At 38.5% G+C, this 124,163-nt stretch overlaps 1 protein-coding gene and 1 long non-coding RNA gene across 7 annotated transcripts; one reads left to right on the top strand and one right to left on the bottom strand.

Annotated features, from left to right (window-relative positions):
- Window positions 1-2,578: 2,578 nt before the first annotated feature.
- On the bottom strand, window positions 2,579-28,684 carry LOC135577255 (uncharacterized). Its single transcript, XR_010468846.1, has 3 exons — window positions 27,668-28,684; window positions 6,209-25,517; window positions 2,579-5,824 (listed from the first exon to the last, which is right to left on the bottom strand). It is a non-coding gene; the product is annotated as an uncharacterized LOC135577255 (long non-coding RNA).
- Window positions 27,805-97,440, top strand: KCNN2 (potassium calcium-activated channel subfamily N member 2). Of its 6 annotated transcripts, none has more exons than XR_010468844.1 (10): window positions 27,805-27,916; window positions 28,215-28,289; window positions 28,583-29,694; window positions 29,984-30,079; window positions 50,341-50,759; window positions 76,208-76,349; window positions 82,249-82,391; window positions 85,704-85,814; window positions 88,325-88,452; window positions 93,027-93,096. XR_010468844.1 is itself a non-coding variant. In XM_065045383.1 (10 exons), exons 2-10 carry the CDS (start codon window positions 28,268-28,270, stop codon window positions 95,207-95,209), a joined length of 2,388 nt encoding a protein of 795 aa, XP_064901455.1. In that variant the 5' UTR covers window positions 27,852-27,916; window positions 28,215-28,267; the 3' UTR covers window positions 95,210-97,440. The 6 variants fall into 6 exon arrangements, 4 of the variants coding, with proteins under 4 accessions (XP_064901457.1, XP_064901456.1, XP_064901455.1 ...); XM_065045383.1 differs by lacking the exon at window positions 82,249-82,391 and adding an exon at window positions 94,922-97,440 and having other exon boundaries at window positions 27,852-27,916; XR_010468845.1 differs by lacking the exon at window positions 93,027-93,096 and having other exon boundaries at window positions 27,806-27,916; window positions 82,244-82,391; window positions 88,325-88,388.
- Window positions 97,441-124,163: the final 26,723 nt, after the last annotated feature.

Genomic DNA, 124,163 nt, shown 5'->3' with positions numbered 1-124,163 from the left:
GATAAAACAGTTATCATGCATTTTAATATTGCCAGTGACAGTTGGATCAAAGACAATGTAAAAAATTGATTATGTTTATCACGTTGTGATAAAGAATCTATTAATTAGTACACACTTTTGGGTGCAAACAAGTTCATAAATTATGCAGCTCGCAGGAGAGTCACAAGAGGTTGGGAACACCCATTTATGTTCATGATTTGGTTTTGAATTACCGAATAAATGGTTGTCCAGAGTGTTATTCTGCATCAGGAAAATTCTAAAACTGCTGTCACCTAGGCAATACCCTAACAAACCGGATTTGCCGGTCAAGAATGCCTGGTGGACTGCAAGGAGCTTTAGTCTTTTCTTTTGTGCTTGTACAGACAAATCTGCCGGAGGGATAATGCATAGCACATGTCTTCTTTTCCCCTTCCATGGTTATGGTCAAGAGAATTTCGACAGCAAAAATTCTGCCACGTGGCACAGGTGCACTGATCTCTTCCAGAAATTCTATCCATGATGGCCTCAAAGAGTTTTTCTCTCTCCTTCTCATTTACTTAACCTGTGGGCTTTGCCATGCTTCAGAACAATGCAGTGGTCTTGGAGGACTCTGGAGAGGGATGTGCCCCTGGAGTAACCACATCTTCAAAAACCTGTGGTGAAAACAAACTAGAGCCTCTCATGGGCAAAGTAAAACAGATTTTGGCATGTCACATGATAACCACAGTCCTGGATGGAGTAGATATGCAGCAAGGTCGCTGCAACCAGGTACTCGTCTTTGTGGAGCAGAGGTTTCTAGTGAGCTGGAGATATAAAGGGGCAGTTGTGCCACTAGTATCACCTCTTTATCTTGATTTATCGATATGTTAAGTTTCACTAGTCTTTGGTAAATTAAGACAATTTGGGCTGCACATGTAAAACTGTATTCTAGCCAGCTTTTTTTTTGAGGCAACCTGTCCTCTGATATTTAATACTCCAGACTTTCCTGGCATCTCCATGCTGAAGGTTGATTTCAGATGTCTGAATTTAGTTCTCATTCCTTTTTTAATGCTTTTCTGAAGAAGTGATGTTGAAGATTCTGCAGTAACTGGCAAAATTTCTCTATCTAGAATTGCTAAGAAAATCAGAGGGGATGACAAGCCTCAAATTTGAGAGAAGTTTGCCAAGAGTGGAGACTGTCATTCCCTCAGCCAAAATATGGATAATTCTTGTAAATTAGGACCAGAACTTGTTCTCAGTAACATTATGCCATTGCCTATGGATGAAAAATAAATAAATGGATTAAATTATTGCAGATAATTCTGTGCTGATTTAAACAAGATAGCAGAGAGAGAGGAGAATTTATTTTTTTTTTATCAGATAGATTACCTACACTATATTTAAAGTATTTGTATCTGAAAACTGTTTTTCTGCAGCAATAACAGAAAAGAAAGGGTAAGCACACAGCTTTGTCTTCTGTGGATACCAGTCCAGCTCTATTATCAGAACTAACTATGATTGAAATAAAGGAAAACCATTTGCTATTCTAAATTAGGAACAGCAAAAAAAAAAAAAAAAAAAAAAAAAACCAACAAAAAGAAAGCTATTGTTGTTCTGAAACATTGATGCATTTGGCTCAAGGGGTTATTGCCATCAGCAGACAAAAGCTGACACATGGTATTGTGCTGTACCGCACATTGTGCTCCAACAGACATGCAAACACAATGTTGCTCACACTTGCATCATACGGCACTGGCACAATACCAGAGTCCTGAAACACTGAGTAAGGAGAACTATTTTTCTTTGTGTTCCAGTGGGTGGCAGAATGCAACCCGCCCCCCCTCCTCCCCCTCCCTCCTTCAGTATGGAAGGAGTGGGCATATCTCCTCTTTCTCTGTTAGTTGAGGCTAACAGCTTCTTTTGTTTGGCCCCAGAGCACCCTGGCCAGGGCCATTAGGAGAAGGGAGTGCCAAGGCACACTGAGCAGCTCCCAGCGTGGGGGATGTTTGGAGGCTTCAGGGGCACCCACACTCAGGGTGGGGGGTGCAGAGAAGCTTCTAGAGTGCCTACAGTCAGATCTGATCAGATAAAAACGGGACTCTCATCGAGACTCCGCCCATTTTGTCGCCGGTCTCTCGGAGCACGAGCAAGATGCTGCCACCGAAAGCCCCCCTCCCCGGGATGGGGACTCTGCTTGCCTTGCCACCACGGGTGTGAGTAAAACTTCTCGCAGGATTGCAAGTATATTTATACTTTTCGTGCACATATGCACGTATAACTTTCCATGCTCCATATGAGCGCATGTAAAATTAATCCTTGCAGAATCGCGGGTGTATTTTCCTTCCGTGCACATATGCACATGTAACTTTCCGCGCACATTTGCCCGCGTACTTTAAATTATTTCCTCGCACAACTGCGAGTGTATTTTCCTTCCGTCCACACTTGCACGCGTAACTTTCCGTGCCCAATATGAGCACGTGTATAAATTATTTCCTCGCACAATCGCGAGTGGCCGCCGAGAGCCCCTCGCACAATCTCGAGTGTATTTTCCTCCCGTGCTTCCACATAAGCACGTGTAGGATTCCGTGCACACTTGCACGTGTAAGTAAATTAACTCTCACAGGATTGCGGGTGTATTATAAATTTACCCTCGCACAATCACAAGTGTACTGACTTTCCGTACTCACTACGAGTACGTGTATCTCTTTAAAAATAATCCCACACTGTGTTTAGGCAAGTGTGTACTTCTCTGGGACTCAGGGACGGCTCCGCCATTGTTTTGGGTGAAGCCACGTGCATGCACACTGTGGACCGCCTGTTGTATTGGTTGCTGCCTCTTAAATAATTTTCCTAGACTGATATCCAAAACTTTATTTAAGTCACTTTTGGAGTGCTAAAACCCTGTTTCTCACCAGTTTAATAAAAGTTGTTTTGGACCTTGTTGTCCCTTAAATTAACCTACGGGGTGCCTCCGTGGCAATTTATGGAACTTTATATTGTGTCACTGATGCAGAGCTGCTGATGAAAGAAGCCATGGTTAGAAAAGCCAAACAGCTATGGCTTTGGAAAAGGAATCTGGCCTCCACTAATATGCCAGAGAGACAAACACAAGGTAGGACAGAAAACATGGGCTTTTGGCAACAGTGCTGGAGAGATCAGTGAAGACAGCAGTATTGACTGTGGTAAGAATGGCATACATTGTGTAGATGAGGACCACAGCAGGAAATTAATGATCTAAGCTGGTGAGCCGTTATATACATCAGGCCAAGACTGTATCACAAGCTTTTTTAAAACTAGTTGAGAACAGGAGCTGGATGCTCAGCTCTTACAGATAAAACAATAGAGAATACAGCTAGAAGGAATCTTTTAAGATTATCTAGTTCATTCCCAACAGCAAGAACTCTGTCTGAAAGTTTCCTAACAAAAGTCTTTTTCTAGGAGATGCTGTACTCTTTCCTACATAAAGCATTCTTGCCCTTACCATCCACACACTCAAACCATCTAATCTATACGCAATTCAGGGTTATTGCTCCACCTTCTACATCCAGGAGACACGGGGAAATACTTATTAATTTTCTCATTGCAGTGTAGTCTCTAGACTAAATAAATATGCCTGTCTTCTCTGGCTCCCCAAACCCCACCCTGTCCCATGTGTTTCCTGTTGTTGCTAGTCTACTGGGGAATCTTTCCACTAATACAATAGTTTCTAAACCATGGTACTTAGAGCAGACTATTCCTATTGTAAGGCTTTTACTCATGTGTGTTACTTAGTGACTCTTGACTATCGATAGTTGTATTAATACCTCAGATGATGCCTCATTGCAAAAGTATGAGTTGGTAAAGCCTTTTTGGTCTGTAAGTCATTCCATCCCCAGCTCCTTTCCTGCAAAACTGCTTCATAGATGTTCTTCAAGTTGAACTTCTGTAGTTGATTATTCCCACAGAAACATAATGTTGTACACGGATTATTTTCTTGAGTTGCCAAGACCATTTTAAATGCTCTTTATCTGCCAAAGTAAGTGCAATCTTTTCCACCTGACAGACACACAAACTTATTAAGTGCACTGTCTACTCAAGGATTTGGATCATTAATGTGAAAATGCATTTGGTAGAATTTTGCCATTTGATATTGAGCCATTAAGAACTACTATTATTTTTCGAGTCACTTCTGTACTTGTTTCATGGTAGCTTCCACCTGGACTGTTTTTTCTGCAGTATCCTTACAAAAAGGTCAGGAGTGACAGTCAACACCCTCCCTAAAGTAACAGATTTTGCATCTATTGTCTTTTGTCTATCTATAAAGCTTGCAAAGTTTTTGTTTTGTGTTGTTTTGTTTTTGTTTTTCATCCTTTGAGGAGACTGCAATGTATTTCCCCTTACTTGTGGCTTTTAGGATAGGCAAACTGATGTCAGCAGGAGTGCCAGAAGGTAATGGGCTAAGTAAATTGACTGGAAGACATCTTGAAGTCTATTTCATCTCTGTTTTCCATGATAGAAGGCCATTGATGGCTAGATTGCTCTTTGGCTCTCTACTAGCATTATATAAGCCTGATGAATTCAGCCTACAGAGATATATCAGGTAAAACTCAATTTTATGTGTTGCAGGAAAGAGCTGTAACAAAGAGATATATTGGCTTATTAGTGAAAAAATCCTTTGGGAAATGTAAAGAGGTTACTCAGGAATATATCTCATCCTTAAGTAAGGATTGATCCCACAGTAAAATCTGAGCAGAGTCTCTGTTTTCATATTTTCTTGGTAGCTGTATATTTCATACTCTGTCAATGTAAACAACCTGTCAGTTTGCACCAGGCTCCCTTAGTTACATTCTGCTCTGTTGTTATTTTCCTAGTTGCGTATCCTTGGTTCACGTGTGGTCTTGTGTCCACCTTGCTCATTTCAGAGCTGAGGGGTGACATAGTTCTATGTACTGTTTCAGAATGAACAATGGACTGAAAGGGAGAGCCGTGAGCCATGTTTTAAAGACAAATACCTCAAGATACATTGAAAATAGATGTAATAGCTGTTTCTGTCCATGACTGGCAGAATAAAGAAATACTGGGAAAGGAGTATAGAGTGGAAAAACAGTTGCCTTTTTTTTTTTCTTTCTGTTTCACCTGCATATGATGACTTCCTGTTGCTATCAGAGTTGCTTCCAGCCTCAGCCATGGTTTGCACCCATCTAGCCCTATCATAATTACTATCCTGGCAGTAAAAGAGCTTAGTACTACTTAATACACACAGTTTAGGCTCTGGTTGTTTGTTTCTACCAAAATTCAGCTTTTCGTCAAGTAAGAGTTAAATAACAATGCATATTTTTTTAATTTGTCCCTTTTTAAATCAGTTTTTTTAATAATTGGTACAGGCAGTAATGCATAACACCTGAGTTCTATGTTCCCCGTTGCACAAACACATTAAACAAGTTCATATTAAAACTACATGACAGTTAATTTAATATTTCCATGAATCTTAGACAGCAAGACTGGGTTACACGGAAGGTGGTCAGAGGCAGAAACAGATATTTAGGGAACGCCATTTCTTAAAGCTTAGTATTCTCTTAACTGTGTACATGTCAACCCTATTTTTTTCTTGTACAAAGAAATACAATTTCTATCTCTCTTTTAGTGGGGGAAGTGGCAATTCTTATGTTTCAGTAAATACAGATTGTAGAATTTGTCACATTATTTCTTTTCATAATATACAACAAAAGAGTAACCAACTTTGTTTTGACTTACAGCATATTCTAAAAAAATCTCAAGAAGTTGGCTTTTTTGTTGTTTCTAACGTTTCTTTCTTGCCCAAATGGTCTGTTGCTTAAACTTCTCAACAACTTTGGTCTTGTCAAGAGGAAGGAATTCTGGATTCTTTCTGGAAAATTAAAATATGCTGAGATTTGTTTTGTAAAACAATTTGTAAGCTCTCATTCCTTACTCTGTCAGTGTAAACACATATACTGAAAATGTTGTGGCTATAGATGTGAGCATTCAAATACTTGTGATTAAGAACACAAGTACTGGCAAACAAACTAACTTTTTGTGGATAACCTTATACTGATTTTTGATAAAAACCTATATGTCTTTTTCTCCTTTTCCTTCTTCTTTCACCCGCTCTTCCCAAACACAAAAGAAGTGTCAAGTTATTCTTGCACTTAAATGAAAATGTTTCTTTTATCATGGGAAGAATAAAATGATCTTGTTGTCAATTTTTCAGTAAATATATGAGGGCTTTCACCACTCCTATGTAGTCACTTACCCTGGATCTACGCAGTTGGCTTGTCTGGCTGCTGGGTATCACCCTAAGAATGGGTGATGCTTTTCTTGCTATTATTGCCAAAACTGGACTAATATGCTTCTAGTCCAACCTGTGGCGACAAGGAATGCAACTTATGAGAAATGCGTGAGATATTGTACTGACAAAAATACTTAGGGTTAGACCTCGGTCTGAAACTTTTTCCACCTTAGTCAAATCACAATATAATAAGAACTGCTTAAATCCAAGTGACTGAAATTCCTGTTCACTGAAATACTTCCACTGCATCCCATACTTCAGCTATAGGAACAGCTTGTTTTCCAGCCTTTTGTTCAGTTTAATTAATATATTGCCTCTCTTAGAAGGGTACTAGAGAATGTCACACATCTTTTGTTAACTGAGTTACAGCAATCTTAGGTAGCAGAAGCCCTTTTGTGAAGGCTAAACTCTGCTCTGGGTTATCACCTCTGGAATGATTGCATTACCTGCATGAAACAACATCTTTAACAATGAACAGAACCTGTTGCACTTGGTTTCTAACACTTTTGGCAGCCACTACAGATTTCTTAAAACTGAATAATCATCTTTAGGAATCTTGTGTGAAGCGAGAACCTTTTTCTGTTCTTCAACTTGTATTAAGTGAGGTAATTTCATAGAAGATGCAGAAATGTTTGTGAGTAAAAGCATCATGGTAGTCTCTTCAGCTTACAGTTTTGTGAATGCAAAAATGCTCAAGGAATATACCCGATGTAGTACCTACATGCTCTGCCAGACAGTTTTAGTGTTCACCTGCTTGATAAATTTCTCAGAATATCATTAAAGGGCAGTGCATGTGTAATCATATGAATCTTCCTATTAATATGGCTACCATGCTGTCATACAATAAGGCTGTTGATTATTTTAATACTCCCATCCTGTGTTAATACTTTTTTCACTTATTTATCAAAAGATAATATGAAGAATTCCCTAGCCTCATGTGTGCCTGCACTTCATGCTTTGTATGCCTAATACAGGGAGAATAATAGTAAAGTAATAGATAATGGAGGCTTGGGAACCATACAGGAGCCACGGATTACTTGAATGCTGAGAGAATAGAACACTGCCTCTTAAAAATGAAGCCTTAATTGTAAAAAATGAACCAGGTAGTGCAGGGATGTTCTGGAAGCTTGGTATTATGCTACCCGCTCGCTGAAGGGAGCTTTTTATACAAAGAAGATTTGACTTTTTGCTTCTGAAGAGGCACGAACTGATTATATTGAATGGCACAAGAATTACAGTTGTCAAGCCCTGTGTTTGCCTATTTGTAAATATTAATTCTTTTCATTATGTTATCAAATTTAATTCCGAAACATTTTAGTTTCCTTTTCAGTTTAGAAGGATGCCAAAAATTAACTGACAGGCGAAGGTGTTTCATCTTTATCACTTCAGAATAGTTTAGGGGAATGCCAGAGCACAACTACAAATCACATAATCAAATATTTATCTATCTTGGGGACTACAGCTTGGATGACACTGAGTTTAATCCATTTACAATTGATTTTATTTTTAGAGGCAAATATTTAGGGTGAAATCCAGCCTTATTGATGAAAGGTACTGAACTCAATAGCTTAAAATCAACAAGAACTACAAATAAGTATTATATCAAGACACAGTGAATTATGCTTTCAAGTGTTTAGCCCTTCCCAAGGTTTAGCTCATAATGTGATTAATCACATAGGTATGACAGGCAGGATTTCAACCAGAACATTCTCATTAATCTATCTAAACATGCACAAATAGCAACCAAAAGGAAACAGGATCTTTTCAGGCTGATAAGTGGCCTCCTGACCTTCAGTAATTTTGTTGCTCTAGTGATTTTACTGCAGATGAAGAAGAAGGAGTGGACCACATACAGTCATAGCCTTGCTTTGCCTTCAGGTGTGCTAAGGCTCTATTTGGCACTAGGAACAACTCATGCAAGTCTTGAGATGTGAGCAAAATAACTGCACTGGTTTTGTGGCTTACAGACTTACCATGTTACTGGAAGGCAGGATTAGGAACCGGCCCACATAGAGAAAGATGCCTGTCTATGGTATGGTTGCTAAAGTGAAAATGGAAATTACAACACTCTTACTGCATGATGTAAAAAACACGTCAGTTTTCATGAACCAAGCAGGAAAACAGCTGAGAAGAAAGGAGCATTTCTGTATGAACACCAGGTGAAGGTCCATGTTGAAGGCACACACAGCACACATCTCTGCTGCTCTGGCTGAGTGCTGGGGCCAGAGTTTCGCTAAGACACATGGCACAGAGAGGAGCACTGAGAAATCACATGATAAAGAAGCACTAGAGAGCATAAGTGAAGAATGACATCTGTTGTTCCAAATAAATGTGATTCTTCCCTTTGAGATTTTCTAGGGCATTCCAGAGAATGCAGAAGATATAAACAGAAAGATATGAAATTTAGCACATACAGGAAAGAAATTTCACCTCATCAGTGTCTGTTTTAATGGCTAGAAAACTTTCTTTGGCTGAATTGCTTCACTGACATGCAAATCTCTGCTGTAATAACCATTACAGTAACATCTTCCATGCATTCTAAATGCCTGCATTTCTAGCTTTCATTATGCAGCTGTATTATGCTGCATCACCACTGTTTCTTGCAAAGAACAACACAAATAAAATACTCAGGTGGTGATCCAACTTTTTACATACTTCTGTCTGTTTGTAAGATTTTGTTAAGTAAACATTTTCTTTGTCTTCCATGTATTTGTAGTTACACATACCTGCACTCCTGTGACTACACAGCAGAAGTCATGAAAAGTATATAGAAAAGGAATCAAGAAACATACTCTTATTAGTTTGACAAGGATGATGAGGTCCAACTTTTTTACCAACTGGAAAAAAGTGATTTCTATAGCTGATAACATAAGGTATATATATAGTCAACTTCAGTAATTGCTAATATGTATTTTTGACCTGCTATTCTTCATTTACTAAAAACTTTAAATGCATTTGCTTTAATTGCTTATGAAAGAACAAGCAAGGAAATATTAAATCAGTCTGAATTTTGTTTTCTTTACAAGTTGTGGGCTAGCTTCAGGAGGAAAGCCGGAGGGTGCCATCTGTCACTCAGACCAAGGTGACCTGTGCTCTCCCTGAGAATTACCTTACACAGAGCAGATGTGGAATCCAAGTTCTGCAAAAAAACCCCAAACCAAACAAAACCAACCACAAACAAACCACAAAAACCAAAAACACCAACAAAAAACCACAACCTCCCCAAACCTGTTCTAAACTGCATTTTATCTTTATTTTTTGACAGCTTTTTTTTTTTTTTTTTCCCCAAAAGGAGAGAGGTTCTTACCTCAGAAAGGCAACTCCACACCGTGAATCACAAGTTACTACAAGAGGATGCTTGGTTAAGACAGAAGCCTTGGAGAGCAGTGAGACTTAGGGCATTTTTATACCAATGGGGTCAGACAGACTTGGGCTTCCTTCCTTCTGCTGCTCACCCTGAGACTGTAAGTGCAGGGACCAAGGCTGTGGGACTCACCTAAGCTGGCTGGACAAGCAATTTGTGCTTCCTAGCTGAGAATAATGTGCTCGCAACAATTTTGCTTGTTCATTTTGTATCTATTGCACTAACATATCTACAATTCTCATGGGGGAAAAAAAAAGCAGCTAGAAAGATGAATATAGTAAAATACACAGAATTACTTAAAATTCAACCCTGTGGGGTCACTAGCAGAGACAGAATCATTGTTGAGATGTAGCCATCTCACTTGAACATATTTTTACAAAATCCTAAAGCTTTTCTTGATGAATCACAAAAAAAGAGACCTCAAATGAACGACAGCTATTTTGTCTTTTCTTTCTTATTAGGGACCAGTCACATGGGACACGTAGGCAGACTCTGAATCACTGGAGAGGTGTAGGCATGCCAAGAAATGGCAGCACAAGGCAGCTCAAGACTGCAGCTGTGCTTTCCTGTTGTGTCAGTCCATAGATACACAGGATGGTAGGGCTTTTTATACCCTTTCTTCTCCTTGTCCACCTGAAAGCAACCAGCAAAACATGACAAATATTCACAAAGACTAATTTTCATCTGGGAGCTCTTCCGGAGTCTGTTCAGAGCTAATCCATAGAACCTAATCCACACCAGCCTTAGGTTCTGCCTCTAAATGTTTCCTGTACCAAGAAGCATTGTCTTATCTTTGCTGAACAGTTAACACATAATCTCACCTGGATGCAGAAATTAGATATTACTCCATCAGCGTCTTTGAGGTAGTGGTCTGTTAGACTTTCATACAGCACAGGTTGTGCAAAATATAGAGGACTGCACTTTTCATGAAATGTAACTGCAGACACTGCTTTGTTCAAAACACATCTTGAAGTGGAGATGGAGGTGATGCTCTGGACTGCTACAGGGCAAATATTGAGTCTTGGACATCAGGTATCCCTGCCTCACTGAATGTTGGATCCTGTATGCTGTATAGTCACACTTATTTTCTTTTATATCCTCAAAGACTTTATTCAATGCTTTGGCACGGGAGAGATACAAACAGTAAAATATTTGTCTGGGAGATTTTCCAAAAGGTAGGAGATGAGTTTCTAATCCCAAAACTATGATGTAGGTGGGAAGATGCTGTTCCTGTTTCCCTCTTTCTTTTACACTGAGAGGTTTCAGGCTTCAGGAGAGGTTTCAGGCTCTGAATTCAAAGTAGAGAGAGGTGCTCACCTTTGATGCTTACTAACCTAGGGAACAGGCACAAACAAAGTACATTTTTATACTTATATTTACCTATTAGTTAGTTCTTGTGGATCGTGTTTGGAAGTGCCTCTTTCTCCTGCACAGGGAGCCTAAGTGCTTAAGGCTCGGTTCCACTACCTGAAAGTTAGGTTTTTGTAATGCTCTGCACTGTGGCACCAAAGTGGCTTCATAACATAGTGTGCTAAACGTGATAGATACAGAGAGGGTTGAGTAGCTGATGTTGCTGTACATAGAGGTTTGACCTAGCACGTGTTGAATTTAATATCTTTTCACTTAACTGTTACAGCCATTTGATCCTATTGAATATTTGATTTTGAGGTGAGGAATTTGGCTTCCCTAATTCAGAAAACAGCATACTAAAAGGCAGGTTCAAACACAGCTCTGACAGGGATTTTACATAGGGATTGATATTTCTCCTCGAATCAGCTGCAGTTTAACGCTGTATCTGAAAAAAAAAAAAAAAGGCTTAAAAGATATAGAAAGATTAGTTTCCTTAGCAAAGCACTTCTCAGGAAGCAGACCAATGAATTAAGCAAATTAACACGAGGTATGGTTATCTGTATTATGCTATAAGAAACACACTGTGTCACCCAGCTCTCAATCCAGTTTATGAAGAAGAGACCTAGAAGGATTATCCAGTTCTCTGATTCCTCAGTAATTTCCAATTCCTCTCCCCCAAATTAAAATCAAAGCTTTTGTAACTCATCTGCAAAGTACAAATATTATGAAAAGCAGTACTGAAGTGGAAAGCTGTCTTTTCCACAATACTGAGTGCCGCAAGCTGTAACTAAATCTAAAATAGATCCTTTTTTGTTTTTTGCTTAGCCATGTGGGAGAGTACAATAAAACAAAGGGAGAACAAAACAATGTCCTATATATTTATAGATTGGATATAAATACTCCAGCTGCAAATGTTGAAGTTCAGTTTCTTTATTTCTCCTTTATTCTTCCTCAAGGTCACAAGATGTACACAATTATTTTCATGTAGACTGTTAATGCTATTCCTGTTAGATGAAGGAGAGGGAATTCAAAGGAGAAATGAATATACAAAGTGAATTTGGCTTATCTTTCATTAACTGAACATCTTCAGTACACTGGTGTTTCTCTTTTGGTAAGATCAGCGTTTCTCAACACTGTTCCTCTTTTCCTGTTTCTCTTTCAGTAATCCTTCGGTGTCTTCCCTTTTTGTATAACTGAAATCAATATTGAAAGCTAAAACTGCTTCCCAAATCCAGTTTACTGAAGGAGATAGAGTGCAATGGGAAAGGAAAAAAAAATCCTTAACATCTGAAACTTCTTTTTTTTTTTTTTTCCCTATGACAAAAAGATTTTAGTTATAAGATTGCTTTTTTGAAGATGAAGAAAAATGTTGCATTAAAAGTATGGACCAGCTGTCGGCCAAAAAGTAACTCAAAGACCCTATTCTCCACCTTTTTTTGAAATTAGATCAGCCCGCAATGTATAAAACTCAAGCTATTGCTACTATATGCACATAGGATGACAGGGAAAGGCAGAAAAAAATACACTGTATGAAAGAGGAGGAGAAACGTTTCTGTGTATCATCCTTGATGAAGCTATCACTTTTGAATAAAGGCTATTTATTGTTCACTTTAAAATCTAATTGCTCTGATTATCCTGAGTAGTCTTCCCTTAAAATCAAAGCAAAAAAAGCTTTTTCAGGATTTAGTTCCTTTAATGGTTTAATGGAGCAGTCTCTCTTCTTGGCCTGCTGATTAGTCACCTAGTCATTTCAGCAGGGGTATTCCTGCCACATGATTCACACACTCACAAAGTGCAAAATAAAGATATGCTGTTTTTTAATTCAAGGTTTGTTCATATTCAATTGCTATTTTCATTTTTTTACTGTATTTACAGTAGGGCCTTGGTGGAAGAGCAGTGAGATTCCAAGGGCTGCTATGCATCCTCTTAGTATTTACAAATATAATCTTAAAGCGTATACGCAGAGAAAACACTGTTAGAATTAATGAGTTTGAAAAATTTTGATGAAGTGGCTTGCTATTATGCCTCAGTAAACAAAATAATGTAGTAACAGTCTAGTTTAATGCTTAAAAAATATACAGTGGAAAAAGAGTGATTATTATTTACTACAAGGACAACTTGATTTCAGGGCCTCACTAAACCGCCTTTTGAAAATCAAAGTGTATGAAATGGTTCTCCTTTTTTAACAAAAATGTGGTTATTTCTTCATGAAATACACTGGACTTTTAGATAGGACCCCTTCTTAAGAGGAAGAAAAAAAAGTTGATTCGTCCACAAAATCATATTGATCCCTGTGTGTATTACTTCCATCTTTTATTATTATAGTTTTTACTCAGTTTTGCAGTCACATCATCAAGTTTATGGGTCTATAGTGTCACCTTCCCATGAAACCTGGCATCATGCTGGCCATCAGCTAGCTGTCTGGTGGTGATGTGGTCTTCAGAAAGAGGTTATATATTTTGCAGTTAGTAATTCAGTTAGTTCATCTCAAATCACCAAATGCATAGGTAAATACTCACTGATACTCTGTCCTGTATTTGTTTTTCGCATATCCTCTTTTACTGAGAAATCAACATGGAATAGGTATTCGAATGGCCTGTCTGGATCCCTTCTGTATGGGAGACTTGTTGAAAGATGTAAGAGGAGGACTCAAGGCTTCAAGGCCTCCATCATATCTGCTGCTTATTTATACAGATTATTTCCCTTCTATTAGTTAAATTCTTAAGTCACTTGGTTTTGGGGTTGGACAGGAATCAAGTCTTTCATGTAACAATTAGGTGAGGCCCCAGCTTGTGTCTATGTCTCCAGAACAGACTGATCTTCAGTATTTCTTCTACCTTTTTCATCATCATGGCCAACTCCAGTGCTGCCACCTGTTCCCACATATTCACTTATTAAACAATCTTAGGGGCTAGGGCTGTGCTCTATTATGCAAGAGACCATCCTGTATATCTCTCCTGTGTGATATAATCTTAATTCCCTCTGAGCTGAACTCTCTAATTGCCAGAATATAGGGTAAGGTTTTCGCAATTACTCTTACTGTTGAATAGAATAATTAAATAGCCATCACAAAGCTCTACAGACTAATGGCTGAGGAAGTAATTTGAGACTTGGAAGGCTGGATTCCAGTCCCTGTACTAATGAGCATTTAAAGCGTATTCTGTAAAGAGTGTTATTTCAAAAAAACATCTAGCTTAATGGCTAAAGCATTGAGCTAAGAGATGCACTTCAGATATTGTCTCTATTTGTTTTGCATCTTGGACATGTATTGAGCAGGTGAAACATGGCACAGGCACCACTGCATCCTCCTCCTCCCTTTTCTACCACCCCTCTGTTTTGCAGGGAATGGAGATAAATACTGTGCCCCAGGAAACAGTTTGCATCTGGGAGCCTATACTGTGTACTGTATGGTGGCATCTTATTTCATGCAGTGCCAGGCAGTTGCTGCCTGGCTAGATCAAGTTCACATTTCGCTTCTCGATTTCACAGTTACATGACTCTTCCAGTGTATTGTGCAAAGTTTCTAGTGGTAATTGGCAACTAAAGGCTCTGAATTATATGAGTGGCTAGATATCCAACAACTGTCATAGTGTTGAAAAACATAGCATTTATTTATATCACTGAGGTGGCACACAGTTTTCGAACCTCTACTTCCTGTCATGGAGGTTAAGTGAAGCTCTGTGGAATTGTGTGGGTGTTCAGTAGTGACGAGTTTCACTGGTTAAATGCTTTAGAGTTGTATCACTTATGTTTTAGTATAATAGATTTCATCATTTTTCACAGTTATTGTAAAGATATACTTAGGTGAGAGACAAATAATGTAAATCATGATTACAAAATTTGTCTAGTAGGAAATATTCTGGAACCAGGAATTTATAATATGTAAGCTACTGAGCAGCTATTCGAAACACACAAATGTTGATATGAGAGAGGGTATTCCAGCATATATAACATGTATTTGTCTGACACCTTATAAAATTAATTTCTAAAACTAGGTAAACACGGTTTCAAAGATAAGATTGTGAGCTATTGTAGAGCTCTTAATCTGGATAATTTTCTGGCAGTTTCTTCTTAGAAGGGACACTAAAGATCATCTAGTCGGCCCTCTCTTTAATGGGCTGGGACACTTTCACCAGATCAGGTTGCTCAAGGCCCTTCCAACCTGGCCTTGAACACTTCCAGGAATGGTGCATCCACAACTTCTCTGGGCAGCCTGTTCCAGTGTCTCACCACCCGCATGGGGAAGAATTTCTTCCTTATATCTAATCTAAATCTACCCTCTTTCAGTTTTAAGCCATTACCCCTTTTCCTATCACTACATGCCCTTGTAAAAATTCCCTCTTCGATTATCTGGTAGGTCCCCTTTAGTTACTTGAAGGTTGCTATACAGTCTTTCTGGAGCCTTCTCCAGGCTGAACAAGCCCAACTCTCTCAACTTGTCTTCATAGGAGAGGTGCTCCAACCCTCTGATCATCTTCATGGCCCTCCTCTGGACTTGCTCCAGCAGGACCATGTCCTTCTAATGTTGAATGTCCCAGAGCTGAATGCAATACTCCAGATGGGGTCTCACCAGAGCAGAGCAGAGGGAGAGAATCACCTCCCTCAGCCTGCTGGCCATGCTCCTTTTGATAAAGCCCAGGATGGCTCTCTGTTTGTCACAGATCCTGTATAATTTCTCAAGTATCAGCTTGATGACACATTCTCATCCCAGTTTGCTCATGTACTTAGTGCTAAACTGGATCACTGGAAAAATCTGCCTGAATATGGGGAATTTAGTGGCAAAAAAATGACCCCACAAAAGTTCACTCTTGAGGTACTCAGAGAATGCAGGTATTCAGAGAAAATGAAGACAATGAAAAGATATTTTACTCAAGTTATAAAAGTGCTGACATTCCTCTTGTCAAAGGAGAATAATTCTAGTTTATTGTAAAAAGTGGATGTTTACATCCCTGATGGACTGGAAATGGTAATGCAATAAATATTATTCCTATATGCAGGAGTTGTAGGGAAAAAACGCTATCAGGCAAATATGATTATTCATTACCATTAACTATTTATTCAGAGTTAAACCTATTGATGTTAAACATCTTAAAAATTAATCAGTGACCTTATTCTTTAATTTTCCTTCAGTTAGGCAAAATGAGAGAGGTTCTCTGTAGTAAAATATGTGTAAAGGGATGACCACCTAGCATAGGAAATTTCTAGACTTACACAAAATTGTTATCAGGTAACTATATTTTTGGAGATTCCTAAGAAGCTTTATTGTGCCAGACAACTATATAAAACTAAATTAAGGATTTGCTTTCTACAAGAAGTAGAGACAATCTTCTGCTTTGAATCCCCTTGCCTGTTTCATTCATTCACATACAATCAAGAACATATAGAACATGTTCATGCAGTAAACATACTTATGCAACCTTTTTACACAAAAATGCAAGACCACTACAGCAGGTAGTAAAACCAAATAATATTGTGCAGAGTTCTTCAAATTTTAGAAACCAATTTTGCAGGCTTCTCTTTGAAAGTTCTTCTGATCTACCATGTCTTATTTGTGTCCACTGTCATATGCTACCGAGAAAGTACCTTCCAGTTTTCCAGCACATCTGATTTCAGTATTTATCACCTCTTTTATTCTCTCCTCCCTGAATTCACGTAATTCCAGCAATCCTACTTTTTAATATGATGTCTATATCTATTTAATACTCTCACATTAATGCTACAAGAGAATGAATGCCACTATGAAAAGTAGCCAATGTGCCACTGTTTTCTTTAGACCTGGAATACTCATACCCTTCTTTTGCCTAGAACCAAAAAATAAACTTTTGTATTAGAATTAAGAAAGACTACTAAATCTGACAGTATCATATTAATTGGCTTAACTTTCAGACTTGCTCAGCACCTGATCTAATTGTCAGTTTGGCAAAATGTGTAACCTAAGACATTCCAATAGATTTGGGAGATTCCCTCCATGAGTCTGGTACAACTTGCTGAGTGCTTGAGACATATTCTTCTCAGGTACAGCAGAAACTAATCTGTTACCTTGACTACAGTGCTCTGTCACACATACATTTACAAAAACTCACACATTTGTAAGTTTCCTGAAAAGTAAGGTGGGTTAATCTTTGCACATGCCTTCACAGAAAAAAAGTATTTTTGAGTGGGCTGGTCATTAATGAGTTTTTTGCTTGGACATTCTTGATAAGCTTGGCTTCAACAAATAATAAGAAATCAGGAACCTTAGGAAACTACTGCTTTAATGTAGTAATAAATGAACAATTTTTAAACTTGTTTTACAAAGTCACCTGAGGGAGGAATATTAACTGTCACTGCAGGTAGCCCAGTGAACAGCTTTTATACGCAGCTGCAGCCAAAGCTGCCTCAGTGATAGGACAAACAGCAACAAGGAAAATAGCTTAATAACTTCGAAGGCAATGCAGTAGTTGCCTTCTTTGAAGTGCTGTACTGGGCATATCCTTTCAGGAAGAGCACTTTAGTACCAAAGGAGTTTGAGAAAGCAGTAATTTCAGTTGGCAAGGCATAGAAATCATTTGTGAAAAAAACCTACTACATGTGTTCCTTACTTCTTAGCTTTTTGGAGCGGCTTTCCAAGTATCTGCACCCCACAATGTTATAAGAAAAAAATGTTTTAAAATGTGTTTTAAACAAGAGGGCCTAAAGCCAAAATATGTTACAGAAAAAAGAGCAGGATCTGGTCTTCTCTCTCTTACCAGAAAAGTTAGCAGCAAGTAAATGAAATTTCAGAAATTGGAATATTCAAAATTTATAATGGGATTCTTTTTTTTTCATAAAAGGTGAACCTTTGCAAATTACTGTCTTGCTTGGCCTGAGTTTTTAGCTAGGAGAGATTACAAGATGTTGGGTTATCAATTTAGATTTATATCTAGCATTTCAAACAAGAGACCTTGGAAGAGAGACTCAACCGATGATCTCCTAGACATCACTGCTAAAACTACAATGGGGCAGAGCTGAGATCAGACAGGCAGCCCCTCCCCTACAGGAAGAACCAAAGGGGCTCCTACCAGAAGCTATGCTTGTCCCTCCCTCCACATGGACCCATCTTTCTGCACCAACCACCCAAGCCACTCAGAGTCAGCTTGAAGACATCCCAGTTCCCCTGCCCTTGTAAGCATTATCAGGGGGGTCACATTATCCCTGTATCTATTGCCAAGCCCTGTCTACTGCATCTCTGATGAGCTCCCACCAGGGATAGGGTACTTATCTAAATGCAGAGACTGGGTGCTGCCTTCTCCCCACAGATCATGAAGAGGGCAGGCGTGGTGGTTGCAGGCCTTACCAGCCTTGTAAGGCCAAGCACCAGAAGAAGGGATGTGTCAGCCACCTCCTCCATCTGCTGAGGACATAGATCAAGTTTGTAAAGATGACAAGATCTTCTTGCTGGTAGAACTGTTCTTAAAAGAGCACGTATCTTACATGAGCAAGCCAACTTTCATTGTTCAGGACTTAGGCCAAAATGATATTTGTATTCTACGTGGATAAAATCTGTTCCCAGAATGTATCATTATCATTTAATTACTGATGTTCTTGCATTTTAAGAAATTCAGTGCTGGAGGCACATTGAATTTAGACAATTTCTTTTCTATGTATATTGTATTTTTGGCCAAAATACCACCTCTCATTCTTGCAATTACATTTTTCAATTCCCATGCCTCAGATTTTTTTTTTTTTTTGGTAACATCTGCTGTCACATCTATTTTGGAATTGCAGCTTTTTTTATTCCCTTTCTTTCCAGCTCACACAGTTAATGTCTGTAGTTCCCATATTTCTTCACCGTGACTGCTGTCTTATTTTCATTTCTAGCTCCACTCTCATGAGATATTTTATAGTACAGATCAGAGACCAAAAAGCAAGACTGATCCACTAGAATGTCTTTTAGCCACTTACAAATAAACTGCTTATGAGCATACTAAGGGTCATTTTCATGCAAGTTCATGCTTTGCCTCATAATAGGTGGAAGTGTCACTCTTCCCTCCAGTGTGGGAACTGGGCATCCATTTCCAGTGCTTTAGCACCTAACTTCCCAGCCTGCTTGCAGCCCTGAAGTTACAGCTGCACGTGTAGATGCAAATATATTGGCAGAGTTTGTGCCTAACATACAGCGGCCACCTTTCTGCAGATGTAAGCCATTACATTTCACTAGAAAATGGCACCTACAATTGTATGGCTTTTTATTAATGCTTCCTCCATTTCACTTGCTGCAGGTTTATCATCCTGACCTGGATTCTGCAATTACAACTGCCACTGTCTTCTAGGACAGTTTTCAAAAGCAAACATTCAGGCTACATCTACAAAATATACATTTACATCTACAAAGAGATTTTTTGTAGAAAGACATGAACAAACATTCACTGGCACATGCCTTGGGTCTGTGTAAATACTTGCCTGTAGAAATGAAAGCATTACACTTGAAACATAGCTGCACAAAGTTGGAAGGAGTAAAACTGTGAATAATTTATTTTTCAGCAGGGTAATTAGGAAGTTTAGGTTCACATCAAATTAGATTTAAGAGGTCTTTTTCATCCCTGATGAAACCAGAAACATCCTACATGTCATATAATGTAATTAAAATGGAAAAAAAAAAAAGTGGTTTAGCTGTTGCAATAAAAGGGAAATAGATGAACACATAATTTGATAGTAGTAGGTGGCATTATTCTCTCCCTTTTTCAGTAGGCCTATTGTTAGACTAAGTCACTCAGGCACTCAGGACACTGCTCGCTTTCAGTGCCCTTCTGGCTTTGCCTGGAGGAAAAAGCCCCGCGGGGCAGCAAAAGGTGTTCTAAACAGAGACATTCTTGTGCCACACTTCGGGTATTTTTTTGGACTGGGTAGATAGCTATTCATTGGTACAAGAATAGAACGATGGTTTCCAGCTTTCAGTATTAGCTGCCAGACTTCAAAGGTGTGACTGCATTCTGTGACTGATTTAATGTTAAATGTAACTGCCTCAGAAGGAGAAATACAACATTTTCTGTTCTAATTCCTTCGCGCACAGAAGGGAACATAAGAAGGTCGTGAGCTGGGATCACGGAATAACAGCTGATTATTTGAGAAAGCGGAGCTGGGTTTTTATTTATTTTTACCAGTAAAATTTCGGATTATTTACTTCTGTCATATAAGAGCTTGGGAACAGGCCTTTTTTTTAATGTATCTGTTAGGGGAAAATTATCCCAAATGATTATCCATCTTTGGAGGAACTGCAGTTTCAACCAGACATGCAAAAAGGTGACAGTTCATTTTAATTTGCATCGCAAACGTATTTAGCAGTATGTTATTTTTATTCCTCATCATAAATACTTCTAGACTTTATGGAATTGCCACAGCACACAGTTCTGCAAACTTACCTATTTTTTTTGATATTGCTTTTTTTTTGCATGGTAGCACTGACTAATCTAATAGGCAAGTACAATCTGGAGTGTACTTTCTGCAAAGTCATACCATTCAATAGTAAATTAGATATCCTGTCTACATTCACAACAGTCAAAAATATAAAACAAAGTAGAATGAAACTACTGACTTTTGTAAAACTAGCCACTGGGTCTAGAATATAGGAAAATTTGAGGGACAAATGTGTATGTCCTTTTAGCTACCACTGAATACTGATTTGGTAAGTTTTCTTCAGGATTTTAAAGAGTAAGTTTTGAGCAGACTAGGGTAAAAATAGTCTAGGCAGTTTTTGTGAATAAACACAGCCAAACCTCTTACAATGCACCTTTCTTCTTTTTTTTCATTAATTACACACTTCTGATGTTATAAATAACATTGTGGATACCATAAATCAAATATAAAGTAGTTTTTCCTTTTTCTGCTACACAAAACATGTTAATAAAGCATAAATCATAAAAAGCTTGATGAATTTGAAAAAGAAATTGCCAAATATGAAGAGGCTTTCCAGAGTTAGTAAAGAGCACATGCAGACACTTAAAATTGCTTTAAACTATCAGTCACATAGCAGCTTCACCTCTTGGAATGACAGTCCTGTCAGTTATGCAGCATGTGCATGGGAAGGGCAGCAGGACAAAATCTCATCCAAACTGACAGCTGAATGTTAAGTGAATGACAAATTAAAATGATGACATTAGATTGCAGTGGATCCTCCTTTTCCTAGATACTTAAGAGATAAAATGCTGAATTTTCATGCACAAGTGACAACTGTTTGAGGGATTTTAAAGTATAAGTGATTCTTGAAGGTAAGAATAAACACTTAGAGACTCTTAGAAATTTCTAGCAAATGCCATTTGAGCCGCAAGGCTTCAGGCCAATTCTGACAGTAGCTTTAAGATCTAGGATTCAAAGTGCCGTGTGTGCCCCTAAGCACTCTAACACTTACTATGCCCCCAACAGCCACAGAAGCCAGAACATGGGTAAGTCCAGAGATGGTCAACTGGCTCTCGTGGCTCCTCCAAAGGGGACAGAGGTAGATGTTGCAGGGGTTTGGTGGGTATTTGCACAATGCTCTTGGAGAAGAATCTGTGAAAGGGTCTATTTTCATTTCTTAGAGGGGGATTCCTGCTCCTACTCTGACAAGAATGACTGTTTTTTGTTTAGATAGATCCGTGTGTCTTTTGTACTCTAGTTCTGTCTGACCCAATGAATCATCTTGCACTTCATGACTAGACAACTGTAAGGAAAACAACTGGTTGTCCCTTTCCCCGCCTACAATACACCTTCATTTTTCGCACCTGCTCTCCGAGATGGACAGTGCATGCAAATCCATCCAGCCCAGCAGAGCAGAAAACAGCCTTTTTCCTCAACTGTGTTTATGTGGAGAAGAAATTAGCTTACATTTAAGATGAGAACACAACTGCTGATGGTGTTTGCAAGAAAATGCTTAGCCTCCTACCCCATCAGAAAAGAGTTCTGAATAGGAGAGTCATCAATCAGTTAAGTGTTGGTCTGCAGGTTGCATCGCTGTCCTCAGTTCATACTCCTGGCTAGCTCAAGCTCTGCATACTGGGTTGCTGACTCCTATAATCCACGTTTTTGACCTCTGCAGAGGTGGTCAGGTGAACACTGATACATTTTTAATATTAGGAAAATTAGTCTGAAAAAGAACTTCTAGGACATACTTTATAACAGTTACAGCAGAGATTTCATAATTAAAGCTGAAGATCTTTTCCACTTCAAACTTGGTTTTGACCTTCTAAAAAGGTAAAGAATCTAAAATGCTGGTCAGGAGTGAAGAAACCATTTTGTCCACATGTTTCCCATTTATGCATCAGACTTCTCAAATGTAGACTATCTTTTGAATGTGTGAAGTTGTAAGCAGAATTTTTAAAAATTGTAGTTTTCACTTTGAGAAATGGTCTGGTTATGTTCACTTTTTAAAGCAGTCTACAGTGTTATGTATTTTTAAATGTCACTTTGCTAATACAAGCGCTACTAATCTGATATATTGGGTTGCAGATATGGCTTTTAGCCAGCTGGAAGGAAGCATTCTACAGAATGGAAGGAAGAAAACATTCTACAGAAATGTTTTCTGAATGGGATAAGGTTTTACGGGCTATGTGAGAAGTCTTCAGCTCTTTATCCTGAAACTTAGTTTTTGTAATTAAAACTGCCTAGTCTTTTTGTCAAAAACATAGTTATTTTTCAGTCAAGTAGTATGGAAATATAAGGGATAAAGTAGAGAAGTGCAAAGAATTTTACTTCAGAGAGTGAAAATTTCCTAGATCTTCCCAGCAGTTTCTGGAGTATCTCTTCAAACAGTTGTTTATTCGCTGAGCTTATCAAGCCAGAGCCATCTTGAAGCAGAGATGCCTTGAATAACTCCCTACTTTGACAAAAGCTGAGCCGCACAACTCTTGCCTGTCTCCCACAACCTGACCCAAAGGTGCTGTCAAGTACTGTAAGAGTGTCTCATCTCCTCTGCAGTAGGGACGGGCAAGAAGGAGGGGTAATGGGGAAGGAAGGGGAGTGGAGAAAATAAGGTGCTGCAGATAAACCTAGCTAGGAAGGAAGGAGTGAGATGCTCTTTCTTCAGTGACTGCCCCATTCATCTCTCCCGAACTCATTCCTCAAGTCACCCATCTCATAACTTAGAATAACAACCATACAAATACAACTAAGTGTATATCCAGTAGAAACTATGACTGTGAGTAACATAAAATTGGACATTGCCTTTCATATTTTACCTGCTTCCGTTTGTTCTGCAAATGTATACATTTTCCTTTTTTTGTTTAAGAAATGTGATTTCTATAAACAGGACCACAACATACATTGACATTTGTGTGTTTTACGAATGTATCCAAAAGAGTTTAGGTATGATGATGACAACAACGAGCAAATGGACTTTTGTGACAAGGGATTTCAATGTGTTGTGGAAACTGTAGAATCCTTCGGGGTATCAGGACTGCAGAAAAAAAAAAAAGCCCCAGTAAACACAACCAAAGGAGCAGCCTTACACTTTATGCTTGTTTTGAATTAGGAGGGCTACCGACTGGAAGAATTACAGTGCATTGGAAAGCAATCATACACACCACACATTTGTCACCTGATAAAAGCAAAGTCCATCTTTCACATTTTACAGCCTAATAAGGGATCATATTATTAAGTAAACTAAAATGAATTTTCCAAATACAACGCCAGTGCAAATCCATAGTAACTACGTTCTCATGGTAAAATGGAAGCAGTGATAGCAAAGGATCAATGGAAAAAATATTTTTCAAATAGGGGCAAATTAAATTTAATTATTTAGAATCAATTGCTACATGGATCAGAAATGACAGATTTTATGGAGAGGAAAAGTGCTGCTAACATCTTCAATTTGCACACCACCAACTTCGCAAGGTATGATCTTATATTTAGGTATAAGCACTGTCTCACCACACTCAATGGGTCAAAATTCTTCAAATAGTTAAGGTTAAACATAAGCTTACACACTTGATAACCCAACACACAATGTCAGTGTTTACTATTGCATAGGCTGAAGTAGAAATATTGCATGATGTTGTAATTTATGTAAATGTACTCAGTTAAAGTTCTGTTACAAAACTGCACCGATTTGTGAGAATAATAAAAGATAGTCAGATTAAACATTATGTAATAGTCACCTGCTGAGCACCTGTAACAGCTGTGCAAAATAGTATTCATGCTGATGCAATTAGCTAGCAAAGAAATTCCTCACATGTGGCAGTATCCCTTGCTTGATAATGAGGAAAAAAGTAGGGGCAAGAAAGGAAATCATCAGGTTTGTGTGATCTCCAAGTACTACAAAAATATCCAGAAAGGTTGGAAAAATGATAGTTTTCCTGGCTGTTTTGTGGACCCCATGCAATATTTTCAACGTTTAATAGTAATAAAAAGTTTTGTTAGCAAAAAATGGAAAAAAATCCATTCCTTGAGGAAGGCTCCTTGATGCAAGGTAAGGTGTGCAGCAAGATGTTTCTTAGACAGATATTTCTTAAGCTGCATCCCCACAAATTAAGGCATCCCCATGTCGGAAAATTTTGTTTAGCATTTTAGAGCTGTCAATCCAGTGCCCTTATCTTTTGTACCTTATATGGTCCAGATAATAGATGAAGATTTAAAATGGGAATGAATCTGCATTTTCATTGGTGGTATGCTGGAGAAGCAGAATAAAGTGTAGATTAGCAGAACAGTATAAAATCAAAAGTAGAAACAGTAAAGCGTGCCTCCTTCCAAGATGTAGCTGTACTATCTGCATGGAGTCACTTAGTGTTTCTTCTCCTTCCCCCCACTGCTGTGGAATATTGTCAAAAGGTCTTTGAAATTAGCACAGGTCCAGCAGGGGTGGGATTCCAGTGATGACATAGAACTACCTGACAACAGAAGTTGCTGGGGTGAATATCAGGGACATCTGGTGAGCAAAACCTTGCCAGATGGTATGTAAAAGGTAATTTACACACATGGCTCATATGGTTAGTTTCCACGCCGTTGTCCTGGCAGCTGTGCTGCAGTCATTTTGGTGTTGTCTCACTAAACATTTTTATTGCTGCATGGATACCTTTGAATGATCTCGTAATACCCTACTGCTGCCAGTGTTACCTCTGTTTTTATTAATGTGACCCTGCTTTCACTGAATAGCATCTTCTGTGTATACGCTGAGCTAGGTTTCTGTTTGCAATTTTGGAACTGGACAAGGCCATTTCCTTTAGTGCCTTCTAGAAAATCCTAGTCTTGTGCAGAATACGGTTTGAGTTAAAAATACTGTTACAGAATGGAATTTCCTAAGCTTTTTTTCATGCCTTTTGTTTCATTACTATCTTTCTGTATTTTTTGACATTTTTATGAGTGCAGAATTCTCAGTGACTTTAGTAGGTGTCTGGCATGAGTAAGGGAAATAGGATAACAGCCAAAATAGCTTTCTAATACCTTTTCTTGTAGCCTGTAGGTGTTGCATGTCCATTGGATGTCATTACGTGAGCTTTTCATATGACTAGCCACTAGCTGTGTCTTCAAATGTTCCAGTGTTCTTTCCTCTCAGAAATCATTTTTTTCCTGCATCTATTGAGGTTCCTCTTGCTATTGATACAGTTTTGCTCAACAGTATTTATCTTGTTCCTGCAATCAGTGGGTATAAAAGAAAAATATTTCCCAAACATCTCCAATAATAATCATTACCAAATGACATCTGCAGTAGTGTTTTCTCTCATGCTTTATACAAAGGTGTGCATGCACAATGTACACACACAGCTGTGTGTAAAAACAGCCTTTTTTGGCAGAGCAGCGGCAGGACCCATGATAAACAGTAAGAGCAGTTCCATCCGGTATAGAACACAAAAGTATTAAAGAAATAAATCCCCCAATCCCAAAGAGGAAATGTTTGCTTCACAGGAGTTCACTGTTACTGGTTTAGTATGATATAGCAGTTCCAAGCTGACTGTGCTAATTTTATTTGTGATACAGAAGAATACAACAGTTTAATTCACGTGAAGAATATATTTTATTTCTGAAAATAAATACACTCATTTATAAAAGTGAACTTTGAAATTACTTTACAAGGGAAGATGTTAGATTAAATAGCATCTTTTTATTCTGTCTCATTAATCAGTCTTATAGAGAGGGTTTATCTCTTTAGCTACGAAAATGCGAACTCTCCACAATTCGTATTTTAGACCTTGAAACCATGATGAGAAGTCCCAGGTTGCACAATGGAACTGAAATAAAACATCTAGTTGATAAGTTTTATAACATGCTGTGTGATTAGTATGACCTCTTGTGTTAAAAACAGGAATATTCATTTGTTTATTCGTATAATGACACAATCAAGCACATAGACAAAAAATCCAAAAGCTAGTAACAGCACTGTTCTTGCCAGTTCTACAAATAAATAGGATAGCAGCAGTAGATGAAGTAAAACTGGAGCTTATAACATTTATATTTGAATTAGAAAAATAAATGCAGTCATTTTCCTGTCTAGAACACAGCTATTATGTATTTTAGTCTACCAAAACTTTGAAGGTCATTTTTTTCTTCACAATTCTAATAAAAGCTTGCATGACTAGAGTAGATGAAATTACAGGACAGAGCCTTGGTGACTTCTAAATAAAACATGAAGATTTACCAATTTCTTAAGAAGCCTTTCACGGTAAACTAGGTCCTGAAGACTTTATTTTCTGTTAGGGAGAACACTTAAAAGAAAGTATCTTTAAGCAAATATTAAGGATATGGCATGCACAGAGAAAGAAAGATGAAACCTAGGCCTATCTAAGCCTTCAACCACTGCACAAAACATATATTCTGATGGTATATTTGTGTAGGACTTTTATTTACAGAATGATAACAGCCTGGGTTCCATAAAATTTTAATTTTCTAAGCTACGTGCAATTCATGTGTGCGTTTGAGAACACAGGCAAAATAGGACCAGTGAGATTGGATTACAGCACCATGTTCTTTCACATAGTGGGAGATGTGAAGCTGTGTTAAACAGACTGTTCATTCTTAAAAAGAAATCCACCTGTTTTGGGATAGCCTTTGGTGCTCAGGAGAAATGAGTACAATGAAGAGTTTCCAAATACACTTTAGTATAATTTAAAAACATGGAGTGATGTATTTGGAAAGTGCTTTATCATTCACACAAAAATGTGTGTGTGGATTTTTATTCAAAATTAGATTGTTAAACAAACTGTGAATTATCACAAGGCATTATGATGCTGTGTATCACACATGCTCCTTTTTATGGGTGTTTTTTTTCCAAAATAACCTATGTTATGTAAATATACTCAAAATTTTAATTTTTGGTCACTCTCTGAATAATCTACCTATATGGTACAACTGTGATATTCACAATATTATCGAGGGTTGTTTGACTGTGTGTGTGCGATATGTGCTTGCTTTAAAAAGTACACCTTGGTTAGGAATTAAGTCATTGAAATTTTACAGCAGAATATAAAAGATTTGTTAATGACAGTGCCTTACTCTTATTTCTAAAATGCAAGGCATTCAAATGTGCAGTTTCAAAGGAAATTGCACATTATGTGAGACATAGAAGTAATACGGATGTAGGCTTTTATCTGCTGAAGGCATAGTGAATTTTATCTTTGACATCAGAGAGAAGTTAAAGATGTAAGGAAACCTTCCATGCTGTAAAATTGTGCAGCTGATTTTTCAAGACAAACAGTGCTGCCTGACTGAAAAAAAAAACCAAACTGCTCTTATAATCTCAGCTAGTTGACAAGAATGGCACAGCTGTAACAACATAAATGACTTACCGTTTTCATGGTTCTTCCGTGAAAGAATCTTCCCTTAAATAAATGCAGAAAAGAGACTACCTGGTTCAGCCATTACTCTGCCTGAAGGAGCTTCAGGACTGAATTATTCAGCGAGAGTTTGGGAGGGAAAGGACGGAAGGGGAAAAGGCAAAATGGTAGCAGGCGACCAGCCTCAGGACTGCATTGGCATTGCGTGCCAGGAAACGGGCGCCAGATGCAGCGACTCAGCCGCACCGATCCCGTTTCACGGTAAAGCTCCTGCTGAGCCGCCGGAGCAGCTCTCCAGCCCCTCAACCAGCCACTGTAGTGCCCCGGGCGGCGGCCTCGCAGCCCGCCGGCCGGCTGCCCCTTCTCCATCAGCGGGCAGGCGCGGCCGGCACAAGAGCCCCCCGCCCCGCTTCCCGCCATGTGCCGGGGAGGGATTCCCGCGTCCCGGTTTCCTCCGGCGGCCCGCGCAGGCCCCGGCCCGAGGCCGCGGCGCGGACGGCGGGAGGCGCAGGCCCGCCAGGGCGGCGGCGGGCAGCGAACGCGGCGCTGTGTTTTGCAGGGCGGCGGCGGCGGGCGGGAGGCGCCGCTGGACAGCTCCGGAGCGCGGCGCCCATGTTCCGAAGACGGCGCAGATGTGAGCGGCGGCGGGGAGCGGGGGGAGCCGGGGAGACCCGCCGCGGCCGCGGCGGCCCTTCCTGTCGGGGGCGATCCCGGGAGCAGCGCGTTCCCCGCCTCCGGGAACCCCCGTGTTTCCACAGCGCGGGGCTCCCCGCGACGGGCGGGGCGGCGCGGGGGGCGAGGGCAGCCCTTACCTGCGGGCGCGGCGGGGCGGAGGTGGGATCCCTGCGCGGGGCGGGGCGGGGCGGCGCGGCGGGGGATCCTGCGCCGCCCCCGCCGCCTCACGCCGCGGCCGGTCACCCCCCTCAGGTGACGTGATGCCCGTTGTTTTGGTCCGCCCAACCAATCGGACGCGGCGGCTGGATTCTACGGGAGCCGGGATGGGCCCTTCGTGGCGGCAGCAGGACTCTCCCCTGCCGACCATAACGCATTGCGCAGGGTGCACCACCGCCCGGTCCTCCTGCGGCTTTAACGGCCCCGGCATGGACGCGCCGCGGCAGTTCCCCGCGGGCTTCGGCTCCGAGCAGCAGCAGCAACAGCAGCAGCAGCGCCCGCCGCCGCCGCACTGTCAGCAGCAGCACGGCCACGACAAGCAGAGCCTCCACCAGCAGCAGCAGCAAAGCCCATGCCTCCAGTGCAACAACTGCGCCTACTATGGGGCTGCTGCGGCAGCCGCGGGGGATAACCTGCCCCTGCTGCTCCGCGCTTCCTCGCCCCTCTCGGGCGCCTTCCGGACTCACTCCTCGCCGCTCTCATCTGCCGCCTCCTCCCGGCAGGGCAGCCAGCTGAACGTCAGCGAGCTCACTCCCTCCAGCCATGCCGGCGCGTCCAGGCAGCCTCACCAGTACCCCCAGTACCACCAGTGCCATAGCCTGCAGCAGCACCAGGCAGCCAGCCCCAGCAGCAGTGTCAGCAGCGGCAGCACCCATCACCACCATCACCACCACCACCATCACCACCAGCAGCAGCAGCAGCGCCGGGAGAGCAACCCCTTCACCGAAATAGCCATGAGCAGCTGCAGGTACAACGGCGGCGTCATGCGGCCGCTCAGCAACCTGAGCTCGTCCCGCAGGAACCTACAGGAGCTGGACTCCGAGTCGCAGCCGCTCCAGCAGCCTCTCTCCAGCCCCACCGCAGCCGGCACCCCCGCCGCCCCGGAGATCGTGGTCTCCAAGCCCGAGCACAACAACTCCAACAACCTGGCGCTCTACGGCCCCGCCGGTCCCGGCCCAGGCGGCACCAACAACGGCGGGGGCAAGTCCAGCAAGAAGAAAAACCAGAACATCGGCTACAAGCTGGGGCACCGCCGGGCGCTCTTCGAGAAACGCAAGCGCCTCAGTGACTACGCGCTCATCTTCGGCATGTTCGGCATCGTCGTCATGGTCATCGAGACCGAGCTCTCCTGGGGCGCCTACACCAAGGTACCCACCACCTCACGCACGGCCCACCCCGGCAGCCGGTCCGACGGCCCCCACGGCCCCACGGAGGGGCGGCCCCGGCCCCTCGGAGACCCCAGCGCTGCGAGGCTGCCCGTCCCCCGTCCCGTCCCGTCCCCGTCCCGAGGCGCTCCCCGCGCCCTGCGGCCGGGAGCCGCCGGCCCCCGCTCTGCCGCCGGCCCCGCTAGGAGAGGTGCCCTCCCGGGGACTGTGGTGGGGCGGGAGCGGCCCGTGCCCGCGGGTCTCAGGGACGGCGATGTCTTTTCTCTTGCAGGAGTCGCTGTATTCTCTCGCTCTGAAATGCCTTATTAGCCTCTCCACGATTATCCTGCTTGGGCTCATTATCGTGTACCATGCAAGGGAAATCCAGGTAACGTTTCCTTCTGTGGGCTGGTGAGTGCTGCTGGTATATAGCTGGGGGTGCCAGGTGGTTTGTGTAAGGGCACAGTGGTGGTAAGTACTGGGCACTTCGCACTGGTTCAGAGAGCAAAAGTGCTGCCTGCTCATCTCCTGAAGTTCAGTGAATGGACCTCAGCCCTGGAGAGAAACACAGTGGGCATGTATTCACTAGGAAGTTTTGCCTGCCAGGTTCTGTTGCCTGCAGTTGTGATATAGGATCGTTTATCCCTGAAGTTATTACATGCCTGCTGTCTTCTGTAACAGATGTACAGCAACAATCTTTTGTTTCCCAGTGACTAAATTTCATGCCGTGCATTCTCTCTTGACGGCGAAGTTAATTATCTTCACCATGAAAGGTATGTAATCTTCACTGCACTGTTTCAGATATGAATGTATGCTAGGAGAATATTTAAGAGGAGGGGGAAGACTTATGTTTGACTTGTTTTATTTAATGTCGCACAACCGCTAGGAATGTGACAGAGGAAAACTGTTGAGAATGGTAGGGCTAAAGGTAGGAGGAATGTAATGACCAAAGATGCAGAATAAGTCTTACAAATGCTGTCACAGATTTTTGTTCAAGGGACTTGAACAAGTTCAAGTTCTAATTACATTTGTAATTTTTTTCACCAATAAATTAAAATTTGGCATTCAGCTCAGCTGAAACTTAGAACAGATTTCAAAGTTGTGAAGGTAAAAATAACTTGCTTGTAGGTGCATCAATGCTTTTGCTTTTTCAGATTACTTAAGAGATACTTTGAGCTACAAACTGAAATGACAGCTTTCAAGAGCAAAGAAGACTTTTCCATGAGTACCAATCAGTAAAAGAAAAAAAAAAAAGAAAAAAAGATTAAGAATTGTATAGTACCCTGTTTCCATGTAAATGAATGCTGTAGTTTCTATGTGAAATAGTACCATAGTCTCCTACTTAGGGTAAGGTTAGAGAAGTATAATGTTACTGAAGACTCTTTGCCAAATTGGATCTTGTTGTGCAGTCTTTGCATATGCAAAACTTCGATTCCTGGCTCAGAACCCAGTTTCTCTGCATTAATATTGAAGATATTGAAAGCTGTTTAATGACATTGTAGTCAATAAACAAGTGTTCTGGTGAAAGAGCATCTTTATAAACTACTAGAGTACTAATGGAGAGGTTTCTTTATCTGTATAAAAACAAACAAGTGGTGCTGCTGCAATGAGGGAGCCAGCTTCTCTGGTGTATCTTCCCACAAGTGGTGATTGAGGCATGAAGAGCAAAGCTGAAAGAAAATCTAGGTAAACATTTTAATCCCTCTGTGCATTTTCTAGAAGCTTTAAATTGAAAATTGTATGCAAGATAACCAGTTAATTGTAGGTCCCTCTATGCATCAGCTTATACTGAGTAGTTACTCCAAGATTTGATTGTGTTTTTTCTCAGGTAAATGGTTACAGATTTTCTTTCCCTTAGAAGTATGTTATGGATCAGAAAAGAAACTATCTTAAAGAACTAAAGTTGTAATTCCATTTTCTGTTTGTTTGTTTGCATTTTTTTAATCGTTAAATAACTTCCTAATGTACGGGACTACGTGGAAGGAGTTATGCAATCGCATGACTTAATCAAGGTTGATATAGTTCTCAGTGCTGCCTGACAGTACAGAACACAACTATACCTGCCTGTAACAGCAATATTCTATGTTTTCGCCTGAGAGACGCTGAAAACTGCAGGAGTCAAGGCAAGGCCTGGAGTTAGCTGCAGCTTAAAGGGGCTCTGTCATTCATCTTGAAAATGAAAAAGAAGTTCTCTTTTTCAAGGAGGCTGCTAGAAGCAAAGGGTGTAATACCACTCTTAGCTATTAGATATCTGATAGCCTTTTGATTTAGACACAGTCTAGTTTTGTGCACACACTTGACTTTTAAAAAATAAGATGAAGAACATGCAGAACAAAATTTATGTCCACCTATGGTCAGAAATGTATGTTATACTTGACATGTGAAAAGGAGCACATTTAACATACTTTGGCTTAGGAACATAAGGAATTTTCTCCAGGCCAAAGAAACTACTTTGTAACCCTGATAATGCAATGTTTAAAAAACAGTTTTTGAAGGTGACTGTTTTCTGGAAGCCCACATGCCTTTAGTTCAAGGAAATATCCTGCCGTGCACAGTAGAATGAATCAGGTCTGTAGAATCATGCCTACAGATGGTTGGCTGTGTCCTGGAGGACTGTTTGCATCAGCTATTTGTCAATCCTGTTCAAGTTTGAACATTCCTTTCTAATGCTTCTCTGAAGCACGTTTAGACTTCACCAGTTGGTGTAGTGTAAATAAGCAGAAGTTCATTGATAGAAGAAAAATTGTTCTATAGAACAGAAGAAGGTCACTGCTTGCAGTGTGGTTTGTTTCATACTCAGGTGGAAGCAAACCAACCTAAATGTAAGTGGATTTTTCCACAAAGCATGAGACAAAATATGTTGGGAAATAAAAAGATGACAGTTTAGTAATTATTACTGCTTGCAGGTGTAATATTTAGAAACTCCTGGTGGTCTAAAATGCTTGCAAATGGAAATGGGCTATCTCGTTCTTTTCAGTAGTCTGTGACCTTGATTTATTGGTAGGAAGTCCAAACAGCCATGCTGCAAGCAAGTCTATGGCTCTGCCTAGCAGCACAGCAGGTGACTCTAGTCTTTCCTTTAAAATGACCTTGCCGGTATGATTCGCTTTGAAGGTGGTCGGCTAGTCAGTTAAACCAAGCTCTGGAGTTTGCTTGTCCCAGACCTGCTGAACATTTTAAGGGAGTTAGAAGGGAAGTTTATAAAGACTTGCAGGGCTTCTTCCAGGCAGCTGTGAACATGAGACAGATGAGTTTTCTTTTTCGTCCTTTCGGCCGGTTCGAGCGGGCAGTGGAGGACCTGGAGCACCTTCCACCCCTCGAGGCGGGGGGGGAGGTTTTCCGCCGCCCGTTCAGCACCGCAGACAGCTCCGCGCGTCGGCACGGCCCCGCGCAGCCGCAGAGGCGGGGGGCGGCCGCCCGCCCCGCCTCCAGGTGAGCTCCCTCTGGGAGAGAGTTCGCAGCCGTGTGTTCGAGACCCGCCAGCAGCCGGGCTTTGGTTTTGAATTCCCGGGAACTTGCCCAGAGCTCTGCACCTGAGGGACTGAAGTCTCTAGAAGGGTGCAGCTGCAGTATTTAAACCAGAATTACTGCATGGGTGCTGTGTAGTTTTGTGATACACTGGAAATGTTAAAGTATTTTTGTCAAATAGGTTTTCAGTGATCTCACTGTATTAGTTTTTCTGTGTCACTTTAAGAATAAAGCAGGAGCTGTTATTCAATTTAATAAGTGTTAGTGCAAAGAGTATAATAAAAGTAACATGAAACCTGGTGAATTTAAATGACAGTTCGTAGCTTACATTATCATTTCCAGGAAAGAGGATAGAAATTATAAGTAAGTTTCCTTCACCCCTCCTAGAAAAAAATAAATTCCAAATGAACAACAGTAGCGATGTTGGATCAACCCCAAATCTGTGTGTTCTCCTTTTTTGCCCATTGTTGTCATGCCTATAATGGTGTTAAGAACATCACATTTGGGAAATTATGAAATACGCATTGCTTTCTCCCCAAGCATGTATGGTTGTTGATCCAGTTCTTCAGAGCAAGTGCCCTGTGTTTGCAAGATCAATGGGAAAAATGTAATTCATCATCACCCCAGCCTAGGACAGGTATTTCTCTGACTATTACTCCACTTGAGAGTTTGAAGAAGGAGAGGTGGGAAGAGCTAAGAAGGTAGCATGATCCAATTATCATAATAGTTTTTGATGTGTAAATGATCCACTTCATGCATAAACAGTTTGTTACTTAATACTGTTTTACATAATTAAAGCAGCAGCATGGAACATGGTTAAAATTCTAGTTCCTACACAACTTACTGTTTCTTTCCATGTTTCTCTAGTGGAATTCGCTGTTAGATCAAAAAAGAAGGTGGAATTTAAGAAAGCTTTGGGTGGCATTTTACATTATAAAGCTGCAGTTTTTCTACCTTTATTGAAAAATAGACCTCTCCTTCTCTCTCTTGTACTGCTGGAGATAGAAAGGTTTTTTTTAAGTATGCAGTCCTGAAGTTCTACTGGCACTTTCTTGTATGAGTCAGAGCAAGGGATTAAAATCAAAAATGTCTGAGGTTGCCAGTAGGAGGCATAGCATATCCTAATACTTCTTGAGAGATGATGGTCACTGAAGGAATTTATCCTCTGGAACACTTTTGCTTTGATGCTGGACTGCTTAGTGTATCCCTTCTGTAAATAAACATTACCCTTCTATTGCCTGTCCTGAATAATAGTAACCTGAGTATTGCTAACCTGAACCTCTTTCCTTCTCCCTGATACAGATGCTCTCACTCATGCAGAAACATGAAAGTTGTTGGTATTTGGCAGAGTTGTTGCTATTTGGTAGAAGTGAATAGAAATATTTTTATTTATTTTATTTTATTTTATTTTATTTTATTTTATTTTATTTTATTTTATTTTATTTTATTTTATTTTATTTTTAAATTTTCTCTATGTCATTTGTTATTTCTAACCACTTCTAAAATGTATTGGTAGTCCATACGTACATAGAACGCCTGTGGAAAGCCTTGCAAACTCCAAGGTTAAGGTTAAGCCATTGCTTTCACAGTAGAGCCTCGCAGGGCTCCATGGAGAAAGCACCTTCAGTCCCTAGATGCTTCTGAAGTGGTGAGAAAATAATGTGCGACTAATTGATTTGGAGTAAAACACTCTCAGTCTTAGTTAGCTTTATGGAAATTTATTGTAGCTGAGAGCCCAAATATCTTGCTGAAATCAAGAGTAATTTCTTCTTTCCCTGTTCCTGAAAACGTGAAGAAATAGAACAGGCAGTATTAGGAAATGGCAAAGAATGGCAATAAGTAAAAATCTTGACCTATTTATTGTACAAATATATTCCATAGTTCATCATAGCAATCAGCACTGTTCACGGGAGTTTCATTATCTTATTGGCATCAGTGGAAAGTTCTGCAGTAAAAATATTGCACTCCTGAATAAATCTGAAGTTAAGCTCCCTTACAGTTTCCTGCCATAAGAAGTAATGGGTATTCTACAGGTCAAATTATTTGTTTTTATCTATATTATTGCTTTGTCTTCAGTGGGGTGGAACATGTGCATCTCATTAGCTGTCTTGTAGGCAATCTGTTGACTCTCTGCTCAGTCTCACTTGCCTTTGCTTAGGTATCAAGGATTGCACACACAGACTGTAAAGTTCAGCTGCAGAAATAAGTGAGTTAGATTAAGGCCACAGAGAATAAGACTGCTGAATAATGGGTGAAATTCAAGAGATAAATTTTGAGTATTAATTTTATTCTGATCTGAAGCCTATTGAGAATTAGTGTGTTTTGTTTTGTTTTGTTTTTTTTTTTCCTATTTAACAGGCCTTATATCAGGGAGAAAAAAACTCATTGTGTAGCAGTTTTGATCCAGGATACAGTCAATGTTACGGGTGTGTCCTGTCTCCAAAACACAACACCGTGGTGTGTATGGCATTAAAGGCAGGCTAGGGAATCCTTTGACATTGGTACTCATCCAAAACGATCTGAGGCCTTTTGCATTAATGTGACACATAGAAGATGCCTCTGTTTCCAACAGGCTTCATTAGAATGCAGGAGGAGGTTGTACCTGATGCTCAGGACATTGAATGTTGGACTGACCATATTTAGGATTATCTATTCATATGCACCTTTGTTCTCAGCATTTTTTTATTGAGGCTGGTAGAAGTTGCCAAGACATAGTAGTGCATAATGAAGTGTGAGAAGGTAAGTTATTGCCCCTCTTGGAGGAGAACATTTGTAACCAGAGAGCAGATTCTGGAGTTGTATAAATTGTGTGGCTTAGATGAAATCAACAGAGATACTGTTATCTACAATGTTAGAGGCATTCTGCATGCATATCTTAGTTTGAAAGGATTGTACATGTCAGATGCGGGGACTTCAGATCAGAAAGTTCTGTCGGGTACTTGATTGCAGCTCTGGTTTGCCTGAGTTTATGTGGAAGTGTGCCAAGACTGACAAGCATCCATTAATGCTCTTTTGATTCTAGTTCTGGTATGTATGTGTTCTATTAAATGTAGTATTCTGGGCTTTGAATTTGATTTGAGACATATTTGTGGTCTGTTCTGAGCAAAGACCAAAAACGGGTGCTGCTTAGGACTTGAGAGAATTAAAAAGCTGTGTAGAAGCTTCATGCAACTTCAATCAGCTGTTTTCACGCTTGATTTTGGTGATAAAAGTTGTTGTCACACTCACTTACCAGAGGATGAATTACTTCTCTAAGTCTATGAAGCTCCTTTTAAGACGTAAATTACCCCTAAGAGAAGAGGCTGTAATTGATATTGTAATTAGCTTTCAGTTAAGGTGGGTATATTGGTCATTACACAAAATTTCCTTTATTAGCTGAAAATAAGTATGCAGAAGCAAAAGCAATTTTGTGAGGAAGTTTCCACAGCTTTCTTTTGTGGAAAAGGGAAAAGTTAGATATCACGACAACACAAAAACCCCATAGAATTTAATTTAACATTTTCATTCTCCCACCACTTCTTTTTTCCCCCCCGCCCCCCTCAGTAATGTAAACTGTATTACATTGAAAAATGTGAATGGAAAAACTTCCATTCAAAAATATGATATGTGGAATACCTATGTATCACAGTATAATATATTTTTAATGAAATTGTGTGAATTGACTTTGTCCCATTATTTAATGAAAGCTGCATTAAGTGATTTCTTCTTACGGTGATCAGAAGATCAGAAGAAATTGCCATGAGAACATGTAAAGGCAGTGGTAAAACATGTACATTTTACACTTTGAACTGGTGTATGTGAACCCAGGCCTTTGAAACTGAAAATGTTCAGTTAATATTTTATATAATGCTGTTTTAATGTAGTTGCTAGGAATCACGCATTTGTAACTTACTGATTCATTCAGCTGTTTCCTCTTGAACAGTACATGCAATTGAGCTCCATCTATGCGAAAACAGTCCTTAGTAAACATAGTTTTATATTGACAGTTTGAAAACAAAAGGGTGTGAAGAAGTGAAGAGCGATGAATTCTGGAGCAGGTTGTGTGCATCTTCTGAGGTGCTTACTTGTCTCACTCATTTTGGTGGAGACTGGCAGACCTTTCAGAATTAAATTCCTTTTGAGCAAATACTAAGCCTTTCCATGACAGATGGAAATGACCCTGTGAATTCCATATAAAGTAAAAATCAAAGGCTAGGCCTTAAATATATTTATATTTTAAAGTCACTACTCTTAGTCTTTTTAAGAGTAAATTGCTCTGGGTTGTTTTTTGTTTGTTTGTTTGTTTTTTCCATGTGGTTTGTTTGTTTATTTTTTCTGTAAAGTAACTTATTTATTAAAAGAAAAACCCACTATGTTGAAGTGGCACCTTCAAAACTTTTATGCCTATTCATACTTTACTGCTATCCTGATGGATGGAGGAGAGCTGCGTTCTGTGTTATGTGACTAACAGAATTGTTTATTGAATTCTAACTGAGTATCACGCAGTTACTGAAGACTGCTGGATCCATGAAGGTCAGGGTTAAAATGCTGTACAGGTGTAATTTGTATTGCAAAAAACACTGTCGCTGGTAATGATAGCTTGATACTGAATCGGGGTATTCAGAAGATTGTATCAGAGGCAAAGGAAGAGTTTTGGCTTGTAAAAGAGCATGTTTGAAATAAAAAATAGTTGAGGAATAAATATATATGGACTCAAATCTATAGATTTTATTATCACCTGTGTGTAAAGAGCTTCCTGAGCTTTGTTACCTGTAGTCTGCATAACTGTTGTTGATTGTAGTATTTTAGAGCTTAACTGTGTGTCTTCCATAAACAATTATACATCAGTTCTCTGGTTTGATGTGTAGGTCTAAGCCTGTAAAAAAGGACCCACATGTATAACAAGCATGTATATTGTAGTTTTCATTGTTGAAGGGAATCACCTAGACAAATCTTCACTTTTTTTTTTTTTTTTCCCGTCACTTAAATGATGTTTGTACAAAAGTGAACGCTGAAACCAAGAGTTCAAGTGCTATGGAAGTAATCTGGGAAGGCTTCATAACTGCATTTGAAGCTCAGGATTGTCTATCTTGTAGTCTTATGCTCAGATCAGTCCTTTGTCACATACATAAGACACTGTTGTTGCCATCCAGCTATGCCTATAATTTTCAAGAGCATCCTCCTTTAGCAGATGTCCCAAACACTGCAATGTAAAATGAATGCGGTGCTCCATGATATGTCCTAATGAGATACTGTTGTGATCCTTCATGAAACATTTTATTCCTATTAAAATTGTTTATTCTAGCACTGCAACTTCTGCAACATTACTATAGGTGTAGGCAGACATTCACACCTGCCATACCCCTGACCTCTGACAGTAGTGTCTTTCACAAGAATAACTCATTAGGAAGGAATGCTTCATCTTCAGTCTCTTAAAAAAACAAATATTCATCCCAGGTGGTTAATGGCATTTATTTCTTTTTTTGATGGTTGTTATGCTTTTAAGAATAAGATCTGTTGCAGCAAGGGAATGAAGCATATCTTTAATTAAAATAAAAAATTGCATAGTAGCTTTGATTCAGTCTGTACCATTGCATCCATAAAATTCATAGGTATAGGACTTTTGATTTCAGTCTGAAAAACGGGAGAGAGATTGAATGTTCAGTTGTGGCTAGACAGCACAAAATAAATTGTTTCCTGGATGAAACAAGTAATAAATATGGCTGGCAATAATGGTCACTGAACATTCGCTGAGAGCATCTAGGTTTAATGAATTTTTCGTTGAAAGTATTCTCACTGCCTTTTTGATAAAGCATTAGTTACCATTTTTACACCAGTCATGCACATTTGAGGTGTGTTTTGACTTCAGAAGGAATCTTTATTTATGAATATCTAAATTAGTGGGATCTTTAGAGCCTTTCAGTTTAGAGCATCCTCATATGCTAAGGATTTGATCCTTAACACCTTTGTCATTATTAAAATCTCTTTACAAGAAGACTTGGAAACTCTTGAACAGATGTTGCTTTATGAGCAAACTTCTCCTTTGCCCACTGAACTGCTCTCTGCTATAGATGTAACATTCAGTTTGGGCCATGCAGCTGCTACACCCAGATTGTAGTGGGTTCTTTTGATTGCAGATTTCTTGTAGAATATTGGCCAGAGTTGTTCCTGGGTTCTGCATAAGAAATGGGCTGATACAGGAGAAGTTTTCATCCATACATACTCCAGTATAGCCGAAAAGTTACCCTGTGACAGCTACTACTGAACACTACTGTGAATGGTGTGATGGATAAAGTAGCTTCACACTAAGCCCACCCGCTCCTTTTGTTCTCACTCAGGTTTGGGCTTCATGGTAAAAGTTAATAACTTGCATTCTGTTGTAATCAGAATCAATGTTTGCAGGATGATAGTTTTGAATAACTACATCCTTATGCGGTAGGATAGAGCAGTGCTCGGCCTGATGGATTCCCTGTTCAGCTTCTGTATAGTTTTAAGGTAGTTTAATGGAAAAATGGGTTAAAAAATGATAGTCCAGTCCAGTCCAGTCCGCTTTCCAGATTTGGTTGTCAGACAGGAAAACAGGCTTTAGTTTATGTTCCAGCAACAGAATGGGATGCAACAAAGCCAGATGAGAAATTTACCAATGTGGCTGTAAGCTGGCTGACTGTTCATCTGCCATTTGACACTTGGAAGGAAAATAAAAAGATGAACAGTTTGTTGTTGTGTTTGTTTTTTTTTTTTTATATCCAGCTTGTGATCAGAGATATCAGCTCATCCCAAATCAATAAGTTGCGCATTTCATCTGTGACTTTTATGTATGCTGTGGTTGGTATTATCCTGTGTTAACTGCTGAACGTCAGACTTTTTCTGCCATGGACTGTCTGGTTGAGCATAACTGCTGTGAAAATTAAGCTTTCTAAAATATTATTAATTGCAATTTTATGTTTAAAACGTGGAAGGTAAGTGACTCAGTGCAGACTTGTTTTGTGTATTTAGTTTGCAGGCTTCTTAAAAAAAAAAAGTAGCTTTGAGGCAAGAGCATCTTTTACATGAGAGAGCTACTGTAAACTAGAAAGCTTTGACAAAGCTGTAACATTAAAATAGTTAATGGGGCAGCAACAAGAACTGTGTATGTTAAGAGGTGTTTGACGGAATATGCTGGGATTTGGGGTTTTCGGGAGGTGGTGGGTTTTTTGGTTGGTTGGTTGATTTGTTTTGTTTGTTTGTTTTCTTTTTGTTTGTTTGTTTTCTGAGGAAGCACCTACAGTTGTAATTGGTAGTGATCAAGTAAAACAGTATTTACCTATAAAGTAAAACAGGTAAATACCTGTAAAGAAACTTGTGCCTATGTTTAACTTTTAGTTGAAAGTTGCCCTTCTTAGAGATATTTTAACGTAATCTTTGAGGCAGTTTGAAGACTTTAGCTGCTGCATGGTTTATCCAGAACCCTACTTCAGGCCTTCAGGAGTAACAAGTACTAACTAAATAGCTGCTATATTGCCACTCCCTCCCAGTTCTACTTGCCAGGGTGGATTACAGAGGCAGGTCTTGCAGGGATGCCTCTATACACTTAGGATTAGTGTATCGCTATGTTTATTAGGATTTTTAAATCCACAAGTACATTGAACTCCACTCTGCCTCTCCTGCTGCCCAGTTCCTAGTTTCCCTTATTTATCTGGCCATACCTTAGAAAAATGCTTGAATACTTAGATTTTGCATTTCTATATTCAGATTTATTTTAAACACATCCTTAAATGAAGTTCCTAGTTTAACAGTGTTTCTGAGACAGTAAAAACTCTACAAGGACTTTGTAATTCCTCTGGTGCTGATACGTGTTCACCCATTGTCAGTTAAATCAAAATCTACCCAGTTTAAAAAAAAAATTGCAAACTTTCCCAAACACCTGAAGTATTTATATCAAAAACAAACACTAAAGGAAGAACTGAGAAGATAGATTCTTGTGTGTATCATGTGTTGGTACCAGTCATTCCTTAAAACCAAGGTCCTAAGTTTAGAATGACTTGTGTACCCCTTTGGCAGAGTGAATGAGTTAGCTTACTTTACCTCGCTTCAGATTCAGCGTTTCTTCCTTTAACTTCTGTTTCCCCTATTCACTTGCAAAAACATTGCCAGTTTCTTCAGAGAATACATATTTGTCTTTTCAATTGGTTCCAGTTTTCCTAGGAGTAATGAAGCTGATCATCCCTGAAGAGAAAGAGGGTTTTCTCGCACTGGGAACAGTGGCAGATGGCAGCCATTTTGGGAGATGGCATTTCTTTGTGCAGTGATCTGTAGAACAAATTATTTTTAGTACTGAATGAAGAAAAACAAATCCTAAATGAAGAATTGTAAAATAATAATTCAAAGTGAAGAACATAAAAAATATTGAAATGTTGATAGTTCTCCACAATGAGTTTTACTTCAGCAAGAAGATTATAGAATTAAAGTTACTTTCTTTCTCAGGTACTTGAAATGGAGAAAAATATAACAGACCACTAGGTTTCTTAAAAAAAAGGCTTTCTAAAATGTATAAAATAGCACAGTTATTTTGTGGGAAGACGTGCTGTGCTTTTCACATAAGAAATTTTGGAACTGCTGCTTCAGTGCAATACCGAATTCATCCCTAACTTTGAAGTCAGTGTTTCCATCCCCTTACTGCTAAAATCAGTGTAGTAGTTGTAGCAGACCTAAAACAGCAGAAAAAGATTTAAAGAGGTTTTTTTTGTTTTGGGATTATTTTATTAGTGTGGTAATTTGTTCACTGTGGTCATTTGTTTATATTTGTGAAAGTGCAACAGGAACGTAAGCAGTTAATTCACTATTTCTTTGCAGCTTTCCCTTTAGATGCAATAAAGCCCATGTCCTGCTGCACTTCTTGACAGGTGGAGAGAGCCAGAGTGGGCTGGCAAAAGCAGGGGGTAGTGTGGAGTGGTGGCTGATGGAAGTTGGGTTCTGAACAAGTTGTGGTGTGGTGTGGTAAGGTTGGTTAGGTTGGGTTAGGCTAGGCTAGGCTAGGCTAGGCTAGGTTAGGTTAGGTTAGGTTAGGTTAGGTTAGGTTAGGTTAGGTTAGGTTAGGTTAGGTTAGGTTAGGTGCTGAAATGTTTCCTGAGGACTTGCTGCATCCGAATAACCTTGCTCAGTGCTTAGGTTCTTATGGAAAAAAGCTGTTGTTGAAACTATCTGTCTTTTTCATTCCATCTCTGTCAATTGTATGAAGCTGCTATTCTGGATTGCTCTTGGCCACCCAGTGCATTCTGTAGCAAATAGATCTGTTATGCAGTAATGTACATATTCTTTTTATTTTCTTTGTTATTTCTTCCTTGGTTTTTAAATAGCAGAATAATAAACAGTGTAAGACAAGATTGATGCTATTTTAGTCAACAGGTCCCATTTTCCCATTTTGCATGTTGATGTAGGAGACCTATCTCAACTGTTCCTTCTCTGTTAGTCTTCTTGCACTTAAGTGCTATTCAGAGCTTTATTAAGTCATGCTCCTTCTGTATCTGCGTGGAGAACATTTTTGACTGTCAACCTCAGTCACAAAAGCTTTTGGGAACTACTGGTGCTGGATGGAAGCCTTCTACCTGTGTTAACTTAAGGCACTTATTGTGTTTTAAGCAGCTGGAGAGGGTGGGATCTGAAGCTTTGCTATGATGAAATAGCTGTTAAATTAAGAATACTGTTAAAACACAGAAGTATCTGTCATGGATATTTGCTTTGTAGAAACTCCCTATTCGATCAGTTCAGTCACTTACTGCTGGGTCTACTGAGTATCTCAAATGAATATAGTAACCCTGAGTGATGAACTTTTATTTCTGGACCTCTAACTTGGTTTAAAGGTTCATAAAAGTTTATATACCTAAATATCTCCCTCTTGATTACAGATCTGAGGAAGCTCAGCTGTGAGTGTTCCAGCAAGAGTCCAAACTACATTAAATTATGAGATTGTCTTGTGAAATATATTTGAAATAATAAAAGATAATACAAGTAAAAAAACCTTTTGCTTTGATATTAACTTTTTTGTCAGACATTTCTATTAATAATAATACATTTATTATCTAATTATTTTGATTTTTAATATATTTATAAGTTTGTGATTATTTTTAGTTAGATGCATAATTATGCTTTTCTCGGGGGCTTCTTCTCCATACCATTGGGAAAGAAATCTTGATATCTTGGAATATCCTTTTTGTTCTTTTGTTGTCCTTAGATTTAAATTCTTAACACTATTACCTGTGTAGAAAGTTACTGGGTAGAAAGAATGGCATTTTTAGGAACATCCTACCTTCGTTGGTTCCTTGGAGCACATACATATATATGGAGAAACCTATATGAAAAGAAATTACATATTTCCCAGCAATTGCTGAGTGCCATAATGGGCTTTTGTCATTGTAGGCTGTTGGGGGGTTAAGCTCTTTCACAGCTGTAGATATAGACAAACCTGGTAAGACCGTTGTTTAACACATATCTGTTTTTTGAAATGGTTGTGGTCTGTCAGAGTAACTAAGATGTATCATTCAGATCTATTTTCATGTGGAGTTCTTGATGCTGCACTTCTGAAAACATTGTTCAGAAAGACTATAAATGGCTTGAGCCTCTTTTATGCTTGTCTTCCTGAGATAGTAAGATTAAAATGCAGTCTTTGAACGAAGTATTTTGAGCATGCTTAGCCACCAGCACACATTAACGTGATGTTTTCTTTACATGCATTGACATACACAGTGTTTATGGCAAAATATCAATAATGATGAAAAATTCATTTTGCACAGAGATGTCAAATTTAAATAAATATACTAATAATCACAAATAATCACTTTTGTGCTGAAGCTAAGTACTGGACTTTTACAATCCTCTGTTTAAATCAGCATTTTTATAATGGAGGGTGGGGAGCAGTATACGCATGTATAAATGTATAAGTGATAGCGCAGTCTAGCTTCCCCATTTTAATGAACCAAGCATGTTACATTTGGTAAGGTGCTATATCCAGAAGACCTTGTAGATCCACATTCAATGACCTACTAGAAAGTTTGTTTTTAACTCTGTAGGTCTGAAACATTCTGGAAAATATAAGGTAGCCAAGCCCTTTGACTTCTGTACTTCGCATGCAGAAGGTGTTTGATGCCTCATGACTTTACACATTACTTAAACACACCAGGGTATCTGCTCTGTGGTGTTGTATTTAGGATGAGGGGTATATCATTTTTATTTAACAGGATACTGTGAGAGAATCACTTGGCTGTTTGGAGTAATGAGACTAAAGCAGTATCTTCTTCCTCTCTGGGTGTCATAATAGTCTTTCTGATTGTATAAATAATACTGTGGGGACTACAAACTTTACAATAATGTCTGGCCAAAAATTCTGGTAAATCAGCAGCTCTACTTTGGTACTCTGAATCATAATCCCATCAATTCTTTTATAGCATTTATGTGGTGCCGGTATTTAACCATTTTAAATTTGGATTTTTAAATTAAACAATGGCAACAATATGTTTGTGAGTACAGTTGATTCCCCTTCTGCAAGGAATGCTTCCAGGAGTACAGCTGATCCTACTTTATTACTATTTATTGTTTCCTTTTTACTCCTATGTTAATGTATCTCCACGGTATTATAGCAAGGTAGTGATAGTTTTCAGATTTTTTTCTTTTACCTGGATTGTAATTTACCTGGATTTTTACAAAGTGGCTAGTTTCCTTATTCTGTGCATTCACTAACATCCTCTGATAGCCTGCTAGAAATCTGTTTTGATATACTAATGATTTACAAAATTAACTTTCTCTTTTTGTTTTAAGTAGCTTCAGGAAGTCTCTGATCTAAGTTGTCATTGTGTGCAACCTGTCTGCTTTGAATGTGTTTCAGTTTTTCTGATCTGGTGTTACATGAATTTAACAAAGTGTTATGTAAATATACACATACCTGTATAAATATATGTGATAATATATTTCTTTTTATGCTTTTACTGTATGGCATTGAAAGTATTAAGTTTATTTGAAGTTAAAGATTTATTTATGTCATATTTACATACAACATGCTGGAAATACAGTACATAATTTTAGGTGAAAATAACCTTAAAAATCTCATATAGAATGCAGACTTAGTAAAGGTATATGAGAGTTTTGTATTAGAAGAACCTTGCAGAACACCGATGAAGTACTTGCATTGGATTTCAACACTGAATAATTATAAGAAATTTGAAATCTATGAACAGGCATAACATCTTTGACCTTGACTGGAGTTTGACCTTCTCTGTAGAGTTCAGGACTCAGTTCTATGGGAAGATTTGGTCACTCTTTTATTATCTTTTTATTGCTAGCATCATTCTCTGTTCAAATGTAGACTAGTATCTTTAAATTAATGCATGGTTATTATAACACGAGCAACTGAAAGCAGCTGAGAGAGTGTATACATAGCCTTGAAATTGCGCTGTTCTGTTCTTTCTCCATTCATTTATCTTCCTCACTTTCTGAATAGGAAATGTACCTAGCCAAGCACACAGGTACACCCAACTAGCTCTGTATCTTCCAAATTAAAAGTGAAACTAGCATTTAGTAGGTTGCATAATTGCAAGTATATAAAATGTACATGAAACTGTACTAATTTCTGTGTCATTTCGGTATGTCCAAATTTAATTGATATTCACAGCTTGTTTTAGAGGCCCATATTTGGTCCAGAGAGTTTGATATTCATCATAGATTGAATTTCGAGGCACAGAATTGTAATGAAATCTTCCTCATAGATATTATTCTGAACTGTTAACATATTTATTTAATAGAAATGTTTGTACTGGGTCTATGGTCCTTTGTGAATTCTGGTGTTTTCTACCTTCCATGTTTTCACCTCTTAAATCTCATTATAAGAGAGCTGGAGATACTACCATTTTAAAATATTATTTTCCTTGCAAGAAATTGGCACAGCTAAGGTCAAGGGAAGTTTATATGGGTCTTCTGTGTCTGCAAACATAACCCGTTCAACTGAGCACTACTGAGAATGTTCTTTCTTTGTAGCATGTTAGGATTTCTTCTGCCAACAGGTGAATATGTTATGAAGTATATATTCCATAATGACATCTTAAAGTTTTTTGAAGCTCAGTGATTAAAGTAACATTTTCTTCTATGAAAATTATAAGATCAAATTTTAATGCCTAGGTTTAGCTACACATTCTTCTATTCTCATTTTTTTAATTGAATCACTACTTAAGGTATCATTTTTCTTGAATTGCCTTTCTACATATAGAATTCTTTTTGAAATCTATAAAGATGGTATGTAAAAAGGGAGGACAAAAGACCACCTGCTTTTTTCCAGCAGATTTTGAAACTTTAAAGGAAATTTTAAACCACTGCCAGTTTGACATGTATTTTATAATGTATCTGAGAACTGAAATATTGAACTCTGTTTTTATTTTATTCTTTTATTCTGAAACTCACACAGCATTTGAGAGATTTTATATTATCTTCCTCTCTTTCAGGGAAGCTGAGGGAATAGAGTGTACTATCAGCAAGTTTGCTGATGACACTAAGCTGGGAGGAGTGACTGACACGTCAGAAGGCTGTGCTGCCATCCAGTGGGACCTGGACGGGCTGGAGAGTTGGGCGGGGAATAACCTGATGAAATTTAACAAGGGAAAGTGTAGAGTCCTGCATCTGGGCAGGAACAACCCCAGGTTCCAGTATAGGTTGGGAAATTACATATTAGAGAGCAGTGTAGGGGAAAGGGACCTGGGGGTCCTGGTGGACAACAGGATGACTGTGAGCCAGCACTGTGCCCTTGTGGCCAGGAAGGCCAATGGCATCCTGGGGTGTATTAGAAGGGGGGTGGTTAGTAGACTGAGAGAGGTTCTCCTTCCCCTCTACTCTGCCCTGGTGAGACCACATCTGGAATATTGTGTCCAGTTCTGGGCCCCTCAGTTCAAGAAGGACAGGGAACTGCTGAAGAGGGTCCAGCGTAGGGCAACAAAGATGATTAAGGGAGTGGAGCACCTCCCTTATGAGGAAAGGCTGAGGGAGCTGGGTTTGGAGAAGTTTGGAGAAGAGGAGACTGAGGGGTGATCTTATTAATGTTTATAAATATATAAAGGGTGAGTACCATGAGGATGGAGCCAGGCTCTTCTCGGTGGCAAGCAATGATAGGACAAGGGGTAATGGGATCAAGCTGGAACACAAGAGGTTCCACTTAAATTTGAGAAAAAACTTCTCAGTGAGGGTGCCAGAGCACTGGAACAGGCTGCCCAGGGAGGTTGTGGAGTCTCCTTCTCTGGAGACATTCAAAACCTGCCTGGGCATGTTCCTGTGCGACCTCACCTAGGCGTTCCTGCTCCAGCAGGGGGATTGGACTGGATGATCTTTTGAGGTCCCTTCCAATCCCAAACATACTGTGATACTGTGATACTGATTACTATTCATCTGTATTCTAGGTGTTCTAGATACCTGGACCTTTTCATAACTAATGTAGCACTTCTCTGATCTGACCAAAAGCATTAACAGGCTTAATTAACACAAGAATTAATTAACACAATCAATTAACACAAGAATCAAATGCACTTGAGCCTTACTGTACTTGTTTGTTTTATTTTCAGGGAATACTGATTAATTTAATTGTACTTTGAAAGTTTGGTCCTTCATAACAAGTAGTACGTTTGCTAATTGCAAACCAACACTCTTTTGGTAATACATACATGCATACACACATATAAACTGGCCTTCCAGTATCAATTCACATATCTAGTATTCAAAGTGTGCAGAATGACCACAGGTAAAAGAAAGTGTATCTGCTCGTGTTGTATGCATTGAATTCACTGAGTGTTTCTTTAGCTTAATTCAATATTGTGTTTCTTTGTCTTTGACAGTATTGCAGTGGAGTTCTTTCCTTGAACTATACCTAAGTGTGGTGGCTTGACCTTGGCCAGCTGCCAGACCCCACCCAGCCACTCTCTCACTCTCCCTCTCCAACAGAATAAGGAGAGAAGTTTAAAAAGTTCATGAGTAGAGATAAAGTTGGCAAGATCCCTTACCAATTACCAGCACTAGCAAAACAGGCTCACCTTGGTGAAAATTAGTTTAATTTATTGCCATTTAAAAGTAGAGTAGGATGGTGAGAAAGAAAGCCAAAAACTAAAACACCTTTCCCTGCCCCACTTTTCCCAGGCTCAACATCTCTCCTTCATTCTTAGCTCCTCTGTATTTTCCTCCATGAGTGGCACAGGGCATATGGGGAATGGGAGTCTGTCCATGACAGCTCATCTCTGCCACTCCTTCCTCCTCATGCTTTTCCCTTGCCCCATTGTGGGTCCTCTCTATGGCCTGCAGCCCTTCATGCTAAAGCTGCTCCAGCAGCTGCTCCAGCATGGGTCTTCCATGGGCATTAGTTCTTGCAAGGAGAATCTGCTCCAGTGTGGGCTCTCCGCAGGTAGAAGTTCCTTCAGGAAATACCCACTGTGCTTCAGCACAGGCTGCAGTGTAGATATCTGGTCCAGCATGGTCCTTTCCATGGGCTCCAGGGAAATATCTTCTTTGTCATAGTCTTCTCCGTGGGCTGCAGGGAAATCTCTGTTCCAGTGCCTGGAGCACCTCCTTCCACTTCTTCTTCCTCTTTGACCTGTGCATTTCCTGGGTTGTTTCTCACACTTTTTTCCCCTCGCTTCTCACTGCCTGGGAAGCATTTTACACTTTTTAAAATGTGCTTTCACAGAAGTACCACTAGCCTTACTGATGAGCTCAGCTGTGTCCTGCAGCTGGTCCATTGCAGAGCAGTCCCTGATCTTTTCTTGCAGATACCACCCCTGCAGCCTTCCCAGTACCAAACCCTTATCACTGACACCCAATATAGTAAGATGAAGGAAAATAAGATAAAGGGATGAGAAACAGGTGCACAAATACAGAAATTGGTTTTGTTTTGTTTCTTACTATGGTTAACTTTTTTTTTAGTATCAGTTCAACTATAATAAAGATTAATTTGTGGTTATCACGTTCCTAAACAAATGACTGGAGCAATTTTCTGAAAGACAAACTGAATGTATTGGGAGAGATGTTGACTATGTTTTTGATCTCTAAAATATACAGAGAGATCAGGCTTGTATTTTTAAACTCTTAAAAGATGGAAAGGGGCAAAGAGCAGTGCAGATGAGTGGGGTTTTGGTTGTGTGTATGTGTATAAGTTAAAACACTTTTCTTACATTAAGGAGCACATTCTTTGTGTACTTTTCTTTCTCACCCATTAGTTTTGAAGAATCTAATTTTTAAAGTCCTGCAAAAGAATTTTTATTTCCTCTACCTTGTTTACTGAACAGCCTGATTTGGACTATAGCTGAAGTGATGAGGTCTTCTCCTGTCACTGAGATTGTATCTTCTTCATCATTACGGGTTACATTCCTTTTTGAAAAGCTGCCAATTTGCATCTTCTTGCATACCACAACTCTCCACTAGTGACAAATACTGTTTGATTAATTATTTATTTAGTAAATAATCAGGAACAAGATTTACTAAACAGTATAAAATGTTTATGTACCTGTGTTCCTGAGTGGCAAACGGAAGGCCTTGATTGAGCAAGAACCAACATGCACATTTAATTTTCAGCTATGGGTAGACACTGCCTGGTGCCTGGGCTGCTCTGATATTTTCTGGTCTTTGCTTTTCAGATTTTCACTACAAGATCTATTTTTGAGTCTTTCTGCCTTTTCTCATGTAGTTTTGCATTCTACATGGATCTGTATCGATGCCTGAAGCTTGAATAAAACTATATCACCCTGGCTGAAGCATGAATATGCTCTAGAGCAGGGTTAACATTGCAGTTTAGAAAGCATTTTCAATTGTATTTTAGATATCTATTCTGAAAACACTTTCATAATTTTTTCTCAATTTTATGAACTTAGAGTAAGCAGTTGATTTCGAAGGGACAAGGCTTAATTGGTCCAGAATTTTGTTTTGTCAGAAATGACAGTTACAGAAAATATGAGGAATTCTTAGTAAATAATACGTAAAAATGCAGTTTCATGTACAGTTTTAAGAACAATGCATGAAAAATTTATTTTTGTCTTAACCAAAGTTATGTTTTAGTTCATAGTGTTGTAGTAATGTCATTTTCTGAAATGACATATTTGTTTTCTTTTTAGTGTTTGTTGGAAGCTCTGAAAACTATGGTATTTTAAAGTGGAATTATAACAAGGTTTGTTAATGATATACTAAAGTTAACCTTATATTTTATTATTTCAGTTGTTCATGGTGGACAATGGAGCAGATGACTGGAGAATAGCCATGACTTATGAACGTATTTTCTTTATCTGCTTGGAAATACTGGTGTGTGCTATACATCCCATACCTGGGAACTATACATTCACATGGACAGCCCGGCTCGCCTTTTCTTACGCTCCATCCACAACAACAGCTGATGTGGATATTATTTTATCTATACCAATGTTCTTAAGACTTTATCTTATTGCCAGAGTTATGCTTTTGCATAGCAAACTTTTCACTGATGCCTCATCTAGAAGCATTGGAGCATTAAATAAGATAAACTTCAATACCCGTTTTGTTATGAAGACTCTAATGACAATATGTCCAGGAACTGTACTGTTGGTTTTTAGTATCTCATTATGGATAATTGCTGCATGGACTGTCCGAGCTTGTGAAAGGTAAGGTTGTTCTGTTTGTTTAGTTCCTTCTGTCTGTCTGGTTTTTATCCTGTTTTGCCTTTTTAGTTTTTGATTCGGGGACCTAAATATTTAATGAAATGGAACTTACAGATCCTTGATATATTGAGTGTTGGATGGGTTGGATTCTGTGTCACAGATTGTCAGGAATGCTTTGCCTTTTAATCTGAAGGACTTCTGCAGAGAGGCTTGTGACATGTGGTTTACTGTAGCATTGCAATTTGATTTCAGTGTTTTGATTTAACTTTATGTATGTTTGTGAAAACACAGTGGACAGGTACCATAAATGTCTTTAAGAGTAGTTGATGATACTCTGTATTAATATCAATTTTCATTTATTTTGTTTGTATATTAAATTTATTAAGGATAAGCTAGGTGAAATAATAATGTAAATTCCCAATGGAAATTTTTTTATTGTTGTTTGTTTTTTATTGTGCTGTTAAAAAAAAATTCAGAAGAAGTGCATTTTGGAGGCAGATTTTCATTCATTACTGCTATTTTTCCAACCTCTCTCTCCCACAGACTTCAGTGTAAGTGCAGAATAAATGGCTATCAGTGATGACAGCTTGAACTTTAATTTCTCAGACTTAGCTTTAATGAAAAAATAAATGAGCTTCTTATTGGGTGGGATTGCTTAGGAGTATGAGACTCTGAGGAGACAATTAGGATGATTCTCTATGGAGGATTTAATGCCTGGGACAACTCTTAGATCCTGGAATTCATTTCTCCTTACTTCAGCTGGAAGATCTTCAACATATTTAAGACATTTCTGCTGCTAGTTGTTGGCCATTTTGTTTTTCTCTTCCTTTACATGTCTGCCCATTTTAGAATCAGTTTAGGGGAGTTATTTGTGACAGGTAGCTGATTTAAATCAGGAGTTAAATTGCACTCCAACTGCTATGGTTATGATGCTTTTGGAAGGTACTCCTTGCATTACTTCTCAATTTGTTACAAAGAAAAATAGCTCATCTTATAAACTGACTGTAGGGATCATGTTGATATTGTAGTTTTTATTATTAAAATTGCCAGAATTGTAGAATGTGGTTTGCTATGGTAGATGCTTTGTGTCAATGTTTTTTCCTCGTGTTATGGCAAGACGTATCGTTTAGGAATATTCTGAAAATGCCATGTTAACAGTGACATATTGTAGTTTCAAAATCCTTCCCATAGTAGGAGCAGAAGTAGCACCCTAGATATCAACTTAATCTATAATAGTTATATTTTAATAAGCATGTTCTCATTTCAGATGTAACTGACTTCTGCAAAGCCTTTGCTCTTTGTCTCACATTCTTCACCTCTGTTCCCACCAGTTTTCTTTCAACAGAATTACTGCTTAGGAATTCCTGAGTGTCTACTCAGGCATTTCCCAAATTATCACTTGTGAAGTGGCTCTGAATAACCTCAGCATCCATTGCTGTCATTGTTTTACATATTGCTGGTTAATAATCTATATTATTATTATTATTATTATTATTATTATTATTATTAAGCATTAAAAAGTCATTGTGTTATTAACTTTTTAATAGATGCACATTCAATATAAGATTATAAAACTTATGCCTCTCACAGTGCAAATTGCTGAAAAATATTAACTACTGTCTGATACACATTTGTAAAACATCTTTATTTACTAGTATAAAGATGTCAGGACAAGAATGTATACTGCATAAGTAATACTAACAGAAACAAAGACTACCTCAGCTATTTTCCAATCAAGGAGAGTGAATAAAACACTATCACAAAGTTTTGATTTTGTGAGTGTGTTTATTTCTATTTAGAAACTGAGGGACATCATTGTGATACATTGAACTCAGGGTTGCAAACAAGGCTGAGTTTTCTTCAACTCTCTGCTAAACTAGTGATGTATTTTCCACATTTTAATTTGCAGTTGCTGTCCTTGAAGTGACTGTAATGGTTTGGACAATAAGCTGGATAGCCACTGACTTGTCTAAAACTGAAACAAAACACAACTAAAAGCAAGTTAAATATAGAAGTGAGATTTAGATTAATATGTTTCTAGTATAATTATGTTCTGTTAGTGGAGTCCAGCCCAAGATTATGTTCCTTTAAAAAAATTCTTAATTTTTTGTTTCAAAAACACTAAAAGGGATATATTTTGGCTTTGGGAATTAGATAGTAATGTCATTCATGCTAGTTGCACAATCAATTTTGTTTGTTTTGCCTCAGATTTTCCCTTATAAGTATTTTGCCAAATGAATGATACTGGCTTTGGATTTCAGGTACTAATTAGTTCACCAAAAACCTGTAGGTTCATAGCCCATAAGGAAGTACATTTTTAGAAAAAGCTCTTAGAAGAAAACCTCAAAACCCCACACATCAGAATGCTCTTAACACTCTGCCCTCTGAAGCTAAACATCCCTTTTTTTATAGCTGGAGACGGATACAATACCCATTTGTTGTGGGAAAGGGAAAACATGGCCACTGAATCCATTCTGTGCTGTGTAGAGGTCATAGTCCTCAGAAGATGTCTCCCAAGATCTTAATGGCTTTGACTTGCTCAGTAGTTAAAAGTTTCGTTTACACAACAAAATACATTCTTGCAGCTGCTCCTAAGTTTTTGTTTGTTTTGTTTTGTTTTGTTTTTCTCTGTTTTCTCTAGAGGGAATCTTTCTCTCTTGGAACAGACTATTTTATGTACACAAAATACTCCTGAAAATAAATGTTATAATTAGAAAGAGTACTTGGTATTTAGCTTGACACTATGCATGAAAGTCTAATGAATTTTGATATATTCAGCAAAAATTTAGAGTTAAGCAGCAGTCTGGTGACTTTGTTTTGATGATGGAAGATTTACATGAATGAAATTTGATGGTGTTAGATGGTTCTCAGTACCCCTTGAGCACCAAGCCCTTCAATTTATGTTATATAGTAGTTTTACATGAAGCTTTGCACTAGTGGTTTTAGTATTTCTTCAGTGTATTAAATCAGTTAGCTGGCCACCCAAACAGGAATGAGATGGTGGTGATGAGATTTAATAGACTAAAATACTGACATTTTGGAATGGAGATGAAACATTCTCTTGCTATTTCGTGTCCTCAGTGAGGGAGGAGGTTGCAGTAGGCAGTGTCCTTGCTGTGAAGTTGTGTGTGCTCAGCAGAAGCTGTTGCTGCAGAATCACAGCCTGATTTTGAGACTTTTGTTCCATTTGAAGTCAGATATTTGCCACTGCAGTCTGTCCTGGCAATAGGAATAGGAAATTTGGAAGCACGGCACAGACAGGAAGGTAACATGAAAAAGCATCATTATCCATCTCTGTAAGGAAAACCCTGTGGATACAGGTTGTGGGTTGAGGCAGGCGAGTTGTCCGTGTGAATAAAGACTTCACCACTTTAATGGTCATCTGACTGATCACTTGATATATGCCAAAACAAGGCAGGATGTGTGTCTTTCTCAGTGCCTTGTTGGCTTTGTTAGCTCCCAGAATGCTAATTATAGCAAGTGACACTTTGCGTTGGTGATCAAGGTATTTTCCAGGATTGCAGTTTAAGGTCATCCATGAGGGCAGAATGTGGGATGATGGTGGACAGCCAGCTGAGTATAAATGGCTGCAGAGTATTCTGATTGAGGGAGTTTGGGAGGAAAAGGTGGGGAAAGAATGAAATGTTGCCAGAAACTCTTGCTTCTTTATAGCTCAGGTTTTTATGTATGTTTTGAGGGGGATATTACATTACATAAGTTTTTAATATCTGCCTTTTCATTGCCAGTCATACGTGGGCTTCATAATGAAAAATCTAAATTTTTTTATTACGTCTAACTCAGTAGATGTTTGTGTTTATAACATCTCAGAGGCACATGGTCTAGAACACTTAAGAATATGTTACTTTCATATATGAATTGTGAGCCCTGTAAGCAGATTACTTTTTGCAGGCTCCCTTACTGATCTTGTCATTGAAATATCTCTGTGCATGGTCATCAGTTGTTTGTGGCAGTTAAAATAGAAATGTTTGGTTTCTCAAAAAAAAGGAAGTTAGTATGTATAGGATTACGTCGTTGAAAAGTCTGACAAATCTGCTTTGCTCTTCTGGAGAATACCTGTCTCTGCTTTAAGTGTGCTGCTTTCCTAGGGTAAGTAGAAGGTAGTTGCTTTTGTTGAGCCTTCGTTTTTTTCTGTGCAAAGGAAGAAAGGACCTTGCCTTCTGAATACACACATGGCTAGAACATGCCCAGAAAATGCCCATCAGTGCAGCATGAATCACATGCACCCACCTTACGCTCTTGTACGTCCAGAACAGCTTCTGTCATGTGCCTGGAGTTACTGTGGATTCACAGCAACATAACTGAGAACAGAAGTGGATTTTCTGCTTCCCCAAAGAGCACATTTCTGGCAGCATTTTTGGTTCTGTTTGTACCTCTTTTTAACTTCTGGCAATGAAGTCAGTTCAGATTGAGTTGTTTGTTTAGTCAGCATTACTTCCTCTCATTAGCTTCTGCTCTATGTTCTTTCCTTGCTTTAACGAAGACAAAACCAAACAAAAAATCACTAAAAAAAATCCGTTTGTGAAGGTGAAATCCTTGTCTGCTCTCTCCTCATTCTTGTTTTCTGCAAATAAGTAAATATCTTTCTTAATTCTTGGAAATACGATGCCATCACAAAGCTTCCAGTAAGCAGCTCACGCATGACAACTGGTCGGCAAATGTTAGGGATTCATATGACACGAGCAGGTGGAGGCACTCAGACTTTCAGCTGTAATTCATGCAATAAAAAATGTTTCTTAGCTATCTAATTTCCTTGCAGTATATATTTGACTTCTTGGCTTGGCTTGGCTTGAGGACCTTATCTGAAGCTGTACACTGCACATATAATCCCAAGGCCACACTCCACTGGCAATTGCCTTTAGAAGTCTCCGCAGTGCCAGTGTGAAGATTCTTCCTGGTAGTTTAAAAACAAACAAACAAACAAACAAAACACCAAACCACAAAAAAACCCACAAAGCTTGGGTGTTACTTTTAACCCTATTTTTAGTCCCAAGAGCTCAGAAGCAATGAAGTATCATTTTAATTTTTTCTAGCTAATATGTCTAAATACTGTCAACAGATCAAATAATGTTTGTGTAGTGACAGTGGTGGCTGTTATCACAGTTCTTTAACTTCTCTTGGCTCACTGAAATGAAAATGTCCTACTTGCAGTCAGGTTTCTCTAGTGGTGGCAAAGCTAGCTGCGAAATATTCAACACATGCTATAAATGAATAGTCTTAATTCTCTTCTCTTAATTCTCTTCTAGTCTTAATTCTCGATTTGCAGACTGAGGGTAGATTCAGTGTAAATGTTAGGTTACTCTATATGTACGTGTCAAAGCAACTCATAACTAAAAGCAGATACAACTGGTTGCATTTTCATTGCAAATGTTATCAATACACATCAGATATATTGTTTTATCGAAAAATGAAGGCAACAAAGGAGTCTATCACAGAAGCATGTCAGTGAATGTCTGATATACATAACCCGGATCCAAAAAAGAACAATTGATCCAAATAAAAAATTTGTTCGCTAGGTGTATCCAGAAGGATTAATGGGTAAATCATGTGTTCTTCAGCTGCTTAAGGACACAACAGTTTGTGTATATTTCATAGAATGGAGTAGTTTGGGTTGGAAGGGACCTTCAAAGGTCATCTAGTTGAACCCCCCTGCAATGAGCAGGGACATCTTCAACAAGATCATGTTGCTCAGAGCCCCATCCAGCCTGGCCTTGAATGTTTCCAGGGATGGGACATCTACCACCTCTCTGGGCAACCTGAGCCAGTGTTTTACCAACCTCATTGTAAAAAATTTCTTCCTCAGATCTAGCCTGAATCTCCCCTCCTTTAGTTTGAAACCAGTACCCCTTGTCTTATTGCAACAGGCCCTACTAAAAGGTCTGTCCCCATCTTTCTTGTAGGCCTCTTTTAGGTACTGGAAGGCCACATTAAGGTTTCCCCATGTGATGGATGAAGCAGAGGCACCTATTCTAATGCATGTAGACTTTGATGGCTATTCTTTTGAATTCATATGTTCCTTCCCTTTGGAACAATGCTGCTTGTATATTCTCAGTAAAAGAATTTTGGGAATACAAGTAAGAACATATTCTTCAGTTTGTTTGGATTTATAGAATTAGCCTTATAGCTACAGAAAATAACTGGTGCAGTAACTCAGTGGATATAGTCATCCCTTCACAAAAATTTATCAAGCTGTGAGAGAGCATTTCTGTAGTCAAAAAATAGCAGAACCAACCTGGGGGAAAGGAACGCAAAAGACAAAAAGTTAAGAAACAAGCATAAAAATTTCCTTCCTTACTTAAAAGAGATCTTATATCTGTTTTTCACAGTCAACTAAATAAAGCTGGAATTTTTTTGTTTTGTTAAATTCCCTTTTATTTACAAAAGATTTACATATCCAACAGTTGGTTGTATGAACAGAATGAAGTGGAAAAGTTACTGTGTAGTTTCAAGGTCTCATAAAAATGGTGAGCAAAGTGAAAACTATTTCTCTAAACACAAAAGTCTGAAAAGAATGAGAATACCCACAAAGGAGTACTTACCTACTTTCAAGGACAAAATGCCTTTTTTCACCCCCTTTAAGCTTGAATCTGGAAAACACAATTCAGGGATCTTTCTTCTGTTCAGCAAGAATGTTTGCATCCACTTCATATTCATTCATATAAGAGAGCAATTTATGGATTTTTTTAATTACTATTTCATTACTAGATGCAAAGATAAATCATCTGGTCTTTGCGTTTTTGAATGTGATAGTTCATATTTTTTCTCCCCTTGGCAACTCATACCTTAAACTATCCAGAATATTTTGCTTCAAAAGGAGTTTACCACAGTATCTTTAAAGCAGTTCTTAAAATGATGATCATGCTAAAGGAGAAGTCGATTTCTTATCACTTTAAAATATAATTTGTTGCTCCAGTAGCTTAATGTACTTGAAAAATGCACCCTGAAATCATAATTTAGGCTTACTGGTTTTCTTTTGCTTCTGGATGTGGATATCAGGCCACAGTGAGGAGTTTGTAACCTGGTTCTCACTTCAGTGCTAATGAATTGGTGATATGCTGAATGAACTCAGACCTTAGACATCAAATAATTTCTTTTATTGGGAATTTACAATTCAGTCCTAAAAATTCAAGTCTATAGGGTCAACCACAGGAGATAGTTGGGGGGAGGTGTAGAATCGCACAGTTTAAAGAAATTAGTGGTTATATGGAGGGAAACATCAGAAGATGCTTTTAAATTATTTTACACGTTCTTTATTTTCATTTTCTGTGCTCCTCTCCCCTTTTAATTTGTTGTCTCAATGCATTTAGATTTTTTTTTGCTTGGTTAGTTTTTTGCCTTGATAAGTTCAAAGTCAGCTGTAGTTTTTGTTCTTGAGATGGTAGGTGGTTTATAGCAACTTGGTAATAAGCATTGCAGAGCCATCATGCTAGCGGTTCAGGCTATGCTCAGAACTTCTGTGTAGGGGTATAGCTATACTATACCCCCATATAGTTAACAAATATATGGGGAGTACAGCTCACAAGACTACTCTTTACTAGTGGTAGGTCCCATAGCTTTAGATACTTCATTTTTTATCAGGTGTTTTGGTACTATTTCGTTTATGTGGACCTGAAAACAACTTTACATTAAAACTGCTTAATGAAGGGCACCCCAGCAGTGTTTCCTTCCAAACAGCTCAGTTACCTACACAAGCCCATAATCCCTATGGAAACTTTTGGTATTTAAACCTGCAACAAAGTTTAACAGCAATTACAGAGCCCTAATTTTGTGTCATGCTGCAGACCAGTGCCTAGTGAGTGGGAAGGCCCCATCACCAGCCCTCTGAGAGTATTATAGAGATATTATTGTCGAGTTTAGAAATGGGAGATGCCTTCTCTTAGTGGGAGGGGAAATGGTCACCGCTCTGCCTGTGTGACTTCATCTGTGTTGCTGACTGGAAGAAACTGATGCTGCAGGAGACGGTCACTACTAGAGTGATGTGTAAATGGTTTTACAAGGCTTTTCCTGATCTGGGCCCAAAACACAGGAATTCCCATATCCTGCTACTAGTATTTTTGTAAAGCTTCAGTATTTCTGAACTGAAATCCAGATACCTTGTTCACTTTATTTTAAATATTTTTATAAAGAACCCCTACATTCTAACATTTCTAGCTATATTTGGGCCATTGAATCAGAAGGAATGCATTATGATTTCTTTTTGAAAACAAACCTTTTTTGCTCTACTATGATCAGTGGAGTTTGTATGTATTCCTGGGATCTCAGTGTTCTCAGATGCACAGTGCTCACTAGTAATGAATTTAGGCTTAGGGCCATGATATGTGACTTTCTTAATCTTTTAACTGTGCAACTGTTGTTGTGTGTTATCATCTGCACTCATACTTCCAAAACAGTGGTGTTATACTAGTTCAGAGCTTTTAGGTTGATCAATCAAGAACATTCCTGAATTAGAAAATTGAACATGAATCTACTTGCAGTTATTTTTCTCTAATACGGAGTGATATCCAATATTTCTTTTTAAACCCTGTTCTGTGTTAAATGAATTTCATTGGCAAAATTCCTATGAGTTTCCACAAGAGTGGTTCACTGAGTTTAAGTATGTTAATAGAAAACTGAAACTATGATTACAATGTGAATTGGACAGGTATCTCGGATTACTCAAGGTGCAAGCTTCTGTGTCAGGAGCTACCTTTCTTCTGTGTTTGCACACTGCTTAGCACAATGGCATCTGAGAATAACATCTATATGATATTGAGGTATTAATAAATGTAATAATTTCTATGATGAAAAAAGGGAACTAAACACTTCTGAAAACTGGTAATATTCAGATGAAGATGAATGCCTTCATATGTTGGCATAGCAGTTTAAGAGGAACCCTTCAATTTTGATTGATGCTAACTGTGGTGACAGCTTGTGTTGAGAATGCTGCCCAGGCAGGAGTAAGGCCCTGCTAGGTGGCTTCTTTTCCCCACTGCCCAAAGTGGAGAAGGCTGAGCTGGGAGGCTCTGGAGTCTGATTTGCAGATGTTCATGTCAGTCTGATGGTGGGACCTTAAAGTCCGCTATCTAGTAGGGTCAGTCAACTGTACGTGTGTTATGTGTGTGCAAGCGCTGTGCACAGCACTGTTCTGCAAACATACATCAGGCTGAGTTGGAATAGCCTGGTGCTGAACTGGGGTTTCCCTGCTATACTTTAATTTTGGCATCTGTGATGCAGTTCTTAAGTGTATCTTCTGATGCCAAGCTTGACAGCAAAAGAGACCAGTCTCTGATCTCTGGGAGGGTGCAGTGAAGGTACAAAGCATTCCAGATATCCCAGGGCAGCAGATACCTGAATAAGGGAAGAGCAGAAACCGTAATAGATGGTGTTCCTGCCATGGGGCTACAGCCTGGTTTAGAACCTGCCACAAAATCTGTGGAACCCAGCAGACTTGCATTGACTTCAGGGCCTTTGATGATGGAGCTAAAATGTTGCGTCCTGACTGTGTAATCATGCAAATCATGCCAAGTTCTTGAGATGAGCCTTCGGTACAAACTTGTGCATCAGTTGTAAGGGATTGTGTACAGGTCTAAAAAAAGGTTTTGTAATGCCAGGAAATAGGGATGCATGGCAGAAAAAAAATCTGCAACCACTGTTACTGGTGTCAGTGTGCATGAAAAGCCATGTTGTTATCACCTTGGAATATCTATCTCAATGCACATTTATATGAGAGAAATGGAAAGGGGGAAGCATATCTGGCAATAGCTACAAATGAAAGAGATGTTTTGTTTTTAAAAGATTTGTTTATTCTATTAACTCACTAAACATTTACACATAACTTTGGCTTGCGAAAGACTACTTGCAAAGTGAAAATAAAAGTAAAAAACAGTGTATGGCTGTCTTTCAAACAATAAAACATATTGCAATACATAAACAAGAAATGACAGAGTGATTAAAGATGTAATTGTAGGATGGAAGATTTTTATTAATGTTAATGTAGTCTTCTTTGATAATCATGATCGCCTAGAAGTGTAAACAAATGATTCACTTAATATCAACTAAATGGCATTCATATTGTTGGTGTGCCAGGACTGCAAGGTTGTGTCCCAGTCTTGGGAGTGCAATGATGAATTGCTCATCAGTGCTTATTTTGTTATGATGATATAATGAAGCAGGCCCTGATCATGTTAAAGACTATTCTTTGTAACTCTAAACTTGAGCAGATACAAATGTGGTTACATAGCATTTGTTTTGTCTCATTGTATGGGCTGCATTAAAAATAATTGGAGTGGTAGGCAACTGGCCTTCTGTTTTTTACCTTCAGAACTTCATACCTTTCCATGTTGGGGTTTTACCTCTTGGATTCTTAACCATCCCTCTCAAGCAGAGGTGTAGTTCATTCTAGTTAAATTTAGTGATTATGACCCAAAGAACAGCTAGCTTATGCTAATCCATTTTGGAGCATGTTCTTCATTTGTAGAAGATTGAACATTTGTATCTTGCTGCTTGAGCAAGAGCAGCTGAACTTCCGTTTCATTTCATCTTTGTGTCCGCGGTTGGGTATTACTTTCTTAGGATCAATAACAGACCAACAAAGATACAAAAGACCCAGTTTCAAAGTAATATTCTTCTGGTCATTGCACTGTAGAGTGAACAGTTAAGTAGAGATGTGACAAAAAAAAAATCTCTAAGAGTTTGGGGCTCAAAACCTATAACCTGGTGATATCATGGTCTCATAACCGAAGTCAGCTTGAGCCATGAAAACCTGTGTTCAGAAATAGGTACTGATTGAAAAACTGGTGCTAAACTATCTAGGAGTTAACAGTTCTGTGATGTGGAAGTGTCATTTTTATGCTATTTAAACCAGTGCCTAATTATTGTCTTTAAAGTCTATGGTATTTTTCACAAGCATGAGAGATAATAGTATAAAAAAAAACCCTAGCAGAAGTACCTTCTCTTTGCTTGCAAAAAGGACTATAAGCCAGTAATGCTCTTCTCCCCTTAGTTTGCTACACTTTAACTGTCTGACGCTGTCTGGATATTTTTGAAATGAAAAGAAGCAACAAGGAGCCAAAAGACAGTGTTGTCTTACCTGACTGTGTAAGTGTTAAACAGAAAGATTTTATGTAAATGGAAGAAAAATATTTTAGTCCTATTGCAGCTTGATGCTGATTGATGGGAGAGGAGGATTTTGGATTAGTACATTTTCTTTTTTTGCTGCTGCCTCTCCAGTAGGTATTGGATGGATGTAGGACATGAGATCTAAAGGGGAGAAGCTGCTCCCTCAGTCCAGCTCTGGAAGAGTATTGAAGGGCGTGGAAGGTATTTTGATTAATACTCAGTCATGTCAGAAGGGTCAGTAGCTTTGTTTTGAATTCAGTATTTGGCTATGGAACATCTGAGGCGGGAACTTGAACATGGGTTTGTAAAACATTGCACACCAACAGCTGCGTTTGCAGTGAGGTGGTGCTACGAGAATGTGAGAATGTGGAGTTCACTCTTGTGCAGGCGCTGTTTGGCAAGTGCACCTCAGTTTCACTGCTCCAGGCTTGCTTTTGGTAACTGCAGAGGTGTGATACTAATCTTTGTCCTGCCTGCTTCAGCCACCACATTCTTTTTTGCTACTGCATAACCCAGATTTATCTGTTGTGTAGACAGTTAAATTGGCTCGACCTGATAATTGTCCAGAATGTTTTCCTCTGTGATCTTAGTGTCAGTCCAGGGGCTAGACTGCATATTTCTGGGCATGCAATAGCCTATGTGTGAAACAACCTTACAAATTATTTACATTAAGTGATAGTCTTCTAATAAAAATTATTTATCTCTTCACCAAGTTTCAGAAAGAAGGTACTTGATGTTCTAATTCCTTGCATTGTAGGTGATCTCTTATTTTATACTATAAAGAATGAAATAAATGTAACCTGCAAAACTTTCCACAATCTGAAATCATAGAGATGCAACATTGCCCGAAATTGAAGAAAGAGGTTTCATACCAAATATTCATGCCCAAATGTCTTTTCCTTTTGACTTTGTTTTTAATCATTCATCTTCTCAGAAAATCATCATACACCCTCAGACTAATAAGCTTCTAAAATTGTAACCTCGACTGTTTAAACTTTGGTGTTAAATTGCAGTCTTTCACAGTAGATTCTTTCCAAGGTATTCAAAAGCAAATTACATGTTACATTTAGTTAATTTAACATGAAAGACTCTTGTCAGCTCTCAGTAATACTTGCAGCATTAATTTTCTTCTTTTTACAAGACTACCAGTGTTTAACAAAATTTGTGCATGATAATTCTTGATAATGCTGCTTTTAGAGTGGTATTTGCTCATGCAGTTGAGTCACCTCGCAAGCAGATCACATTGGCTGCTTTCCTTGTTCTTTGTGTGCTCGGAGGCAGAGGACCTGCTGACGCAATCAATGTACTGCAGCAGGACACTGTTGTCCTTCAGTGATTATATTTCTGATGGCAAGGAGTATGATTTCTCTTGATTTTTGGAAAACGAGATCTAGCACAGATAACTGGCCAAAAATCTGATGCTGTGGCATGATGTTCTAGTGTCTGTTGTAGATGCAACAATCTGCACCAGGAACTACGCATTCTATCCATCCATTTTCACTTTCTTTCAAAGGAAAATTTAGACTAAAATAGTCTTAATGTGGTTTTCATAGGATCAACCCTAATGCTTTCTGTTATTCAGGTAACTAGCAGTAGTGTTGTTGGTAGTACAGAACATTGAAGTAAGGATTTTAGTACACCAAAAACATATGCTAAATTTGTAAAGTATTTTATAAATTCATTAAAGTATTTAAAAATGGAAAAGTTTAGTGGAAAATGCCATTGTTTATTGTCACAGAAGATGTCTTGTTTGTTAAAGCATGCAATAAAGAATCCATCCCACAGTCATGTTTTGACCTTGAGCAAAGTCACTTTAGCTCTTGTATCTATTCCATGAAGAGAATTATATTTACTGTTTGGTGTAGATGTTCTTATATTGAATAACAAAACGATTTGAACTCACCCAGCAAAAAGCCCTGTTGAAGTATGATTGCAGTGCTAAGGCTTTTATATTATTTAAAATTATTGTACAGGCAGAGATGCAATCTAGCTATATACATTCTGAGGAGCAAGGGGAGGGGTGTGAAAATGAAGGAAATGCTGTTAATTCTGTATGCTTACATTTTGCTTTCTCATGTTTTGGGGAATGATATTCAGAAAACATAGGCCATCCCCTGCAGAAGGCTGTGTGCCTGTACTGCAGCTCCACACCTAATTCTCTTCAGTCACAACTCCTGAACCTAAAAGAGAAACTGACTGAAGCTGGGTGGCATGGAAACGTGTAAGATCTCCTGTATTTTCAGGGATTTTTAATCAGCCTTTGTCCTCTTCCCTCTTGGGGAACTCTTGGCTAATTTTCTTGAACTGAAAAATTGCAGTCTAGAGAAACTGAAGATTTTTTTCTTTCAAAGACGAAAGATCATTTTAGTCACATACTGTCTTGAGATCTATGAAAGGTCATGCTCAAATGTAGTTGAACTCTTATAAGCAAATTTTTCACTCTATATTAAGTATGCCTTGTTTATATTTGTGAGTATTTTGTAGCTGCAGAAAAACAACTTAGGTATAAAGTGGTCCCAACTCCACTAGGATGAGCCACACATCCTCAGTTCCGTGCCTCTTGTTGAGTATCTCTGACTTGTTTATTCTTTAGCATCGTGAACTTCTGCTAATGGAATAATGTGTCTTTGACTTTCAAGCTAATGGTCATTATTCATTTAAAATGAGGGGCAAAAAACCAACAAAAAAGTATCTTTTTGTGTCCTTTGTGATGCTTTCAAATTATAATCTCAGATACTTTGTATTGAGTAGGACAGCTGAAACAGTTAAAATACCAGAGAAGCTATAGTTCTGCAATCAGATTTGGAGCTCTACAAATGCCTGTAATCTTTTTTATCTTTTCCTGTTTTATTCAGTTTCTGTTGTATTTGTAAAGTCTTGCAGAAGGCCAGTTCTGCCAAGCAAGTGAAAGGAGGAGGATTAACAGCTCCCTTAGGACAGCATTCTTACCACTACAACTAGACCTACTTCTGCATATATATACACTTCCCTGTGTTTCTCCTGGCACTGAACTTGTTTAATTTCTAGGACCAAGAGAGCACTATAGATTAGATTTCAAGTTTGTTTAACATTTCATGTTCCTGCTCATACTTTTTGTTGCAATTTAATACTAATTATGTCAGCAGCCTTTATGAACCATTCCACAGTCTGAAAAAGGGAATAATTAGTAACAGCTGAAATTAAATTTAGTTTTCATATCAAGCTAGTGTCATTACAGACAGCATGACCAAATTCACATGGTACCACCCTCTATATCTTTAGTTAAGCATGACCCCTGATTATGTCCTTGCCTGCCTGAGTCACATAGATCCTTCACACATTTACTGTATGATTTGCATAGAAATTATCAGTAGACCAATCAATAGGCATTAGATAATTTCTGTTTTATTAAAGGATTTTTCCAACATGTTTAACATGTAGACTGTAAGACATGTAGACTGTAAGACACAAGTGTAGACAGTGCAAAATCTAAGTTCAGTTGCCACTCCATCTGGAATTTTCCTCTCCAGTACAACACAGAGTGGCGATATGTAACTGCTCACTCCTACTGACAATGTCACCTGCTGAAGTTCATTTAGAGCACAGAATTTAATTCATTTCTTCAGTGCTTCACCAAAATCAATAGAAATGAAAAATCTGAAAGTCCTGGATGAAGGCCAAGATACCAAGCAACAAAATGGACTTGGTAAAAAGAATTTGGAAATAGAAAGAACTCGCTAATGTGCATGATATTTAGAGAAAATACTGGCATCAAAATGAGGATGATCCCTACAGGGTAAGTGAATTTAGAAGCTACTCCATCCTGAAAGCAAACAACAAGCAAACTTGAAAATGCAAAATTAACAAAACAAAAAAGCCTGATTTTAATCTCCTGTTTACTGAGAAAGTGGGGAGGAAAATAGAAGAGTTGGACTTCATATAGTATCACACTCCCAGTATTACAGAATTTGACAGTAACAGACCAAGGCCTAAAACACAGGGAAGAAGAAATAACTGCATCTGGCATTTTTTATATTCTATTGTGAAGGTCTTTGAAGCATTTTCTTTTGGGGAATGTTTAGCTGGACAATACTTCTGTCTTCAAATGTGGCACTATAGAGGTCTGTATAAGCAAATGACGATGATATTCCTTTATTATCATCACCAGAGTTAAGCACTGTGGGTAGTGTATTACATTTACATACAGTATATTATGTACAGAGTATTACATTTCTGATAGCTTGACTGAAACTACAGTATTCTCTCAGGTTGGATTTGCCTTGAGAGACTTGTCCCATAAGTGATCTGTATACACACTCGCTCCAGTGTAAGGCATGTGGCACCACAGAGACACAAAAATTTGTCCTCTGTGTAGATAACCTTTCTTAATCCCTCATAAATGAACATCTCTAAATTTATCACAAAATTCGCCCTGAAGTATTTTCCTAGGCTTCTGATCAGTTTTAGTGGAAAGAACACAATGGAAAAAGAGCAAATACATGGGCTTTTTAAAAATATTGACGCCCTCATGCTGAAGTTTCACACATACAAATGTGAGTAAAATATTTATGTTACAAGTGCTTTCCTTGTTTCATTTGCTATATCACAATATATAGTTATGTTTTTGTAGTTTTTTTATGTTTCATAACATTAAATGTACTAACTGTCCCCAGTACATCAGTAATCAACTGTTAGTGAAATCTGGTACAACTTTCTGATGACTTTCAAAAATACACAGGCTTTCAGTTTGGAATTGTCTTTATAAATATTCAGTAAAATCTGTCTAGCTTCAAGCAGTGTGACTTATAGAAGCTAATCTTGATACACCTTTGCTTTTCATAAAGGAAATTGAAATATATTCAAGGAATAAGGGCACTTTAGCTTGATTTACGTTAAGCATATGGCTCCAGCGGTGTCCATGATACACCAGGTGTGAGCCTGGTCCCAACTCTGAGACAGTCAATGAAATTTTTTCCACCGACTGCAGGCTTCCACTCTGATACAAAGTTAGTTTAAAAAAAAAATCTGCCTAGATTTTATAAAATAGTTACTTGTAAGATGCTGTGCTATATAGAAAGTTATATTCTTCAGTTTATCCAGAATGTACATTCTGATGAATCTGTAGGTTTTGTTTTGGTTTTTTTGGTCATCTGTTTCCAGTGTTCATTGCATTAGAGAACATGCATATGTTGGTAAAACTTGATATTCTCATGAAGTTTGGAAAAGAAAAAAGCAAGTTTTATGGCTATAGTCTTATACTTAACTTCTTTTCATGGAAGGCAACACACCATCTTCTGCTGTAGAAAAATAAGATATTAAAAAAAAAAGGTAATTTGACGAATGATAAGTGAAATTAGTTCAATGAGAGTAAAATACCTTCAGGGTGCCCAGTTTGTCAGGAAGTCTTCTCTGAGAATTCTGCATGATCTTTGCTGTAGAATTTCCCCTCCCCTTTTCTTGCCCCCTTTATCTACATACAGGAGAAAAGAAAGACTAATTTTTACCTAGTTCTGCCGTTTTATATGAGAGAAAAAGGGTGGGCTTAATTTTAAGTGCATAATGATTAATTCTATTTCTAATTTCTAGAATTTCTATTTCTGAACTTCTTCTTCAGCAAATTACTTTGGATTCTTTAGACATCAATTGATTCAGATGATCTTGACTCAAAAAAGAAGAACCGTATACAAACTTTTCCTCATTCTGCAGAGGGCTTGTTAGTAAAATAGAAACTGAGTATCTCCAGATTAAATGCAAAATGCAAGACAGGAAAATCTTAGAAGGGAATTAGTTGTTAGTGAATATAATGAATGTTTCAGAGTCAAGCTCATTAAGAAACTCTTTGATTTTGAATGATTCATATTTCTATCATAGCACAGCTTTAATGATTGCTGTTACAGACTTTGAAAAATCAAAGCAAACCTTAAAAATAAGATTTGTTCTTACCTTATTGACAAAGATTTCAAAGATTATATGGTGTAAAAAATATGGCTGCAGAAGGGAAATATACATGCATATATATATATTTTAAAATAAGATTACAAAGTGCAGTGCTGAAAAGTAAAAGTTTTTACTTAAGATTGTTTATGTCACTCCAGTTTACTTCTTTTATATTCAATGTTCTTTTAACTGTGTGCTTATAGTAGCATCTTTTACTGAACATAATTTGATAAAGTTGATATACAGAACTTCAGAAAGAGCAGCTCTTGGATATTTGGGGTTTTATTTCTATTAGTCAATGTGTTTGCAGTCTCAGTACTTTCTTAATTACTTCAATTTTGCTTTGAAAGCAGAGTTATTGTTTACTGAAAAAAGTGATTTGTCAGGGGTTTGAACAGACATGTTCCCTTCTCCAGATCCTTCCTAAACCTTTTAGGCAATATCCCTTTCCACTAGATTAAAGAGTCATGCTCCCTGAATTTTGAAATCAATTTATAGTTGAAATAGCTTCAAAAATATATTCTGATAAACTTTGCTCCCCATGGTCCGTGCTTTCATCATCAAGATGCTAAAGTAAAAAAAAGGTTATCAACAGATCTTTTCCCACTGCATCATGGGAAGCCTGATTGGTTAATTGTTCCCCAATAATTTTTCCATCCATGTTGCTTCACGTGTGGATACTGAGGCACTCGAAGGGCTATTCTGCTGCTTCACGACATGCTTCCATTTTTGGCAAAGGAAAGAATTTTGGTGTTATGTGAATTTGGATGTTTCATTTAAGAAACTTATTTTTAAACATACATGTAATTTTAGAGGACTTTGAGTTCTTTGGTTTTTAGTCTGAGATTTGAGCTAATCAAACTGTTAACCATCTGTTACAGCTGAAATTAAGATCACCAAAATAATGATATGTTGTAATAAAGATGGTTAACTTCATGCAGGGAATCTGTAGGAGAGCAATGAAAAATTAAAACTGGATTTTTTCATTTGCAAAAAATGAGGCAGAAAGCTGTATGACAATAAAGTATTTTGTGCTACGTTTGTCAATACCTGGAGCAGAGCTGCACTTTGCATTGAAAAAGGTACTAGCGTGTTTTCACAAAGATTAAGAAGTACCATACAATTATGGAATTATGGAGTGCATTGTGATATGTGCACCAAAGCTCATGAAAAGAGTTGTTTCAGACCTTACTGTTTTGGTGCGGAATGCTACTCTTGATCCAGCAGCTAACACTAACCATTAGAGCCTGATTTTGCCTCAGCACTTGAGCAATATGCAGTATGCTTAGTATTTCTGCACAGTCTAGACATGTATATAGGTGCTGCGAAAGACTAGAGAGTTGAGTTTTTAAGATCAGAAGGCAACCCTGTGAAACACAAAAACTGTTTTTGTTCGAAGCAGAGTAACATCAGATATAAAGAAATTTCAGTAGAGCTGGGAAAACCTGAATCCCCGAGCCTGCTCCACAGTGTGAGGGAGATATATCTATGCAAAAGAAGATTGTCTGACTATAATAAAATGTAGTAGTCCAAATGCTTAACATTGGGCAAAATTTTGCACAAAGGAAAATGAATACATTCTCTGAAATGAGAATAATCTGTCATGTGATCTTCATGACAATTAGCCCCAGCTTTCATCTTTGAGAGATAGGAAGGTATTCCTACTAGCCTTACTTTCTTTTATATTTCTCTTGTGCGTACTTTTTTTTAAATGAGCCATGTTTAGACACAGTGAACCTGATTATTTTTCAAAGCAGTCAGGATATATGTTTGAAAAACGCTGGTGCAAGCAGAGCTCATTCAGGTTTATAGGAGTTAAGGGTTGGTTTAAGACTCTGATTACAGCTTTCCAAGTTCCTCAGTGTTATTCATTATTCTACGGGGTCACAGTAAGCATATCAGAAGTAAATATATGTTATAGCTAGTTTTAAATCTCCAAATAAGGATTTCATTTCATTATTATGCTTCTAAATGTTGAATAGAAGTACACATTTTTACTTTTTAGTTTAATTAGCTTAGCAATTTTATTAGGTTGTTTCTTGATATACATAATGACATTCATAACAGCAAAGCTCTATTGACATCCAAGATGAAGACAAAGGCAAAGTAAGAAATCTGAAATGGATAAACATGGAAACGCTAAATGGAAGGAAACATTTTAAAGGAATAGATATCCTGGTCCCACTGAAATCAATGGGATCTTTACTGCTGAGCTCAGCTGAGATAAGATTTTACTTTAGTTACACCACTGCATTAACAGAGTAGCTTGAAACTGCTGAAGAGAACACAGTGGGAATAATATGATTATAGAGCCCCCAAATGTAGGGCTTGGGAGATGGTGGGTGTGTTTCTGTATCAAAGCAAGAAAAGTTATCCTTGAACAAACTAAAGACTTTCAAAAGACATATTAATGGTTTCTTATAGTCTAAGACCACCGGAAGCATTAGTTATCACTTTATTCACAGCAATACTTTTTTGTATACTGATAACTGAGCACTCCTGTCTTTGCTGCTGTTCCTCTTAGTGGATTGCAGTCTGTCACAAATTTAAAGGTTTCACGATTTCCCAATATTTGTAGAATTGATTCAATATATTCTCCTTAACAGAATTATTAAATGCAGGTTAAAAATAAATGAAGCAGGTTAATACTTTCAAGGAGCTTCAGCAACTTTGGTATCCTCAGATTATGTTTGTAGCTGAATGTCCTCTCTTGGAAAGATTGAAATTTTTTCCATCAACCATGGCTACAGACAGGTATATCGATTTACCAGAATAACAACTCTTTTCAGCACCAGAAAAACAAGGAAAGACCTCCACCAGTGGAGTTCAAATAAAAGTTTGGTACCTTTTGAAAAAATGGCAATTAGTCCTTATTTCTCTACTGGCAGTTTACCCATTGCCCATCCACTGAGAGGTATTTATCTGACAACAGCTACAGGTTTAAATATTTCTATGTCTTCACATTTATGTTTAAACTGTAATTTATATACAAGAATAATGATAAAAATTCTTAAAATACACCATCAGACCCTTCTGTTTTTGTGTGATTTATTTGTCTCCTCTGTCCTCTTGATTTCTTTTGGATTATTTTTTCCAACCATCTAAGGTAATGTAGTAACATATGCTACTTATGTAATAATATTTAACATTTCTCTGTGGATTTATTAGTTTTCCATAAATAGTTCACAAATAGTTTTAATTAAAAAATCATTAACATTTTGACCCGTGTAGAAGCAATCCAGACAGCTTATTCACACCTACTGCTTTTGGTTGGGTTGAGAACTACTACTGATGTGAGTCTGTCTGTATGAAATCCAGACATTTGCCATGGTGTTTTGTGTTTTCATGAAGTGGTTTTTGTGACAAGGAGATTTTTACTGCTGTTTATAAATATTTGGAGGATGTCAACAGCCATGCTAGGAAAAAGACCAGGAGTGACATGCACTTTTCAAGCTGCCTTTCTGATCGTAAACCCATCAAGGCATGCAAAATTGCTTTGGTTGACTTCCTTAGACTGGGAGTCAGCCCAGCTGTTCCTTACAAGTGCTGTTGTCGTCGTCTTTTTTTTTTTTTTCTTTCTTTCTTTTAAATGGGAAGAAGTGAGAGGGAAGAAAAATACGTCTATTATCACCATTGTATTAACAGATAAAAAGCTGGCAGTACCTACCATCTAACTAAGACTAAAAAGACACTGAGTAACAGAATAGCCTGGTGCTCTGGAAGAGCTGTAATAGCTGGTTAGATCAATCAGTGTCTCTTGACAAGTTTCTGATTTAATGGGCTGAGCCTGTTTTCAGCTGTTATTAGTCTAAAAGTTTTTAAGGTCCAACAAGACTAAACTCAACCTGGATTGCCATTGTAGTGCAGGCCAGGAATTTCTTCATGATTATGTTAAAAGCAGGCAATTTTCTGCCCTACAAAAAGAGTAATCTTTTCAATACCTTTTTTCAGGTTTTTCTTTTTGTTCAAGAAAGTAAACCTGAAGATGGCAAAGTTATCAGAGGCTGTCTGTGGAGGCAAGATAGGCTGAAATGAAGCTGCTAAGTGTGGATTAACACTCCAGTGGTCAAGCTTAATGTTATACTTGGTTTCTTCTTGTTCATCACTTTTTAATATGAATGTGTCTTAGATGTCAAGACATCATACGTGATAACTTTGTGCAGCTAAAAAGCAGATGTTTTACCAGTTCAATGAATTGTCATCAGATATGAACATAGTTCTAAAGGAAGGCAGTACTGAAAATCATAATACCAATAGTGAAACCAGAAGAAAAGGACAGCTGTTTCATAAAGAATCTGGAATATTACTTTGACAGCCCAAGCCACTCCAGTGTTGTCAGCTGAGGAATATATTTATGTCTTCCTGAGATGAAAGGTAAAACTCCCACTCAGTTTGGCTTGGGAAGGAATCGAGCCATGCTATTTTTTGCACAAACATAATCATTCAGCTATTTTTGGTTTAAATTAGAGTAGCCTCTGGACTGATATATGCTGGTTGGTGAGAACTGGATAGTTGTGTTTCAGAGGATGTGGATTGCCTGTCAGTAGCGTATTCCAGCTGCAGCACCACTGGCCTGACAGCAAATTACTTGTTAGAGGAGAGAAAAAGTGACAAATAAAAGTGTGATTTCAGCCAAGGATTTTCCTATCTTGGGGGAATACACAGCTTTTCTAAATGACCCTTTATCCATAGCTGCAGTTTTAACACAAATACTCTTATCTTCAAGTGGCTCAATGTGTTTCTAGTGTAAGTTGCTATTGACTAAGAATAGCGAGCTTTAAATATTTAAATAAATATTTCTGTAGTGATTTAGAAAATTAAAATCTTTATAAAAAAGAAAAACCTTTATTAAAGCAAAGATAAGTGACAAAAAGCCTATGTTTTGGAATTTGGTTGGTAATGGCCTGATTTTGCTTTGTTTGGAACTTGTTGCTGAAAGAAACTCTTTGTTTATTTTTCTTTACTTCCTGAGCTTTTGGGTTTCAGAGTTGTTCGTGGTTACAGTATTTTCCTGTCAGAGTTCAGTGTTCTCAGATGCAGAGTGAATGGATTGTTTAGGAAAACTGCATTTGAATTCTGGAGTGTTGCATCCAAGTTGTCTGTCACAGTCCAGCTGGTAGAAGGAGGAGATGTCTGTAGCGGCTGACTATTGACAGAGAGCCAGACAGCTCTGCTCCTGCTGTTCATGTGCGTGGCTTTTCTCCTCACTTGGGAGGGTCTCAATAATGAATTGAAAAAACAGTGATGGGAATTGTATTTACTATTCCCTGCATAAATGGAAAAGCTCAGTCTTTAGGACTGTGATAACTTTGAAAGCAAATCAAAAAGGCAATGAGTAGATTTCTTTCCCCCTCCTCAAAACAAAGCAATTTAAATGCCTCCAGTGCTCACTTTCATCCATTCCCATGGTTGTACAAATAAGATCTTGCAGTTCCTAGTTTTTTGAGAAATGGCTTTTCCTATTTTGATATTAGATATAATAATTTGCTACCTGATGGTGGACTCAGTGTAGCCAGAGAGTCATCTGATTTTGCTTAATCAGGGTTGAATCTGGAGTGATGATGGTGCCTAATGACATAGCAGACTTGGAAGCATATGCCGACACAACTGTAATCTTGTGAAAATCTGAAGGATGTAGGCAGGCACCAGAATTACTAATCAGAGCGATACAAAAATCATGACTGAGGCTGCAAAAACACCAAGATAAAACCAACCACCTTCCTATAAATCTGGCATAGAAATGATGGGATCATCAGGACAGTGACACACACACACACAGCCCCTCATCTTTTTAGACTCTGTTTTACTTACAGATTTTAATTTGAGAAGTCAGTCTTTTGGCTTTCGCTGTACAGTTGTGAGAGAAAAATACTTTTTTGGTTTTGTTGAAAGAGAACATTAGGTTGTAATTTGTGTGCTTTGCCATTCTTGAGCAGTTGAGCCCATAGAGAGGGTACAAAGTATCCTTTATTTCTTAGTCACAGTAAAGTCATAATTATTGATTATGATATTTAAATATAGTGTCCACCTCTTAATTACAGAACTATAACCCTACAACCACATCCAGGTGAAATATTCAGAGTAGGTAATCCAAGAGCACTCAGCTAACAAGATAAAAACATTTCAACAGGTCCTTGAAATGTCCTGTTACAAATGGATGCAGGTGGCTTTAATGAATACTTCATCTAGGGGACCTTACTAATTAAGATACATGTCTCCAAAGAAACTTGAAATATGACTTGGGCGTTTTTAAATTTAACCCTATGTCACCTTTGTTTATCTATGTGAAGACTGGTTTCTGTGTTTTCTGGTGTGGCTGAAGGAGAATAAATGGATAAAGACTGCACTATATTTTCCCTGTGTTGTTCAAGGATTAAGGGAGAGGTTTTGGCATTCTTTATGTGGAACTACCGTTTATTTCAGGAACTTACTGACTTGTATTTGAATGTTCTGTTTTGGAAGGCTGTAACTATTTGGACAAAATATAGAAAAAATTACAAACATTGCATTTCATTTTCATCTTCATAGGAAAACTGTTTTCTGTCTGAAGTAGGGACATGGCCAGGTTCAAAACCCAGGAGGGTCATTAAAGGAGATACTATAAATATTTATGGCATTTAACTGAGTTACTAGCCTTAGAGTATGTGTGGTGGATTTAACTCCCTTCTGTGAAGCTCATCTAAAGCCTATGGGCCATGTCAGTTAAATTGATCCTGTGTAGGGACTTGCATGATACACAGGCTTTCTTGTTGCTTCCTGGGTGGGATGAATATGTCTCTCTCCCTGTATCCATATATTTCATAGCTGTTATTTGCTATGTTTGTTAAGGGGAGACTAAAATCCATAACATTTAGTGTAGACTGGAAAAAAAAAAAAGCAGCAATGTCAGATCTCTCTCTGTTGTGCAGAGCTCTGTGGTCATGAGTTAAATCAAGTTTGCTGTCTTTTTTCTTCTCTTGTTGCGGTTGTGGTTCTCATTATTGGTGTCACTGTCATCCTTCGGAGCTCAAATTGTGAGCTGTTACTGTGCTGTTCTAGGTGCAGAATGAAAACCTTTTGAAAGGTTCTATAAAAGATGTGAGAAAGACAACACTGACACCAGAAGAGTAGACATGAAATGTGGAACAGACTTGTCTGGAGTGATTGCTGTAGTCTCTGGCAGTCAAAGACTTTTTAGGTTGTTGTAACAATCAGGGCATGGATAGGACTGTGAAGATTACATTTTTTCAGGTGTTTATAGTGAATATCTTGCAAGTGAGAGCGTAGAGAATTTCCTGAAAGCGCCTTCGTGCTCACTCTGAGTTCCTGCTTCATCCATGGGGACTGCAGTCAGAAGGGAAGAAAACTGAAGCAATTTTTTCAGTTGTGGAAAGCAGGTTGCTTATGGATTTGTGAACTAATTCCCTAATGGCCTTCTGTGACCTCCATGACTCCCTATGAGACACAGATATAGGGACTGGCTAAAATAATACTGTTGAGGACCCAACAGCAGAGATAGCTAGCTCACTTGAGGCCTCACCGCAGCTGCAGGGGTTCTTGCAACCTTGAGGCTGCAGTGACTGCCACTGATAGTCTCTGTTGCAGAGCTACTCAGTCTGGGGAGCAAAATTCCACCTACGTTAGGCTCCCACAGAGTGGTGATAACAGTTTTTAGCCCTGAAATGTGTTCTTGTGACTTCCCACTTGATTAGGTATATATGTTATGTGAAGATTATTCATCTGAACTTTTCTTTGAAGGAGAAAATGAACATATCCTACTAGAATATTAAAACTAAGATGACAAATTGGGAAATTCCATTTAATAGCAGGCTCAACGCAAAAGGGAGCTTTTGCTATATTTAACACAAAGATCTTTTTGATAACAAGGAACACAATGGCATGCTTTTCTATTTATCTCAAACATATTGAAGGAGAGTTGTCTAAGTCAGCGTTTGCATGACAGCATGAATAGATTTCTGAGCACAGACTTTAATTCAGGCCTAGGAGATGTAACTGTGCTCTGCTGTCTTCTTGCCCACACATTCTTTTCTGACTTTCATATTTGCCTCAGACTGCAACAACTGTAGTAGACTGGTGTCCTATGCTGCTTCAGGGGGTGAGCAGGACTGGTAGCCCTGATGAAGAGATTCTGTTGAAAAACAAGAAGTTTCTTCGGTTTTAATAATAATAACAACAGAATACTGCATTATAAACCATCCTGAATATCTGTACTGCTGGTGCTATTGTTGTACCTTCTGTTTCTTTACTGCTGATGTCATTGTATTTTAGTTTTATTTAATTCCTTATAGCTGCTTTTAAAAAGGAAATAACTGTAGAATACAGGAAAGGGTTTATGACCAGTTAATGCAATTTCTTTATGACAGCACAAAAGTCTAACAAAAGCTTTTGTGATAAAGAAATTGTTTTCTTTTTCTTTTCAGGTACCATGACCAACAAGATGTTACTAGCAACTTCCTTGGAGCAATGTGGTTGATTTCAATAACTTTTCTATCCATTGGATATGGTGACATGGTACCTAATACATACTGTGGGAAAGGAGTCTGTTTACTCACTGGAATCATGGTGAGTGTTTCTGAATTTACTCAGAAGTTTAAGTTTGCTACAATTGACCCTCAAACTTGTGATAATCATAAGGAAATATTTATTTGCTGGCTTGTAGAGTATACATATTATACGTAGGTGCACAATTCCCCTGGTCTTTCATTCCTAGTAATGAAATGGAGGGCTTTCTTGTTTAGGTAAAGTTTAACAGCCAGGTAGTGACAGACAGAGAAACAAATTGCACCCTGATGTAATTTTCAACTTCAAAATCTCAATAGAGTCTTTCATTAAATCTTAAGATATCATATCTAATAATATCATTTCATATCAAAGTCTCAACAGAGTTTTTCGTTCAATCTTAAGGTATCGTATCATCTTGATTATCTCTTGACATGTGCAGTTGGGCCAGTACTAATAATGAATCTACAGTTCTGACTTTTGTTTCTTAAAGTGAAGTTACTCACAAACAAAGAAACGTGTTGGTGGCTAGTCTCCTAAAGCATTTTGCTTTATTTTTTTTAGTTTTTATAGTTTTTTACTTTATTTCTTATAAGTCTAATAACATACTTTTTACTTTAAGAGGTTTTGTTACCATTGAAATGATGTGGCAATCGTTAGTCCATGCATATTCAGTATATATTTATTAACTGTACTTCATGTCTGGTTTTAATTTTCCTGTATTGCACCATTTGGTCAAAGTTAGACAGGGAGTGAGTTGATGTGTTATGATGTCTGGAAAATGTATGCATATCTACAGCAATTAGAAGTAAAAAAGCTCTGGATTCTGACACTTTTATTTGTATAAACTCCTGTGTAAATGTCCCTGTGAATAAGAAGGGCAGAACGAGCATCATAGATATTGTATATAACAGTAAGATACATGCTTGGTTCTGAATTTTTGCCATTGATCATAAGTAATGCAGCTCCAATATCTACCTTCTTTTAAAAGAGGTATATTGAGATTATGGTTGAAAACAAATATATGAAATAGTTTCCCCTTTTTAGCAGGTGTTTTGATGAAATTTTCATTTATAAGACTGGATTTTATGTACAAAGAGTAAAATAGATCAATGCATTTTTGTAATATATAAGAATTTTTTTCCAAATGCCGCTTGTTTTGTTTTGTTTTGTTTTTTTTAGGATCTGACAGGTTTCAGGTCATTGAACTTTATTGAGAAAGACTTCCAGTAGATTTTGCTGGTAGTGACAAATGCATATCTCTTTAAACACAGAGTTTGTAATTTAGTTGGACAGCATAGGCTGAAAGCAGAGAAATTATTCAGAAGGCTTTTTTAAAGGTTGTTGGCTAAGCTCAAACCTGCCATCTTCTGGGGTATTTGCCTTTGCTTCTCTTTCTGAGCTGGATATTGATGCCAGAGAGAAAAAACTGTCATCATAAGTTCATGAGGAAAAAAAGGAGGACAAGCAGTACATATTGCCACAGAGGTGTGCAGAATGGGGACAGAACCCTGTTATAATGCTTTCTTTCTTCTCAGAAGAAAAGAAGCAAATACTTGAAGATGCAGGTATCAGATAATTTTTTTCACTCAAATTGTTCAGCACTTTTCACGGTAACAGAAATCTAAGAGCTTCAAAGCCCTGCAGAAGTGCAATTAGAATAGTAGCATTGATTCTAATAGTCTGTGGGTTTCACACTGCTATTTGGTTTATGCTAGTGCAAATGATAGCAGCATCTGGACTGTTATTTTGAATAGCTCTGGGTGGACTTATGATTTTATTAAGAAGAAAACAAGGTAAAAATAAAATCAGAAAAGCAGACTAGACTCTACGTTATTGCAAATATTTTTCTATACAATTGTGAATGAACCACACAGAAGCTGAAATTATAAGATTATTTTGTCATTTTGCTTATGATAGCACCATTTGGATTCAGATGTAAAATTATGGTGATTGCTTCCATTGCTTTGGTGAAGAACTAAAGTACTGGTTAATATGTACCATTTGCACACATGGCATTCCTTTTTCACAGCTGAAGCAAGACTTGTAATACAAGGATCTGTTGCAAAGATTTGAGAAGGATTCTTTTTCTTTTACATCCAGCATTATGTGGTGAGCTAGTGCATTTATTGTATGATGCAAAGCTAAGGATGCAGAATCTTCGTGCAGAGCCAACCACCAACAGTTAGAAGGAGACATTCAGAACTAGTTGGTCAAACACATGTTGCTGCAATGAAATGAAGTAAGTTGCAATTGTCCTGTCACAGGATGCACAGGGTGGTTTACTATAGCTTGGATGAGGATTGCTTTAAATGAAACAGCTATTATTTCAGAGTGCCTGCGTTGCTAATGCTGAAAGTGCAGCTTAAATCGTCTATTATTGTAATGAACTCCAAAGAGAACATTAGCCCTATGAAAGAACCAAGTAAGTAATGACTGGTTCCTTAAATTTATGTCACAGAGGTGGACAAAACTAGATGTTTCTTTTGGAATTTTTTTTAATTAGCATCTTTTAACTGCAGGATTTGAGCACCACTCATGCAGCTGGAGAATTCTTATTAGAGTAGTCGCAATGCAGTCAGTATGTCCAATCTAAACTTAGGGATACTAGTTTTCATTAGTTCTAAACCATTAATAAAAAATGAATTATCTGATTTTTAAAGGGTCTCATGCTGCAGCTTTTAATGTCCTTGCGCAAATCTGCATTTAATTCAAAAGAATCACGATTTCTTTCCTATGGATCATGGAAAAAGTGATGAGGATGAGGTGTTTCTGCTATGAGAACAGAGGACTCTTCATCTAAGGTTCAGTTGTGGTGTTTGTGCATACAGTTTTATCTCAGACTCTGCCTGGTCTTACCAATACATACAGAGATCTGCAAGAGGAACATGGCACCTAAAGCAGTATAGTTTTTAGCCATATGATTTTTGTTGGTAGTAAAATGTAACATCTTTGAAATTTGTTACTAGATTGTAAGAAAAAGAGAGAATGTGTAGCTTCTAACTGCATAGTTAACATCGGCTGCAGATCTTCCAGGATGACTCCTTAAAGAGTGAAAAAGAAGGTAAACATGTTTGAGCAATGAAACATGAAAACTCTTTTCTAGAACTATCTATGGATAATGTATAAAAAGGTCATAAATTATTTTGCATAATAATGCTTAAAACATTGCGTGATTTTTTGTGAAAACTTTTGTTTCGTTGTTTAATTCTGTAATGAGTTGTGGTAACACACAATTGTTTATGAAAAACAGAAGTGTATTTTGAATTAAGCTCAAAGACCTGAAAAGGTATGTTTAAGACTGATAAGCTGTTTTATGGGCAAACAGGTATGCTTAAACTGCTAGAAGCAACTCAGTTTGCTATAAAAGGAAAAGAATAATAGGTTGTATTGCTATTTAAAGGTTAACCTAGAACATTTTCAACATTGATCAAGAATGTGTAATATTTATAATATCTGGTCGTAAAAGGTCAGAGCAATGTGATGAATAGTTTTGTGGATGAGAAGACTACTAGAGGAATTTCAGAAATGCAGGACGGATCTCAGTTTGTACTTTCCTGAGTGTACAGGAAAATGTGAAAAGTTTTTCATGGAAATTGATCTTGAGTCCATGTCTCAGATAAATGGTAGAATTTAATTCAGTTGGTTCTGAGAATTCGATAATAAATATGTGACGTCGGGATTCAGAACAGATTGTGTTTTTTCCTTCAGACCTAATACAACCTAACTGGCATGTCAAGCAGAAATGTAATATGAAGAACACAATTAATGATGTCTGAATTATTACAATTGAATCTTTTAAAAGTTGAGCTGATGAGAAATTCTTCAGCTCCTCTACTTTTGTTCCAGTATACGAGATTGCCAAAAGGGAAACTTCTGTAAGGAACAAACATAGTTTGCGATTATTTAATGGCTATGGCTTGTTGGGATTAAATTTCTAACCAAAGTAAAGAAAAATAAATGATGAAAAACGAGTTGAAAAGCTTCAGAAAGTGATCCCTGGAGTTAGAGCAGTAATCTGAAATGTGAGGGAATGGCCAGAGGTTTACTCCATTTGAGTAAACAAAATTTCAGGTAAGATGTAACCCTCTTTTAGAATTATAAAAATTAAGGAAAAAAAACCTTCCTCTCAAGGTTTTCAGTTCACATCAGTAAAGCAGGGAAGGTTTTGAAGTGTCACAGTACAGGGAAACTGTTTCCTACTTTAGTTAAGAGTTACAGATGCATTTCAGCAAGTTCAAAGGCAGTTAGTTATTTCACAGTATCACAGTATGTTTGGGATTGGAAGGGACCTCAAAAGATCATCTAGTCCAATCCCCCTGCTGCAGCAGAAATGCCTAGGTGAGGTTGCACAGGAACATGTCCAGGCGGGTTTTGAATGTCTCCAGAGAAGGAGACTCCACAACCTCCCTGGGCAGCCCGTTCCAGTGCTCTGTCACCCTCACTGAGAAGAAGTTTTTTCTCAAATTTAAGTGGAACCTCTTGTGTTCCAGCTTGATCCCATTACCCCTTGTCCTATCATTGTTTGCCACCGAGAAGAGCCTGGCTCCATCCTCCTGGCACTCACCCTTTATATATTTATAAACATTAATAAGGTCACCCCTCAGTCTCCTCTTCTCCAAACTAAAGAGACCCAGCTCCCTCAGCCTTACTTGCTGGAATGAGCAGCAATTGCCCCATAATATCTTTGTTTGCACAGATGTGACTGAACCCAACGATTGCTTCAGCAAAATATCGGCTTTGTTTTGAAAAAATGTAATGTCATCTGCAATAACTTCAAATTTAATACAGCAATTTTAATATACTCTTACATGTATTCTCATGAAACTTTTATATTTACAACACAGGTGTTGGACCAGAACGTCATCAATAGCCGTCATCCTGAATTATTAAAGTAGTATTTCCCATCAGCATTGTAGGTTGTTGAGCCTGCCTGTGTAGTGAAATCAGATTTCACATCTTTGCTCAGCAAAATGTTTTTCGCACATCAGCAGAAACTGTCTTGATCTCCAGAAGGTTTTTAGCCGATATGACCACGGGAGGTTTCCCAGGAGCCCAGCCACCAGGTTCCATTCAATTCTTGTGCTTCTCTGAGTTAACACTGCGATCATTTATGGGTTGCTCTGTAGAAGAGAGATTCTTCATTTTATAATCATCATTTTCTATGCTGTTTCAGAAGCCTTTCCCGGTACTCAGCTTACATTACTCAAGAAGAGGAGTTTACTTCACCCTTGCTGTCACTACCCATTACTGTGTCTGGGACTATTTAGTCAATTTCATATTTGTATATGATATTTCATACTCTTCATAATTTTTATTTTTGCAATATTACAAAAAACCTTATGCACTACTTAGAAGTCATAGAATGTCCTGAGTTGGAAGGGACCCAAAAGGATCATTGAGTCCAACACCTGTACCTGCATATGACAACTCCACAGTTCACAAAGAGTGTCTGAGGACATTATCTAGTAAAGGAATCTTCTCATCTGCTGTTGTATAGACAGAAGTCAAAATGTTGCAATAGAATTCTAGATGTGGTGCAGACAAACTCCACTGAAGATAACAGTAGCCAGGCAAATATGGAATATGTGAAAGTATAAATAATGCAAAACTATTTTAGGTCACTTTTTTGGCTGAGATGGCATAGCTGTTGTCCTGTTAGTCATCCTGTTTTGTTTCAGTGTTGCTCAAGGTTACATATCTCTTCCAGCAGACAATGACAAATGCAAACCACATTTATACAACATCATTTCCATAGCCTCTGTCTGTCTTGTGGATGGATTCCTCCCTCAACTTTTCCATTGCTTGTTTTGGAGAGTTTTTAAACTTCAAGCAAGCTTATTTTTTTATTATTATTTCCCCCCCACCTTCCCTGATGGTCCTGGAAGTCTACCTTCTAGGCAGCCAAATAAACAGAGTACCTGTTTAAATTCTTACAGGATTTTCATTTTATGCAGAGCAGCAGGAGGAATGTTGTGCCTTTTCTGGTGCAGAGCTAAATTTCCCACCAGAACCATGTGTCTGCAAAGCGGACCTTCTCTGTCCCTCAGTGGATCTCAAGGGAAATGAGCAAGAAATGTGGCAACTGCCTTCTTTCAGCTACAGGCAAGTATAGCAGGACATTTTTGTGACAACTACAGCACTAAAGACTGCACTTAACTTCCAGTCCCAAAAAACAAAGCTGCCAGGAGGCTTTGAGCTGAGACATGGATACACAGTGTTGCTTCCTTTCTCACCAGTAGCACCCCCCAGGCAAATACATGAACCTCCAGGTACCTGCAGAAATGGCGCAATTCACTGTTGTCTTGTGAAGGTATTTTTGTATGTTACAAAAAATAGAACCAAGTGGAAATGCCAGAGGTGTTTACTTGAAGGATAACAGGTTTTCTCTGCTGATCAAATGCTGTTTTCTCTATCAGCAAGTACTAACCATCCGTTGCCTTAGATAACCCTTTAGTTGAAGAGTTGCAAGCACCTCTCTTTGGTTATCACAATTGAGCCTTTACCAGAATGTTACATGTAAGTGCAAGACTTTATTGAAGCCTGACTCCTGTAGCTTTGCAATCACTGTGTATTGTGTAGCTTTAGCCCCATCAGATACTTGGACAACACCAGCTTTTTCCCTCTAGGTGCCATGGCTATGTCTGCTGTGTTTTACCATAATGCAAAATTCTCTGTGGTAACTTTAAGTCAGCTTTGGTCTCGTGCTTTTGGTGATAACAGCAGAAAGCTCAGGGTGGGCTGCATCAGTGAAGAGAAGGACAGAGGTCCATGGTTGGACTGCTAAACACATCTCATCTGGTATAGTATGTAATAAGTATATTCATATATAATCTTGTAAACCACAGCAGGATGTACTTGAAGTGGAATTTCAGTCTTATTTCTGTAAGCTGTTAGTTGTTAAAAGAATGAGTGTAATTCATCTTCCTTCAAGGTACCACAAAATGTAAACATGCAGATAATGTAATACTTCCTTATTTTGTAGAAATGCTGAAAGAGCTCAATTTGATATCCTGAAATCCCTTCATATCACACAAAGCCAAAAAGGGTAACCAGAATCTAGAATACCTTGCTGTTGCCATAAGCTGTTCTGGAGATAAGGAAGATGGCAGTGCATGGAGGTGGTCGCAGCCTGCCGGTGACAATATTCTGCTGTGGGCATTGTCTTTCATGTGAGATACAAAGCTGCTGTTTTTAACAGTGTTTGGCCCCTGTAACTGCTGTGCCACTCTGAAGAAGCATGGGAGTTAAAACAGAAAGGCTAGAATGATTTCAACTCAAACCCAGTTCCTTTTGTCCACCTTTTTGGGGGGTCTGGGCAGGGGTATCTAGTATTTCTCTACCCTGATAACTTGGCATAAATGGCTGTTTTGTGCCACGGTGATGCATTAACAATCTTGTTCCGTTTTAGCATCCTTGCTGTAAGCAGGCAGAACTCAAGTTATGTCATTAAATCAATGTCCGGCCTCGATTATCCTGACATACTGGGCCAAAAGATATCTGCCTTTCTCTTCATATTCTTCTATTGTATAGGGTTATTTATCTACTTATTTGCCTACAGAGAAGTCTTCTGCATATCAGCACTTCCTTCCTCCACAGGAAGGAGGCCAAAGGACAGCTGTCTTTTTTCTGGGGAGGTGTGGAACGTGGTAGGTCATCTCCTGCCTAGGACTCTTTTCAGAAGGCCCGATGTATTTCTGAAGTGCTCAGCCATAGGCTGTGTTGGCTGTCTTCTTCTGTCTTAACTCTTAGTGGGAACTGGAGAAAAAAAGGAACTTACAGCTCCATTTTAACTCATCTCTTGGAGAGAGTAAATTTCTATGAACTTCCACCAACACAGGCTTAGGGAACAGAGGGAGAGGGAACAGCAAAGCTAGAAAGTTTAGTATTGGGAATAGAAGAGAAACAGGAAATGCAGCAAAATTGCAAGGGACTCATTCAAGGGAATATTGAGAGCTGTTGGGGATAGAAGCTTTAATAGGTGAGAACTAATTGCAGAGAATCAGGTGTTTGTGAGGGAGCAGATAGAGTGTTCTTGGAACAATCTGTCATGGAAAATAGCGGATTAATTAGTTGGAGACTCTCACAAAATTGGTTTAGTGCCTCAGTAAGTAAGCAAAGACAGCAGATTCATTTTTTTTTTGAGGACACTGTGAATAAGGGTTTCAAATGGGTTAACTTATTTTGCAGTTATTATGTGCGTATTAATAGAATTTGTATTTTGGAAGCTAGATTCAGGGATTTCTTCCAGATTTTCTGGAGAGAGGCAGTTGTAGAGGTGGGGAATGGAGAGAAAGTGAATTAATGGAAGAAATCCAGAAAGAGTAGAAGAAAACTCTGCAAATGAATATGTGTTAAGCCTCAATGTGCAACAAGAAATTGCTTTATACTGGAGAGCAACTGACACAGGTGCAATGACAACTAGATCAGGGTGAATCTGCAAATTAAAAACAGCCTCATATATTTAATGTGATTTTTGTACTTTTTTGAAAAGACCCTGCAAAGCATTTACAGAAAAAAGAAAGCCTAAGGCAGCAGAATTTATTGATAGTGTAAAGTAAATGATATCTCCAAGTGTGTGTAATAGATGCTACTTCTCATTATCTTGCTCATTTTAACCTCCTTTCCTTTCCTCCTTCCCCCCCCCAAAAAAAAATATCAAAATTTGTGATGCTGGTAAAGGTGTCATCATTCCAAAGGGACAGACACCTGCTGGCTTGACCTGTTGTGAACATGCATGTCCATGTATGTACATGTATATGTGTACATATGCACAACACAAATTAGAAAACTGGTATTTTCTCTGTCCAAGTTTTGAATAAATGATCTTGTGTATGTGCTATTTCAAATGGTTGTAAGATAGGCATAAATAGTATAGGAACAGATAATTGAAGGACTGAGAGAATAACAGGGAAGTATACTGAGGTGATTAAATACTAAATTTATTATTATTTCCAGGCCTTACAGAAAATCCTAAGAAACATTTTTGTGTGTATTAAATAATAATCTAATCTTATTTCCTCTTTAGCAATTGCTGTAATCTTGATACAAATGTTAAGAACAGGGTATTCTGTATTTATTTAGTAATATTTGGGGTTTTAAATGTTGTTTTGATCAATCCCTTTGTTTATGCACTAGAAATGGGATGTGTTCAAATTTTCAACCCTTGCAGGAAAAAACCCAGAACTTTTAAATTATGCTGCTCACTAATTATTTTGATGCCTTGACAGTTTACCAGCCTGTAATTACTGACTTTTCCTGTTACTCTGAACTGAAATAGCTGTAGCATGTTCACTGTATTTACCAAGGATGAATCACCTGATGCCTGCTATACTTCTAGACGAAAGGAGGAACTTCCACTAAAAACTCTGCAAAATGGAGTAGTAACATCTTGGGGGTTTGTTTTATTGTTTTCAGGGTGCTGGGTGCACTGCCCTGGTGGTAGCTGTGGTGGCAAGGAAGTTAGAACTTACCAAAGCTGAAAAACATGTGCATAATTTCATGATGGACACCCAGCTAACTAAAAGAGTAAGTCACCCTTTATATTCACAACTGAGAAGGAAATGTGTGTTGATTTATTTCTGCATTTGTTTGAAATAGTCTCCTGCTGCATTCTCCTACTGATCTTTTCCATGGATGTAATTTTGCTAGGAGAAGGAATCAAATGCCTTGAGCTTTTCTCTAAATTGAGGGCAACTGTGAGTTCTCAGCAGATTTTAAGGATTTAAATATTCTTCTATAGAGGGTCCTTGCAGCTGGAAGATAATTGGTATAACCAACAGTTAAATGCTGTGAAATGAAAGACTTATATTAAATTAAATTACTTTCATGCAGCATATGAGAAGAATATATAAAACTTTTTCAGCTAAAATAGGTAAAAAGACTGATACAAGAATTTCAAGCTATGAAGGGTGTTCTTAAGAAAGAGACATTCATAGTTTGTGAGACAGCCTTTGCAATTGCTTTGTGCACTCAACACATGGTTCACTTAGCAGCATACTGCACTGAAATGCCTTGAAAGGTGTTTGTAGATAGTAATATTTTTAGAAGCGATTATTTTTAAAAACCCTCTAGAAATCATTAGAATTTCTAAAATAAATTTTTAAATTTTCCTTACGAAATATAATAATGTAATAATATAATGAAAGAATGTAGCAAACATGGCAAAATAAATCCTTTATTGAAATAAAATAGATCAGTGTTGAGAGAACAAGAAAATGAGAAGGAGCTGCGCAGTCCTCTCTATGTGCTTAATCTTCATTGTTGCGAAGAGTTGGTATGCTGAGGAAGGTCCTCACACTCACAGCAGAACTCAGCAGAGCTTGTGGTTGCTCATGGGTGGAGGGGATGACGATGCTTGCGCTGGAGACCAGGGCTCTGCTCCAGGTGGGACAGAGGTTGGCTGCCCCAGCACAGCTCCATGCAATGGTCCAGCCCCATGCTGGCACAGTCCTCGGCTGCGGAGGGCCCCGTCATGTGTCTACATGTCATGCTTCCAGGACACATCAGCACACCGCTCTGGTTCTACTGGCTCCCTCACTTCTGTGCTGGCCACTGCTAACAGACTGTGTCTCCCCTGAGCAGTCACGGTGGGGAAAGATTAAGGATGAGTGTGAAGGCAGTTCTTAGATAGGTATAAAGTGTGTCTGACTTAAAGTGGCTGTCTGAGCTCATTGGTTTACACTCCTGTTATAGTCAGTTAAGGTCTTGTTGATACTAGACAACAGACAACAATTCATCCCTTCCTAACTCAGGCACTTTTCTAGTGTAATATGACAGAGGAGCTCAAAATGTCTTTCAGAAGAGAAAAAGGTTTTGTAAAGTTTGGTCATATTTTGAGTCTGGTGTTTATTTGTGCCTTTAAAAGTTTATTTTATTCAGTTATCCTTCATATAAATCTAAGTTTCAGTCTGATAGTGTATCGAAGCGGTGCTTTGGTAACTTCAAACTTATGAAACTCAAAGTGCATTAAAAGCAAACTAGGTAAATGAACCTGACATGCACATCAGATCACAAATTGGTTGTGCAGATACTGGAGGAGTTTCCTCAGAACCTGGAGACAGCCATACCTTGTGGAAATGCAAGGACTAGGTAAAGATTGTGAAGCGGTCTCTAAACTGTGATTGTGCTTCCGCTGATGTCTAGACCAAAGATCTCCAACACTTCTGCAGGTACAGGGTGGGGACTTTTTGCTGGGAAGAGCTTCTCATGGCATCCCTGCAATGCCTTTACCTTGACACTGGCTTAGTTCTGAAACTGGAGTGACTGGCATAACATAAAGTTAGAGGTAGACAAAATAAAGACGAATAATAAGGACAGTTTTCCTTTGCAAGTAACCTAGTCATTCTGTCATTACTTAACATTGCATTGAAACTCTTTGTCTGTTGTTTTCAAGTGTTCTGGAAAATTTTGTAGTGCCTAGGAAGGAACTGTAGGTACTCTTATCTTACATTTTATGGAAAGCCTCATTTTAAAAAATTGAAAGCACATATGAAATACAACACTGCCCACATTAATAGATGGGGTATTTTTTAATCTCCTTGGAAATTGGTAAAAAAAAGAAAAAAGAATGAAAATGTAAACAAAACCAATATGCTCAAACAGCTCTGTAAATTTAAAAGATTGTCTAATTGCCAAGAGAATTAAGAGATACCAACCTTAGAACAAGAAAAATAAATCTAATTATCTTATTAAATACATTCAGTTAATTACCACACAGATAACGCATTAGTATCTCCTCACTGTAAATTATATTGCCATAAACAGTAAGCAGTGCTAACTCCTTAAAAAAGTACAAATTATTCCCTGATGGAAAAGAGAGCTGGTTCCAATACCACATTTATAAGTAACACAGAAATCGCTCAGCACTCCCCTTAGTCCAATTATTACTTTCTGCCTCAGTGCTGCAGCTTCTTAATGTACCCACTTCCCACAGTTAGGAAGGGTCTTCAGTGCTTTAGAAAGAGATTTTACCAGAAAAGAGAAAACATAACATAATGCGACTTTTGTCAGCCTGGTATTTTTGTTTTATTAAACAGGTGAAAAATGCAGCAGCCAATGTACTCAGGGAAACATGGTTAATTTATAAAAACACGAAGCTGGTTAAAAAGATAGACCATGCGAAAGTAAGGAAGCATCAACGCAAATTTTTGCAAGCTATTCATCAGTAAGTACTGTTTTGCTTTGATTTTCCTCTTCAAGTCTTTTCTGTCTTAGTTTCCCTCTCCCTCACAGTCACTGTTGGTCCCTATCTCCCATCCTGCCCCCTCCCTTCTCTCCCTCTTCCCACTCTCTCTCGCCGTTCATAGAACATCACACTTGAGGCTGATCTTTCTCTAAGATAAGGCTTTTCTGCGTTACCTCTTGACAAAAAAGTAAAAAAGTATATAGGCTGTGTATTTCCAATATGGTGTAAGTCAAACGTATTCATATTTTTTTAGAAGTTCCCAATGATTCTTGAATTATCTAAGATTTTTTTGTCTTTTGCCACTGAGACTATCCTTTATTGTCATGTCTTGGTTTACAGGTAGTAAGATACAAGCAACAATAGACATAAGAAAATGAAAAAAGTTTCATTTGTAGTAGACATTAATAACAGAAAGTCAGAATGATGTGACAGAAGAGAGTCTATGAATATGTATGTGGTGTTTACTGAAAAGAATATGCATCAGGCATCATTGTACAGTCCAACTGCAATTAGTTGCCTCTCTCCACCACATATTCTGAGTGTATAAAATCAAATGTTGGTATGTCAGCTATGACCTCTGACATGTGTTCTAGAAAACAGGAGTATATACCAACACTCATGTGACCTTTGAGCACCTCTGGCATGATTCAGATCTGTTCTTCCCTGCTGCTGAAATCTTAAGGTGTTGAAAACAAGCCTGAGAACTGGAACCAGCAGTAGGATTAATCTGAATTATGGTGTTGCCAGACTATAAATATTTATCTAAAACTCATAAGTTTGTCAGAAAGCACATCAAAACCAGCAGAATTGCACAATGATTTGATTACTCTTCGTGGGCTACATGGGGAAAAAAAAGAGACTTTTGTTCCCAGGAACCACAGGTTCTTCTTGAGAGGAATGGTCAGGACCCATGCCGCTATTTGTCTGCTCTGTTCGATGTCCCCATCCAGCCTGAGGGATGGGGATTTGTACAGCCTATGAAATTCGTTTCCATGAGATACTGGGGACATGTAGATGAACTAAATAAGTTTAATTTTTAACGGATGTTTTCATAACTTTTGAGTGTGGGTCTGTGTCTAAGCTGAGATGTGAGGGAAGCATCCATCATGAAAAAAACATGTATCTGTCATCTTGCAGGAAAGACAGGAAGGAAAAGCCAGGTTATCATATTTCCTATAAGTAATTTTAATCTAACAGTCATTATTTCTCTGTTTCATAGGCATGAAGTGTTCTACAAACCTTGATTACTTATTATTAACCTTATTACTTATTATTATTACTTATTATTTAGCAAACTTGCAGGATGAAATGTTACAGTGCTATTGCAGAAATACTTGAAGGAATAAAGAGGTGATACAAGTTGAAGTCTTTTTACGTACATATAAAAAGTTTATTGTCCCAGTTTGGTCATCATGCTTAGTTTCAAGGATTGGGAGGTAGAAAGCAGTGGCAGGGGTTCTAGAATAGAGGATGGCAAGTCTTGTGCATCCTTTGCTAACTCGAATCCTTGATTGCAAAGGTTATTTTTTAATGTTTTAACTTTGCTATTTATTTTGTGTGATTGTGTGTGTGTGTGTGTGTGTATGCACACACATGTTCAGTGAAGAACCTAAAAAGCACAGCGAGCTTGATCTGCAGCTTTATATATCATTCAAGCCCAGAAGAGCTTCACAGGATGTAAAGTGTTGTTCTGTACCTGCCTTAAAAATCCATTAATTGGATGGTGTGAAGAGGGTGGCAGCAGTAGTTTTTTTCTGTCTGAGCCAGCAGACTTTGAACAGTTGTGTTAACGATGCATTTCCCTCTGTCTTTTAGCACTTTGCATCATATTCCCAAAACTTTCGTATTTAAGAAAAAAATATTCTCAATATACTGAACAATGTGCCATGGATTAAAACATTGCTCTAGCAGTTTGCTCTCTTCCAGCTGTAGCAGACTAGATGGGTGCAAATTACTTTTTCTCTCTTCGCATCTTTGAACTTTTCGCAAGGGACTCGTGGCTCTTTTCCATCTTTGTGGATTATTTTTTGATCCCCCTCCTTCACCTTTCCAACCATTTCACTGGAGACAGAAATAACAGGAGTGAAGGTTCAGGGCCAGTTTTATACAAGAAACCCAAGGATATCATGATAACAGTCTCAAACTCACAGTCATGGCTCTAAAATTGCCTTTAGCTGGTCTTGGTCGTTTTCACTTCTCAAGCTCACTAAATAAGATGAAGCTGAATTAATCACTCTAAGTTATACTATTAAAAGGCATTTTATGTCTTGTATGTATAAGAAAATCTACAGACGATAGTTAATGGGAAGGTTTGGAGCTACTGTGGGTGCAAGTGAGCTAAACTCCACCTCAGGCAGTTACTGGTTGAAAGAAGTAGAAGCTCCCTAGGACTTTCCACATGCTGAATCGAGCCCACTGTGCTCATTTTGTTGTTTTAGTATATTTTACAGTTTGTTTTCTTTTGTTTTGTCTTTTTATTTCAACAAAATGAAAATAGAGCTCGGAAGTAAGTCGTATAAGCTGTTCCTTTCTAAATTTGCAGAATTTACCACTGTCTGCATGCAAAAAATAGAGTCTTTTATTTGTGAACTTCGGTGGTCTGATTGCTGCCATGGAAACACGGTCCAGAATCATGATCTTTTGCTGTGATAAGTGAAGTTCATAAAAATCAAGATGTTTCATATTTTCTCTTAATGAATTTAGGAACGGAAGTCTGACAGTTTTCTTTAAATCTGGCTGTTGCAGCTAAAGACTTGCCATTACCTAGAGATACGTTTTTACAGCCTGTGATAGGTATTGCGTTAGTTACCACGAGGAATTATCATGTTGGTGTCAGCTGGTACGTGTATTGCTATAATAACAATGGATTTCTTGTGATTTAAAAGTTAAAATACTAACTGGGAAACAGATGAGTCAATGAATCTTAAGGAAAGCAGAAAACACATGTTCTGCAAAATATTTGAGAGATGCTCACCGGAACACTAGGGTTATCATTCTCTGGTCAAGTCATTACATGCTTACCTTTGAGTAATTATTCTGTTCTGAGACTGTAGTGATATAACTCCATACCTTGGAGACTCTAAATTTTTTTTACTTTAGAATAGCACCAGTACATAGCGTCTGAAAGCACCATGCCCACAGTCTGCATTTATGTTGTGCCCTGAAGGAAGCTTCCAGGGAAAGAAAACCTATGACATTCCCGTGACAACCCACCGGAATGTCAATTTTGTGTGAACAATTGGCTTGTACCTTAACAGAGTTATTTCCATATGTTTTAAAAGATATTTCGCTCTTTACAACTTATTTTCTCATGGCAGTTAGCCTAGATGTGAAAGGAAGTGCTCAGTAACTACAGATATGAGGAGAAAATTCCTGATTTTGGAATATTTCCAAGAAGACTGTCTTTAAACTAGCTTTTTAAGTAGCACCATCACAGAGAAAGAGGCAGAGTATGCATTAGCAACCCACCTGCCAGAGAATGCTGCTGAATGTATTTTTGTTTGACAGTTAACAAAATGGTTAGTTTGGTTGGCCCATTACATACTAGTGGACTGCATGGTATCTTATCACACATTGTTTATAAATTGATATGTGGTTTTTGAAAAATGCTGTTTCCTACTTAGAACAGCCACCAGCAAAGTCCTTCAAAGTCCAAGTATTTCTCTGTTGGGAAATGCTGAACAAATTACTCACACTTAAGGGAGAAATTGCTTATTTGTGAAAATCAGATCTACAAACCACTTTTCTAGTAGTTAATCTGAAATACATGGACTTTGTTTCAGGGAACACTTAAGAAAGGTCATCTATGTGTCTCTGAAAGAAAGTGTATAACTAATAATAGAGCAGATAGGTAGGCATCAAAAACATACCCTTGCTGCTTCTTTCATAGTTTTTCAATGCTGTGGTTTAAATAGCACATTGAAAAGCAATGTCTAATGTAAGTTTAAAATGTAATCATATTTAGGTTCACAAATTATGTAAGAAAATCAAATGTACTGGCAAGTAAGTTGATTATTTAGCTGCTGGTCAGATGGAAGTTCTGTTTAAAGTAATGCAAAACTCACTTATCACTGTATTTCCATCAGGTTCAAACACCTGCTAACCCAATCCATTTCCGACAGAACAGGGCTAATACCTGTATCTAGTCATGTAGGCATGGGAAGATTCTTCATTGCTACAACATTAATGACAAAAAACTGTTGTTCTGTGTTTCTTCCTATATCTACTTGTCACGATACTGAGGCTTTGAGGAATGTTTTGGCTTCCTTTCATACAGTCTGGATAAATTGTTATCTCCCTTCTTGAATTCAACTTGGGCCATGGCAAATGGTATTCTCAAAGACATCACATCTCCTTGCTCTTTCCTTTTTTGCGGTGTTAAAGAAGCATGCTTCTCATTGTAGCAGACACATGACCAGTTCTGACTTTACAAAAAGTACTCAAGGCATTGTCCATGCAGTTATTTGCTCTTGTAAGTTTTTTGCATGCTTTTTTAGAAATCAAACATGACCACACACACACAAAAAAATCTGACTTAAAATTCCACTTTTTAGATTAAGAAGCGTAAAAATGGAACAAAGGAAACTGAACGATCAAGCCAACACTTTAGTGGACCTGGCAAAGGTTAGTAGGCAATTGTTTTTAATATTCCTCTTCTCAAAATGAAAACTTTTTAAGTGAAAATACATGCAAATTTTGTTAACAAGTTCGCTATTTGTAGAAAATGAAAATATGTGTGTGTTTCGTGGTAACACCTACTGAATGAAAGATCTGGTGTATGGCTCTGACCAAAGCTTGAGTGCACCGTATTTTTTTTTGTACATTTGAAAAAGATCTCACAATTGAGAATCTGATTGAAAGCTCCTGAAGTAACTGCAGTGGTCATGGTAAATGCTGTGAGTGGGTCATAGCAGTGTAGTGCTGAATAGTAAGGAGATTTCCCATCCAGTGATATTGAATGTGTCATGTGGAACCATAGTACGTACACCGTCTCTCATGAAGACTGGAGTCACAGATTGTGGTTTTCTTTTCCTGTTGTCTTATGCAGCAGTGACTTTCAATAAGTTAATTTAGGTCTGCATTTGCTTAAGTCTTTATAATAAATAATAGCTGCCTCTTTGATGATATATCATAAGGCTTTATTAATCTTTTTAATGATGAGGTAAAAGAGACTATTCAGTTGCAAACTGCTTGTCTATTGTTGCTGGGATTTCCCATTAGTATAAAATAACAACTAGAGAGTTAGAGGGCTGAGCTAATAGCATTCTAGGTTTCACCTTAGACCTCAGTATTTAACAATTACTTTTATCTTAACTTGAGGCTACATTAGAGTCATTAATGGGCTTTTCCTGAGGGTTTCTTATACACCTCTTTATGTACCTCAAAACCCTCCTCAATTTGAAGTGCTTCAAAGCAAATATTAAACTCTTAATTGTTCATTCCCCTTTTGCTTCAGAGAGCCACCTGACAACTTCAGTTGCTGAAAATAGATTTCAGTCTAATGTTCCTAGCAACTGATAAGGAGTTTTCAGATACTATGTAATGTAGATTACTTTGCTTTCAAGGATTACGCTAGCATCTTGAAAAGGGGGGCGAAGAAATGGGTTATGGACACGCATCTGATACCAAAGTGCTTCACTCTTCAGGCAGTCAGTCATTCAATTAATTTTAATTTTATTTGGATGGTTTATAAACTTCAGTCAGCTTGTGTCCTGAATTATATCCACTTTTGACTATACTTTTCTAATCCGAAGTCTCAGTCTATCAGAGGGAGAAATTCAGTCGTTATTGAAATAACGACTGTATGAAATAAAACATTTCAGGTTACATTTTTATTGACCACTGTGGCATTTTAAAGTACACCCTATATACTTGCTGTAACCACATGCTGTTTTGTAGAGGGCAGAAGTAGAGAAGCACCCAATTGAGTTTTTACTCCTTGCACTACATTTCAAAAACAATCCACCTGACAACTCTTACTACAGCCAGTTCAAGAAAACCTGGTCAGTTTAAGGAGAAAGCAAATGATCAACATTTGTGTTCTGCTTAGAAGAATGAGGGTGTTTAAAATGAGAGGAAATACAGAAGATTCAAGGATGGGTCATGGCTTTAGAGCCTTCAGTCTCCTGGTTGCTAAAACAGCTGACTTAGCATGGTGCATTTCTAAGCACCTGAATTTCCATAAAAGGTCTTGTCTTTTGTTTAATTCATCTAGACCTTGACATCTAAAGTGCTTCTCAAATTATATTGCATTTCTGCTAAAAAAAAAATTACTAGAAAGTTTATTCTGGATCTACAAGGAAAATTATTTCACAAGACTGGATTTTGTTATAATATTCATATGTTTTGTGAAGTATGAAAGTGTTTAGAAACCTTTGTAGAGTTGTGCTTCTTGTTACAATATTTGTAAGATCTCTCTAAAACTTTGTTTATATCCTTCTATTTTCAGACTCAAAACATCATGTATGACATGATTTCTGACTTAAACGAAAGAAGTGAAGATTTTGAGAAGAGAATTGTTACTCTAGAAACTAAACTGGAAACTTTAATTGGTAGCATTCAAGCTCTCCCTGGACTGATTAGCCAGACGATCAGCCAGCAACAGAGGGATTTCCTCGAGGCTCAGATACAAAATTATGATAAGCATGTTGCCTACAGTGCTGAACGATCACGATCTTTGTCAAGAAGAAGGAGATCATCCTCCACAGCACCACCAACTTCATCAGAGAGTAGCTAGAAGAGAATAAGTTAACCACAAAATAAAGACTTTTTGCCATCATATGGTCAATATTTTAGCTTTTATTGTAAAGCCCTATGGTTCTAACCAGTGTTATCTGGGTTCTGATGTCAGAATCCTGGAAACCTGAAAATATTTTAGGCCAAAATGAGTAAAAACTCTTCTTTTTTCCCCCCTCCTCCTCTCAGATGCACAGTGAATGCACCTGTTATTGCTATATTAGATTATTCCTCCTGTAATTTCACTAACTTTTTATTCATGCACTTCAAACAAACTTTACTACTACAGTATATTATATAATATAATAAAAAGGTTAATTTCTGCACATAGTTGCTTGTTTACTTGGACTTAACAACTAAAAAATGCTCACAATCAAAAGGCCTAATTGTAAACTTTTAAGAAACAAAATTGAAGCTTAATAATTATCTCTCAGTATGAAAACTAATTCTCTAAACATTGCTTGCAGTGGAGGGGGAAAAAAATCAATATTCATCTAACAGTGTGCTGTATATGTATAGTCATTTTAAAAGGTCACTGACAGCTTCGATTTCTGAAGTGATTAATTAAATATATAGTTTATCCTAGCAAATAGTGTGAAGTATGCTATGGGTTTTTAAAATCTTCTTAGGGCTTTTGTTTATCATTCATTTGTACACGCACATAGATAATATATATACATATATACTTATGTATATAAAATTATTTATGCAATACCCATGGCAAAGATCTTTTAAACTGACTATTTGTAAAGCTACTGGCATGCCAAAAGCACAGATAAGGTCCTGTTCATTTACTCAGAGTTTCATAATTGTGCCAGGTAAGTACGTCCAGACAGAAGCATCACTTTCAAGCTGGAAGTCTCCCACTGTTCAGTTTTTGAAGTGTTTAGGTTGCTACTTTCTCCACTCCCTTTTGTGTTTTTAATGTTTCTGGGGTGAATAACTGACACACAGAGTTACAGTATTCACAGTTGTGGGATGGCAGCACTGTGTTCTGTATACATTACATTTGGACAATCCCCATGGTTTCTGCTATGCAGTCAAGCTTAGCACGACACTTCTAGCAATATTTCCAAAAACTGGTGTAAAAAAACTTTGCTGTAGATTGGCATTATGGCAGTATCTGCAGTACTTTACTTTCATGGACAAATAATAAGGTCTTCTGCATTCTGAAAAAAAAACCCCACAAAGCATTTGGTACACATTTGTGAAAAAGTTCTGACTTTTCTCCTGGTAATATATTCCAAAGTAGCAAAACCAGGTAAGTTTAAATGCTCAGCACATGCAACACGCATTTGCAGTTCCAAATTATAAACAGGAAATTATTTGACTTTATGAAATATTCTACAGTACTTGCTATTTATGAAATATACTAGTCCCATTCCCCCAGTTCACAGGCAAGGGTGACACTATATCTATATACAACAAGTGGGAATGGCTGACTGTGTCTGAGGAATACTACATCTGCTCAGCAGTAATTAAGGTGCTTATTGAAGGAAATACTGATTACTCCATGAGACATGAGTTCTGGTCAGTAACCACAGGTGGGGAAGACAGTAATGCAGAAAGTCAGGACAGAGCTGTGCTGGGTGAGACAGAAGAGTTGTTCTTCCCAGCACCCAAAATTCCCCAAGACAAATCCATAATGTGAAAAACAGGAGACATTTTAGGCTTTTTTAAGGTAAAGGGTCTGCCTTTTAGTGGGGTACAAAATATGTAACTGGTGAGCATAAGTTACATCCAGAGGCATTGCGTATTTATGGAAGGGTCAAGGGTTTCTCCAATATTTTTTGGTGTTCTTGAGAAATATTATGACTTTGCAATATGTTCCACCTAGATGAGCAGGACAATTGCATGCCTTTGGAGTGCCTTAGTTATGATCTGTAGTAAAAAATAAGCAGTATGCACACTATTTGCATTTCTGCTTTTGTTTCTATGAAGGTTGTTTCCAAATGAAAATATGGATATTATTTACTGCTAATACTGTGCTAGCCCAGTCCTGAACTACAATATTTTAAGTGGTCATGAAGCCACCTGCTTTACATTGTTGGCAGGATTAGAAGTAGTGATTAATAATACTAGAATTGAGTAGTCAAGTTTCAGAATTCTTTTTTTGAAGATTTTTGTTTGTCCTCCCATTTGTTGTGTTTTTAATAATGTAGAATATTTTTCCTGCCATTGAATGTGAAATACAGTTGCTGTAGCTTGAATACATTCCTTTTTGTCCTCTCAGCTTGAACTAGCTCTTTGGTTGTTTACAACATCTTCTTTTTATATTTGTAAGACCCGTTTTTTCTTCTCCTCTGGATTGTACAACTGGATGTTTAAAGAACTCTAGCTCCACATTGAAAATTCTTTCCGATCTGTCACAATTAATTTTGAATTAAGGCCTAGCTATAATTTTTGAGCTGTTCTATTCCAATGTGAAAGAGCAACTGTCATCTTTGACCTCTCAATTTCTTGAGAGCCTGACGCCCTAAATTCTTGCAGCAGCTTTATGCAAGTGATGCTGTGAAGTATACCAGGACTATCCTTTTCAGTAGCATTCAGTAACAATCTGCTAAACTCTTTTGGATTCCATTATTTGTTTTTAAAGCAAATGATAAATGATGACACCATGAAGTTGTCCAGTTCAATAGCTTAGTTTAATCTAGATCTCACTACAAATATTTTATCTGCATTTTTGGTAGTGATGATTCTTTTCTGCTAATACCTGGTTATGAAAAGCACTTAAGTGCTGCATGCGAATCCAGTTCAAGAAAAGACAGATAAAACCTTATATTCAGGAGAGTGCAGAGCAGTATGGGTTTTATTTTCTCACTCATGATACAAGCTCCCTTTAATCTTTCCTTTGGGTTTTGCTGTACCACAAGTTCTCGTACTAATTTTATTAGTTCCAAAACTTAAGCTCCTTCAACATGTGAGCTCACAAAAATAAAAAGTAGCATTATGATAAATTTCTGAAACTGCTTGTGTAGTGGAATTTAGATTTTTCTTTGAAAGATTGTTTATGAACGACAAGGAATCTTTCTCAAAGCATATGGCATATTTACCATGTTACAGTTGAAAAGCTTCATGCACCTTTTGTTTTAGCACCTCTTACTTTAGTCTCACCAATAGAAAAATTCAGTTTTCAGTTGCTACTGTATTTCTCCTTTTCACTGTGTTGCAGATACTGATTGCATTTATCAGTTACTTTGGAGTCTTGTTGCTAATCCCTGCATTTTTAATGACACATAGCAAAGATATCTTGCCTGTAAGGACTGAAACGTAAGATCACAAATAGGCCTATTCACTGTGCTTAAAACTAAGTATATTGATTTAAATAGTATTTTTTAGTTGCATTTAAGTTTTGCAGCATAGAAATAATACATTCACAGTTATTATACTTGCAAATGCTCTGCAGTTCTTAATTCTGCAAATCGTTATCTATTGTAAGCTTGTGGTTCTTCCCAGACAGACTTGTGAGACTCAGACTTTCTTTACCTCCTGCTGCTCCAGGATGGATCTTATATAGAAAGAGCTTCACTATTTAAAAGTGAAGTATCCAGCTTAGGAGCTCTGAATGCCTTCTGGACGTCCATATATTTCCTTCCGAGCTATTTAAAAAGCTTGGCTTTCCAGACTTGGTCTGAATCACTGTCATCAATAGAGATGAAAGATAGGTGCTAGGCATACTGTTTTACTGCCGCTCAGTTTGTAAGACTTTTCGTGTGGGACCCCATGCACACATTCAAATTGATATGCCACACACTAAAAGCCTATCTAAGCATAAAAGAATAAATGGTTTAAATATGAGTGTTTCATATTCGGAATAAAACATATTACCCATATCAGTAGTACAAATGGAAATTGCCTGAAAGCTCTTTTCCCCTAACTAAAATTTATTAAAAATTCTTAGCAATTTTTATCTATGGAAGATTCTCTGGTTAGTAAGTCTGTTCTCTCCATCTGCCAATTTTTTTGTTGCTCATATTGTTGTTAAAGTCCTTTTGCCTTTTTAGTCCAACCCTCTCAAAGTAATTATTAAGTGGTGAGAAGCAGCCAAATAAAGAGGGTAAGGGACGAAACAGCTAACACTGGTATGTCTCACCTTCAGAAACCTACCCTGCTTCAGCATGTCTGCACATGGTCAAGTAGAAAGGGTCACAGCAGCACCCCTGGCTGCCTTGATAGGAGCAAGCTGTAGCCCAGGAAGAGCACTGCCCTATCAGTACGGTCCTGAGCTGGAGCTCACACACACTGAGCCAGCCGTTTACGTGTGTGGAACTTTATGTATGCACAATAAAATTAATCTACATCTATCAATCAGGGCTTATGGATCTGATCCTATACCTGTTAACACAAGTGCAGAGAAGACTGAGCTGTGATGTCCTTTTTGCTACAAACCTCATCAAGAGTATCTATAAGGATCTTTGCCATTTCCATGACTGAGAAAATAATAAAAAAGAGATGCTTAGGAGACACTTTGCAATCTGGTGTGCACAGGTATGGCTCTGACCTGCCCGAGTGCCTCACCACCTGCATATCAACTCTGGTCCAGAAACCACAGATTCCACTCACTATAAAGTGAGTTAGCGCAGCACTGAGCAAATAAGCCCTGTCTCTCAGGAGCAGCCTGATGTGCAAGATGATCTCAATAAACAGGAGAGAAGAGATGTGTTAATTTATGCAACTCTGCTCAAGACTCGCAGCTTAGCATAGCACCAAGCCTAATGCAGACACTTGACTCCCTGCCAAGAGTTGCTTGCAGCTGGGCAGTACAGCACATGGATGGAACAGGTGCAACCTAATCTGGGGCTTGGGTGTGTAGAAATGCTCCGAGAATACTAAAATGGAGGCAGTTGCCAGAGTTAGCATGACCATACTGTTGTATATTAGATTTTACTACAGTGATACAGTTGAAGCTCCATTGGGTCAATAATTTTCAGGCTTTTATATGAAGATTCTCCTGTAGAGGACTGCCTTTTTATGCAGTGGAGGATATGCAACACAGCTGCAGTGCAAGAAAACCTGTAAGCCACAGACATGAGCATGTTGCAATCTAACATGGCAAGTAACCACATCAGATGGAGAAGTGAAGCATGAAATGCTTTATGCTTACTTCCCTTGCATTCAGATTAATTTAAAGCCATTAGTACCTTCAAATATTTAGGAGAATCCAGACTGTTTTCAATTATACATTAACCAAACAACAAGCTATTATTTAAAGGATCTACTTTAAAATGATGCCTGTTCTGAACTCTTGTTGCCTTCCAAACATGCATTTCCAAATATGTTGAGTCTAAAGAGGAGCCTCATGTTCTGCTGTGTGGTTACAATAAAGCAGGTCTCTGAGCGGAAGACCGTCTCCAGATACATGATCAAATATCATGTGGCACCAGGAATAATAATGCAGTTAAAAGCAAACATTCAAGTAGGTGAACTGACCAGTTACAATATTCAGAGCTTAGAAAAGGTTGAAGTGAAGCCTCATTCCCAGTTCTAAAAGTCATGGGTATCGATTAGAAGTAGGAGGCTGGGCAATTGTATTTTCAGACAATGAACAATAGGGACACACTGTTTCTGTGTTCTAAGTCTGTGACAAAAATGAGGAGAAAAACTGCAGGACCTTCTGCTAGGCAGAAGGCAGGCACCTAGCTTCCAGAAAAATTGCAAAAGAGACGGTTTCAAGTGGTCTCAAGCAAAAAATCAAACAAAAAATCCCTCAGGAGCAGTTTTGCACACCTTTAAAAAAAAAAACCTATACAATGTGCTGAGTAGCACAGATCTGTGCAAAATGAAACTATCCAAAGTGACTGAGTCCAGATTCCTGCTGGAGAAGTTAGAAAAATGTCACATCGTGGTGATGATCAGAACTCCAAGACTTTTATTTTTGTAAACATCACTTAAACACACACACGTGCATGCACTTTGGCTAAAAGGTCTCTCAGCAGTGCACACCACCCACACTCCCTCCATTGCTCCTGGCCACCCTCAGCCCTTTGCTCCGTGTGTTTTCCTCCAGCAGCTGCTGAGCACTGGGGACCGTGGCCACCTCTTGTTGACGTCCCTGGTGCAGAGCCACCAATACTGATCTGAAAAGCGAGGTGGCCCCTGGGCACTTGAGAAGCCACTGGCCCAGTGTGTGTAGCATTGAGAGTAGACAGCAGGACCCAGCCCTGAGGAGGTGATGGCTCCCTCAGCAGGCCAGTGGCACATAACCTGAGGGTTACGATGACTCCAGCCATTCTTCTTCCCACATTACTGGATCACTATGTTCTTCTATCTCTCAACTGGTCTTATGGACTGAAAAATGCTTTTCCCATCACATCTCAAGTGTGATTAGACCTCGTGCATTTTGACAGGCTGTGTCACTGCTGTGAGGACAGCATGAGGTCTGCTGCTCCGCTGCAAGCATGGGGCAATGCTGTGCCACTCAGCAGGACCCTTCCAAATAACTGCACGCTTTTGAGATTGAAACTGACAGCACTCCACCCGCACCAGTCATCAAGATTCCAGGGGAATTAACCTTAGTAAGGTGTTCTGGCTGAGCAATGAGATTTAGGAGCCTAGCTTCCAAGTGGTTGACCATTGAAGTTTACTTCCAAAAAAAAAAAAAAAAAAGAGTGAGGATAAAAATGATGCGAGAAGTCAATTAGCCCTTCTTGGTGTCTGTGCTGAGTCTCACTTGTGCTGCATGATGGCGAGACGAAAGACCTGCAGATTCACTCCTGAGCACACAAGTTCAGAAGACAGTCCCAAGGCTGAAATGTGCTAGCAAGCCAGCTAGGTTCGTTAGCTTCCTTTGAAACCGAGCTTTCAGTCAGTTTGGCTAATAACACTGAATCAAATGCATCACACTATCTGTGGTTTCAACATGCTTTGAAAGCATCTCCTGCTGGTGGGCTCAGGAGCCCCTGAGGAGTGTGTACTGACTGCAGGCAGCTCAGCTGGCTTCACTGCCAGGCCATTTCTACTAACTTTCCAGAAAATTAATTCACCTGGCCCGCAGGTGCTGTGACACCTTTTACCGGCTGCTCAGCACATCATCCCCAATCAGGTCTTGAAAGAAGTAGCTTTCCCAGGCTACTTTGGAAGATAATGCAGGAATAGATGGAAGGGTTTGTGTACTTTCAGACGTTTCAGTTACAATATATATGGAGAGGAAGCTTATCAGGTATCAAAAGTGCAGTGGTAGGAAATTAAGCCATACATATTTCAGTTATCAAGTGCATGAAAAGAAACACAAAAATTGTACATAAGAAGTAGACTGCTTTTCCACAACTCCTATATTCAGGGTTATATTTCCTGCATTGCTACCCTGTTTTCTCCAGCCTATAAAATGTATTTAGTGAATCGACTAGATTTATTTTCAATTTGAAGCAAACGCTGTAATACAGCAGCATGAAATATGTACACTTCCAGAATTGCAGATATTCTTTTCAGCAGAAGGGAAACAGAAGAGAGATGGGCAAATAGCGGGTAGGCTTTCCATATAAGTTTTGCAACAAATTTCGAAGAGCTGGAAATAGGATAGAGAGAGGGTTTGATTCTCGGATGGCACAGCCTGCAGCCTCTCTCTTAGGGGTCAAGGGTTAGATCTGAATTGTCCTTTGGGTGCCATGTCGACGTCTGCCATGCAGAAGACGTGGGCCATCTCTACAATGTAGACAAGGTCTGATGCATAATGGCTGCACAAGGGCATTTGTCTGCAGCCCACATTTTGCCCATTTGAACGTCTACTTTCCATGTCAGATTTCTGCTTGAAGATCTCCAGCTGTACAATACAATATTCAAAGAGGGCTAGACAAAAAATACATAGACAGCTAGATTGCTACTATAGAAAATATTTGCTTTTAACTGTTTAACATTTGCTTTCTTTTTCCTCTGCATTAAAAAGATTAAGAAGCAAGAAATATGAAAAACAGTATTGGTTTTATTCAGCGGGAACAGCTTGTTTCCATGACATTTGTACATTGAGCTTTTTCTAAATGACAAGCAGATTAGCATAGTCTCTCTTTGTTCCAAAACTGTCTTCACCCTCCCCTTCTTTGATGTGGATGTAAAGAAGACATTGTCAGACACCTTTTGTAACCTAAGTTGGTGGAGAAAATGCTTCTTATGTGTGGCCAGATAGTAGCTGGTGGCATTTGAATGCACAATTTGGCATGTGAAGTTCCACCTGCCTTGACTCACACTATTTGTCCTGCAAGGAGCTATAGAATAGCACACCTCACACTGCTTTACAAGTTGTTTTACAGTTTTTTGAACAGTTCCGACTCAGTTCAGCTGAGTGCATGATAAATGCTGGTTGAGTACCAAGGCTGGTTACAAGGCAACTACACAAAGGAGCCCAGCAAACGGTGTGGTGATTTCAGTCTTGTGAATGAAGAAGCACTACCCCACTACTCTGTTTAATTTACTTAAACAGAGCCAAAAGCTTCCCTGAAACTACATGTGTATTATTGTGCCAAGTAATTTGCAAGATGACTGTCGGAAAATCTTGATGTCAAATAATTCCATTTCTGTTACAGGCCTTGGCGTTTCTGCTAGATAATTCTTCCCATGGAAGGGAAGTCCCTGAGAACAATAAAGTTATCTATCCAAAGTAATCAACAGGAAATACCACTCTTTTCCATGAGATTTGGTTTCTAACCCTTCAGGGATGGATATGCATTGCCCACGTGTGTAAATATCCTTGGCGTTCAGTACTTCTGCCAAAAGAGAAGACATTTCCTTTTCTGTTTGGTTTTGTTTCTTTGTTTTCTTTTGTTGTTGTGGTGGTTTTCGTTTTTGAGAAAAAGCATTTGAATTAACCCAAAACGGGATAGCAATGATGGTCATAGGAAAAAAAAAAAAAATCTGCAAGGTGGTTTGGTTCAGCTGTCTAATTTTCTGTATCTGCTCAGATGACTCAAATATAAAGATTCCTTCTCCTTCTCCTTTCCAGGTGCATGCTGTAATGACAACCCATCCTTCAGCTTAATTCTCCCTGTGACAGGATGCTCTCCCCTAGAAAACAGGACGGCTGGGCTCAGATCCCCATAGAAAGTACTAAGTACCTATAAGTACATATTTCCTAAAGCCTCGTTCTTGTCTTGTTGGCTGGGAGGAAGCCCTAGCTACTTGCTGCTTTGCTCATTCCTCTTAGGAGTCAGAGACAGTCTGAACTTTTTCATCTGGTAACCACGTGCAAGTGTAATATTAAAAAAAAATGAAGCTGTTTCTGGTGGGATTTGGAAGTAACCCAGACAGAGAGCAACTCAACGGTGCAAGTGCTAGAAACACTTTGAGAACCATTGCCATGATTAAATGCTTCTTGAGAAGTTAGTCCTAGGCTTTTTCTATGCCTGCCTGGTTTTGTGGTAAAGAAAGAAAAAGAAAAAATGCCTATAGCTTTTTTAAAAGAGGAAGCATAAAGTTAATTGCTTTAACAGTTCTTCTATAACAGAAAGAATAAACAAATAATATTTTTTTTCTAGAAATAATGGAATGCTTTTGCACTTTGTACATTAAACCCATAGGGGGCCAGCAATGAAGACAGACAGTTTCACAGGTTGTCCTATCAAGTTCAGTGCTTTTGCTTTCTGTAGCTGTGTTGCCTTTTTGGCATTCAGAAGCATGTAGATCATCTCCAGCACAACAGTTTACCCATAATTTTGGTTTTATGAGGACAACAAACACTAATCTGTGCTGTTTGCCTGTCCAAGCACTGTATTTGAACACAGTGATATAGCATGAATGAACACTACCAAAATATACCCCATCAGCCAGCAGATCATCGGGGCAGAAATTTCTGCCTGGCAGGTGTTTGTATGGTGCCTGGACACACAATGCTTCTCCCTGGCTGCAGCTGGCAGTCTCTGGCCAGCCTGCTGGCCTGCCCACTGGTGCTTCTTGCAGCACCACTGCAGCCCCGAGAGACACCAGGCATGTCCCATCTTAGAAACAGGCCCATCAGATAATTTTGGCCCCTTTTCCATCACAGCCTTAAATACTGAGTGAAGATTGTGTTAACACAAGCTGATGTCTAAACTCCAGAATTCAGTACTGTAACTAGAAACTTTTATATGAAACACTCCCATAGTCAAGGAATGTAGACCTTTACATGAATCATCCAAGAGTCTATGCCATACTATACATTTCGTTGCTTTAGGAAAACAGATTCGTTTAAAAGGTCACAGAAATGACTGCTTAAAATTATACTAAAGAGTGATGACTTTATGATAAAGGATGTGTTTATATTTTTATTGAATATTATGTTTCATATATTGCAATAGGCAAACAGGAAGATAATGGTAAAGTTGTTTTATTGCTATGCTATTGATGCACATGGCCACAACCTAGCAAGCTCGTTTAAGTTAGACCGTATGCTATTTGAGTTACGGTTCTAGGAAAGGTTAGTCTGATCAAGGATAAAATTGCTGAGACATGAAATGTACAGAACAGTTACAAAAACTGAGTTGTTAAACTCAGGGTAATAACTACCATTTTAGTGCTGATCTTTCATAGAAGGATTTGAGTACCTGTTATCCTATTAGTGATAAAGTGGGAGATAAAGAGTCTTCCCAGCTGTGATTTAAGAGGCAGTTGAATGTAACAAGAAAAAGCTTAACTCCAAGAAGAGTGGAATGATGCAGTCGGTTAGGGAGAAGTACTTATTAAACGCCCAAATCCTTTTCCCCCACCCCAATTTACCTACCCATCTTTGTGTTTCTGGGCATTTTCTTCTAACTGTCCTTCCAAGCTGTACCCCAAAACAAGCTGGCCCACTACATAACCTTTGTATGCCGAGTTAGTTCTTCCTTTTATTTTCTGAGATGCTTTGGATGCCAAATTCAGGTCTGAGTATTCCACTAGGTGGCTTGGCCGTCTTGGGAGGAGAGATATGAAATACAAGTTGAATGGCACCTAAACCTTTTTGAAAGCACTGGTTCTAAAATATCGTTAATATATTTTCAAACTTCATTTCCCCTCAGTAAAATGAGGTCTCTCTAAACTCCCAGATCATAACATAGGGGCATAATATAGGATTTTTTGTAGCAGATACACAAACAAAAATGTTAGAAGAATACATGCTTATACATTAAATGAAGTGAAAAAGCTAAACCAGCAGTGCTATTGCTGTTTACTTTTCACTTAAAACATTGCAAGAATTCAATGACATGTAAAATGCTGTAAGTGGTTTCTTTTACAAGAGGTTCAGCAATTACAGAGGTAAGTTGTAACATGCAACCATCTGGGCATTAACAGTCAAAAAGAATCACATGGGGATTTGCTGCTGAAATATTCATACAACATTACTATTTTCAGCTATACTAGACTCTAAAAGTACTTGGGTTAAGTTGACATGTTATGCTTCTCCCTTCTTTCAGGTTTGCATTATTTCAGATTACCTGAAAATAATTATTTTAATTACTGGCAAGAGATTAGCACTGTGGTTTGAAGAAAAAAGTCTATGCAGAGTTTTAAGATTTATTTTAAAATATGGGTGCTCCTTTCAAACCTGACACAAAAATTGGCTCCACCTGCTTTCTTTTGGACTTCCACACACTTTTCATTTGTATTTAAGTAGTGACAATCACACAGAAGTCTAGCATGGGTGCCAGTAGCACATCAACTGATGGGTAGTCATGTTTTTGTTACTGAATACCTCACTGCTCCTGCCACTCAAGAAAGTTCCAGATTAATTGGACTGCAGGAAATTTACATTCCTCTAACTTCAGCCAGTTCCTATCAGTTCTATAACAAAGACAACCAAAGGGGAAAAATATCCAGTAGAATCACAGAATGCCAGTAACAGGGAATAGGTAGGGGACAGAATTGTAGAAAGATTTAAAAGGTTATTGATTAAAATCACAAACACACATGAAAATAAAGCAATAAACAAAAAAACACAGAAGCATTTCGGAAACAAAGTCAGTCTAGATTAATGATAGCTTTTAAGGAGATTTCAACAGGTTTTAGACAAAGCCCTTTGTGGTTTAACAGGATCAGAAAGAGTAAATATTAATACTACCCTTACATCTTGGTCAGATGCTGAGACCCAGTGCTGTTTTACCTGCAGCAGATATGGCCTTTCAACTCTGAATATATTTACTGTTTTCCGTGAAAGAATCTGTTCAGTTCTTAATGAACAGCAGCATTCACTCTCCACTCTGCTGGGAGTTAACACTAGTGCTAGTGCTTTACAGCTTGAACTACTTCTCCACTCCTCCCTTGAAGGGACTCTCCTGTTTCCACAAGCTGTAAAAGTTTAACTTTAGCAGCAGCTGCCTACTTGCTAACTAGAAACACTCCCATTAGATTTTCAGCTGGGTATTCTTAACTTCTGAGGAAGTCAGGTAATGCCAGGAGGAGAATACTGGAACATCAAATAGCTCGCACCCTCTGTAAGCATGGTTAGTTGTGGGCCTTATTATTTTATAAACAAAGAGAATCCTGCTGTTCCCTGACACTAGTGGAGAGGAAATAAGTAGTAATTCATGCATAATGGTGCACCCATACTTCAATTTTTGTTTTGGTATATGTATATATGCACACACACACACATAGTACAAATCAGTCAAGAAATAATACTTAAAGGAATAAACAATTTAACATTCTAAAGCATCTGTCATTGTTGTAAGATTAATGCATCTGTGTTACTGTATGAATTCATCTTCTTGGTTAGCTTTAACAGTTTCTTAAGTCCTTTACAGATTTTACTTATTTGCACACTAGATCTTAATGACCTGTTACATCTTCCAAAGGAAATAAGGTATTTTGCTGCATGTTTGTTCCTTAGGAGGACAGAAGGGAAGTCTACTACTGTTACAACTTCTAGCAAATAAAGGTAATCAAGGAAAAGCAAATAAAAGCAGTGCCTGTTGTGTGGCTCCCCAGCACTATGGGACAGTGCAGAGGACCTTCCACCTCGCTGCAGCAGTCCCCAGGAGCTGTGAAGCCATCTAACTGCAGAGGTCTTGAGAACAGGGAGAAATAGGTCAGCTTTTGATGCTTCATTTTGTTCTGTATGAGAACAAAGAAAAAACAAAAATTAAATTAAGCCTTTCAAATGTATCCACGGTAAATAAAGTGGTTCTACAGTGTACTGGTAAGGGCACAGTACCAGGTTATTCCTAGAGATGCTGGCTCAATCTCTGCTTTGCAGCATAACTAAGACTAGCATTTTTCTGCCTATCAAATAATGGTAGTTTATGCTTGCATGGGACACATTTCAGCCACGTGTCCATTGTCAATTCAGCAGAAGTCTCCCTCACTTTTTCTAAGTCATGAAGAAGAGCAACACTTCTTCATTAAATAATCTCTTCCCAATGAAAAAAACTGATTTCCCTGAAAACACATTTGGCCAGTTTCTCCCTACAGAGCATGTGCGCCTTCCTATGCCACGCTTTGGTTGACAGACTCAGTACAGAGCAGTATTTACTTCTAGGTAGACTAAGTTAGAAAGGCAGGGATAAAGTCAGGCCCATAATGCAAACTGGCAATTATAATTCATTCGCTCTTAGTTATTGATTGGTTGTGAAACCTGCTAAACTTCTTCTTCGAGAATGGAAGAAAATGGCAGTACTACTTATATCAGCAGATTTTGTTAGTGTGAAGGTGGGAACTGAGCTTACAGGCACAAAGATGCTCAACACTATTTTCCTCACCCCCTAGAACAGTTAGCACATTACTATGTCAGTTTTGTCATTGTTTAAAGGCCCAGAGCCTTTCAATTGTATCTTTTTACAGTTAAGTGCAGCTTAGAGGTTTTTTTTTCTTAAAGTACTTTTTTTTTTTTTTTTTTTTCCACACACTTAAAGAGATGCTTATAGGTTATTCCTTTGTTTTTCTTCACTTCATTAACAGCAGAATACTTTCCTGGCTTTTATTTGAGTTGCACAAAATCACATCTGTTTACACAAATCTGTTCATCTTTGCAATTACTTTATTCACTCTTCTTCAAGGTATTGGGCATCTGCCAGAGCACTAAACAGAAAGCAGCCCAAAGCAACAGGCTTCTGAAATGAATGGGTGTGATCACTGAAAACAATCCGTCCTCATATAGTTGAAAGTATGCACTACCTTCTGTGGTTTATTTTCTTTATCAGTATTATTTTGGATGATCTATACTGACAATTATGGCAGACAAAGTTTCCTCTGATCAGTAAAGACTGGGGTTTTCTTGTGTTTTGGTTGTCACTGCCTGCAATGTGACTATCCCGACCCTGTCGCAAAGCCATCTGAGTCTAGACAAGCTTAAAAGCATGGGGGAAACTCATTCACCAAGCTCACCACATAAAACTATGGCAGAATTTCGAGGTCTCCATCAAGACCGGACCACTAAGCTCACAGGTCATCTGCTGCTCTACCAGCAGTTGTACCAGCAAGCTCTTGGCAGCTCTCTGCTAAGCACATGGAATTTCCATATCGTATTTCAAAAAGACATAACCTTTCAGACACATTGCCTGCAAATCCTTGACACCTAACTGTGGCAGTCAGGGTCACACAGGATAAACAAGGAAATGAGCAAATCTCACATGACCAAAGCTTTTGTTATGCCAGGGTCTCTACTTTTTGTTGTTGTTGCCTTTGTTTTGGTTTGATTTTTTGTTTATTTGTTTTTTAAAGGGCCATTATGTCAGTGTATTGATTTTATTAGTACCGCTTCTACCCTATATTGAGATAGCACCTTTGGCCCAAGATATCTCTTGTTCAAAGTAACCTCTTTGACCTCACCAAGAGATAGCGCAAAAAATGTAAACCCGTTTACTAAGGCTTTGGATTTTTGTGCTGCTGTTTATGGAGTTTTCATTTCACTTTTCATTTTATGTTGGTTTCAGGGTTTGAGGTCTTCCTACAAATCTACTGCAGCTTCCTTGGCCATGGCAACTAACGTGGAAGGGTACCAAATGTCATATGCATTTGAAGACTGCTATCTATCTAAAAATAAGAAAGCTAAATAAGATGTTAAGATTGCAGACAACCTGTTTGTGAGAATTCGGATTAAAAAAATGTATTTCCAGAATGAATTTACCTGTATATTTCATCTTTGGTATTTTCTTTCTAGTCCTTTATTGCCGTCAATTTGTCCAGTTTCCCTCTTTTCTTTGAAACTCTTGCCCAAGAACATTGGTCCTTGCACAGTTGCTTCCCCATGAGGGAAGGCAGACAAAGACCGAACAAACCGTAAACTTCTATGGAGAATTCAACAGAGCCCAAACTAAAAATGCTTGTAGCAGCAGATGAAGTTGAGAAAGGAAAGGCGAGTCCATGAGAACTAAAAGCAGTGTTGCCAGTTAAACAAGAATGATATTGGGAAACCCTTTCATGATCTCTGGACTTTCCTGACAAATATTTCCAAGTTTTAATGCATTTGTTAGAGCAGGAAGAGGGTCCCTGACAATAGCTGAGTCTTTCAGATGAACAGGCACGATGATATGCCAGGAGAGAGCTGACTTATGAATGTCAACTTAAACTGGAGCTGTCATGGACGTTTGTAAACCTCAGCACCCTTTATGCTCATGTGTAGCTGGATCTGCACAGTTATTAACTTTGTCATCAAACTTCAGAGAGGTGGTTTTAGCCCGGTTTTCACAAGTTGGTCTAGAAGAGATGACAGAAACGTGTCTGTTCTTTCAAGAAAGATGGTGTATGATTCCAGACCAGTCAGGATCGTATTATCATTTGCTTTAAAAATACCCCAAACCAACACCACCAAGCCTTCACTTTTCTCCAAACACATTACTCAACACTCTCTATATGATTCTCAAAGATTTACAGATAAGCAGTTCCACCAGTGTAGGGACCACAAAACTGGTTGCTCAACAGACCTGGGCTGAGGATCCAGCTCTTGAAGGGATGCTGTCATGCCACAACACTTCTTCCAGCAGTACAGTAATAGATCCTCTCTTCCCACAGCTGCTGAGGTCCTGGAAGTTTTGTAATAATATTGGACTTTACTCTTCTACTCCACTGTTAAATTTGTCTGAAATTAGCCAGCTCTTTGAAGAGGAAAGAAGGGACTGACTGATTGCATAATTCTGTATGCCTCATTGCTTTAGGAAGCCAGGTCAAAGCACAGAGATACTAATCTCTACCAAAACTAGTAGCGCGCTATCTATTGCGCAGAATTGAGAATCACTGCCCAAGTCACAAAAACTGGTTCCTCTGCAACTTCAGAGAACCCTAAAATGCATGTCTAGCTCAGACATCTCCACAAACCTCCTTTCATACATAGGTATTTGTTAATTAAGTCTCCTGGCTGACCTGTGGCAATGATGCACATACCACCTTTCAGAGGCAGCTAGTGGGTGGAGGTGTAGAAAAAAATATGTTATTTTTGCCTATAGACTCCTAACACATGATCATGCATGAACTACAGGACTAATCACGACATATTAGTAGCTCCTTCAGAGTTGTAGTCCACAGTATCTGGAATCCATCAGACTCTCTTATAACACAGCTTTTCAGGCCAGAGCAATCTAGCCACCTAAATATTAAAACACTACAACATTTGCTCATGTACACATAAAGATGTATACCTTCTGCTTTCAGCCCACATTCACCAATGATGCTCTTATTTCTCCCCAACGTAATATGATATTAGCTATCAATTCTATTTTTCAATGTTTGTATATTCACTGTTACTGTAGGACACTTCATTACACTTCCCTAAAGATCTTCAGATGTGAAGACTGGGTAGAGAACAGGAAATAAGTTGTGCAGTTGTCTTTAGCCTGACAATAAAGCTGAAGATTTTCTTTCCCTCATCCCCAACCTCCACTTTGCCAGATATTCCAAACTTGTGCTTTCATGGTAGGAGAAAGTCCATCACCACACCAGTGCCCTTGTAAACATTTACATCCAAGAAACATGTTCTCATCTTTGGGATGCGTTCCACTGCACATGCAAAATTGGCAAATACTGGCTGATGACATGAAGCTGGGAGGAGTGGCTTACACGCCAGAAGGCTGTGCTGCCATCCAGCCATTAGTTATCAAGTTTCCTTGTTAGGATACTTTTTCCTCAAGAGTTTGTCCTAAAGGGCCCAGTTCATTAAATATGAATATCTGTCTAGCTTATATTTGCCACATATGGAAAAAATAATAAATTGACAGGATGATGCTATGAGAGAAATAATTGTAGAGAAATCAGATGTCAATATATAAACCGAATGCTTGATGTAGTTCAAGGTACACCTTTCTTTTCCTAAACCAGTAAATATACTTCAAAGTTTTAATGCTGTTAGCAGGACTCAGTATTAGCCTTTGTACATAGTTAATGTGAAACATTTCTGAGTGAGCAAGTTTGTGGAGAAATATTTAATTCTCTATGCTGGTCTTAGAAGTGTCCACATATAGCTACTAAATCGATACTCTAGCACATAAAGTTTTAAAATCCTATTTATATGAGTTATTTCAGGTGTTCTGTGAAAAAGAAAAACTGCTGCATGTAATTTAAACAAAAAAGCATTGTCTAATTTGACCAACCAACTACAAATTCTTTGGCTGAACCCTCCAAATAACCAGACTTGAACTGTATTCGAATCACCCTCTGCTTTCACTGCAGATACTAAGTACCCATTCTCTTAAATACGTTGAATTTTAGTCGAGATCCTGTATCTATCTCGAGGAGTTTTTCTGAATCTTTCAAATTTCAGTGGAGACTTAGTAAAGAAAACAGGAAGGGTTAGGGAGGATAGTCCATTTTTTCATTCTCCAAAGCAAATTTAGGACAACCGGCAATGCAAGAGGAAGGGTTGCTTAGCATTAGAGTACATAAAGACAGATGGCCTCCTGCACGACCTCTTGAAAAGAAAGGTTTCTCTTGTCTGCTAACAAAATTATTTGCAGAAAGATCAGCTGCGCTTCCAGTCTTTTCAATAAATAGTTTACAGGACAGTATCAGAAAATGAAAAGAATAAACAAGGTCAAAGTAGGTATGAGGATAAATAGTTCTACCTTAATTACTATATTCTTTGCCAGAGAAATAGAGTCTTTCTCACACGTGTTTGAAAGCCAAGATGATATAATCAAATCTACCTGAGTTGATGCAGAATTGTTTTTCTTGAAATAAGATAATGCTAAAAGGAAAATACATATTAAATAAGGAAAGTACATATTAAGTAAGAATGTTAAGTATCATGTTGCCAAATAAGTTTAAGTATCATATAGCAAAATAAATCTTAACTGCAGTCTCCTTTGTAGACAGCAGCCCTCTACCTCTTCTCACGTGAAAAGCAGCTCACCTTGGCCGCTGAAGAGCAAAATAAAATGGTGACTATAACAAAGAATTAATGTTAAGATCCAGTGATGGCAAACACAACAGCAAACAACTGCACTTGTTTCTCTTTTGGTGTCTTGTGCCCCAATACAATAATGTCAAAGACAGCCTCAGACAGCGTCAAATATATCCAAAGATACTCAGTCTGTGCTCTTCAGTATCTGAGACCAATACAGAATTTTGTATCGAAGACAGGTTTCTTTCAAAATCTTATGATTCAGACCAAAAACTTCTTTTACATTTAGAGGAATCCCATTTAGGGTGAAAATAAATGTATTTTGAGTTCCTAAACAGTCTGCTTCAGAAAACCAAGGATCAAAAGCTTTACACAGATCTTCCTTTTCCTTTTTGCTTCCTATGTGAGGTAATGAAGGAAGAGATATCTAAGTGCTTTCATGCCTGTGACCTTTGCAAGGGAGGGAAGAGGAAGAGGGCAGAACCAAATCAGGTCCATCATAGCACTGAACTTCTGAAACTGCACCTCAAGGAGTGTAGGTCGGAGATACTATGTTTCTTAAGAACGTGCTAATATCACAGTTTTAAAAGTTATAATTATTACTTAATGCTGTTCTGTCTTTGCAAACAAATAACTAAGTCTAAACTTGTCTAGGCAATGGTACTTCTGGCCATGATTACACTGACATAATAGTTCATTTCTGGCTACACTAGCAGTAAGTTCCTTTGTGGACTGTCTTCTAGCATAAAATAGACTTTTTTTTTTTTTTTTTTTTTTTTAATTTTCTCCAGTATCACTGAATAGTGGAGGGTTCTCATACTGACGTAAGCCTTTCATACCTTCAAAGTGTGCAGCTAGAGCATGAAACATGCACTGGGTTTGTCTGCCCTTAGCACAAAGCAGTAGTAAAGAAAGAGGGTCTCAGCCCTATGCAATCTTGCCTTGCTGCTTTACAGTCCTGATCAGAGGCTGATGCAAATAAGGTGTTTGATTTAGGCTTATTGCAGTCACAAAAAACAAAACCAACAAAAGACAAGGTTCAGTACTCTGCAGGAATATTGTGTGTGCCTCATACAGCCATGTCTGTCCAACAATAGCTGGAAGATATTGTTGGTACGGAGAAATTAATTAATACATATAAGTGGATTTGGTTAGTTTGCATGGTAGCAGTGTTTCTGGCCTGAGCCACATCTTCACAGGAAGACACGGCAGTTCTCCACAAATGCAGGACCTCAGTGGCTACCCCTGCTGAATGCCATGGCTGCTGGCCCTGGAGTTACCTAATGAACATGGCTTTTATGTGGGTAAGCCTCCTTGCACTGATGTGAGCTGTAGTCTCCTCATGAACAAGAAGGAAAGCATCTGAAGCTCATGAGTAAGCAATAAATCTTGTTCCTTTACCTTTGGTGATGGTATGAGTCCTATCCAAGCCCTGGAAGTTTTGTTTTGACTACAGCATTCAGCATCATTTCTCTCAAAAGCCACAGAACCAGAATCAAAGATCACTTGCTGGATAGTTATAGGAAGATTTCTGACGAGTATCAAGAGTCATTTCATTATTTTAAAAGTTTGTGAAGAATCTGAGAAAAGGTCCTGGTTTATGTTTGAGATCATCACATGTCAGGGGGACTTATTTTTCTAAAACTACAGTCAAAGCTGGAAGGTAACTGGCTGTTGAAAAAGCAAGGCATGACATAAAGGAGATGAAAAGACTCATTAATAAAATGCAGACGATGATACTGTGACCAGTTTCGGAACTGTTTTCAAACTGTGGCAGAGAATTCTGTTGGCCAAGTATTACTTCAGCTTTTCTTTTGCCTGCCGGCAAGTACCACAAAAAAATATGAGAACACAACCATGGTGTCCCAAATCAGCACCTATATTAAAGAAGTTTAATTCACTTTTAAAGAGGTTTGGGGAAGGGGGAGGTGGAGATGGGCACTAAGTGGATGCTTATAATCATGAAATGCAAAAACTTGGAACTCACAGTACACTCAGGAGAAGAAACCTGTTGTTCAATTACTGCAGCACGTAAAAAAGGTTTTTTAACTTCATAGATCCGTAGTCCTGTAGCAGACATTCATTTCTGCCAACAGATTGAAATTCCGGAGAAGATTAACATGAGCAAAGAGATTTAAAAAGGAGAAAAGCAAACACGACTGCCAGTTCACCAACTGAACTGTTGGGAGCACAAGGCTGTCTTCCAGCAGCTGGCTAAATACGACCTACAACAGCCTTCCAGATGAGAAAACTGAGCCTGCTAGGAGATCCAAGTACTTCTTTAAACTTAGTATTAACAGCATATCCATTTTGGGAAGTCAAAACTTAAATTAGGTTGCTATAAATACTGTCAATTCCTATGTCATAAGAGGGAAGCTCAATTGGCTCAGACTGGTCCCAAAAATCATATTCTGAAAATGAGATAATAATGAAACATCACGTTTTGTTGTTTGGGCTTTTTTTGTTGTTTGTTTGTTTGTTTTAAATTAGCCATTCTGCCAGCAGCTCAGAGGGAAAGCTCAGCAGACAAGGAGTCTTTGCTGTTAAAACACAGCAAGCAGCTGTTTGTTAAGGGCTTGTTGACATCACCATGAAACTTGAACTGTACTGGAGGGAAGACTGTGAAATAAAATAGCCTGTAAAGAGCAGCCGTGTCTGAGGAGTTCAACTTCAGTGCTTTTAAACTGCAAGCTCCTCACAGGGAAAGAACACTCTTGATACCAGGATCACAGGAATTTTTTTAACCCCCACCTGTATCAGAAAGCTCATTTATCTATTTTCATTTCTTGCTAAGACTAACCCATCAGACTTTCAAGAACTGATAGTGGTTGTCTCACTGATAAGTGACTTAAGCAGCCAGTTCACCAAGTACCAGGGAGACAATACTTGACCTTGTGTATTTAAGAAAAAAATTAAAAAATCTAGGATCACTTACAATGCAAATCTCCTAAATGTTGCTTTTACCTAATGAGGTAAAAAATAGAAAACTATAAGCATTGTAAAAGAGTTGCCAAATCCTGAGCCATTTTTCTGGTCATTACCACTACATATTTACACAGAATCACAGCACACATTGCTTTATGGAAGTTTCCAGAGGCACAATTAATACAAATAGAAGGCTTTGGTATGCATAGGTCATAATATTGGCTTTGTAGTACTGGCAAGCAATTCATTTCTCTAAAAACTTGTGCAAAATCTAAACCAGGGGAAACTTGTTAATATATGCAGAGACACAGCATGCCCAGATCCCAAGAAGAGCTGCCTGAGAGCAGCAGGTGCTCCCTGCACAGTATCTAACTTATCTCCTCTGTAACTGCTGGCACATGTAGGGCAAGGGGAGATGCATACCCAGTTAAAACCAACAAATGAAGCAAACCCAGAGAGTATAAAGCCATTTAGATTCCAAAGAGCAGTTCTTCACACAGATATCAGAAATCACGTGGGTATACATAAGCTCCAGAAATTTTGCAATATTTGCAATAAGTGAGGTTAGTTAGCTATGCATGGGTATGGCAAGTTGACAGTCTGGGATCTAACCCTGATTTGAGGTGTTTGAGAATCATACCACTTAAAGGGGATTTGAGCAAGCTGCAGCTGTTCTGCACAGTGACAGTCTCCAGGACTCTAGCATTGGTCCTCCCTCTGCCCTTTTCCAGCTCTGAACTCAAGACAGCAGCGTGCAGGCAGAGTAAGGGAGCGAGGGTGGTGACCTCTGTCCCTGCATTAGTCCCAGCCTCCACAGCCCTCTCATCCCAGCGGCCAAAAAAGAGACACTTAGCTGGATCTGCAGTGCTTCTTAGACAAGAGGTTGTCTCAAGGTCTGCAACCCTTTTTGCAGTCTCATGCCTGTTATTTGCCACAGGACAGGGCAGGATTGGCTGAACAATATGAGGGCTGCATCTACTCCAGAGTGGCGTTACAGGAAGATGGCATTTAGACAGGTCTGTCAGAACCCAGCCTTGGTTAGTCACAGCACACCCAAAGCTGAAAGAAATCAATATTGAATAATAATAGGTAGCACATATACCAAGGAAAATAAGAAAGATACTTTTTCCTCACCAATTCAAATGAAATCTGATTTCACCCTCACAAATAACAGAGCTGTCAGTGTAGTATGCTCCCCAAATCTGACCTTTCTACTTTCTTTGGGTTTTTATGCTACATCTGGTCAAAAGGAGAGAGGAAGAGAGAGGAAATTGAGATATGCGAGTTCATATTTGGGAACTGTCAAGCTCATTTGAGTATGAGCAGTCCTTGCCCCCAAAACTTAAGTGATATTTTCCCCATTTATAATATGTTCCATCCATTTCTCACAACATTGCACCTATCTGCCATGGTAACAAACAGAGTTAACAAGATAGTACAGCATCAGTGTCAAGGCTGAGCAATGCCTTGGCTCTTTCACAGGCCTGAACAAAGCCTCCATTCCCATTACTGCAGCTGCTCTGTTGCATTCATTTCTGCCACATACCTTTCTGCTGCTTGGCTTGCCAGAAGAAATAGTGCCAGAAGGAGTTTTAGAAGGGATGTGTTTAGAGGAGGACTATGCAACTGCCACTTTCATTTTTGGAACTGGAGAGCAGAGTCAGCAGCAATGGGAGCAGGGAAGCACAGATCTCCATTGACAGTGCATTGTACTGGAGGCAAGGCAGTCAACCAAGACAAAGCTGTGTTTCTCATTTCTAATACTTTCTGTGGTTGCAATGGCCTGTTGAGATGAGCAAGTCAGGAGAATATGATTTCATAATACCTGTTTATTCTGATTACTGGTGACTGAGCATTTGAAGGAAGTCAACTTTATTAGTGTGCCCGATATATTGGTATTTCTGGTATACTTTCCAGGTCTATAACCTGTAGTGTAATGGGTTAAAAGATGAGCATAACAGATAACCCATGAAATATAATAGCATGAGGCTGCAGTTGTTTAAATTTAAAAATTAAGTGTGAAGAAAGACTTAAAAATGCTTCAGGAGGTCAGGGCCCTGTTTGATGAGGGGAGACTCTGCAATCTTTCTACCTTGCTCCTCAGGGTTTAACTGTCTCCGTCTGTGTTCAAAGTTGGCTCTGTCATGGTGCAGCCATGCAGCCTTGGATAAAACTCTTGTGAAAACAGCTGTGTTGCAAGAAAGAGCTGTGAGATGTCTCCTGGAGCACCTCTTCCTCATTGGCTCAGGAATTCCACTCGAGCTCAGCTCTCTTGAGCCGTCTTGCAGGGATGTGCTCCCTGGCCTTGCACCTTGCTGACCCTGCTCAGCTGACTTGGATCCCTGGCTGGACCTCCTGCTAGCCTCGTTGGTGGGTCTGATGTGGTGTCCACAGGCCCCTTGGCCCCATCTCCTCACTGTTCCTGCCCTGTACATCTCTTGTTGGTGTTGTTGTGTTCAGCTTTAGTGGAGCATCTGGTCCCTGAAAAAGGGTGTGTTAAAAACAAAACAAGTTTTAAAACAGAGGGATGTGTATCATGTATCAGCATCACAAACCTACTTGGAGGATGCACCAGGCTACCACTTCCACAGTTGCTTTCTCACTTTCTTTCAGGGATGCCCTTGCTGAAATGTTGTGAGCAGCAGCTTTCCTGCCCTCCCCTGCCTACTTTATGTTGTAAGGCTAACAAGCAGCCAGCTTGCCAGGGCTGGGAAGCAGGACAGCCTGGTGGGTTCCTTCAGAATTTATGTGTAAGTGGGGGTGGCAGGTGGTGAAATCCATGAAGAGCAGAACTTTTCTTCTCACGCTCCCCATATAACTGCATGCCAATTAGCCTGCACAGCCTGTGTGGGATCCCAGGAGTTCTCAAAAACAGAAACTGGGATGAATTCTCAAATTATATCTGCTTCAGGGAAGGGATATTCCCTCTCACATATTTGTTCAGCTCTGCTGCACTGCAGCCACTAGGTATCAAATCAATTACTAATTTTGACTCTGTTTTCAGAACACATCAGAAATCTCTGAAGACACTCACTGAGAACCGGTTGCAATCATTCCAGTGAATTAAGAGCCTTTTAGGAGGCTTTCATTTCTTCAACTTGTGAGGATTGCCTTTGCAGGAGAGTCAGCCTAATCTAGAGCACCTTCAAAATGCTCTTGATTTTGATCAACTCCAGTACATCAGGCACTTGCTATTTCACTACTCATTTTCACACAGCACAACAGAAAAACCAAATGTTATCTGGATCGCTGAATCTTTGCATTTTTAGTGATCCTAAGAAGAAATTTTTTGCTTAACAAGAAGAAGAGAAAACACCCACATTCTTCTTATCTGAGCCAACATCTGTATTTAGATGCTGGGAATTGTTTCTTAATTTTCCACAAAAATCTTCACAAATATGTAAGGTCACATCACCAAGGCATGTGTGGATGTTTCTTGAAGAAGTTTACATGTATCTTTTTTGGCATGTGAACTATGTAGCAAAAAGATTGCTATGGCAAGTAAGCACACATTTTTTTTTTAATTTAAATATGTAGCACCATGTTCTAAATTTCTGAAAGTTTCTGGCGTATAAATGCTGCTACTCTGAGGTTATCTCATCTTTCAAATTCAATCATCTTTTTTTTTTCATTTTTTTTTTTTAACTCTAATTTCCTTCAGGAACAGATATTTTTACCCTGCAACCCTGAGTTTACAAACGTTACAGCTGTTTATGGATAAGCATTGAGTTCCCACACACCACTCACATTGGCTTTCCAAAAGAAAACAGTTTAAGATGTTTTAGCCATGCAATTAGTAAGATTAAACTAGTTTAACAGTACACACATTCCAGCTATGTTCTCTCATATATATCAATTTTTTTACAGTGTTTGGGCAAGATTCTGCCTTCAACAACTGCTGTATATTGATAGAATCCAGCTGGCAGCAGCACTACACCTTAAGGCCTGTTGTTACTGCTTCTTGTCCAGAAGTCACTCAGTGTTATGAAAAGTTCTTAGTCTGGTAGTCTCTCTATTCTTCCCCACCCCATCACATGCATTTTCATTTAACAAAATCATCTCTTCCACTCTTGTACTCTACTCTGTCTCAGCTGACTTTAATTATCAGCAAAAGACTTTAGAAAGCACCCACCACACTGTGAGAAGGGAGGGGAATATATTTCCAGAGCTTTTCAACATCTCCCAAATACTCTTTTTCACGTTTGAGAGCTGCTCTGCTTCCATAGAAGCCTCTGCCTTTTTGCAGTTACTCTATTGCATCTCTTCGCTTTCTTTGCATAGTTACAGCATCAACAACACTGCAAAGAGAACATTGTTCTGTGCTTGTTAACATCTCTCTACACATATCAAATACTGTGGCCTGTAACTGGCAGAGGAATACTCCTTGTGTTTGGAAAGGATCACAGTAAACCATGAAAGCACAGAAGCATGTCTTCTTTTTTTCTTTTTTTTTTTTTTTACTGTTTTGAGAAAGATTTCCCACCTTTTCTTTGTTTTCTTCCAGGAGAAAGCAAGTATTCTATTATCAGGACTTGTTTATGCTCATTTGGTGAAAGTCCATTATATTTGGCACAGTACAACACAAGCTCTAGACATCACTGTAAGGCATCAAGGACTTCAGAAGGTAATGCAACACTTGTATGAGGTACACTGAAGTGGCTTGTGCTTCACATGTCTTGACATACCTAACCAGATATTGCTCCCCATACACCTGACTTGCTTCCTAGGTGAAAGACTGGTTCCTTGCTGCTTTTGGAAGAGCAGACAGAGAACAACCCTTCTGAAGTGCATTTATGTACTTCATAATTATTCCATAGCTGGTTTTATTTTGTGTTGTTTACAGCAAGAGAGTTTCTGACAATATACACAGTTTGCTGATCTGGAGAGCTCAAATCTGTCTTTCTCTTATAACAGAGATGCAACATATGAATATATATGAATAATTACAGCTTTGAGCATGCCTGAGATAAATTAACCCTGTAAAAGCTGCAAAAAATACCAAGAAGTGCTTTTCCTCAACACTGCTGTCAATTCTTCCACATGCTGTATTGACAACAAACTGGATACGAGGTATAATTTTTGTCAAATTACCTAGCAAGATAAGCAAGAGTTATACTCCAAGTATTTTGGAATCACTGCAGTGACTATAGAGCAAGTAGACTTTGGCATTCGTCCTGCCCCAAACCTTTGTAGATAAAATATTGTCTTCCTGAATGAGTCTCCAAGCCAACATGAGGACAATGTGCAAGACAGCACATTTCAGCCTCGTGCAAAGTCAGAGAGACAAGATCAGATCTAAAAAAAAATTTTAAAAAATCCCCAAAGTCCAAGACAGCAATGTCAGCAAATTCTCGTGTTTGTTAATATTGCTGAGCAAGGTTATTACACAGTCTTCTCAAACCATTCTGAAAATCTTTGTTGCAATCTAAGGTCAACTGGTTGGCTGCAGAACGAAATCAAATATTATCTCTTTATTACATAAACAAACATTTAAGAAAGGCTCTTCCTTCCCATTCCTCATCCTCTGCTTTTAATTTTTTTTTTTAAGCTGGAAGGGGGAGACAAATCAGAGCCAAAGATATATATGTGTATATATATATATATTTATTTATCTATCTATCTATCTATCTATCTATCTATCTATCTATCTATTTATTTATTTTGTTATTTTCCCCTTAATTGCTACGGAGAGCAAACTACTGCTTGGAACAACAGTGTGGTATTTTTTATAAGCTTCTCCTGTTTCTCTGGATTTCACAGAGCCTCAGAACCACTGGCAGCCTGCTTTCCTGGTTAGACTCCCTGTGGGTAACATGCCAAAACAAGTCAGGCAACTGGAAGCTTAGAATCAGGAATGGATCTCTACCTGCAAATTAGGAGAATATCTATTCTTTAGCAAAACTGTTTCTTGAAGATCTATCCTTTAATTTGGAGATCTGTCACCATTAAAAAGCAAACCACACAAAAATCTCAGAAGCACTTTTCTCTACAGTTCTATAGTTTCTGCTAGTTGAAATACTTGCTACTATTCTCCTCTGTAATCACACTGTACTACCAGAACTTTCCACCAGAAGATACGATTGCCTTTTGAGAACATGATTCTCAAGGAGACAGGGAATGAGAAGAGGGAATAGCATTTATCTGATACGGTCTCAGACTTCAGTACTGAGAACAGAAGGTTGGTTTTATTTTTAAGGAGATGAAAATACCTGCAACGGCAACTTACTCAGGCACTACTTGTCTCCACTATCTTTCTAATTCCAACAGATACTGAACATTTTCCTGCCCTTAACATTTATTGTTGGAGAAGGGAACATTTGATTATAAAAGCTGTGGGTTGAAATGAATAAAGATGACACAATTCTGAGGGTGCCAGAATTCTGAGGTACACCAGTAGGACTCCATATTAATTTTCTGATTGTTTTATGCTACTGGAGTGTTTCATCTCCTTTCAGCACTACCAAAATGAGAAGAGAGACAGATATAGGAAGAAAGACTGGGAGAGGCTCAGCCAGTAAAAGAGACAAAATAATAATTGGCTGATGATTTTCACCTGACTTTTTTTGTGATCTTTACATCTGCAGTCATCTACAAAACTTACAAGTAAGACATCTTGCAGAATGGGAAGGTACAGGTAACTCCCTTTATTGTACTGGGCAAGGAAAGTATACAACATTTCGATATTGTTTGAGCAACTTCCTTATAGCATCTATGAGAAATTTCAACCAAGGCAATTTCCTTCAAAACTTTGATAGTAAGAACCTACTTACTTTCTTCCTGCTCACTAGCACAGAAGGCTGGTTCCATTTCTGTTTGTGTTTACCTCCAGTTACCTTGGTGTGTAACAACAAATCTGCTTCTGTACTTCAAAACCTGACACCAGCACAAGATAAAAGCAGCATGTGTATACTGAATTTAATGCGATAGGAAACCAGTAATGGAAAACCAGTGCAGAAGCACGAAGACCTAGGTCTGTGCATGCATGTGGAGTTCCTTTCAGTTTGATGTTTTTTGCAGAGATGCTCAGGCTTGTGCCTCAAAGAGACAATTCATCCTTAACACTTGGTAATAGCAACCTCCATGCTGAGTTTCATAAACTCATAAACAATTTCAGGTTTTGAGGCAAACAGCTTCTTGGTGTGCAATGTCTGGTATAGTTTCATCCTTTGCAGAGATCAGCACTGACCTTTTCTCAGTTCAGTTTCTAGTCTTTGCTAAAAAATTGTCTAGAATTGCTTACAGCCCTCCCAGATGTTAAAACTGAGGTGCCTTGATCTTGAAACCTTTATTTTTTCCCATATTAGCCTTCATATCTCCAGAATTACAGTTTGAAATGTAAACACAAATTCAGAAGAGCTCAGCATTTCAGAATATTTCCTGTTTCATGCCTTCAGGTGTATGAACATGAAAGGTCTTTTCTGGGCCTGGGCTTCTGCTGTGCTTGAAGGCTACTTAGCTTATGAGCACAGCTTTCCACTCCACTCTGGTGTCTTTAGTGTTGCACACTACATGGTTTGCAGCCTATATAAAATGTACGTACAGCTCAAACAGAAGGTATCTTTTACACTGGGATGCAGTCATCACTGTACAGACCACAGATGACATGGTTGGTTCATGGTTTCCAACACTAAATCATCCTGCATCATCCTTTTAGACTAAGGGTTCAGAAAAGGTTTGAAATCTTACCTTTAATTCAGGGAAGATTTAAATAAAAATAAAAGTAAATAAAAACCAAATCAAACCAAAATTAAATTAAATAAAATAGGTATAAATGAAAGGAATGCATTCTTAAAAATAATTCATACTAATGAACAAAAGGTAA

The sequence above is a fragment of the Columba livia genome, chromosome Z (genome assembly GCF_036013475.1).
Source record: "Columba livia isolate bColLiv1 breed racing homer chromosome Z, bColLiv1.pat.W.v2, whole genome shotgun sequence".
Classification (NCBI taxonomy): Eukaryota; Metazoa; Chordata; class Aves; order Columbiformes; family Columbidae; genus Columba; species Columba livia.
Note: the sequence above shows the minus strand (reverse complement) of the source record. Positions and strands in the feature narration are given on the sequence as shown.

What these genes read in the sequence shown, in the direction of transcription:
- KCNN2 (XM_065045383.1), top strand. Translation starts at nt 28,268, where the DNA reads ATGTTCCGAAGACGGCGCAGAT. An exon ending in GTTTACTCACTGGAATCATG is followed by an intron (nt 76,350 to 85,703) that starts GTGAGTGTTTCT and finishes TATTGTTTTCAG; the next exon opens with GGTGCTGGGTGCACTGCCCT. An exon ending in CTTTAGTGGACCTGGCAAAG is followed by an intron (nt 93,097 to 94,921) that starts GTTAGTAGGCAA and finishes TTCTATTTTCAG; the next exon opens with ACTCAAAACATCATGTATGA.